Source organism: Myotis yumanensis, unplaced genomic scaffold (assembly GCF_028538775.1).
Source record: "Myotis yumanensis isolate MYYU_CA2020_CCGP unplaced genomic scaffold, mMyoYum1.0.hap1 SCAF_2, whole genome shotgun sequence".
Classification (NCBI taxonomy): Eukaryota; Metazoa; Chordata; class Mammalia; order Chiroptera; family Vespertilionidae; genus Myotis; species Myotis yumanensis.
Window position 1 is genome coordinate 171,817,619 of NW_027223753.1, and position 144,179 is coordinate 171,961,797.

Below are 144,179 nucleotides of genomic sequence, written 5' to 3' on the forward strand. Positions count from 1 at the left end.
ACAATATTTGGCACAAAGTAAGTGCTTAATAATTATTAGCCATCATCTATATTACCTCCCATTATTGAGATTATTTCGCAGCATGAACATCTAGGAACTTGGCTGGCACAGTGTCTCTTGAAGGAAAGACATTGGGTAAGTGGCAGGAACTCATAGATTAATGAAGCATATCCAAGGCTCATTTATTTCCAGTTGCTTTTCATGGGCTTTTTCTGTTTTCTTATAACTGCTCCCTTGTACCAGCCTTGGACGGATCCCTTGTACCTAGCCTGTCAGGGCACTGCTAAAAATCACTGCTCTGAACTCCTCAGGAGAACCTCAGGTCCAATTTAGCTAGTGGGAAATAAAAATTAATAACCTCAACGAAATCTCAGCCTGTTTCTGCTGCTACTTCATTTCCAAGAGTTTTTAGTCTTTAAGAGGAAATAAAAGAATTAGGCCCAAACACAAGAGCTGCTGTAGTTAATACAATTAAACAAAGGACAGGTAGATTCTGCATAGCCTGTCAGGATATTTTGATAATCTGTCAAGCATAAAAATTATTTGTAATTTTTTAATGCAATGGTTTGCAAGGGAACTGACTTAATGTGACTTCTGTTTTACAGAACCACTCTGGCTGTAATTTGGAAAATAGACCACATAGGAGGCAATTGTGATAATCCTGGTGAAAGGTGCTGATATTTCAGACATGAAAAAGTGGCTGGATTCTAGATACATTTTGAAAGTAGAGCCCATAGAATTTTCTGACTGACTGTTTGGATCTGTGGCATGAGAGGAAAAAGATGGGTCAAAGACAAGAGCACAGTTTTAGGACTGAGCACCTAGAAGGATGGGGGCACCTCGAAAGATGCACGTATTCAGAGAAGGTGAGGTGGGATGGAGGAAGGGCTGGCTGCATTAAATTGTTTTATGCACAAATGTAGCACATATGACTTCTTTAAAACAGAAAAGACCATTTCTTTTCAATTTTCTCAGAAACAACAGAAAGGGTTCGTTTTCAGAATTCCTAACCATAAATTCCTTTTTCCTGCTTTTTCACTCTGTCTAGGAATATTAGTTTTCTGAATAATTTTCACAGAACAAAATAGCTCAAATCTAACATAGTCTTTAGTAACAGCACAAATTTTAGTGACGTCCACTGGTCCACACCCTCCTGAGTAAACTCAGAACCTGAACTAGCAGGTCTTGTCTGAAAGCCCTAGTGTTGACGTAAAGCCCAATCAAGAGTAGTGGGTATTCCAGCCACTGATAGGCAGACAGGTTATATCTTACATTTAGTTTGTTGCCATTGTTGTTGTTTCTGTGGGACCACTGTTTTATTTATTTATTTATTTATTTATTTTTATTGATTAAGGTATTACATATGTGTCCTTATCGCTCCATTGCCTACCACCCCCCTACTCATGCCTTCACTCCCCTGGTGTCTGTGTCCATTGGTTAGGCGTATATGCATGCATAAAGTCCCTTGGTTGATCTCTTCTCCTTACCCCCACCCTCCCCTACCTTCCCTCGGAGGTTTGATGGTCTGATCAATGCTTCTCTGTCTCTGGATCTGTTTTTATTCATCAGTTTATGTTGTGCATTCTATTACACAAATGAGTGAGATCATGTGGTATTTATCTTTCTCTGACTGGCTTATTTTGCTTAGCATAATGCTCTCCAGGTCCATCCATGCTGTTGCAAATGGTAAGAATTTCTTCTTTTTTACCACAGCATAGTATTCCATTGTGTAGATGTACCACAGTTTTCTAATCCACTCATCTGCTCATGGACACTTAGACTGTTTCCAAATCTTAGCTATGGTGAATTGTGCTGCTATGAACATAGGGGTGCATATAAGATACCTAGGAATAAACTTAACTAAGGAGGTAAAAGACCTATAGTCAAAAACTACAGGACACTGAAAAAAGAGATAGAGGAAGACATAAAGAGATGGAAAAACATACTGTGTTCATGGATTGGTAGAATCAACATCATTAAAATGTCCATACTACCCAAAGCAATTTATAGATTCAATGCACTCCTCATTAAAATACCAATGGCATATTTCACAAACCTAGAACGAACTCTCCAAAAATTCATCTGGAATTTAAAAAGACCTCAGACAGCTGCAGCAATCCTGAGAAAGAAGAACAAAGTAGGAGGGATCCCAATACCAGATATCAAGCTGTATTACAAAGCCAATGTTCTCAAAACTGCCTGGTACTGGCACAAAAACAGACATATAGACCAATGGAATAGATAAGAGAATCCAGAAGTAGACCCAAACCACTATACTCAATTAATATTTGACAAAGGAAGCAAGGGCAAACAATGGAGTCAAGACAGTCTCTTCAATAAATGGTGTTGATAAAATTGGACAGATACATGCAAAAAAAATGAAACTGGACCACCAACTTATACCATACACAAAAATAAACTCAAAATGGATAGGGACTTAAACATAAGACGGGAAACCATAAAAATATTAGAGGAATACATAGACAGCAAAATCTCAGACATATGCTGAAGCAATATCCTCACCGATACAGTTCTTAGGGCAATGGAAACTAAAGAGAAAATAAACAAATGGGACTACATCAAAATAAAAAGCCTCTGTACAGCAAAAGAAACCATTAGCAAAACAACAAGAAAACCCACTGCATGGGAGAACATATTTGCCAATGTTATTACTGATAAGGGTTTAATCTCCAACATTTACAGGGAACTCATACAACTTAATAAAAGGAAGATAAACAACCCAATCAAAAAATGGGCAACGGACCTAAATAGATACTTTTCGAAAGAGGACATAAGGAAGGCCAAGAGACATATGAAAACATGCTCAAAGTCACTAATCATCGGAGAGATGCAAATCAAAACGACAATGCGGTACCATCTCACACCTGTCAGAATGGCTATCATCAACAAATCAACAAACGACAAGTGCTGGCGAGGATGCGGAGAAAAAGGAACCCTCGTGCACTGCTGGTGGGAATGCAGACTGTTGCAGCCACTGTGGAAAACAGGATGGAGTTTCCTCAAAAAACTAAAAATGGAACTCCCATTTGACCCAGTGATTCCACTTCTAGGAATATATCCCAAGAAACTAGAAACACCAATCAGAAAGGGTATATTTTACATTTCTTAACACTTGGGGTGAGAAGGAGTGCTGTTTTCTGGTCCAGAGTCCTCTGGGCTGTGGGTTCCCACAGCTGCTCAGCATTAACCTGTCCTAAGACAGCTCCTCGCCCAAGACAGAGTCCTGCCTGGAGGAAGGGCCTTGTTGGAGATGAAAAGGGGATAGAGTAGGAAATGGAGATCCAGGGTTTCCCAGATCCCCATTAACTATTAATTTACTTATAACTAATAGTTGTGAGAATCTAGGACCACCTGAAGCTGTAAGATCAAATGGAAACCCTGTACAGGTTGTTTTTAGGAATCAATTTGCCTGGGAGGCTCAGGGCTATGAGGAAGAATGCATATAACACAGAAACATGGCTGTTGCCAGTGCCCAGTACACCCAAAATGGGTTGGTTATGGCCGGGAGAGAGCCTTGGCTCTACCCTGAGACCCCTGAAGCAGCCTGCACACAGCCATGGGTCTCAAGGGCAGTACAGTGGCCATGCTCAGAGGGGAGCTGCATTACAAAGTTTTCCAGCAATTCCCAGCTTTCTAAATTAAGGTGCCATCAAGGTTGTTCCTTTAATACTATCACCCTCACCCCCTTCCTATTTACCTTCTTAAAGGAGCCAAAAAAAAGCAGAATTAAAGCTTCAGGCTGGGAATGTTTGTAACCCTGGGAAGGTCCATAACAACATATCCAGAAAGTAGCAGACTTCCAGGCAGGGAAAGAGCCTCAGAAAGTCTGGAGATTTTGATTCTAGTCTTGATGCTGACTGGGGCTGCCTCTGAGTGTTTGTTACATGAACAAGTCACTTTCCAGCTCTAGGCCTCAGTTTCCTCGTCCGTGAAATGGACACGGACATGGCCTCTTCAGGTAATCATTCAATTCAATTCGATGGTAACATGAATAGATTGCTCTGATATCAGAGTGAAGGCTGGATTAGAGGAATGTTGCCTAGAGGCCAGGAGATGAGTTACCATTAAATTATCAATGAATTACTGTTACTACTGCCTAAGAAAGACATGTTAATGGCCTGAGCAACACAGTTGCATCAGCTAGGTACTACTGAGTAAACAAGCACCCTAAAACTTACCATCCATTACTTTTCATAACTCTACAGGTCACCTGGGTGCTTCTGCTGATCTGGGCTCACTCAGCCAGTCCCCACTGGACTAACTTATGTGTCAGTGGTTGGTCAACTGACAGGATGGCTGGGAGCCCTCTGGTCAGCTTTCTTCCATATGACCATCACATCTCTCCAGCAGCCCAGCCCAAACTTATTCTCACAGTTCAAGAGAGAAATCAAGCACTTTTTAAAACCTTAATCATTGAGTTGCTACTGTCCCATTTTCCAAAGCAAGTGTCTTAACCAAGCTGAAATGTGAGAGACACAACCAGGGTGTCACAGATAGAGGGAGGCATAGAAATCAACCCTGTACAGAGGCGGATTAGGAGTGAGGATAGATGTAAGAACTACTGGTGAGAAAGGCAGAAGAAGGTTTGAAATCAGCTGTGACCTCAACACATCTCAATAACCTGAACTGGGTGAGAAGTTTTTGAGGGCAGAAAAGGCTTAATTTCGGGCCATTTGGGAGTTTGTCCTTGAATAGGGCCAACTTACCCCTCACTCACAAGTGTGAGTGACCGGGAAACAATGGGACCTGGAAGCTGCCTTGCACACTGTCACTAAGGGGACTCATGTGGAAGCTGCTAGGCCAGCTGGGAGTCCACAGGCGGAGGTGGGTGCTGGGATGTACATAGATGGTCCTGGAGAAGGGATTCCGAGCTCCTTGCTGCAGGTGCTTCAGCTCAAAACCCTGTTCTCTAAAAACACGTCTCATTTTGTACTGCTAATCATTTTCTTCATTTCCCCTCGTTTTTAATAGTTCTTTCCCAATGCCATACTGAATTAATTATTAAATTTAAAAACAAAACAAAAACATCAGGGCTCAGAATGGGAGAGGGCATGAAGCTGGGCACCCAGCACTAGATATGGTAAGGGAAGTGGGTCAGAGAGGAATCTTTGAGGGACATGAGACTTGGAGGATGCCCAGGGTACACTGTCCTAAATTTTCTGAAAGATAATGCCTGTCCGCCCAAACCTCAGTGGAGAATTTTGTGCTTTGTTTGAATAGTGCAGATCCCAGCCTAAGTAGCTTATCTTCTTGGAAGACAGACTGCAGACTACAATGAGAAACCGAGGACAGGAGGAGCCAGCCCCATTACAATTTCTCTCCCACCAGAGATAAGGTCGTCAACTCTGCTTGGAGGAAACTTCCTGCCTTGTAATGTTTGTTTACAAGGCTTCCTGAGGCTGTTTCCTGCTAAAATAGGCTGCAAACCCATTTAAACAAAAACAGTAGGCCGAGTGTCTGTCAGTTTCATCGGGGCAGAGAAACTGTGTCTCATTCATGTATCCACAGTGCTTGGAGTAGAGATGGGCAGCTACCAGGCACTCCATGCATATTTGTTGAACAAATGAACTCTGTGAGGGGTCATTATTCCCATTTTATAATTGCGGCCAGCAGCCTCCCAGTTAATAAATGGCAGAGCCTGGGCCAGAACAAGATTCCCAATCCCAAGGTCACTGCTACTCATTTTGTCCAGTTGTTTCTAGGTCACTAGCCTTAGGAACAAAGAAGCCCAGGGCATGAGTGCAGGAAGCAGCTGTACCTTGCACAGAAAAGCAGGCAGAATCTTCGGAGTGTTCCAGCACAACGAAAGATTTACCAAGAAAACGCAGGACAGAAATGTGGGCGTGAGTCCTCCCTGTGCAGCAAAGGTGCGTTCCCAGCAGGCAGACAGGCACTGGCTGGGAATGTGCAGCTCTGCAGCCTCCCCTGCAGCACAGCTTCAGAATGCAGCCTCTCTGAGCGGCTGGAAAGCTCATGAAAAGCCCAGATCCAAACACATCCTAGTTATGTCTAACTGACCCCTGCATGGTTTACTATTTAGGTATTAGCCATGATAAGACTCAGGATTCATCATCCCCACTATTCCTTCTTCAGAGAAAATGACGAAGAGTTTAGTGTTCTACAAATTGAAGAGCTAATGTGTGTAGCTGACCATGAGGGTGACCACATGGTATTAGGTTCTTAAGGCTGAGAGGGACTCTGAGTAGTCTAGGGCCTGAGTCCCTAGAGAGAAGGTCTGAAAAGTTGCTGAAATAACATACATATTATAAATCTTCTGGAAGACAGGGTCCATGCCTTTAATCAGGTCCTCACAGGGGTCTCTGATTAAAATCCAGCCACATGAGGAACTACTAGAATGATCACTTCAGCTCCCTAACTGCCCAGCTTTGCTCAAAGTCCCAGAGATGGGATATCGGTCCTTTGCAAGGCAGCTCATGCCGTTTCCTGTGATCAATGTCTGTCCCCACACACACATGCAAATGCTAAGATAGCCTCCAGAAGGCATTAGCTGGCATCGAAGGGGCTGCTTTTTAAAATTTTTATATTCAAAGGCAACTAATAAATAGTTCCCCAAAGTGATATTTTTAATAAGAATTTCTGCTCATATGACTCATAAGACCCTTGCATAGAGGCCAGACCTGGAGCTGGTGTCACCCATCAGCTCCAAATTCTAGTGGACTACCCCCAGGACAAGGCTTCAATAATGAAGCCCAAGTTTCTGCTGAAAGAGATCCTCTACTGCCACCTGGTGGCTAATACTTATTAGTTCACAGTATTTGTACCAAGTGCACATATCTATACTATTAAAAGGGTAATATGCTAATTAGACTAGGTTGACCGGAAGTCTTCCAAATGTCCCACTTCCTCCTGCACAAAGCCACGGTGGCAGGGGCCGAGGCAGAGGTGGTTAGGGGCCATCAGGCCAGCAGGGGAACAAACAGTCAAGGGCACAATCAGGAAGGCGCAGGGGAGCAAGCACGTAGGGGGTGACCAGGTCAGTGGGGCGGGAGGGAGGGAGCAAGCAGTTAGGGGCTCAATCAGGCGAGATCAGGCTGGCAGTGGGGAAGCAAGAAGTTAGGGGGTGACCAGGCTGGCACAGGGGAGCAAGCAGTTAGGGGTGCAATCAGGCCGGTGTGGGGGAGCAAGCAGTTAGGGGCACAATCAGACCAGCTTTGGGGAGCAAGCAGTCAGGGGCATGATCAGGCTGGCATGGGGGAGCAAGCAGTTAGGGGACGATCATGCTGGCAGGGGAGGGTATTTGGGGGCAATCAGGCCAGCAGTGGGGCAAGGTAGAGTGATCAGGCTGGCAGTGGGGCATCCTGCAGGATCGGGACTAAACCAGCAGTTGGATATCCCCCAAGGGGTCCCAGATTGGAGAGTGTGCAGGCCAGACTGAGGGACACCTTCCCATGCATGAATTTTGTGCACTGGGCCTCTAGTATATATGCTTTTGTTTATTTTAGAGAGAGAAGAAGGGGAGAGGGAAAGAGAGAGAGAGAGAGAGAGAGAGAGAGAGAGACATCAATTGGCTCCCTCCTGCATATCTCCTACTGGGTATCGAGCACACACCCTGACCAGGAATCCAATCAGGACCTCTCGGTGCATAGGACAATGCTCAACCAACTGAGCCATATTGGCCAGGTGTGTGTGTGTGTGTGTGTGTGTGTGTGTGTGTATGTATGTGTACATATATATATAATCTCTTCAAGGCTTTGGAAACTGAACTCAGTTCAAACTCCCCCTTTACTTATATATGTAGATTTCGGCTCAGGGTTTGTATAAGCAATGTGTCACCTATTTACCTGCGGCAGAGCAAGATGGAGGCTCAGGCTTTCATGCTTGCCTTCTAGGCTTTCTCACCCTGTGCAATGCTGACATGTTGAAGCTTTCCTACCACTTTGCTCCTTCCCTGGACAAGAATTTTCCATCCTTCTCTATGTTCCCACAGTTCCCTGCATTTCCCTCTGTAACAGTATCCTCTTCCCAAGTTATCCTGATTAGCCTTTCTGTACCTTTCACTCAGCAGGAGACCCTTGAGAGCACAGACTGCTTATATTTTGCACCCCAGGACCCATCCTGGAGCCTGGAACATATGAACAGATGAGTGAAGTTCGCCATCACCCAGATGGGTGGCCCAACATGTGTCTGAGCCCGGAGCACCCTTGCCTCGCCTATCACCATGCACTGTCTTCCTGTTCTGTGCTGTGGATCCCTGTGCTTCTGGGGTCCTGGAGGGAATAGACATGGCCCCTGTTGTGGAGCTCTGGTCAGGTCAAAGTCAGTCATTGATCACAATACTGTGCAGAGAGTCTTACCCATGGGGGCCCCTAAGGACAAATAGAAAACACTGGTGTGAGGCTGTGAAGCTCAAGGTAGTTTCAGAACAGAACATTCAAGGTAGTTTCTGAGACCTAAAGGTGAATTCAGATGAACCTTGGTGGAGGGCATTGAGGCAACAGGAACAGCCACACCAGAGGTGTGAGTGAGCAGGTGTGTTAAGGATATACTGGAGTATAGAGAACACTAGAGAGTTGGCGGAAGAGGGGAGTCAAACCCAGGAGCTGCTGCACAAGGGACAGATGACAAAGACCTTTAATGCCAGAATATGGGAGCTCAGCCTCCATATCGAGGAGTGAGATCTCTATGAAAATTTTAAAGAGAATAATGAGTCAGGTTCTAGTCCAGTGATGGCGAACCTATGACACGTGTGTCAGAGGTGACATGCGAACTCATTTTTTTGGTTGATTTTTCTTTGTTAAATGGCATTTAAATATATAAAATAAATATCAAAAATATAAATCTTTGTTTTACTATGGTTGCAAAGATCAAAAAATTTCTATATGTGACACGGCACCAGAGTTAAGTTAGGGTTTTTCAAAATGCTGACACGCCGAGCTCAAAAGGTTCGCCATCACTGGTCTAGGCAATAGTGCGGACATTTGGAAAACAGAATAGAGAGTGTGGCCCAGGGAAACTCTTTAGTGTCATTGTCCTCAAACTTTAGTGTGCTTTAGAATCTCCCGGAGAGTAGCTTAGAATGCAGATTCCCAGGTCCCTTCCCCAGGGGTCTGGGCTAGGGCCCCAGGAATTTGTATTTTCAGCCAGAAACAAGCTCATGGGGTGCTTCTGATAAAAACGGCTCAAGGGCCCCACTTGGAGAACCATTAGAGACTAAGAGGAAGGGAGACCCAAGGACAGAAGGCCACAAGGGAGGCATAGGAAGTGAGAGAGACGCTCATAGTGGTTGCCCAGGGGAACAGCTGGAGGGGTGGGAAGGGAAATGGGAAGAAGTGGCGCCAGAAAAACCAAAGGAAGATTGTTTGAAGAAAGAGAATGGTTCCCAAAAGCAAACTCAACAGGAAGGTTAAATTAAGTATGAACTGAAAATGGGTTATTAGATTTGAGCAACGACATGGTCCTTAATGATTCTACCCAGCGGTGGTTTTACTGGAACAATGGGGAGCAAAGCCAGAAACAGAGGGGTGGGCAGCAAGTGGAGAAGAAAAGCACTTGCACTCAGGAGATATTCTTCCCTCCAGAAGGTTGGCTGGGAACGAAATGAGAAGGGAATGAAGGCTGGATGGGAAGGGGGCTGTTGTGCTGGAGAAAATTTTGGTTTTTAGACAGGAAATACTTGACTATCTTTCCTGCTATGGAGGAGAAGAGGATGGGATCACAAGCAGAGGGTCCATGAGAGAGGTGGCTGGGGAAGGGAGGCTCCTGGGGAGCAATGAGGAGTTGGGGAGATGTCCTGAGCACCACCACCCCCAACCGCAGGAGAAAGGCCCCGCCTTTTCTGAGACAGGTGGAGAGAGAAAGGGGGAGAGTGTGGGTGAAGTAGGTTTGCAGAATGATTAAAATAAGAGACAAAGAAAGCAAGTACCATATAGATTCACTCTGTCCAAATTAGAGTTCATATAGATCTGGGAGAAATAGCCAGTTCTTTACATAACTGAATGAAGAGTCAAAAAGTCATTAAGAGTCTAGAGGGAAGAGCTAAGTACTGGATGCAATACTGCAAGTGTAAACTCTTCACTCCGTGTAAAAATGAGCTTCCACAAACACAGGAGGGCAACTTGACCTCATAGCAGCCAGCAATTTAAAAAAATGACTGATGATATTCTCCATTAGGAGGCTTTTAAAATTAAGCTAAGAATCTGAAATGGTCAATGAGGAATCCATCCCAGTGGTTTGCAGAATTCTAGCCTACTGTTACTTCACTCCTTCTAAAGGCATGCAGGCAAGGAGGGGTGGGTAGCATGCTTGTTGAGACAACTTGGTCTATACTTTGCTTTACACTTTTTAATTTTTAATTTTTTAAATATATTTTATTGATTTCAGAGAGGAGGGAAGAGATAGAAACATCAATGATGAGCAAGAATCATTGATTGGTTGCCTCCTACACTCCCCACACTGGGGATTGAGCCCACAACCTGGGCATGTGTCCTGACCAGAAATTGAACCATGACCTCCTGGTTCATAGGTTGATGGATGCTCAACCACTGAGCCACGCCAGCCACCTATACATTTTTTTAAAGCTACTCATTTGCAAACCTTGATATTTCACTATGATAGAAACCAGTTTTTTGAGGTCTCTCTCAAAACTGATTACACTGGTTTCACCAAACAAAACTCACAGGTCTCTCTGACACCAGGGAAATCTATATGAGAATAAAATATCCTAAGACCTCCCTACCTCGTATTCCTGACTCTGTAGGTCTTGGGAGGAGAGACTGTCAATGAGTCATTCTAATAACCAGTTAGCTTTTGGAGGCCACTAAACTGGTTAGGAAATCTTTGGAGATTTCTGATTCCCAATGTAAAAAGAGACAAAACATTTTTTTCTTTTGCTCCATAAGCACTGAGATCCACTAGACTGTGTTCTTTTTTTTTAAATTAAATCTTTATTGTTCAGATTATTACATTGGTTCCTCTTTTTTCCCACAATAACTCCCCTCCACCCAGTTCCCACCCCACCCTCCGCCCTCACTCCCCACCCAGTGTCCTCATCCATAGGTGCACGATTATTGTCCAATCTCTTCCCGCACCCCCCACACCCCTTCACCCCCAAGAATAGTCAGTCCATTCCCTTTCTATGTCCCTGATTCTATTATAATCACCAGTTCATACTGTTCATCAGATTATTTATTCACTTGATTTTTAGATTCACTTGTTGATAGATGTGTATTTGTTGTTCATAATTTGTATCTTTACCTTTTTCTTCTTCCTCCTCTTCTTAAAGGATACCTTTCAGCATTTCATATAATACTGGTTTGGTGGTGATGAACTCCTTTAGCTTTGTCTTATCTGTGAAGCTCTTTATCTGACCTTCACTTCTGAATGATAGCTTTGCTGGATAAAGTAATCTTGGTTGTAGGTTCTTGGCATTCATCACTTTGAATATTTCTTGCCACTCCCTTCTGGCCTGCAAAATTTCTGTTGAGAAATCAGCTGACAGTCATATGGGTACTCCCTTGTAGGTAACTGACTTTCTTTCTCTTGCTACTTTTAGGATACTCTCTTTGTCTTTTGCTCTTGGCATTTTAATTATGATGTGTCTTGGTGTGGTCCTCTTTGGATTCCTTTTGTTTGGGGTTCTCTGCGCTTCCTGGACTTGTAAGTCTATTTCTTTTACCAGGTAGGGGAAGTTTTCTGCCATTATTTCTTCAAATAGGTTTTTAATATCTTGCTCTCTCTCTTCTTCTGGCACCCCTATAATTCTGATGTTGATACGCTTGAAGCTGTCCCAGAGGCTCCTTACACTATCTTCGTATTTTTGGATTCTTTTTTCATTTTGCTTTTCTGGTTGGGTGTTTTTTGCTTCTTCGTATTTCACATCTTTGACTTGATTTTTGCGATCCTCTCGTCTGCTGTTGGGAGTCTGTATAATATTCTTTATTTCAGTCAGTGTATGCTTAATTTCTAGTTGGTCCTTTATCACAACATCGAGGGTCTCACTACATTTCTTGAGGATCTCATTACATTTATCGGCGGTCTCATCAGTCTTTTCGAGGGCTTTACTAAATTTATTGGCGGCTTCTAGACAGTTCTTGAGAGACCTTAAAAGTGTGGTTTTGAACTCTATATCCAGCAGTTTGCTTTCCTCCATTTCTGTCATTTGTGTCCTGTTTCTTTGTCTCGGCATTTTTTGTGCTTCGCTGTGTCGATAGAGTGGCTTTCTGTGCTAAGTGTCCCAATTACCTGAGGTAGACACTCTTTGTGCACCTCCTTGTGGGCTTTGTGCACAGTCTTGTTGTAGTTAAGCCTTGATTGTTGTATGTAAAGCTGGGCGGATTTGACCTCCAGGCCAATTGGCTGTGAGAATCAGCTGTGTCTATGGTGGGAGAACTTCTGTGCTGAAGACACCCTTATGGGGAAAGACTTGCTTCAGTGGGGCTATGGTGCTCAATGAGTCTGCCCCCTGAGTGTGTCCCTTATAGATCTGCATAGTTGTAATTGGATGGTCCCACTCTGACCACTGGGTACACTGGCTCTTGGATCTAAGGAGGTGCTAATCTAGCCTCTGCCTGAGGCTACCCAGCAGAAGCCAGCTGTAAAGCAATGCAAGTTGCCCTGGGGCCTTGGGGCTGCTGCAGTTTTTTAAGTTATTTTCAGATTACAAAAGGCCAGGCCTTTCATATGCAAAAGCCCCTGTGCACAGCATTGCAGGGTCCCAGGGGATAAACAGGGCGGGCCGAGTGAGCCAGCAGTATGGCTGCTCTCAGTCCTGCCTTCAGAGGTCCTGGCAATCGCCGAGAGTGCCTCCGAGAGAAAGCTGCCCTCGAGTTCCGACCGATGCCAGACAGTCCCGTTTCTCCCGTGTGAGTCTGGGTCCCCAAAGACTCGCCCGAAACTGGAACTCAGAGCCTGAGACTCCCTCCCTATTGAAGAAGACAATCGTGTCCTCAGCATCCAGCCCTCTCCGCATGCACCTCTGCACCTTTGTATTTACTTCAGCACCGCACCTCCTCTGAGTCTCAGTATGCTTTTCTCTTTCCTTCAAGTTGTAGAAATTCCACTCAGCCAGCCTTCCTGTGGTTCTGGATGATGTCCGTTATGTCTTTTAGTTGTATTTTTGAAGTGGTTTTGCTAGGCAGCAATCTCCGGTGTTTACCTATTCCACCATCTTGGTTTCCTCAGACTGTGTTCTTAGTGAGGATGACAAACTTACATGCTTGAAACTGTAGCTAATTATGGTCTACTGATGGCATTGGTTGGTATTGCATATAAAAATGTGAGACGACTTCCTTAGAATTATAAAATCATTTTCTTAAAAAAGTTTAGTTTTCAATATAAGTCAGTCACTATATATTTATCCTTTTCTAATCTTTTCAAATGACTAGTCATTTATGAGCAAAGATCTGTGCATAATAATGCTTGGATGTTATGAAGAGAGATTATTAAAGTAGTAAGAAGTGGTTTGGAATTAACTCATCATGCCTAAGGAACATAACACAAATGAACAAATCATGTATCATCTTTCTTTTTTAGTTTTAAGTTTGTTAGTTGTAATGTTTGAGTTATGATTTATGTACCATAAAATTTATCCATTGTAAGTATACAGTTTATTTTTAGCCAATTTCTAAAGCTGTGCAATCATAACCAGTTTCAAAACATTGCCATCACCCCCACAGAGTTCCCTCATGCCTGTTAAAAACTCCACAGTCCAAGTAAACCTCTAATCTGCTTTTTATTTCTAAGGGTTTGCCTTTTTTCGAAATTTCATGTGAATGGAAACAGAGTATTTAGTCTTTCATGTTTGTCTTCTTTCACTTAGGATAATGTTTGTGAAGGTTATCCTTATGTTACATAAACACAGAATTCACTCATTTTTTTAGCTCTTACATTTCAGTCTATAACCCATTTTTAATTCATTCTTATGTATTGTGTGAACTAAGTGTCTAAGTTTATGTATTTATACAGTCCTGGCAGGGTAGCTCAGTTAGAGCATCATTCTAATATGTTAAGGTTGTGGGTTTGATCTCTGGTCAGGGCACATACAAGAATCAACCAATAGCCCAGTGTGGTACAATTGTTGAGCATCGACCTATGAACCAGGAGGTAATGGTTTTATTCCTGGTCAGGGCACATTCCTGGGTTGCAGGCTCGATCCTGCATATAAATACCCAATTATGTCTCCACCATTTTAAAAGGTTGTCTTTCCTCCATTGAATTGCCTTAGCACCTTTGTTGGAAATCAATTGACCATAAATGTGTAGGTTTTTTTCTGCACTCTTTTCTGTTCCGTTGATCCACATGTCTATCCTTGTAGGAAGAGTACATGTTGACTTGTGAAACCTTTGTTTCAGTTCTATACCTGTGTAAAATGTATTTCTTACTGAGGATTATGATAAAAATATTTTCTTGAAAAATATTTGTCTAGGCAGTACCCCATAATATTCACAATAAGAGACCAAAGAGGGGCTCTAGAATAGGCTATTAGGACCCACAAAGGGTGTGGAGCAGAATGCAGCCTCACTCTTTGCAGAAGGGGAAAATGAGGCTCATGGGGAGAAAGTAAATTATCTAAGCTTGCCCCAGAATGCAAACCAGTTGCCCTTCCTGGAAGCCCCATCTTCCCTCTGTGCCAGCTGCCCCTTCCTGCTCTTGGGCAACTCCTTAAGCTATTTCCACTGCTCCTTCCCCCACTAAGGTCCTGCTGGCAGCAGCTGGCAGAGCCCAGGTGGGCACGGGGCTGGGCAGGGGCTTCAGGTTTGCCTGTCTCCCCCCTCCTCACCAACCCAGCCGCCCTTGGATACACAGTTCCTCAGGCCCTGCTGCTCCCAGATGACTGTTCCCTGTGTGCCTGCCCCTCCTTCATGCTGGACTTGGCTTTTCTTCAGGGACTCTTCTCAGAATGGAAAAAAGAAAGCAGAGCCATCGACGTCAACTGGCTCTTACACAACAGCCGAGAATCGTGTAAAGAACTCGGGAACATATGGATTGAATTTCCCTCAACTTACCCAGGAATGTAATAAGCCAGGGCCATGGAGGAAGGCTGCCACTCGGCCACAGCGCTCAGAACACTTGAAAGAGTCATCACCCCCACAATCCCCCAGGGACTTCCTACCCTGCAGCTCTCCCTGATCCCTCTCAAGTTCCAAGGGCTCCCACCCTCCGCAAGGCGCAGGCACTCGGGGCTCTGTCCCCAGCAGGCCTGGCTGGTGGGGATGGCGGCATCCCAGGCAGCTCCTGCCACCGCCTTCCTGCAGAGGAACACTGTGCCTCCAACCTCACAGACTGGGCAGAATGTCTGCTCATTACTTCATTCATTCCTCCACTCATTCAACCCGTGTTTATTAGCACGGTGGGGGGCGGGGTAGGAATGTAACGAGGACAAGAAAACACAGTCCTGCTCTCCTGTCTGGTGAGAGAACTTTCTCGCACTCCCAGTTCTGAAAGCTTTTGAAGACGGGCGAGTTCCCAGCACTGGCAATGCTCCAGCAGAGGTTGATAAAGACTCCAGCATCAGGGAAGAACGGTGGCTGACCTCCCAGAGCCCTCCCCAGTACAAGGTTTCATGAGGTTTTAGGTCCCTGGAACACTGCCTCCTGCCGGGCACCATCTCTTTGGAAGGCACCTGCAGGAGCTCAGAGCCAGAGGCTTCTGTTGGAGGCACGGGTGGTCCCTGGAGAAGCAACAGTAGGTCCAGAAAAAGCAATGCCCATCCTTCTTGCAGAGAAAACTATTCTCATTTATTTTTGTTTTTTGTCTTCATCCTCTCAGAAGAGATCTGAGAACTTTCTCCTGAGTAGGATGAACCTGAAGAATAAAACAAAAACACATAAACAAAACATTAAGATTCTGGATAACATTTTCCCATTGGGAAGACTGCATAAAGGATACACAGAAACCCTCTGTAATGTTTCTCTCTTTTTCATGTTGTAAACATTATATTCTTATATAAATGTGCAGAGTACAGGAAAGCAGAAAAAGAAAAGAAATATTATTCACAATTCCATCCTTTCGGTGGTGCTGGGTGTGTGTTATATTATTTCTTATGAGTGAATGCAAATCTACGATTACCTCAAAATAAAAAAATTAATTAAACTCCCTGAAAGTTCTTGATAACTAGACTATGAATGTGTAAGATGTTACTTTTAGGGGAAGCAGATGAGGAATGTGAGGGAACTTTAAACTATTTTTCCAAACTTTTCTGTAAAACTGAAATTATTTTAAAACAAAATGTTTAAAAGCAGGGACTGAGTGCTGGATGAGGAATTAATAGACATTGACTTTCTATGTGACTTTGGGCAAGTCCATTGTCCTCTCTGGCCCTCAGTTTCCCTATCTGTAAATTAAACATGTTGGACAAGACAATCTTCATGGATAAGGTCCTACCCCATCTATGGTCCAGTCTGTGGTCCTAAATCTGTGTAACTCTCTTCTCTTTACCCTTTCCCCCGCCCAAATCTCAGATTCTCCATCTTTAATGTAGGGGGAAACAAAATTAACTTTAAAATTTTGTTAAATTAATTATGAAGGGACCCAGTAGATGCCAAGTGCCTGCCCCATGCTACATGCTCAGTAAAAGTTGGTTCCCTGCCTCTTTGCCCCTGTCTATCCCACAGAGCAGAGCTAAGTCTGAGTTCCTCCCCCCTCCTCCCTCCCCATCCTGACCCCTGAGCAAGCACAGCCCTCGCCAGCAACTTGGGAGGTTCTAACTGAGCTTGGAAAGAAGCTAAATGGAATGCTCAGGTCTTCAGTTGTTTCCCAAGACAGTGGTTTTCACACTCTGGATGCATCCAAATCACCTGGGAGCTGGCTAAAAAGGATTGCTGGGCCCCATCCCCAGAGTTCTCTTTGGGTTGCTCTGGTACAGGACTTCAGAGTTGCACCTCTCTAGCAAGTTCCCAGGTTCTCTGCAGGCCTCGGGCACAACTGCTTGCTCCATGTGCCAGAGAAAAAGCTGACTTGCCAGGGAGCTGAGCTCTAAGGGCTGGAGCCCAGGAGGAGAAGGATACAAAGGCCTGGGGGAGGGTGATTGCTGGGAGGGAGTCTGGGAGATCAGAGCAGGGACCCCTCCTGGGAAGGGTAGAGGGAAGAGTTGCTGCTCCAGCTTTTCCTCTTTTTTCCTCCCTTCCCAGCAGAAATGAAGCACCCTCCCTTGCCCCGCATCCCCTTCCTCCCTCCCCTCCAAAGGCTCCAGAGCCAGGTGAGGTCCGGGCTCAGGCTGCGGTGCTGGCTGTGAGGGTTGAGGGAGAGAAAGACAGGAGTAGAGAAAGGTCTCCAAAACCCTGGACACACAAGCTGAGAGGGAACTGGAAATTTAGTCAGTTCCAGACTGGTTGGCAAATGCTCCTGGGTGGTTTGGGGAATCTGTGTAAATAGGAGGTTACCTGTGGCTGTGTTTGTCAACACCCATGTGCTCCAGTGGACAGTGAAGTGGAAGATGCAGAAGAGCTAACTTTTGTTAAGTTAGTGCCCAGCCCTGGACTAAGCACTGTACACATTTTACCTCCATGAAGTAGGCATTATCCCCATTCACACACATTAACTGTTCCCAAGTTACACAGGTGCCCACACCTGCTGATGCCTGACCTCCAACCCTGTTTTCTCCACTGGTTGGAACTACCTCATGACCTCCTGGGCTCTGTTGCTCCCAACAAGCTGTGTGACTTTGACCAAATCAATTTTTTGGAACTGTAGTTTCTCTGCCAGTAACAAAAGTTGATGGTAAATACTCCCCAAAGAGCTTTAGGGCACAGATAAAACAGTGAAGTGAAACTTCTAGGTGAAATGGAGGTTTTTGTGTGTGTCTCAACTATGTACCTAAAGGTTAATAGTAATGACCACAAGGGTAGCCACTTACTGGTAGAGATCTTACATTCGGTTCTGGGCACCACTGGGTTAACATTTTCATCCTGTCTTAAATAAAAACTCACCAGTGTAACTAATGTTTTAATATTACTAATTCCAAAACCATTACACCATGGAGCCAGAGTTTTAAAAAGACTTTAATTGAATACCAAAACATGCCCAGTAGCAATGCTTGCCTGATAAATAATTTTTGTTTCAAACTCTAACTCAGTGCAAAATGGTTTTTGGTATATTTCATTTTTCAGTGTGTGATATACAGTGTCTTTATTGTACCTCTGTACAGAGGCCTTAAATATGCAGAAAAATGACAGTAATAATAATCCTTTCCAGTTTTACAGCGCCAAATAGTAGGCTGAACAGTAGCCAGTGTCTCTTCATTATAGATGAGGAAACTGGCCCAGGTAAGTTATAAGGGATCCTCAAGGTCTTAGAGCATCCAGGCAGCCTGGGTGCAGACACAGTTCTCTTTGTTTTATTCTATATGCTTAGAGCATATCAGCCCACCCAATACCATCAACCCAGCCCCACTCCAAATCAACCAGCTCTCTTTTCATTTGAGTGTGTACTAGCCATACACTGGGAAATGTCCCCCTAGAACCAAGACTATGTCAGAGTTGGAAGGGGCCTATGAGATTGTCTAAAGAGTAATATGAGGTATAAATGTTCTAAGAAATCAAGAGAATCACCTAAGATCACACTGCCAGAGAGACTGGGAGCCTCATCCCACCATTTTCAGTACACAGGATTGTGAAAAGGAGGTGTTTATCCAATCAGCCCCAGCACTCCTGACAGGAGAGGGTGCTGGGAGACTCCCTGAGAGAAGTGACAAATGAGAGATTTAGAGGGTTTTTAAAATATGTTGCTCCATATCTCCCTGATTCTCCAGGAAAACCCAAAGGGGTGGACTGGAATGGTGTTATATCATAATCGTATTATAAGAGAAGAAAACTGGTACTCAGGGAGGAAAGCATATTTGTCAAGGTTCACATCACCAGAAAGAGTGGTCAAGGCAGGACTAAAATTCAGATCTTTTGTTCCCCATCCCACTGCTGGTTTAGCCATGTCCCTGAGAATATGTGGGAAAGCCTATTTTATATGATAAGTTCACATCCCAACATCCAGGGGCTGATTTTATAGACCTTTTCTCAGGCTCTGGGAATGACTTTGGGCTGGCCTTGAACAACTAGCTGTGTTGTGGAGTTTTGTTGATTGCATTTTCTATAAGCATGTCTCTGGGGAGTCCTATGGATTCACAGCTTCTAAGGAGTTTCCTGTTGTCCTAGGAAGAGTCCAGAACGATTTTTTTTCTCAGTAGTTGGTATTTTAGTATGGCAGACACTTGGGTTAGGTGAAGATTTTCTTGATACATCACCAAGACATGATCTATAGAATAAAAATTGATAAATTGTACTTCATCAAACTAAAAAATGTTTTCTCTGCAAAAATACTAAGATAAAAAGACAAAACACAGACTAGGGTAGAATGTTTGCAAATCATACATCTGTTGATAGACTTGTGTATATAATGGATTCAGTAGACATAGAGAACTCAATTAGAAAACAAATAACACAATTTAAAAAATAGACAAAAGATTTGAATTGACACTCTACCCTCCTCCCCCTCCCCCCCCCAAAAAAGATACTTCTACATACATATGAGCATGGCTAAAAAAATTTTTAGAACTGACCTGATTAAGTATTGCCAAGGATATGGCACAACTTTCGTTCACTCTTGATGAATGTAAAATGACACAACCACTTTGGTAAATTGCATTTTCTATAAGCATGTCTCTGGGGAGTGTCTCTGAGAGTGTCTTAAAACATTAGACATATACTTTCCATATGATCCAGCCATTCCACTCCTAGAGATGGACCCAAGAATAAGAAAAGCATAGGTCCAAACAAAGACATGTACATGAATGTCCACAGAAGCTCTGTTTGCAATAGCTGGAACTTGGAAACAACTCATATGCTTACTAACAGATAAATGAATAAATGAATTACGGCATATGAACTAATGATACATACAACAATGTGAGTGAACCTCACTGTACACCTAAAATTAATACAAAGTAATACTCAATGTAAACTGTAGCTGAGTGAAAGAAGCCAGACAAAAATGAGCGCATATTGTATGATTCTATTTGCATAAAATTCCAGAAAATGCAAACTCATATACTGGCAGAAAACAGATCAGTTCTTCTCTAGGGAATCAGGGCAAGGTGGAGTGAGAAGCGATTATAGAGAGGCACAGGAAACTTTGATGGGTGATGGATATGCTCATTATTTTTATTGTAGTGATGGTTTCATAGGTGTGTAGATATTTTCAAATGTTATCAGATGGTACACTTTAAACTTGTATAGTTTATTTGATGTCAATTATGCCTCAAAAAATCAAGTCTGAAAAATAAGATAACATGAGCTATTGAGATAGTAGGTGTATGAACAAGTGAAAGAAAGTATTTCTTAAATGATGAATAAGAATAATTTCCTGGTACAGCCACTATGAAAAACAGTATAGAAGTTCTCAAAATATTAAAAATAGAACTACCTTATGATCCAGCAATTCCCCTTTTGGGTATTTATCGGAAATATCCAAAAAACTAATTAGAAAAAAAATATATGCACCCCTATGTTCATTGGAGTATTATTTATAGTAGCTAAGATATGGAAGCAACCTAAGTTTCCATCAAAAGATGAATGGATAAAAAAGAAGTGGTACACACAATGGAATATTACTCAGCCATAAAAAAGAATGAAATCTTACCATTTTTTGTGACAATGTGGTTGGACGTAGAGGATAATATGCTAAGTGAAATAAGTCAGACAGAGAAAGACAAATACCATATGATTTCACTTATATGTGGAATCTCAAAAGCAAAATAAATGAACAAACAAAATAGAAACAGACTCCTAGATACAGAGAACAAACTGATGGTTGCCAGATGAGAGGGGGGCTGGGGAACTGGGTGAAAAAGGAAAGGGATTAAGTACAGCATAAGAAATATAGTCAATAGTATTGTAATAACGATGGTGTCAGATGGGTACTAGATTTAATCAAGGGATCACTTCATATGTTATATAAGTTATATAAATGTCTAACCACTATGCTGTACACCTAAAATTAATACAAAATAATACTCAATGTAAACTGTAACTGAAAAATAAAATTTTAAATAAATAAATTTGTCTGAGGGGTAGCCAGCTTTCCTGAGAGTTTTGTGTGTATGTGAAGTATTTTTTTTGGGGGGGGGGGGTGGATTTTTTTTTATTTTCTTGTTTAAAGTATTACAAATAGTAGTACATATGTCTCCTTTTTGAAGTATTTTTATTTTTAAAAGTCTGCTTTTAAAAAAAGTCATTGTCATTCAGGTTTGCTGTGTTGTGACAACTGAAGTGTTTAAATTTTCCCTGTGGTTTGGCCTGAGAACTTTGCCAGCCACAAGGCCCATGTGCTCCACATGCCCCAAGCTTCAGCCAAGACCAGCTCTGGGCTGGGTCTAGGCAGGAGGTCTTCCGTGCTCTTTTCTAAACGGCTTCAGTTTCATTACATTTTTCCTGTGACTGAGTGAGGCATGAGAATCAGGAGGCCTGGGACTTAGGTATTGCTAGCTCCCTGGTTATTCTCCAGCTTCCCACCAGCTCAGTTCCATCGCCCACACTACTATCACACATGAATTTTTAAAAACACTATTTGATCATGTAAATCTCCACTTAAAAATCATTTCTGTCTCCCCATTGCCTAAAAATTCAATGGTCCTCAATCCTTTCAAGGTTCTGAATCAGTGATAAGTTTTCCACATCTAGCCTGGCATGCAAGCTCCTTACATTATTTTTTCTTAATTTATCCTTATTATTGAAAGTAATACAGATGTACCCTTTTTCCCCTTACCTCCCTCCAGACCTTTATCACACTATTGTCTGTGTCCATGGGTTATGCATATATTCATACAAGGTCTTTGGTTAATTAGCTCCCATCCACCCACCATCCCCCGCCTTCCCTCTGAGATTCTGTACTCTGTTCCATGCTTCCATGTCTCTGAATCCACTCTGTTCATCAGTTTTATTTTGTCCTTTAGATTTCACATATGAGTGAGATCATGTGATACTTATCTTTCTCTGACTGGCTTATTTAACTTAGCATAACTGCTGCTTACCTTCCAACCCTGTTCCCCTTCTCAGTAAGTGATGTCAACCCCATCTTGAGTCAGAATTCTTGAAGTTATCTTTACTTCCTCCCTCTCCCCCATTCCTCACTCTGAATTTATACCCAGGTTCAGGCTTTTCTTCTTACAAGTTCTATTTTGCCTCTGTCCACTTGGCTCCATACCCACTGCCACCACTCCAATCCATCCGAGCTTCTCCCTCCTAATCAGGGCTGTTCTATGACTTTCATGAGCTCTAGGCACTTTTGCCTTTATGGATCCCTTCATCCATAAAAAAATAAAGTAAAATTATATTTTAGTGCTGCATTGGTATAGAGGCAAATATGATCCAGGCTGGATTTCACTGTATCCACTATGCCTGATGGATGAAGGGACCCTGCTCCTAAATACTGCAACAGCCTCCCAACTGGCCTCCCTGCCTCCCCTCCTCCAAATCCATTCTCTTCACAATACCCAGAGAGATATTTTATAATTGTAAATTGGATTGTGCTGCTCCTAAGATTAAATACCCCTGACCATGGCCTACAAGGGCAGGCACTAAAGACTTTACCTTATGATAGCTACAAATAAAGCTTCTCTCAATGACACCCTCCAGGCAGGTAACTGTTTATGTTATATCTCCTCCCACTCTTTCTTCTATGACATATGGAAAATACATAAAAATATTTATGATATGTACTATATATGTACTGTTGGGTAAATCTACTGTTTTTTCATTAAATAAATGATATCCTAAGGTAAATATCATTCTTCAACCTGCTCATTTTACTCAACAATAAGTCTTGGAGGTAAATCCATGCTGATGCTTATAGATCTTTCTCATTCCTTCTGCCTAGTTCTCCATATCTCATAGTATGAAGATGTCATATTTAACCATTATTTAAGGAGGTCCATTTTTCCCCTTGACAAAAAATACTACAGTGAACATGCTTGCACAGGTGTTTCTTTAAGACAGATATTTTGAAGTAAGTTTCCTGATTTGTCAGATGTGTGAATTTTTAATTTACTAATACCCCCAGTTTGCCATTCAAGTGTTCATGCCACTTTATACTCGCACATGCATTGCATGGGAGTGCCCATTCCTTCACAGTTTCACCAACACTAACCATCTCTAACATCCTCCAGTAACTCCTTCTGAATAAGCTTTAGAGTATGAATATGTCTTTATTTCAACTTCACTTACACAATCATTTGCACGCAGAATGATGGGTTTAAAGGTATTTTCCTTTTGCACATGAGATATTCTCTATTCCAATCCCTTCTTCTCTCCAGGGGCTGGTGAGAAATCTAAATGTTAACCTTATTTTCATTTTTTCCCTTTAGCAATTTTTTAGATTTTAATTTTATCCTTAATATGCTGAAATTTCACTACAAGGAATCTAGGTATAATTTTATGTATGCATCCCACTTAGGGCTTGGTATATCCTTTTAGTCTGAGAATTCATCTCTTTTCTCAATTATGAAAAAATTGAGATCAAATTTTTTTTTCAAATATCACTTCCTTTCCCTTCTCTTTATTTAGTTTTTAATTAAAATGTTATTAGATATATGAGGTACCTTCTGAATCTATACTTCTTTTATTTTTTTATACTTCTTTTTTTTAATTTTTTTATTGCTTAAAGTATTACAAAGGGTATTACATACGTGTCCCTTTTTTTCCCCGCCCTTGACAATCCCCTGACCTCCCCTACCCCCCAGTGTCTTATGTCCATTGGCTATACTTATATGCATGCATACAAGTCCTTCAGTTGATCTCTTACCCCTCTCCCACCTGCCCCCCAACCCTCCCCGGCCTTCCCGCTGCAGTTTGACAATCTGTTTGAGGCAGTTCTGCCTCTGTATCTATTATTGTTCAAAGGTTTATAATGGTCTCTATTATCCATGAATGTGTTTTTTATACTTCTGATCTCTTTATCAGAGGAAATTCCCCACCTTAATTTTCCAAACAATTAATTAATTCCTCACAGGGGCCATTTAATTATTCATGCTTATGTTTGCATTTTAATGTCAATAATTACATTTAACATAAACATGTTTAATACATTATAATTTATAAGTGAAAATTTGTTGTTTTAATTTCACTAATTGTTTAATTGCTCCTTTTTGCATTTTAACCTGCTCTTGTTTTCAATCTTCCTCCTCTTCTTGTTATAGAGATGATATTCCTCCTTTAGCTTTCTGAGATAGCTTACTTTAAATTCCTCTTCCTATGGTTCTACTAATTCTATTTTTTTCCCATGATATTCTTTTTTTATTGAGCTTATTATCCCTTCTCCATATATAAGCTTTAAAATATATATATTTGTTAATTCTAGTTTGAAAATCTTTCTGTGGGTGGTTCCTCCTCCTTCCCAAGAAACCTTATACTATAGCCTCGTCAGCTTCCAGCTTCTCAGTGGGACCCTGAAGGCTTCCTACATGGTCAGGATGGGTTATCTACTGTCCTTTTACAGACCTTACCATTTTCTCATCCACAGATAATTCCTTTTCCTGATTCTGAATGCAGCTATTCTTTTATTAATCTCATTTGTATATCTTTTTTGTTATTTCTATGAATTGGATATAGAAATGGGAATTTCCACATGTGTTGAAATCCAGATAATACAGCCCATCATTTGAAAACATCAACTCTTCCCTAGCTTACTTGTACTCACTCTAGTCAACTTAAATACCAAACCACCATGATTTTGCTGACCACTTTGTATAAATTAGGCCCTTCTATTAGTCTCTCTCATAGGACTTTGTCTTCTTCCTACCCAGTACTCATCACAACTTGTAATTATCAGTTCAGCTGTGTATTTATCTGTCTTGATCATGACACGACTTTTAAAAATTATTTAAATGTCTGGCTCAAAAGCATTTATTGATTCCAAAGTACAAAAATATTGTTCAGGTCCTTGAAGTATTGAAGTATTGTAGTGAAAAAAATAACACAAGTAGACAAATATTTGCTCTATAATTTCACACATGCAATAATTTAAAGTATGTGTAAGAAATGAGGTAGTATTTATTTCTATTTTGGGTGACCAGGGAAGATTTAAAAGGATAAATAAAAGGAAGTTCTACTGACAGATGAGGAAGAGGATACCATTAAAGACCAAGAGGACCAAGTATGTAAGTGCATGCAGGTATGAGGGAGCATGATGGAATCTGGAATACACAGCAAGTTTGGTACCAGCTCTACACATTAAAGTGTGAGTATGTCAAAGTGTGCCAGTTGTGGGGGAGAATATAGAGGTAAAAGAGCAGTCTCATATCACAGTAGCGTGTCGGTCAGGATAGGCTAGGTTATCTGCAGTAACAAACAATACCAAAAGCTCAGTGGCTTCACACAATAGTTTTGTGGGTGCTTTTTTTTTAATTAATACAAAGTTATCCATGGCACCAGGCAACTCTTCAGGACAGCTGTTCTCCAAATGTTGGCTCAGCATTGCAGGCTACTTCAGTCTCATGTCAACATGATTAGGGTTCAAATGCTATTCTGAGACATTTCTATTTTATTCTGTAAGCAAATGAGCACTCTGGAAAGTTTGCCAAAGAGAAAGAACTAATCAGACTTGTATTTTTATTAGAGTGGGACTAAAGGTATTGAAACTAACTAAGAGGTTGTTGAAATATTCCAGTGAGAACTAGTGAAGCCCTCCACTAATGCAAGGGCAAGGGGAATGGAAGATATGCATGACAATGGATTTGATTGATACTTATATGTAAACAATAGAACACTGATTGATGGCATATGAGAAGAAAGAGAAAACATAAATCAAGATGACAGTCAAATATCTGGCTTTAGTTTCTGACTTGATGGTGATTCATAGACAGAGTTAGTACAGGAAAATGAGCAACTTGGGAATGAAAAGATAATGACCTCTGTTTATTATAACCTTCAGATGGAGGTGGAATAGACATTTGATTTGTGGGTAAGGAACTATGGGGAGATTTTAGGTGAAAGAAATAGATTTGTAAGTGATCAGTACATAACAGTATTTAAAACTACACTGGTAGAGTATATGAGAAATACTCAGAAAGAATGACTAAAGCTGAGTTTCTAAGCTTTCTGGCCTCAGGAGGGCCATCAAGCTGCTGAAATTATATGCCAAGTTTTAAGAATATGTGCATATTTACATTTTTCTTGGAAGAAAGCCCATTTCACAAATGTTTATTAAAGTCTTACTATATGCAAGTGAAACACACTATTCTTGGTACAAGGAATACAAAGTAAGCAAAAAAATACAAAAATCTTTGTCAACTTGGAGATTGAGTTATTCTGAGGTTTGGAAAGGAAGCAACAACTGAGAAAATAATTAAAATAAATAGTATCTTAGGTGGTAATGAGTGTGATGAAGAAAAATAAAACAGGATATGACTATAGCAGCAGCAGGTGGGAATAGAATTAGTAGAACAGAGTGGTCAGGTAGGATCTCACTGAAAAGGTGACATATTCAGAAAGAACTGAAGGAGGTAAGGGAGTAAACTATGAAGCTTTATTGGAGGTATTCCAGACCAAGAAAATCTAGCTTTCATTTGATTCTCAATGATTTAAAGAACCGTTCCTCTGAAGAGAGCCGAGAAACAGGTAGAGAAAGAAAAATCTACTAAGGAGTGCTGGTGATTGGTTGTGGGATTCAGAAAATATGTAAAGCCAAGAGGATCTGATCAACTGGAAGAAAATGGAGTGATGTCAAATGACTGGATGTCTTGGTAAGGTTGAAGTCTAGATGTAGGTTTATTGAAGGAGCAGAAAACCTAGATGGTCAGAGGATAGTGTACTATGACCTTAAAATTTCCCAGATGGATGTGGCTATGGGTATAGTATATGGCTAAGGTGAAATGGAAGAAGTCATCATTGAAGATGAGGAGGTCAAGGAATGACATTACTCAAGGTGTCAGGAGGAATTGAAAAGAAAAAGTAAGCAATGGTGCCCTATGCCCTAAACTTTTAATGAAGAGAATGAAAGATAGGACCAAGGGGTTGGAAGGTCATTAACAGAGATGAGTAATGTATGCCAGAGTGATAGAAGAGTAGGGGAATTTGAAAGGAGGATGGAAAAGTAGTGGTCATGAAACAGCCATAGGGAATTAGGAAAGTGAGAACCTGACTTCTTTATGATCTGAGTCCTGTCATCCACACTGTCTTACCCCAGTTCTCCATTTGCTTCTTATGGCTTAGTCAACCCTGTCCATGGTTGACTAAGATCTACTTGATCTATGTGGCCTTTGCATCTGAGTAACCTCTGGGAGAGACGAGACCAAAAAGGAATGGGTAGCTATAATTGATATAAAATGGATTTAGGTGAGCAGATCCAACAGAGGTATGTATGGTGTATTAATTTCCTAGGGCCTCCATAACAAAATACTATAGACTAGGTCCGTGGTTGGCAAACTGTGGCTTGCGAGCCACATGCGGCTCTTTGGCCCCTTGAGTGTGGCTCTTCCTAAGTCTTAGTAATACCCTGATTAAGTTAATAACAATGTACCTACCTATATAGTTTAAGTTTAAAAAATTTGGCTCTCAAAAGAAATTTTAATCGTTGTACTGTTGATATTTGGCTCTGTTGACTAATGAGTTTGCCGACCACTGGACTAGGTCATTTAAATTGCAGGAATTTATTTTCTCACAGTTCTGGAGGCTAAAAGTCTAAGATCAAGGTGTTGACAGATTTGGTTTCTCTTGAGACCTCTCGCCTGGGCTCACAGATGGCTGCTTTCTTGAGATGTACTCACATGGTCATTCCTCTGTGTTGTCTATGTACTAATCTCTTCCTCTTATGAGGACACCAGTCATATTGTATTAGGGCCCACTATAAGAGTCCCCTTTTAAAGACCCTATATCCAAATATAGTCATGATCTGAGATACTAGGGTTTAGGACTTCAAAATATGAATGGGGGTAGGGGGCACAATTCAGCCCATAACAAATGGTGTATGTCTTAGGTTCTCAAGGACCCCAAGATTCCCTCTTATACATCACCTTCCCCCACGATTACCATGAGAAGAAACAACCAAACAGGAAACCAGATACCCTGTGTTACCAGCTAGGCTAGTACCAGGTTCTCAGAATCAAGCTCTTCAGTAGAGCTTGGTTAAATGACAAGGCTGCCTTTGGTCAGAAATTTAAGTGTAACACCCCCACCTCCTGCTAGTTTAAATCTTAATCTCCTCTCCTCCCACCCTTTGTCTAGGTGAATGAGAAAGAAGGTCAAAGAGAGAGCCAGAGTTGCCTTAAAGAAGCTGCTTCCAAGTTGTTTCTCACTGAGTGAAATAAGGCAGAAAGCAGAAGATGATGTGCGGTTAACTCAATTTCACTGCCCACTAGTAAACTTAGATTCTGGCTTAGAGAAGAGTGAGGAAGAGGATAGTAATCAGTTTAGACTAAGAGATGGGAAAAGGAGAGAGGTATCTCCTCTTACAGAGACCAAAGGAGGTTCTATAACCCACAAGCCTAATGGCAACTGAGAATGCATGAAAAATTTGCTCCCCAGCAGAGGTCAAAACACCTTAGCATACCTCTTTATCTGACAATACTCTGTGGTAGGGAGCCGAACTGTGTTGGCCAGGCAAGTGTCTTAAAAAGTAAGTCTCTTTTTAAAGTACTTAGTCTCTTTTTTTAAAATAAATCTTTATTGTTCATATTATTACAGATGTTCCTCTTTTTTCCCCCTATAGCTCCCTTCCACCTGGTTCCCACCCCACCCCATGCCCTTACCCCCCACCACAGTCCTCATCCATAGGTGTAAGATTTTTGTTCAATCTCTTCCCGCACCCTTCACACCCCCTTCCCCCTGAGAATTGTCAGTCCACTCCCTTTCTATGCCCCTACTTCTATTATATTCACCAGTTTATTCTGTTCATCAGATTTTTTTATTGACTTGATTTTTAGATTCACTTGTTGATATATATGTATTTAGTCTCAAATAGAGTGGCCTACAACTTTATCTGAAAGAACAGGCGAGTATGGAAATCTGAGTTCATGGTCTCAGCCCCACCATCTGATTTCTGTGCAACCCTGGGCAATGCATATATCACCTCTGGGACTAAATTACCTCGTCGCAATATTATTAATCAAGTAGATAAAATAGAGATGATAATATATGGCCTTTACTGGCTATTTTGGGGATAAAATGAGTCATAACAGAGAAGCATTCTTCTTGGGTATACCTTTTTCTTTTATCTTAGAGATCACCCTCTTTTTTTAAAAAAAAAAATTCTTTATTGTTGAAAGTATTTCATAGGTCCTCTATTCTCCCCCATGCCCCTGCCACCCCCATTAACCTCTTTCAGCATGCTCCCATGGTCACCCACTTTTTTAAAACTACTTTGAGATCTTCTAAACTTTAATCTCATCTCAATAATAGTGTGACAGATATTGTTCCACACACTGAAACAGAGATGCCATGAAGTGTTTGAGTAGCAATGTGCTTTCAAAAGATAAATCAAAACACCTAATCCAACATTTCCATTGCAAATTAGAAACTCCAAACCCAGGAGGACAGACAGAAAGCTCAAAGCTTCACATTGGGTTTGGGCAAAACATGGTCTCCATTCCTGGCATCTTGACTCACAGACCAGTCTTCTTCCACCATGACTTCACCCTCTAGACCCATGCTCCCAACATGTAGCCATTTACCTTTACAATTTTTTTCATATGCATAAATGCCACCTAATTATTGTTTTTTAAAAACTTTTATTTCAATCAACTCTGGATTTATTAACTAAAATCCATATATTTGAAAACATGGTACTGCCATAAATATAAAAATAAAGATAACAAATAAAAAATTGTTAAATTCTAGCAGAATAACCATTGTGTCCTCAAGACTCTGAACCTGAAACCTGCCTTTCCTTGTTAAAGGGAAAATGGGACTCATGATATAATGATACCACTTTGAGGCTTTCTTTTTTATAATATTAGGAGTGAAGGAGAAATTTAAAAGGCAGGACTCTTTTTGGCATATGATGGTGACAGACATTGAGAGTCAACTCATACAATCCCCACCTCTAACCCCTGTCTTCTTTAATGCCTGCTTCCTATGTAAGCTGTAAAACCCTTGAAGGTAGTGGTGGCTGTAGGACCCAGCTCTGGCCTGTGAGACATTAAGCGAAGTACCCCAATGCTACCTCTCCCTCTTCCTTCTTCTTTTCTGCTTAGATAGTGACACGACATCTGGAGTCACTGCAGCCATTTTGTAACCATGAGGTAACAAGCATGACAATAAAAGCCCAATTCCTACAGCTGGCAGAGCAAAAAGAAAGAAAACAATGTTGAGTAGCTGCCCCAGAACTACCTACCTCCTCACTTCTTGCTATAAAAAGAAACTAAATTCTCTATATTTCAGCATTAGTCAAGGTTTCTCTTTTTACCTACCAAACGAAATTTTTACTGACCCAGTGTTTATTAACTCTAAGTATTTGGCACCTGCAACCAGCTTGACACCACTGGTAGTATGTCTTTCATGCTTTGGGGGAATCTTCTGTAAGAGAACCTGTATTAGTTTGCTAAAGCTTCCATAATAAAATACTGCAGATTGGGCAGCTCCAACAGCAGAAATTTATTTTTATTTTCTCACAGTTTTGGAGACTAGAAGTTCAAGATCAAGGTGTTGTCAGGTGTTTTAAAGAAGTTCAAGATTAAGGTGTTCTTTTGAGCCATCTCTCCTTGGCTCACAGATGGCCACCTTCTTGCTGTCTCCGCACATGTTTTTTTTTCTTTTCTGTCTGTGTCCTAATGTCTTCTAATAAGGACACCAATTACATTAGACTAGGTCCCACCCTGACACCCTGTTTCAACTTAATCACCTCTTTAAAGACCCTATTTCTAAATAGTCATGCTCTGAGATACTAGGGGTGGGCAAACTTTTTGACTCGAGGGCCACAATGGGTTCTTAAACTGGACCGGAGCAAAAGCATGGATGGAGTGTTTGTGTGAACTAATATAAATTCAAAGTAAACATCATTACACAAAAGGGTATGGTCTTTTTTTTTTTTTTTTTAGTTTTATTCATTTCAAACGGGCCGGATCCGGGCCCGCGGGCTGTAGTTTGCCCACGGCTGTTAGGGCTTGCTTCAACACATGCATTTTGGAGGACACAATTCAGCCTATAAAAGAGCTTAACAGTTTATTTATTTAGTAGAAACTATTTTTTCCTCCCCTGAATTCTTCCCGGTACATGACAACAAGGCTCATGGATGTTCAAAGTCCACAGGCAGGGTCAGGAGTTCTCAGATGAGAGGTAAGTGTCCTGAATTTGGGGTCAGGAGGCCTTGGCTGTAAATATTGGTTGTCCTCTTGCTGACACACTTAGTCTCTCTGAACCTATGTCATCATCTGTAAAAAGATAGGAATATTACTTATAATAATGTATTGGCATTTTTTTAAGTCCCCAGATGATTCTGATAGTCTGGTAGGCTCTGAAGTGATGGCGTTAAGCATACTATAAGTCATTATGTTGAATAACCCAAATTTTAATTCTAAGCTGTGATCTTTGGAGCTATTTATCAGTTTCTTGGATATTCTTAGGAAGCTTGGATTTCAGACTTTGCCAACAAAAAACCATTGCCCAAATTCCTTACATTTTCTAACACATTCATGGAATTCCAGAAGGTTCCATCTTAGGAGTTGCATATAATAAATACTTCAGTAGAACATGTAAACTAAGTCCTTTCTAGTGGTAGGAATGCTGTGGCACTTACCCTTTTTGTAGTAGTTTTTTGCTCCTTTACCCTGACTATAACCTGGGGGTATTGAGCCCACATCTGCCATTCTATAATTTTATGATCCTATATAACACACTATTAGTTCCTTGTATGCATATTTTAAACTTTTTAGTGAAACTTAAAAAAAAAAAAAAGCTAGTTGAAGCTTCTTAAAAATTATTGTTCTGAATACTTATGTTTGAATCCTAATTAATGGGATGCTATTATGGCAACAGATAAAACCGGTGTCAAGATTAGAGGACCACTTTGGACTCTTTGACTAGCTTTATAGGCCATTAGTAATCCACCTGACCTACTATAAGTCAATGTGCTGAATAACCCAAATTTTAATTCTAAGCTGTGATCTTTGGGGCTATTTATCAGTTTCTTAGACATTCTTAGCTACAATAGTCCTCCAGCCCACATGTGTATGTGTTCATGATCTCAGAAGAGTCCAACTCCCTGATTTCACAGTGGAGCAAACTGATGCCTCCCTCCCATAGTCAACAACCTAGGTGACCCACCCAAGGTCACATACAAGTTAGCCTACCCATATTGAGCCTACTTCCAGACCACTTCCCTTCCATTGCTCCCACTCCCCCATCTATTCATGATACCACAGGGGGTTTTTATCGAAAACACAAGACAATACAGTATCACCAATGTAGTCCAACCCAATGGGAAGCTTCCCTGTAGCCCACCCAGATCACTCCTGAGCCACAACATTCTTGCTTTCACACAGACTCCATCAGAGCCTTGGCTCACTCCCAGGGAGGCACACATCAGATCTGCTGCATATTGGCAGAACTTTGGCTTAGAGCTTATTTCAAATGCCTCCCATTGAACGCTGGCAGCCTTGAAAAATCATGGCCAGGAAACCATTCCAGGAGGCTCAATTGCTCTATGACACTTTACGAGGAGAAGCTGATGGCTTTCCCTCCCAAGCTCTCCCCTTCGCGCCCAGGACGAATGACTGCATTTCCCTGTATGTTCCCTAAATTAGGAGAGGGCCTGCTCAGCTGCAGCGTGAATGGAGGAAATGGCTTTAATGGGCAGGGCCCTCTGCACAGCGCAGTGTGCCTTGCGCCAAATTCTTTCTCCTTCAGTTTTAAAACCCTTGTGTATTCCAAGAGAAATGTAGTCCATGTGTTTCTGCTTCATTTACACTTAAATCATTTAAATGTTGTTTTGTGAGAGTTATTTGATGTCCAAGGAGCCTGTGAGTCTTCTTAATGGGACTTTTAAGGGGTTGTTTCTATTAGGCCTGAAACACAAAGCAACATTTCGTTGAAACAGTGCCTGAAGATAAACCTATTCTCTCATCCCATGTACTTGCACCCACATTATTGACCACAGCCTCTTAATGAGGCCGGACTTGGCAAGGCTGGCATTTGAAAGTGTTAAAATAGAGAAACTAGAGAGAAAATGGAGCAAGGAGAATTTCAGTGAGATTCAAGCCATCGTTCCCTAAACTGTACCAAAGCAAAGTTGGGAGTGCATGAATGTGCCCCCTGGTTAGAAACGGTGGTAGCCCTTTCTCAGGTACACCACTGGCTAGCTAAAAAAGCCCTCCGTAAGTATAATCCCACTTAAGTTTCATTGCAACCCCATTTTCTAGGTAAGAAAACAGAATTGAAGATGTTAAGTATTGGCCCTAAAGTGCACAGCTGGCTTAGATATAAGTTCTGAGTCTAGCACTGTTTTTAAAATGCTTCAAATTGAGTTTCTCTTTGAATGTTGTGTGTACTTGAATTGTCACATGCATTTATAATACATTACTGAGAAGCAGTACAATATAATAAGTTAGAGCTCAGATTTCTTTCCTCATTGCTTTCTAGCTGTGTGACCCTGGGTAAGTTGCTTACCCTCTCTGGGCAGTGTCAACACCTGTAGAATGGCGACACTATTACTACCCACCTAGCTGAGGTACAAAGATGATTGGAGGGAATTAACACATTATTAGACAGGGTGTGACACATCACTATTAGTGGTAGTAGCAGTAAGAAGTAAGGGCTGGGCAATCTTGGCAAGTCATGCAGCCTCTCTGAGCCTCAGTTTTCCCATTTGTAAAATGAGTATAATGGTATGACCCTCACAAGTTGGTGGGAGTAACTAAGATGACATCTGTGTGTCACTCTGCCTAACGCAGAAAAGGTTCTCAGTAAAAATCTCTTTTTTATGCCCATTTGGTTGTCATTGTTGTGAAGGGAGTTACTTCGCTTATTATTCAGCGCAGCTTAGATCTGGTGCTGATTTCTCCACAAACTTGCATATGGACACATATACAGGCTCTTCCTACACCGGGGTGCAGGACTTTCTGACTGTGGAGCATCTTCTCCGGCTGTGTTAGACCTCCGCACCCTCTGAGCTGGTAAACAGCACAAGTTCTGTGTTTCAGTGGGAACACGGAGCCAATTTCAGGGCCTCTGCTCCCAAACATTGCCGGCCAGCGGCTGTGCTCACAGGAAAACCTGTGCTGTTTGCCCACAGACCTGGGGACCAGGGATCTGTTTTCTTTCCCAGTGTTGATGTTAGAATTGCCTTCTTGGTTGGTTATTTCTGTTTAGTTGGTGTCCTTTTGCCAATGTCCTGAAAAAGAGCAGAAAACTATAGCCATCTGGCAAGGGAGAGTGAAGAGAAATTAGACTTTGCCCCCCTCCACCCTCTACACTCACACACAGTCACACAGTCACACAGTCACACAGTCACACAGTCACACACACACACACACACACACACACACACACACGGTGACACAAATACCTATTTGAGCCACTCAGTTATTTTCTCTCAGGGACTGGAGCCAGCCAAGCAGGATAAAGGAGGGAACTGGAGAAGCAGATCTCTTCAGGAAGACAGATTCTGTTCTGTCAGGTTCCTCTGAGTGTGTGTAAGAGGGAGGAGAGAGAGAGAGAGAGAGAGAGAGAGAGAGAGAGAGAAGAGAAAGGCAGAGGGAGAGAGGGGGAGAGGGGATCTGTTGCAGGCAGGGGAAGGCGTGACCTGAATGGAGAATGCCAGCCAATTCCAGAGACACACAGGGACCTCAGAACAAAGATAAGGCATCGCTGACACCACATCGGGGACGAGCTCACAGACAACTCAGGCCGGGGAGGACCAAGGCCAGGCAGCCAGGAGAACCCAAGGCAAGAAAATGAGGTGAGTGCCAGGGTAGGAATGGGCAAGGCTGTCCCTTCAGAGACCCGGTGTCAAATAGCCCCGCGGGGTCTGACCTTGTCTCTGGGCTGACTCACCTTTGTGTCCTATGGGTGGTACAAAGGGTTTCTTATCAATCCTTGGGGCTCTGAGAGGGAGACTGAGCTGGGCGCCTTCCTGGGACTCCGGAGACATGCAACTTGAAACGGGAGACTTTGTGCAAATCCTGCCCAGGGCTGCTGAGGCTCAGATTCCCCTTCTGCCAGTATAGGGTGCTGCCTGCTGGCAAATGAGACTTTCCTCCTGCTGCCCACAGGCTCAGTTTTTTGTTTTCCTCCTCTGCAAAGTACATTGGTTTACCTCTCCCAACACTTTGTGAGTTAGATATGTGTTTGTGTGTTTATTTGTTCTGACCGGAAAAGAAACCAGCTTCCCACAGCTCAGCTCTGTGGTTTCTTAAACCCTCAGAAGTTGGCCAGTTAAAATCTCAATTTAGAAAACTAAAAACCTGTCCCTGTTTTACAGTTTTCTATAAATTTCTGAATTTCTGACTGAAATCAGAGGCAGCTGGTGGTATGAATCAGAATACCAATAGCACCAAATGGCTCTTACAAGATACCACAATTTTATTTTTTTTAAAGGAGCCTTTGGTTCTGAACCGAGGACTTTAAGTTCTAATTGTTTTTGTGCTCTTCAACATTCCCTATTCCTCAGCTATAGTTTGAGTTACTTGATCCTTCCTACCATACATTCCTTCTAAGTTTTCCTCTGCAAGTCTCAAAACCTTACCACTGTAATTGTTTTTACTACTTATAAGTGTTAATGCTGTTAAGAATTAAAAAAAAGGAAGAAGAAGAAAGGAAAGAAAAACACTGCAGATGTTAAGTCCCTAAACCCCTCTTTTCCCATTAATTTTCTTCTCCATTGAAAAAGGGGGTTCTATTTGTTTCTCTTTTGCAAAGTCACCTAGCAACTTTTCTGGGTCTGGGATCAATGAGGGGCTTCAGACTGTTAACTCTTTGAACTCAGATTACCTGTGGTTCAGAGAGGTAATCGGGTCTTTAAGGTTAATTCTTTTAAAAGAACATTCTGCTCTTTTTAAATCCATTGTAATTTTAGATCTGCCATCTAACTTCATATTTTTTTTCTCCTAAAAGAGATGAAATGTATGCCATCTACATGCAATGACAATTTGATTGATCTGTCACCGTTTGAATCTCACCCTACCCCCAATGCCGCAGTCATACCAAACTACAGGGCTGATTAACAAGTTCTGTGTCTTTGCGTTTACCCATTCCTTAACCCAGAACATCCTTCCCCCTTATTTTCTACCTAGGGGACCCGATTGCTCCAGCCAACTCAAACATCACCTCCTCTTCCCTAGCCAACATCCCCAGAATAAGCATCCTCTGTCCTCTGGGGCTACATCTCTTCTTGTCTTTGTACATCTCCTTGTTTAAATGCCCACCTCCTCTTCCAAGATTGACTGTCTCCTAAGACACGGAATCTTTTTGTATTTGTATGCCCAGTGTCTAGCATGATATCTGTTTCCTTATCTGTTAGGCATTCAATAAATTTTGGCTGAATTGCATTCAGTTGTTAAAAAGCACAAATACTACAGAAAAGTGCTCCACTAGAAGTTTTCCAAGAGTCTTGCCTCCTATAGAAGGGCACTTCAGAGTTTACAAAACCCTTTCATGGGCACTGTCTCTTCTGGTTTTCAGATTTTGGATAAGGTAAGGATTTATGAAAAAGTGACGATAAAAGCAGTTAACAATTTACCCAAAGCCACATGGATGATTTGGAAAGCTCAGACTTAAACTTGGGTCTTTGGACTTCAACTCCAGGACTTGAATTTTTTTTCTACCATATTCTACCAGACTCTCAACCAAGTAACATTCTATACAGGCATCTCCCAGTCCTCCTGCACATTAGCCGAGGACTGGCCCTCACTCCAGACCAATTAAACTAGAATCTGTTGTGGGAGGGGCTTTGGTATTAGTATCTTTTTCAAAACTTTTCACATAAAACCATGGGTTTTTGAATTATTTTTCACAGGATTAATTGCTTTGGCCAGATGCCTGGGCATATGGGCATGGACCCAGCTTCCTCTGTGAGCTTCGGTTATTCCCTTCTTCTGTTGAAGCTAATTTGCCATATGGTATTGGCTATGACATGTCACCTCTTGGGGTATCCTTTCATCACCCGTCAACTAAGGGTGTTGTCAAATGGATCTATGCAGTCCCTTTCAACTCTTCTACTCAGAGACAGTCTGGATGTAGTGCAGGTTGAAGTGAGGGGAGTGAATAGAGAGGATAGAAATTACTGCTCACTGCATAATCTATGCAGGCATTTTTATCTTTTCTGATGGCCTGTTCCCACACTGGAGCCTCTGAAATCCCAGTTTTCGACATTACTTTTGACATTTCAAGCAAATGTAGCTCAATTTTTTTGATTAGCTAGAATATAGATAGCAGGTGTCAGGAATTGTACAGCCGGTGCCTGGTGTATAAGAAGCCAAAAACAGTCAGAGAGTGTGATGGGGAATGAAAGCCAACACTTATATCCTCTGATTTGCAGCCCCTAAAGCAAGCAAGCATATGCTCAAGCCCATTATGTGCAAGGAGATATTTGTTTCATATGTTCGACTGTTTTGAGATGCAAACAGAATAGAACAGAAAGCTTCGCAGGCCATCCTCCCACACTAAACAGTTGTCTACCCCACATGGTCCTGGGCTTCTGGGCTGTCAGCAGCCGGCCCTTGACAGCCCCGCAGTAGGAGGCTGAGTCTCCTCCATGTGGTCTGGAAAAAGCAGCCATGGAGAAAGTTGACCTTTGAGCCTTGCACAATCTGGATGTCGCTATTACAGGGAAGTCCGATTTGGGAGCCAACCGTCACTCCTAACCCCCTTTTTTTGGGAAGCAGCATGATGGAGTAATCATAACTAATGTTTGCCTAGGGCTGGGCAGTTAACAAAGCACTTTCCAACAGCCTTTTTCTGAGAGCAGCCCTGTAGGAAGTCATTATTATCACCAAATGGTTGAAGAGACAGAAACCTAACATGACTTTCCCAAGATGGTTCAGATAAATGAAATAAAAGTCTGAACTGGAACCTAGTTTTTCTGCCCCAGGACCAGCACTCTCCCCTCCCCAAGCAGCACTGCAGCAGAACTCCCTGCCCTGCTGACATGGGTATATTTCTTCCCTTGAATGTAGGGCTGCCTGGGCCCAGTGAGTGAGAGTTTCTGGACTCAGCTTTCCTATGAATTCACTAGAGACTTGGACTTATGCCTCCTCTGCCTCTTTGGCCCTTCCTCCAACAGATTGGTTTAAAAAAATATTGACCCTGGCAATTGGATTAAAACAATTTGCTTCCTTAGTTGCATCTCACATGTTGCTATTATAAGGGCCTTGGAAAAAATTTAAGTAATTTTATTGTTTTCTTTTTATTGAAAAAAATAGTACAGGTCCTTCTAGACAAATTTGAACATTTTGTATACACAAAATTAAAATTAAAAACACTCATATTCCACGTCAGTGATAACCACTGCTAGTACCCTGCTGATATCCTTCTAGGCCTATTTGCACTTACCTATTTATCTTTTATGTAAATATTATGAGAAAGCTATGTATATAGATTCAAAAATTCATGCATATACACATATATGCATCTGTACTTATGGGACAGAGGGTTGGGAAAAAGTTTCCTGACTAGCAAAGATATAACTATTAATCCTAAAATGCTGGTATAATTTCCCAGCTTTGACTTTTGGGGCTGTATAAGACTGTGGCCCCATTTCATTCATCCATTCACTCATTCAGTCATCACTGATTATATATTAGGCTCTACACTAAGTCCTCTATATACATAACCTTGAATGCTCATGTGATTTTTTTAATTAGAGATAATCCCATTTTTATATGAGGAAACTGGAGCTCAGAGAGACTAATTACCCAAGACTTTATGGCCAATAAGCAGAAAAATTGGGATTTGAACCCCAATACGTCGAACTTCAGGGGCGGTTCCCCTAAAGCAGTGCAGTGTGATATGTGCTCAACTGAGTGAAAGATACTCCATAGCATCAGAAGTTTTAAACTGGATGACGGAGGAGAAATAAGACAATTAGGTGGGGATGATTACGGTATGTGGAAGAAGGCTGAGTTATGGGTGGGCATGGCATGCCAAAGTATGGCTGGCACTGAGATGAAGGTGGACAGACAGATCAGCACTAGATCAAAAAGGGATCATCAGCCAACCCGGGAGCAGATGCTTTACCCTGCAGGCACAGTGGAGCAGCATGGTCACATCTGTGTATTAGTAAATCAACCTTGGAGGAAGATTGCTGAATAGTATAAAGTGGAGGCAGGGAGACCACTTAGGATGCAATAGCAATCTATAATAATAGAAGTGTAATATGCTAATTAGACTGGACAGCCAAACGACATTCCAGACGTCATTCCAGACTTCCTTCTGGATGAAGCTGCGGCAGCAAGGGCCGAGGCAGAGGCGGTTAGGAACCAGCAAGCAGGTAGGCAAGCAGTTAGAGGCAATCAGGTCAGCAGGCAGAGTGGTTAGGGGCGATCAGGCAAGTGAGTGGTTAGGGGCGATCAGGCAGGCAGGTGAGTGGTTGGGGCGATCAGGCAGGAAGGCAAGTGGTTGGGGCGATCAGGCAGGCAGGCAAGTGGTTAGGGGCGATCAGGCAGGCAGAGGTGGTTAGGGGCAATCAGGCAGGCAGGCAGAGTCATTAGGGGTGATCAGGAAGGCAGGTAGGCCAGCAGTTAGGAGCCAGCGGTCCCGGATTGTGAGAGCGATGTCTGACTGCAGTTTAGGCCCTGCAGGATCAGGCCTAAACTGGCAATTGGACATCCCCCGAGGGTTCCCAGATTGCGAGAGGGTGCAGGCTGGGCTGAGGGACCCTCCCCATGCACGAATTTTGTGCACCAGGCCTCCAGTATTTCATATAAGAACGTTTACATCAACTGACCTTGGGAAGCAATAGTACTTATGGGAAAACTTGATGAGCCAGGTTTGGGATGTTTGAATTCAAAGTCCTTGGGTCTTGCTTGGGTAGGGGAGGGGTCAATCTATTAGATGCTTGGTGTGGTGTATATTGACCATTAGGGCTTTGACAAGCCTTGAACATTCTGCCTCTATTGCATCAGTCACATTGGGTGTGTTCTGTAAGTTTTATTGAGTTTTCCTTGCCCTTTATCCAATTCTTTTAATAGTTCATTCTTTTTTATTCCTACAGCTGGAAATAAATTGTAGGGTTTTGATCATTTTATAAGAACACTTACCAAGAGGGAAAAATTTTGTTTTACTGAGTCTTTCTTAATTCAAAAATTTGCATACCTTGATTAATTTTGTTAAATTTGTGTAAGGTACTGCATCATTGAGTACAAATCTCATCCCAAGATTACTATGTTACTACTACTTTTTAGAAAACAGAAGGGGTTATAATTCTTAAATGAAGTTGAGCTGAAGAAATGACAACAACTTTTACCTGATTATGAAATTTACATTTTCAACAGAAAAATGATATGTGTCAGAGTCCCAAATGGGGTATTTGCTGGGAAAGTTTAATAGTATTATCAAATCTTCAAAAGAGCACGACTGACAGAAACTTTAGAAATCACTGAGTTACCGTTTTCTGTATTCTAGACTGGGTAAGCAAGGCCCACAGGGGAGGAGTAAAGGCAGAAGTCAGTGGCCGAGATATGCTGAGAACTTGATCTCTGGGCTGCTGACTTAGTTAAATGGTGAGGAACTGTGTCCGTGAATGTAAGGTGATCCATTTTTGTCTTTTAGGTGGCTCCCTCTTTATCATGCTTTGTGCTTCTCCTTGTGGAAGGCTTTGGCCCACACTGTGGAGCTTAACAATATGTTTGGCCAGATTCAGTCGCCTGGCTATCCAGACTCCTACCCGAGTGATTCGAGAGTGACTTGGAATATCACTGTTCCAGAAGGATTTCGGATCAAGCTTTATTTCATGCACTTCAACTTGGAATCCTCCTATCTTTGTGAATATGACTTTGTGAAGGTAAGACCCCTGATATTCCCTAACTGGGCCAGGATGTCTATTGGGGAATCTGCTGGGAGTTAGGAAAGCCTAGATGAATTAGATGCTGTGCTTACTTCCTTGCTGGCAGTCCAGTGAGGGAGACACAAAAGGTTACAACATGATGAATGAAGGTATGAGTGGCATGCTAGGTGCAGGCTGAGTACATAAACCGAGAAAGGACCAAGAGGAAAACTGAGGCTGGCAAAGTGTAACTCAGCCAAACACAGCTTCCTCTTTTTATTTCTGTTCTCAAAGTCTTTAATGTTTTCATTAGCCTCTACTCCAAGGTCACTTTTAATTCACAAAAGCAGAAAAAGGGTGGGACCCCAGCATAAGCATTAATCAGACTGAAACACATCTGTAAGTGTGTCGAAATCTGAGGCACTAGAAAGCATTGCCTAGTTCCCTAAGTAATGATCAAGTATTTTGAGGAGTGTAGGACATCCAGTAGCAGACAGTAGGAGGTGAGATTGGAAGGTTAGACTGGGAAGAGATTCTGAGGGGGCTTGAATGTGATGCTAAGGAGTTTGTATTTTAATCAGCAAAAGGTATAGGCAAGGGTGGGGGTCACTATCAGAGGGGAATGTAAAGAAAAAACACATGGATGAGGGGCAGAAATAATCAACACAATATTCCCTGGAATTTAGAGAGAGCCCACAAACAAGACCATGGATGGGAAGCTGTTCTTTAAAAGTGAGGCTAAGAAAGGTTGGAGAACTTCCTTCCTTCCTTCCTTCCTTCCTTCCTTCCTTCCTTCCTTCCTTCCTTCCTTCCTTCCTTCCTTTCTTTCTTTCTTTCTTTCTTCCTTTCTCTCTTTCTTTCTTTAATTTAAATGAAAAAAATATGATTGGAGCACTTCTGAGAGATTGAGTTTATTAAGGTTGTGTCTGATTTGAAAAGATGAGAACCTGCTTTCTAAACTTTCTCTGACTTCCTGGAAGAGGTTCTCATCAAACAACTCTAGAGCAGACTTTGCATATCGTTAGGATTATTATAGACTCATTTTTCCAGAGCCAATATTTCAACAAGAGTTAGCCTTGTATTAGCCATAATGTTTGATCAACAACAAAGTAGTGAGTTTGCAAGGTGCTTTTACACTTATAATCTTATTCAACCTTTAAAACAATCCTATGAGGCAGGTACTACTATCCCATTTAACAGGCCAAGAAAAAATCCAAGAAGGTAAAGCAACTCACCCAAAGTTGTATAGCTAGAAAGTGGCAAAACAAGGATCTAAACCCATGTCTTGTGACTGTCATTCCCATGCTTTTTTGACTATACAAGCTGTGATCCACTGAGCCCCAGGATACTGCAGGGGGTTACAAAGCCACTATAGGCAGGGGAAGCCTGGTAAGTGGGGCTGTGAACTCCTACCCTGCTTAAACTCATTTTAATTGCTGGATGTTGCTTATCATTTATGTTGGGTCTGCATCAAAAAAATATTACTTGCAACAAGGGTTTTGTGACTTAAAAAGCTTCCAAATTGGTACTCCATGGCAAAGTTTCTAAATTTCCACACTATTGACATTTTGAGCCAGGTCATTCGTTGTTGAGGAAAGCTGTTTTGAGAATTATACAATTTTTAACAACATTCCTGGCTTCTACTCACTAGATGCCAATAGCACTTCCCTCTTGAGTTGTGAGCACAAAAATGTCTCCAGATCTTGCCAATACCCCCAGAGAGGCAAAATCTCCTCATTTGAAAACCATTGCTCTAAGGAATGCTGCCCCTCTTTGAATGTTTTGTGCTAGGGACTATGAGAATTTAGGGATACAAAAGATCTGGCCCCTTTCAAAGAAAGATGGGCCCAGAAAATAGCCACTGCACAAGATGGAAAAGAGTAATGACAATGAGAGGCTGACAAGTGGAGCCAACCTCTCAGGCAGGGGTTGTTCACCAAGACCCTAAGCATGCATCATCCTAAATTGAAATTTCTGACAAACTGGACAATTATGTCCTTTAGGATATAATCTAGCCTCTACCAGAACCAAACCCTAAGAGAAGATAGATTATGGGTAGGAGCATTAGGTTAGCAGAATCCCCCAGCCCAATTCCCCAACAAATACTGGTCATAAAACCAAGTTAGTCTTGAATACGTGGACTTCACCAGAAGGAAGGTGACCAAACATTGGCTAAATAAGACAGTACACTCCATAGATTCAGACAAGGCTAGATGTGAACTTCCTAACTGCTTCTTTCCTCTACTTTCAAACATGTCAACCATCTAGAAATTTTCTCAGTGACAACACTTGATTTTATTGGTAGCTGAAGCCTCACGACCATAAATTTACAGATTTTTTTTTTCTTTAGCTGCAACAATGGCTTATTTTCATTATCTCCCCCCCCCCTCTACCTCTAGAATTGACTCTCTCTCAGTTCATATGCATTGAGCAATCATTTCTCACAAGTTTTCCTCTTATTCAGACAGATGCCAGGTTTGACCTTGTTAGGACTCCTTTATGAAGATGACAAACATACAATAGAGGATTTAACTTATTCCTTTGCCCCAAATAAATTCAGTCTCCTGGCAAAGGAGATTAAGGAGCTGACATCAGCTGCGTTTTGTAGTGGGGAAAAAATGACAAGGTACTTACTGTTCAAGGGCAACAATAGAATCTGAAGACCTTTCTGACACTGAATTAAGGACACTGGAATACATTTCTACCCAAAGCTTGACCTTTCTGGCTGAAGAATATGTTGGAAATTGATTAATAGTTTCTATCCAGGCAGGTGAAACACCTTTCTGAAAGCCCAAGGAGATGGAACTAAACCTTCTGGAAGGAGAGCATAGTCTTAAGTTCTTGCCTGGGTTTCAGGAAATGCCTGTTCTAGTCCCGTATCTGCCATTAATTTCCAAATAATTGGGAGTGGACAAGAAAATCTTGTTATACTCACTTTGCTCCAAAATCAGACTTATAACCAAAGATCAGTCTGCTTGAGACAATGCAGAAACTGAGCTGCCTACCTGAAGTGCCCTGCGGTTCTTGTAGCTCTGCCCCAGACACATTTTGCCAAAATCTTTGGAGGAAGGAATTAACACCTTGGGCGGAGAGGGCAAGATGCATTTCTTTACTTGAGCTTGTCCAACTGACTCCCTTCTAGAATGCCAACCAGCACCAGCATTAGCCTCCCTGCAGTGGCTCCAGCAGCCATGAGGCCTGAGCAGGCCTTCCTTTGTAGGACACTGTGCCCTGGTCAGCTGACAATTGGTGCTCATATGGAGACAGGTCCTGTGCCCTTGGCCACACATGCCTTGCACAGTTCCTCTCCTGGAGTCAAGAACTCACAGAATATCAGGCTGCTGAGGCCCTCTACATACTCATCTAGTCCCACACAATATTTGTTGTTTTTCAAATATTATGTCCCAATGAACGCTTTCTTCTAAGAAATCTTCTAGTCAGCCAATAGAGAAAACAGAAGTGGGGCTGCTCAGAGTGAAGGTGGCTCTGAAGCTCACTCTGCTCACTCATCCTCCTTGGTCACCCTGAAGTTCACACCTATCGGGAATTATAACTTGACTGTTGCTTACGTTCCTGTTGGACAGAAGAGGTGACTGGAGCTCATAATTCAGGGACAAGACTAGTACTCTGGACTCTGAACTCCCAAACCCAAAAGCCTTCTACATATAGTTGAAACCCATTCCCTTTTTCTAATTGCCCTACCACCTTCGACCCCAGAATATGTTTCTTTCCTGACTACTTAATGAGAGGAAGACTCTTCGCTTTCCATCTGCATGAGTATGAGCATACCACACCACTCCTGAATAAGTCAACATTCTCTCCAAAATTCTGTTTTTTTCATCTGGTCCATAAAGAGGTGAGATGAGATGTTCACTAAAGTCCCTTAAATTCCAGAATTCTAATCCTAATCCTCCTTGCCAGAATTTTCCAGATAAGCCCACCAGACCCTTAATTTTCTGGTTAGAATAATGCCAGAAACCAGTAATGATATGTTACGATGGCCACTTCTCAAGGTTCCATGGCCATAAGCACTCCATTAAGAGCCTACAGTCTGCTGGGGATGCTTTAGTGACATGTCATTTAAAGAAAACTTGTAAACATATCATTCCACTGCTGTCCTTTTTAAATATCACTGATTTCCATTTGATGATTTCTATCCAGAGATGTTAAATGCTTATATAATATGCCCTGTTTTGAGGCTTTATCACTCTGCGACTAAATTGCCTTGGTAGACTTTGTAGTGGGTTTAAAGAACCCTCCAGTTCACAAGAACCCTTTTCAGCGCAGCCCAAACCCACAGACCACCCTTCCCACCCTGATCCATCAGAGTGATATGACCACACTGCTGACACTGCATATCAGTAGCTTACAGAAGACCAGGACCCCCAAGGCTGCAGTCCAGATGCCCCCATTTTAGAAAATTCCTCTCTCCGACCTGATTCCTCGCAGTCCTTGGTCTTCAAAATGCATACACATCTGCACAACAGCATCTGCTTCCTTGGAATGTGTCTGCAATGTGTGGATTCCTGCAGTGCACAGATGAGGCATACAAATCACAGCTGGTTAATGTTGCAGGTGAGATCAGAGCACAGATGCTGGCCAGGGAGTCGGTAAGCCTGGATTCTTGTGGTCTTTCTCTTCTAAGTAGGATAACCATGGGCAAGTGACTACTTCTATACGGGGTCACTGGTATATAGGGACTTGAGCAAGATGGTCTCTAAGGCCAATGTAACCCTCATATATATGTAGCTAAGACTTCAAAAATCATAGTTCAATTCTATCATCATTATGATAAAAGCCTAGGGAAGGGAAATTTATTGGCCAAGGTCACACTGGGACCAAAATTTATATCTCAAGATTTTCAGTCTCTTTCTTCTTTTAAAAAAATTAAATGGCAGTGGAGTTCCATATACAGATGCTCAGGGTTTTTTTTTAAGTGTAATGTAATATAAGTACAATATAAGGCAAACATTGTCCATAGTCAAACTTACTCAACCTCCTAAATATATTAGAGCACTGTCTTACAGTATATCCAGAAGGGACTTTCTTCTCATAAATGCAACAAATTACAATTCTTTTGGTTGAGCATCAGATGAAGTGGTCAACTTGTGCTTAGAAAGAAGCCCTGGAGCTGTTGTTACTGAAGGAGGTACTTAGAAACCAGAACCACCAAGGGGACAGCATATGCACACATCCTATTTTCAATTTCACTCCATGACATCTGTTTAATTGGAAAGGTAGACAATAAAAACCTGCATGCAGTTTTTATTCTCTTCTCTCTTTTACTCATTGAGTGCAAATAGCTCAATTGGCATCTGTTAAATGCTCATGTGATATAACACCACTGTTCCTCTGTTAACTCTATATCCTTGATGTATTCAGCTTTTCTTCCATTCTTTCCACTGTTAGCCACTTAGTTCCAATTCTTATTCTTCTCACCTAGCCTATTGCAATAGCCTCCTAAATGTCTACCAGCTGTCAGTCTCTCCTCATCCAGTCCACCCTCTATATGTGTCCAAAGGAAAAACATTGCTTTGATTGTGCCATCTCAAAATCTTTCAATGTCTCCCCACCATTTATGGAATGAAGTCCAAGAATCTTATTGAAAACTTTCCATAAACTCGACACTGCACTAAAGGCAGGGTCCACAAAGATGAGTGAGTACCTGTCCTCAAGGAATTCTTATGAGACAAGTACATAATTAATAAAGTAAAGCTAAGCAATTAACACATGTGGTATAAGGCAGTATATAGATTGGGGAGTGGTCATTTCTGGGTGTTCAGGAAAGGCTTTGGAAATAGTTAATGCTTGAGATAAGTCTTGCAGGGTAAATAGGAGTTCAATAGTGCATTTCCCTAAGCTTCTCAATCTCTCTAAGCATTGGTTTTGTAATCAGTAACGGAAAAAGTTTATAATGATACAGTACTTTTCTCAAAGGTTGTGGGAGGGTTTAAACGAGATAATGGCTGTAAGTGGAATCAACACTGCAAACAGTCATGCTCAAGGGTTCAAAAATCAGGCTTTAGCCGTAACCGGTTTGGCTCAGTGGATAGAGCATCAGCCTGCAGACTGAAAGGTCCCAGGTTCAATTCCGGTCAAGGGCATGTACCTTGGTTGCAGGCACATCCCCAGTGGTGGGTGTGCAGGAGGCAGCTGGTCGATGTTTCTCTCTCATCGATGTTCCTGACTCTCTATTCCACTCCCTTCCTCTCTGTAAAAAATCAATAAAATATATATTTTTTAAAAAAAAGAAGTACAGTTTCTAACTGATCTAATAATAAAACAACATATTTTTTTTAAAAAATCAGGCTTTAGAACCAGTCAGAACTGGGGTCAGGCCCTGCCTCCACCTCTTATTGTAAACTGTGGGTAATAATAATAATGTCTATCTCATGAGCTTCTTGGGAATGCCAAATGAGATCAATGCTTTAATGGCCTATGTCCTAGACATCTGCGATTAGCTCAATAAATATTACTACAGTGGTAATGATGGCAATGGTCTGCGTAACAAAATGCCTGCTGGTATCAGTAGATGCTCAATAAATACCAGTTTTCTCATCTCTACCACTAGTTGTCTATTCATTACCTTGCTCTTGTCAGGCAATCTATAGAAAGGTACTTTGAAAGACCTGTTCAAGTGCAGGAGGCTATTTCTTATTAGTGTTTACCTGTAGAAACACAAACTTATGGCAGATTCTAAACTATTGCCTCACTTTATTCTCATGGAATAGGGAGAGCAGGGATTATCATACCTAATTTAAAGAAAAGAAAACTGAGCACAAAAAAACTTAAATGGATTTGTCCAAGACTCCATAGAAGGCCAAGTCAATTCCTGGTCTTTTTACTTCCAAGTCATGATTTTTATCTTCACTCAGTCCCACTCAGAACAGACTTTATCCTGGTAGGGACGTTGATATGCTTCCTGGCTACACATTTTTTTCTAAGGCAACACTGCCTATCAGAGTAACTCAGTAAAAATTAGTAAAACGAAAGGACCTTAAGGATCCTGTTTTGTCTAGATTTTGTTAAAGAACTCTTTTATCCTGATTTTGAGAGAAAAATATTTTACAAAAAATAATTGGAAATGGAATCTGGGCTATGAAAGCTGGGAAATGCTCAATTTATCTGTTTGTGATACACAAGTTCTAGTGGTGAACTCAAGGTCATTCCACTAGACCAGTGGTCGGCAAACTCATTAGTCAACAGAGCCAAATATCAACAGTACAACGATTGAAATTTCTTTTGAGAGCCAAATTTTTTAAACTTAAACTATATAGGTAGATACATTGCTATTAATTTAATTAGGGTACTCCTAAGGATTAGGAAGAGCCACAATCAAGGGGCCAAAGAGCCACATGTGGCTCGTGAGCCACAGTTTGCCGACCACGGCACTAGACTATCAGCCTCATAAGTTCAGGGCCCATCTCCGTGCTTTTTCCCAGCAATGAGCACAGCCCTGAGGCAGAACAGAAAAAGGTATATGTCTCCTGATGGTGAGCATAAAGGAAAGGACTCTGGTCTAGAAATCAATCACTGACTTCTGCTGAGACATTGGGCGAGTCACCTCTCTGCTTTGGTCCTCAGTTTCCCCATCTGTCCAGCGAGAAAATTGGACTCGCTGGCCTCTGCAAGCCCTTTCAGTCCTGATGGTCTGTACCTCCCACTCCACCGCCCACTTCCCCAGGCCTCATTGGTCAGTCTGCATCCTGCTGCATAACTGAGAGATGAGTTCCTCTATGGCCCTGCTCTGACCCCCGCCCCTAATTTCTGTGCAGAGCTCTGTGTTTACTCAACCTTCAGGCTGTGGCTGACCCCAGCTACTGCAGTAGCTCTGCTAATTCTGTGGGAGTGGACAGGAGGCCTTGGATCCTGAAAGAAAAGAGAATGAGAAATGGATAAATATCTCTCGTGAATTTTAATTGCATTCCCTGGTGCGATTTTTTCACTAAAGAGGTACCAGCTCCCAAACACCAATTCTAGCTGATTCAGAAGAATCAAGAGGTGAAAATGAGCTTCAGAAAAGTGTGAAAAAAACGAATTTTATGCAGGAAGTACAAACAGCACAGGCTATGGGTGATGGAAAGCAGAAGGAAGGTCACAGTGCTGAGGCAGAGAATGTGCTCAAGTGTGGGGGAGTTTGAGGGGAGTGTGCCCCGAGGTATGGGCACACCTGGTGTGCAAATCTGTGTGCTGGCGTGTACACAGGCAGCTCTCAGATACACCTCAGTAAAAAGCGAAGTTGAGTTTACTTTTGTGTGCTCATTCATAAAGGAAAAATTAGGGAACAGGATGTGTCCATTTATTTGACAAATGTATTTCTTGAATGCCTACTATTTACCAGAGCTTGGGATATAGCAGTAATTAAAACAGACAAAAATCCCTGCCCACAGGGTACTGACATTGAACTGGGGGAAACAGACAATAAACATTGAACATAATCCCTAAGTACATTAAATAGAGAGTCATAAGGTGATAGGCAATGAAATAGAGCAGGGTAAAAAGGGGCCCTGTGAGCCAGGGTGGGGGTTATGATTGAAATATGTTCGGCAGTTTAGTCCTCATTGAAGGGGTGACATCTGAGCAAAGACTTGAAGAAGCTGAGAAAGTTATCCATGTGGCTTTCTGGGGAAAGCATTCTCATAGGAGAGAACAGCCAGTGCAAAGGCTGGGTGTGTTTGAAGAACAGCAGGGATGGCAGTGTGGCTGGAGCAGAGGGACAGGGGTGGGAAGTGAAGAGAGAGGTGCTGGGGACAGGGAAGGAGAGCCTGCTCCTCAGGGGGCTGGGAAATAAGGTCCCTGCTAAATGCTGACAGGCAGTGGCAGGCTTGACAAGCTGCTTTCACACCAGTTTTTTTCATTTGACCTCTTGACTCTTAGAGGACAGAACTAATGTCCACCTTGTATGTTTGTGAAAACAGCCTGAACATAGTGGTGTGCTCATAAATGATTCACAGCTGGATCTGGGTTGGGAGAGGAGAAGAGATGCACAATAGCCCACTACTCACCGCTCTTATACTAGACATAATATCTCAAGAGCATAGATAATAGTAAAATGCTAAAATAGTTAGTAGGTGATGAGTTTTTATATAATTTGTTTTTGATATATATAACTTATACGTAAGTTTATGAAACTTGATTTTTCATGATGGCTGTATTTAACAACAGGGTCGCAAAAAACCTTGAAAAATTGGCAGTTGGCTCCTATAAGCTGGTACAAGCTGGCTCCCGCACACCATTGCCCAGGAAGGTTAAAATGGCACATGAGTGAGTGGCAGAGCAGTGACCAGAACCCAGGCTGTTTGGTTCCTATTCCAGCTCTCTGCATGAGAAAATTTGAGGCAGTGCATTTGGGCTAGGGTGGGGCAGAGGCCTGGGCAGTGGCAGAGGACAAAACCAGCTCACACATTCCTGGAACTGCTAGGTGACACTGGACCCTGGCAGGACCCTCTGTCCACTCAGCACTTACTTAATCAGTACTTTCACTCCAGTCCAGACTGTGACGCACCTTGAGCCAGGCAGCCCAGCTGAGGAAGAACACAGCGAGGCTTTGTCTTTAGCAGTCAGTCCTCCACCAATTTTCCTGTCCTCAACCCTAGGCACAGCCTCCTAGTCCCCTGGGGATTTGCATGTGAATGGGCCTGAAGTCACTGAAGGGGTCAGGTGGGGCATCTGAGCCAACAAGAGTGTAAATCCTTGCTGGCCCGCCTTCCCAGCCTGGATTCCCAGACTCTCCCTCCACCCATCCCCCCTACTTCCAATCCACTCCCACTGAGCTGGTGGGCACTGCCAGTTTCCCACCTGCAGGATGCCTGCTTCCCAGGCTCCCAGCCACTCCTCCTCAGCCAGCTCTTTTCTTCTCCCGGGCTCATGCTGCTTGGAGACCATCCCCTTTTCTGTCCAGAGCCCTCCCTGAGAATGGGCAGTCCTTGCTGCAGGAGGCAGCTTGGACTCCAAGGACCTATGAGTGTAAGGGAGCTGTGTCTCAGGCCCCCACAGTGTTAACTGTGCCAGCACGTGGTGCATTGACACAATACCTTGTTAGGGGCTCCCCCAGCTCTGTTAGCAGGTTTTCACTCTGACTAACAAGTAAATAAGAACACTGTGCTGGGATGCTCAGTATACTTGGGCCCTGATCCTGGCTCTGCCATTAGCAGGCCATGTGACTTTGAACCAGCTGCTTCACTTCCCTGAGCCTGTTTCCCCATCTAAGAAAGGAAAGAGATAGACTTGATAGCCTTTAATGCCCTTTGATCTCTGATATTCTGTGGTTCTCTGATTCCAATGACTGAACCAGGGCCGGAAGACAGGGCATCTGGAGTTTGTCTCTGGTCTGCTGCTCCCAGGATATGTGGCCTTGGGGACTCACATCACCTCTCTGGGCCCAGAATGACAGTGTCTACCAGAAGTGCATCCATCACAAGACTGCTATCACAAGCAAATGAAATAAACAAGGTGAAAGTATCCTGCCAACTGGAAAGTTTCACACAGAGCAAAGGGACTATTACTACTGCTTATTACTGTTGTTGATATTATTATTATTATTATTATGGCCACATGACTTGGGCCAGCACTGGAGCACCAACCTCCAGCCCTTCTCAAATGAGGCTGTCTTGAATGTTAGACCCACCAGCTATGCTATTTTGACTTATATGGCTTTCAAGAGCTTCTGAAATATAGCCCAGCCGGTGTGGCACAGTGGTTGAGCATCGACCTATGAATCAGGAGGTCATGGTTCAATTCCCAGCAAGGGCACACGCCTAGGTGTGGGCTCAATTCCCAGTGTGAGGCCTGCAGGAGGCAGTGTATCAGTGATTCTCTCTCATCATTGATGTTTCTATCTCTCACTCTCTCTCATTTTCTTTCTGAAATCAATAAAGATATATTTTTTAAAAGGAAGCTATTAAGAAAAAGAGCTTCTGAAATACAGTATACACACACACACACACACACACGTACACGCGCACACATGCACACACATCTTTTTTTTTTCTGTCTGCTCCTTTAATTTGCTCCTTTTCATCATCTTTAACTATAATTTGAACAACTGGATAAAGTAGCAAAATCAGGCTGGTAACTCTTGGTGCAGTCCCTGATGTGACGGGCTTGCAGTAGGGGTGACCTTGGGAAGTCAGAAGTACAGAGCACTCACCTGTGAGTCAGGAGTCCTGGTCCCAGGGCTGTCACTGAATCTTTGGCTTAAATTCACATATCTGGCAAAATTCTTTGAAACACAGGACAGTGATGAAATTCTAGACTTAATACTGTTCTCCTGAGGATGGAAGCTTTTAGAGATCCCTCATTCTGGTCCTCTCTCATAAGACAAGGGTAATGCTGGGCTGTGAGGGATATCTAGGTTCCCTTTCTGCTCCAGCAGCCTGGACTTAGAGACCTCATAAGAAGGGAAGTCTGTGCTATGGCTTCAGGGAGATTAGGAATGAAGTGGAACCTGAGAACAAAAACATATCCAGGGGCAGTTCCAGTCTCTTAATTCTTCAACCGAGTGAAATCACCCATACCCCACTTAACTGGGAGTCTGAAAGGTGTCATTTCAGTGAGCTGGATCTCAGTGGTCCTGTTCTTCTCACTGATTTATTGAGTGCTGACTGTATTTCAGGCACTTTTCTAAATGCTTTACATATATTAACTCATGTTATGTTTATAACATTCCTGTGATATAAATACTCTCATTTTCACTATTTTACAGATTAGAAAACCTGTATTCAGAGTGTATTCGTTTCCTAGGGCTGGCGTAACAAACTACCATAAATGAGGTGGCTTGTCACAATAGAAGTTTATTCTCTCATTGTTCTGGAGGCTAGAAGTCTGAAATCAAGATGTTGGCAGGGCTGTGCTTCCTCCGAAGGCTCCAGGGAAGAATCATCCTTGCCCCTTCTAGCTTCGGTACTCCTTGACATTCCCTGGGTATGGCAGAGTATCTCCAGTCTCTGCCTCTGTCTTTATACTATTTCCCTTTCTATGAGTCTCTGTGTTCAAGTTTCCTTCTTCTTATAAGGACACCAGTTATTGGATTAGGGTCCAACCTAATCCACTATGATGTCATTTTAATTACATGGGCAAAGACCTATTTCCACATAAGATCAAGTCAAGACCAAGGGTTAGGACTTGAACATACCTTTTTGGAGAATATAATTCAAGTTATAACACAGAGTTGAAGTAATTTCCCAAACATCTAATAACTGGTGAACTCATAAAGATGAGGTCCCACATGATTCAGTCTCAATCAGGAGTTACATCCAAAAAAACAGGAAACTTAAAAAATTGAAATTAAGGCACAATCAACTCATTCTCTTGAGAAACAAACACACAAGGCAGATATGTTCTTAACTCAAACATTCTTAAACATTCAATCGCTCTCCCATTCAATCGCTCTCTATCTATCTCCGCTCCCAGCCCCCAAAGTCTTCATGAACTCCGCACCAAGGAATTCTTTTGTCTCTCCTCGTCCATCCACTTACACCAACCAAATATCTTCTTGTCTTGGTGACACAAGCACAAGATAACCACAAAGAATTCCCACTGAAAAACAGGAGGAATGGGAGGCATATCACAGTCACTGCTCCATAGTAATCTGAAATCCAGCCAAGCACATGCTGCCGACTCCAGGGACCAGTTCTGGATAAGAGCCTGGTGCTGCTCCCTGAGAGTGGGTCCCCAGTCCACTGCTCTCTGTGGCTCTTGGCTCTGCCCTCTGGCTTCTCAGCTTCACCCTCTGAGACATTCTTCCTTTTCTATAAGAAATGGCACATTTTGTAGCTGAATAGTCCTTTCCACCTATTTCCTGTGTGTTGAAACTTGGGATCTAGAATCCTCTTTTTATTTTGAATTGTCTCAGTCATTTCTAGTCCAAGCTGGTTGGTACATCTCTCTTTAAAAAAATTTTGGTGTTTCATATATTTAAATATATTCCATTCTAGACCAAAACAACACCACCCACAGTTCCTTTCAAAATAGCTCTCTCTCTCTCTCTCTCTCTCTCTCTCTCTCTCTCTCTCTCTCCTTTGAAAAGCATGTTAAGGTACTATGGAACAATGTTCTTAAGATTCCTCAGTGTCCTTTGATCTAGCTAATAGGGAACATTAGGCACTGCCTTAAGTCTTCTACATTTAAATGAAGGGTCTTACAGCCAGAACTTTGTAATTATTTTTATCCTGAGAACATTTTTGCTTTTAAAATATTTTGCTAGTATAGAGACTAGAGATGAGAAATAGTCTTATTTTCCAACCCAGCTAGCCCTGGACCCTCTGTATTTCCTTTAATTTCTGCTTGTACACCAAAGACTTACTTCTTCCTGAAGTACCTTGCCATATACAGCTGGAAGCACATACTGACACTTGCAACATTCTACGTAAGATCTCCTCAGCCAGATCCACAAGTTTATTACTATATATTTTTCTACCTTCTAATTGCCATAGGCAAATTTTGCCACTTGTTTCACCACTATGTGACTCAGGTCACCATTTGTCAAGCCTCCTGAAGTAGTTTCCTCACTGGTAGCCAAACTAAAGCCACATGTTCTAGTTTTGGTTACTGTGGCATCCTACTCCTGACAATAATAGTATCTGCCAGAGTGCAGTCAGAAAAGCAGAGCTTCTGTGAGTATTGTGAGATAATGACTATTTATGGGCATTAGAACTCATATAATTATAAGAACAACTAGGAAAGTGATGGTCCCAGCTTCTCATAGACAGAATTGGAGGACCACAGAAAGGTCACTAATCAGTTCTCCTGAAACCCTGAAATGTGTGGAAATGATGGCATTTGCAGAGGAATCCAAGAATTAAGCAAGCCCAGCTAAGGAATCAACATGGGACTATGAAGGGGGAGCCCATAGGGAGAGTCTATGAGGAGCTGTTGGCTCTGAGCAGCTACCACCCCTGTCAGTCCACCTACAAGCATCTGGTGGTAGGCTTGCTGGTCCTCAGAACCAGTAGTTAAAAAGAATAGCTGGGTGCAGATTGAAGAGAGTGAGGACCAGTTATAACCTATTGGTTATATATCTATTTGTTGGTAGGAGAATAAGTACTCAAATGTATATGTTTTAGGGCATTGTCAGGCTATAATTATTGGAGTGAAAGAGAGGAAGTAATGGGGGGAAGTAATTTTGAATGCCAAAATATATTTATTTGTTGCATGAGCTTCATATGCAAGTCCCCTGCTTCTGGGAATGTGAAATTTAGTAGCAGAATAAGTTAAGTACTCAAATGTAGTTCCAAGATCCAAATACACCCAAGATAGGATTTCAAGAGGCCCTTGAACCGGAAAAGTTGTTTGTCGAAGTGTCTATGTCTTTTGTCACGGGCACTCTGGGTTTTGGGTTTCTTTCTCCAGGGTCAGAAAAGTTCCAAAAGCAAAATTGATATCAGATATATTGTGATCACAATATAATAGATATATTGTGATCACTTATATATCTGATCACAAACAACCTTCAGAGAGTAAAAAACTGTTGTGTGCTAAACTCACAGAAGTTCCTCTTTTGGCCACTACCCTGGAACTATACAGGAAAGGAGACCCTGGGAAATGTAGTTCCAAGATCAACTAATTGACAAGAGGACAATCCAGCACACTCTAAATGTCTGCCTAAATTATCTCTGTAAAGCTCTTTAAGGACCCAGAGAAAAATTCAGAGGGTGTAGCTTTTGAGCAATGACAAGCAAAGCCTTGAGCCATTGAGTCTGTAGGATGGCCCTTGTTGGTTGGTCTCATGCCTCATAGGAGCATGAGTGCCATTGGCTATGGAATCAGAATGCTGCGATTGTGGACCAGAGCCACCACTTGCTGAATAATGACCTTGTCTGATTCATTTGGGTCATCTGGGTTTCAGGTTTCTCATCTATAAAATGAGAACAATTGCTCCCACTCTACCTTCTCCATCTACTGCTCCAAGGAACCAATGGGTAGCTGTCTATAAACTCTGATAACTTTATGGGCATGTGGAAAGCAGCTGTATCTGTCATTCCACAGAAATTTGGCCAAAGTTTCTGCTGTCCTGCCCTAGTTTTGCCTAGGAGTTTTTATACTGTTTCTACTAAGGTAGAAGATTCATAGAAAACAGACTCTGGCTTCTCTTCCTTAGATCTCTCTTTCCAGATTTCTTTCCTCAATAGAACCCCTTTCTTATGTCAGGTGTTGGTTAGAAAGGAGGGGTGGTTGAGACTCTGAATACTCCAAGTTATGTCTGGACTGTAATGTGGAGAATGCCAAAATATATTTATTTGTTGCATGAGCTTCATATGCAAGTCCCCTGCTTCTGGGAATGTGAAATTTAGTAGCAGAATAAGTTAAGTACTCAAATGTGTATGTGTTAGGGCATTGTTGGGCTATAGTTACTGCAGTGAAAGATAGGAAGTTCAATTCCCCTCTGCCTGGATGCTCTCCTTACTACCCCTCACTCTCTAGCTGCTCACCTTTCAGTCCCCAGCTCAAAGAACATTTTCTTCTTCCTAAATGTTTTCTGATTCCCCTCATCTGGATGCTATTTTTTTTCCATTTTTTGCCCCCCCCCCCCATTACTTCCTCTCTTTCACTCCAATAATTATAGCCTGACAATGCCCTAAAACATATACATTTGAGTACTTATTCTCCTACTAAAATTCACATTCCCAGAAGCAGGGGACTTTCATATGAAGCTCATGCAACAAATAAGTACTTTTTGGCATTCTCCACATTACAGTCCAGACAGCACTTGGGTTATAAATGATTGTTGAATTAAGTTGAAAGAAAAAAAATTGGGGACATGCATCCATGTGCTGGTGTCTTAAATAACAATAGCCTGAAAGGACATGGTTGCCCATAATAAGATAAAGAAAAATGAAGAGTCTGTGATCCCCAACCAGATAATTCTTGGTTCTCTATTATCATGAATTTTGTGTCATCATGCGATAAGGCATTTCCCTCCATCTTGTTAATATGATGGCCCTAAAATGGGACAGTCCAAACAAGAGCCAGGGCTTAACCTGTACTCAGAAATAAATGATTTTTATAGAATATTACAATTCATAGCAGCAGCTGCAAATCTTAACCAGGGCCAGTGACCCCTTCTGTTTAGGTTACAGCTGGAACTTTCACTGAGCCACATCCTCTCTGGGAGATAGTTCATGCACCCAAGATAGGATTTCAAGAGGCCCTTGAACCGGAAAAGCTGTTTGTCGAAGTGTCTATGTCTTTTGTCACGGGCGCTCTGGGTTTTGGGTTTCTTTCTCCAGGGTCAGAAAAGTTCCAAAAGCAAAATTGATATCAGAAAATGCTTGTGATTATCTCTTTACTCTTAAGCAGGTCACTTCCCCTCTCTAGATCTCAGTTTCCTCTAGAACAGTGGTTCTCAACCTTCCTAATGTTGCAACCCTTTAATACAGTTCCTCATGTTGTGGTGACCCCCTGCCCCCCAACCATAAAATTATTTTCGTTGCTACTTCTACTGTAATTTTGCTACTCTTATGAATCGTAATGTAAATATCTGATATGCAGGATGTATTTAGGCGACCCCTGTAAAAGGGTCGTTCAACCCCCAAAAGGGTCACGGCCCACAGGTTGAGAACTGCTGCTCTAGAAGGAGGGCAATTGAAATAGCTGTGAAAGGTCCCTCCCTCCACCTCTGACATTCCAGGATTCTATTCTGAGCTGCAGGCTAAATTCCCAGAGTCCCAAGGCCTTTTCTTTCCTGCTTCCAAAGGTATATATGGTTCAGATTTTCCCCTGGGCCTCAGCTGGGGCATTCTTACCTGTTCTCTAAAATAGTGTGGCTCTGCAGGTGATTACTTTATCTGCCATCATAAAAAGGTCCCTAAGCCTGGAATATATATAAGGAGGTAAGTTATTTATCACAGACCTTTATTAGGTCTCTTCCTTACAAATTATCTCTGATTGGTTTCACTTAGAAGTGTCTATGCTACAGGCATTACAGACCTCAAAGACCCTGGGGTACCAAATTACAGGAAGGAGGCTGCTATGTCTGGAAGTGTTACTGCTCAAGACATCACTATTCATAATTGTTTTTGTATTATATTATTACAGACCGCAAACAAGTTCATAAGATTCTTTAGCAGGAAGCAATGTGTGTGTTGAAACTCCTGCTCCCATTTCCTAGTATGTATGAATAAATCTGTATGTACGGATATTATAATTTGGTAGAATACTAGTATATCAAAATTAGAAGAGAACATAGAACTCAACTATTTCAAACCCCTGTTTTATTAGGTGGATAACCGAGAACTAACAAGGAGATGACCATATAACAGTTTTTTGTAGACCAGGAATAGGGGTCAGGACCTCTAACTATACCTTCCATTACTCCAAAGCTGTGGCTACCAAGACAGGGCACTCCAGCTCATGCAGTTACTCACTCATAGCACAAGCCCTTTCCAAGGCCCTCACTCCAAACCTATTTAGTCTTATTTTTATTAAGTTCTAAGAAGAGCATTAGAGGAATCCAAGAATTATTCAAGCCCAGCTAAGGAATCAACATGGAACTGTGAAGGGGGAGCTCATAGGGAGTCTATGAGGAGCTGTTGGCTCTGAATAATTAACTTGACCTAAACCTTGCAAGTCGGTTTAACTTGTTTCTATTTTACAACATTTCAGCTAATAAACTCATAAAGATACAGGAAATAAAACAGTACATAAAGAGGACATAAGAATTACAAAGGCATTATAGTCTGGGGATGATCCGTATAGGGTAAGCAACATTGCACAAGGCAACATCCCCAAGATGGCTGATGTTCATAACAATCCTTGAATCCCAACAAAGGGTTGGAATGTTTCACCTAAGAAAGAAAGGCTTTGTATAAAGCACTTTAAAAAGTATTATACCAAAGAATTGTTTTACTTTTTTAAAATTATAATTAAAGGCAGAGCTGCCTCAAACTGATTGTCAAACTGCAGTGGGAAGGCCAGAGAGAGTTGGGGGGCAGGAGGGAGGGGAGTAAGAGATCAACCGAAGGACTTGTATGCATGCATATAAGCATAACTAATGGACATAAGACACTGGGGGGTAAGGGAGGGTAGGGGTTTGTCAAGGGCGGGGGGGAAAAAAGGACACTTATGTAATACCCTTTGTAATACTTTAAGCGAAAAATAAAAAAAAATAAAAAAATTATAATTAAGTAAAACTTCAGCTATCTTTAAAACTCAGATAATGAAAATAACAAACCAGCTGTGATGTTCAAGGAAGTGACATTTCAGCTGCATGCATATAGGCACATTCTACAGTGATAAGTCTGGTGAAGTTTGGCTAGTATCTGCAGAGAAAAGAAATAAATAGCAAAGCCATGATCTCATCTTCTGTTTACACTTCAATTCCCAAAGTTAGCGATTAATTGTCCTTGTGTTTTGTTGCCAGGGCAAATTGTTTTTCTTTAAAACTCCCGCTTATTTTAAATAAATAAATCATTAGTTTCAAAACAGAAGTGTCAAATGTCAAGATACTCTGGCATACTAAACTAAATGAACAAAACAATGAATTCATTAGAATCTACTAGAGATAGGCAGCCTTTGAGAACTTTCCTTTAATGACTTTAAAGGCAGCAGAAATTATTCTTAGTGAGAGATTTTCTTATGCATCTTGACTAAAATCAGTCTAGAAGTTGCAAGTACAAATAACAGGCTTACAAGAATTGGGAAAGGTGTAAACAATAGAGTGATAGGTAGGCCAACCATTTGTGGTCAAATAAATAATATCAAATAGCTGCTATACAGTGCTTCCCAAATCAACACACACAATCACTGTTAGGCAACCAGTTTGAGATCTCTGCTTGGGTCTCTGGCTCTTCCAATGTAATGAATTCTTTTAGCAAATAGGCAATTTTTACATCTGAGTCTTAGTACAGACATACTCAAAAATATACTATTTCTGGATGATCCCAGTAGTTTTGGTATTATTAAGACTACCTATTAAATGTAGTTCTGATGACATGTCTTTCCTGTTCAAAAGTTTTCAATGTCTTCCCTTTATTCACAAAATTCTTCCCTTTATTCACAAAATTAAGACTCATTATTATGGCATTCAAGGTCAACCATAATCTGATTAAATAAAAATAATCACCCATCTTTCTAAGTGTGTCACCTACAATCTCCACAGATTACCTGGCTTCTCATTTTTCTCAAAATGGGCCTTGTTCTTTGAGTTCTTGATAACAAATAACTGCTATGTGCCAGGTACTGTTTCATGCATTGAGGACACATCTATAAAGAAAACAAAGTCTTGTTGTCCTGCAGCTTACATTCTAATGGGGATATTTCACCTCCTTCTAAGTGCATCCCCAGTGCTTGTTTCCATTAAACCACCTGTCACACTGCATAAGAGCTCTGTGTGTTTTCATCAGTCTTAACATGCACAGCTCTATGTCTTCTTCTTCTCTCATCATCCCCATCACCTATTTTGCCCAGTGTCAGCACACACTGAATGCTCAATGAATGACTTATATTGTATATAAAGTTCCTTTTCTTTGGAAATGTGCTAAATTTCTGTTGCATATAAAATCCATCTGTGAGGTGATCTCTTTGTTAATTTTAACATTGAGTTATTTTCAACAAAGAAGCCATTTGGTTGTCAACAGGAATAAAAAAGGTCAAGCTACTTCTGATGGATCTAAACAAAATGAATGAAACAGTGATTGGATGGCCACTTTTACTTAAACTGTAATGTTTCTTTCCTTAAATCCCATAATCCCTCATCCCTATCCTTTGGATTTCCCAGGCTGCTTGGTCTACCTCAAGGGAAGCCCCTCCCTTTTTTCTACTGAAGAAGCTAATTTGTGAAGCTGCTCATTTGTTCCCTTTCTCTTTGACCTCAAAGGTAGAAACTGAAGACCAGTTGCTGGCAATCTTCTGTGGCAGTGAGAACACAGACACTGAGCATACCCCTGGCCAGGAAATGGTCATCTCCCCTGGTTCCTTCATGTCCATCACTTTCCAGTCAGATTTCTCTGATGAGGAGCGATTCACAGGCTTCGATGCCCACTACATGGCTGTGGGTAAGTGAGAAGTGGGTGGCTCATCCCCAGGTCTCTGTTCCTCACTAAAGATTAAAAGTGCCTCATATTCTCTTCTTTACAATGAACACCTGTATACTCACCACACAGATTCTCCCATGAATGTCTTACTGCATCATTTGCTCTATCACGTATCTATCCATCTGCTGACTGGTGACTTGGAGCATCTTTACACATGCTTATTGGCCATTTATATACCCTTTTGGGGGAAATGTATGTTCAAATTTTTTAAAAACATTGTTATTGATTTCAGAGAGGGAGGGAGAGGGGGAGAGAGATAGAAACATCAAATGATGACAGAGAATCATTGATCAGCTGCCTCCTGCATGTCCCACACTGGGGATTGAGCCCACAACCCAGACGTGTACTCTAACTGGGACTCAAATTGTGACCTTCTGGTTCATTAGTCCATGGTCAACCACTGAGCCATGCTGACTGAGCCAAATTTTTAAATTGGATTGAGAACATACATCTTTTTTATCTTTATATTTCCAGTGCTTAGGACAGGGTTTGGTCCCTATAAGCAACATAGAGACAGGCAGAATGGAGTAGAAGTTAAGAGCCTATGCTCTGGAACCAGCCCATCTGGATTTGAATGCTGTCCCCACCACTTACTATCTGTGTGACTTGGAGTCACTTAATGCCTCTAAGCCTCTCAGTCTTGTCATCTGTTGAATAAGAATAGTAACAGTCCTGCTTGCTATTATCTCAATTGTTAGAAGATAGTGGCACCACCACAAGTCAGGTTGCTTGGGTTTGAACCTGGCTCTCTGTAATCTTGGGTAAGCCTCTTACCTTTCTGAGTTCCAGTTTCCTCCTGTAAACAGAAACATTGGCTACTTCTGGGCTTCATGTGAGATTAAATGCTGAAAAGCAAGTATCTCACAACATAGTGAATATCCTACACTAAGTGCTCTGTAAATGTTAGCTGTTGTCTTCATCATCCCATATGGATTGACTGACTGAGTGGCTGTGCCTTCCCCCACAGATGTGGACGAGTGCACAGAGCGGGAGGATGAAGAGCTATCCTGCGACCATTACTGCCATAACTACATCGGTGGCTACTACTGCTCCTGCCGCTTTGGTTACATCCTCCACACGGACAACAGGACCTGCAGAGGTGGGACCTAGGGATGATCCTATTCATCACCATTGTGTGCCACATTTTCCAATCAGATGAGGGAGGCTTAGAAGAAGGACAGTGGGAACAATTAAAAATGAAGTCAGAGATCTGTGCTTCTAGGTACCAGTGTTTGATGCTGTTGAAATGCCCAGCAGCCCTAGCCTGTAGACCATCTTTCTTCCTTGGCAGCAGGAATCTCTGCCCTTTTCTCCCTATCTCCTTTCCTTCTGTGGGTAATTGGTCTGCTCAAGAAAAAAAGCTTTCCCAGTCCCCTCTCTCTGAGCCATGAACTAGGCTTCCCCTAGAAGTTCCTTTTGTTCTCTTTGTGATAAAGAGAACCTTGGTCCAAAGGAAAGAAGAGGGAGGAGAGAGGCAAAGACAGAGATCAAAAAAAACATCTCATTCTTGCTCTCTCTGTTTTAATCTTTCATCAGCATGCCTATTCTGCCATAGTCTCTGGGCTGGGCAGAGGTGGACAAGCAAAAGGGTCAGCTACTTTCCATGAGGACCATCTAGCTAATGGGAAACAGCCACAAAGCAAATGGTGAAAAGTAGTAAATGCTGTACAAGTAGTATGGCCACAGCACGATGAGACTTGAGTCTGCCTGGGGTATGGGCAAACACGTCCCAGAAATGGTGGCCCTGACAGACATAAAAGAATAAGGAAAAGGAAAGCATTCCAGGCAGAGAGAACAGCTCCCGCAAACCTGCCTAAGCCCAATAGAATTTGGAATGTTTGGGGAAATACCAATAGATTAGTATGACTACAAGGTAAGGAGCTGGATTTTAGAAAAATCCTTTGGAAGCTGAGTGAGAGATCATTGGAGGAGGACAAGGCTGGAAGTGAGAATTCTTTTTCTTTCTCCTTCAAAAGCTTCTACTTGCTTCTGAATAAAATCCCTATATGACTCATCAGTAGAGAAAGGGCACATACAGGAGTTTCATCTTGAGGGTTATATTTTCTACGGTTTCCATTCAGTAAGTTTTTATTGAGTATCTAGTATATACTGAGTTCAGTGGAGGCTAAGAATGAGCAAGATTTTTTGACCTCTTTTTCACTTTTACCTGTGCCTCCAGGAACTTTTTAAAACATTATCTTCCTAATCTTTTTAATATCTGTCCCTACTACCCATGAAATTTTAATATCACAGATACACTGTATATATTACTTATGTACTGTATGCCTAACTATAAAAAGGGTAAGAGTTCCCCCTACCAAGAACTAATTTTAACCCCCTTTGGGGCAATATCATTACCATTAGAATGTGTGATACAGAACATGAAAACAGATGGAAATTCAAGTAACCTTGACCTAAACCTTGTTCTACAGCTCTGAGTTGTAGACTTTCAAGTTAGTTGTGCCCCCTTTTCTGGGACACAGTTTACTCTTTTGCAAATGAGCAGGATGAGCTAGTGCTTAGAAAGAATTGACATCCAACTTCTAGTATAGGTAAACTCACGGACAAAGGTCCAATAGCAAATAAAAGGACCTCAGCAGAGCTCAACCACGGCCAGGTGCTATGTCCTTGGTGCAGCAGATGAAGTGGGGACAAAGAATCCCTGAGATCAGGGGACTTACAGTCTAGTGGGGGCAAGAGAATCCACAAACAAATCTATCACATAGTTGCAAGTAGTGGTCAGGAGCATAAAGGGAAACAAAGCAAAGCCAAGGGCTAAAGTGAGGGGGTGTATGAGGGATCAAAACAGGCTTTGAGCAGAGACCTAATGGAGTTTGGGCTGAGGGGAGAGCAGGAAAAAAGCAGTCCAGACACCACCACCTCAACCATTCCATCTCAGAACCTTTCCATCTTAAACCCTATCCTTCCCTTCTTCCCCCCAATGCTACAAAATCTGATGAGAAGGCTTATAACACTCACTGCCTTTGAGTCTTGACCCTGTAAATTACTAGTGTGTGACCTTGGATAAATCATTTCCCCCTCATTGAAATTCAGTTTCCCCATTTGTGATAGGGGGATAAGTATTCCTTTCCTGCTAGCCTCTCGGGACCACTGTGAAACCATACAGTAACAGTTAAGAAAGAAGTTTCTGTGGCCATGTGTGGTGGGTCACTTTGCTCTGGTATGTTTCCCATAGTGGAGTGCAGTGACAACCTCTTCACCCAGAGGACTGGCGTGATCACCAGCCCTGACTTCCCCAACCCTTACCCTAAGAGCTCCGAATGCTTCTATGCGATCAGACTGGAGGAAGGTTTCATGATCAGCTTGCAGTTTGAAGACATTTTTGACATTGAGGACCATCCAGAGGTGTCTTGCCCCTATGACTATATCAAGGTAAGCCTGAAATGGACCTTTGCTCTGGCGATGCTGGAAAATCTTGCTGAATTGGGAAAATGAATAATCTTGCCCTCTACCTTCTCCCAGGATAGGGGGCCAAACAGCTATCTTCCAAAAGATAACTATTTAAAATAACATCTACCAGCTTAATCAGATCCAGTCTAGGGATCTTCCCTGATCCAAAACTAGCCACTTGGCCACCTACAAAATCCCTTTTGCCATGTAGCATAACATCATCATGAAGTAACACTTGGAGTGAAGGTCATGAGGACCACCTTAGAATTCTGCCTACCACACATAGTTTCCAGGAGCTCTGCCATGAGCCTTATCTGGGTACTTAATCACTTGGGGCTTTACTTTTCCCACCTCTCCACAGTAAAGGTGACAAGATGAAGATATCACCCAGGATTGTAGATCCTGGTAACTAAATGAGGCTTAAGGAATTTTCATCATCAGAGATGGAAGGAAAAGAGTTAAATGCATAGGAAAGACCCAGGACTGGAAGTTGGAAAATCTGGATCAATGAATAGTACCTATTCCCTTTCCTCCATCCCATCCCCCTATCCTAGTCCACACCTTATTATCTCCTGGTCAACTGCAAGGCTTCTACCCTTGCCCTACACAGCCTGTTCTCCCATAGCATCCAGGCTGATCTTTATAAAAGTCAGATTAGATCAAGTTTGCACTTGGAAGTAAACACAAATTCCTCAGCACAATGTGGCCCTTGCACCTTTTCAACTTCATGCCATCGTACTCTCTCTGTTGGCCTTGACCTTCACATATGCTGTATTGTCTACCTAGAAAGTATTCTACCCTCTTCCTCCAATGAAAAGCTCCTATTCATCCTATATGTCTCAAATCCAGTATTGCCTACTCAAGGAGGCCTTCCCTGGCCACCTATTTAGAGTTATTATCTATCATATTAATGATGAATTATATAGGTTACATAGATTTTACTACATAAGTTAAAAATAAAAAGCACATATTTATTATCCTCCCCCAACTAGACTGCAAGTTTTTTGAGAGCAGAGGCCTTTTCTATGCTTTGCACAGGACAAGGCCTGTCCCTCTCTGAGGCATAATATGTTCATCTTTGAGCAGAGGATTATTAACATGCCTAGTCCACTGTCAGGACTATTATAAATTGTAAATTGTGGGACTGGAGATGGAGCTATCTGGTGAATGGTAACACCCACTAGAAATGTGAGTGAATAATAGGTTTCACATGAAGGCTTCCAGAAAACCCCAGGTACAGTGTAGAGGTGGCCCCTACAGCAGCCACTGCTATTCTGATGTGAACCTCCTTTTTCTTTGTCTTGTCCCTCACAGATTATAGCTGGCCCAAAAGTCTTGGGACCCTTCTGTGGAGAGAAATCCCCAGAGCCCATCAATACCCAGACCCACAACGTCTCAATCCGGTTCCGCAGTGACAATTCAGGCGAGAACCGGGGCTGGAAGCTCTCGTACAAGGCAACAGGTAACTTGGTCATTGCGCTCAGCCCTCATGGAGCAGTGGCTGAGGGATGAGGAGGCTCCACCCTGGGATTGTGGTGGGACTACCAGCTCTGCCACTGAGTACACCACGGCACATTTTCTCTTCTGACTCAGTTTCTCTTCTATAAAATGGGGTGTTCAGGGTGTGTTCGAACTTGCTATACTCCAGAATCATATGGGGAGATTAAAAAAACAGAACTTGGTTTTTGAACCACACCCCCCCGACACACACACTGTGATTCATTGGGCCTGGAGAGGACCCTTCCAGCTCCATCCCTCTCCAAGTCTGAGGCTGGAATTTTGTTGTGGGCCTGTAGCTCAAAATGTTCCATTACAGCAGTTTGGCTCTTTATGTTCCCCCTGGACTGGCAAAGCCTACGGGTTTCATTCCCTGATACCCCAAGGCAGCCAGTCCTGGCCCAAATATTGATAGAGCCATTTGACCCAAGGTGTATGCAATAACTTGAAAAAGAAGAGGGTGAACATCAGCGACAAGACCACAGCTGGGCATGACTAATTCAATTCATAGACTCCAATATCCTGGCCTGGCCTGCACTATCAAATTTAGTGCCCAGTTCTGTGGAGAAAAGTGAAGCAAATGTTAACAAAAGAGAGTTTGTCCAGGAAAAATTTTCTGGGATAGTCCCAGGCCTGGGAATCCTGTCTGATTTAGTCTTTTGAAAAGAGGGCTCAGAGGCATATGATCACAGACCAACACTTTGAGGCATGGTCTTGGGAAGAAAGAGCCATTGGTGTCATCCTAAGTTCCCCAAGAGGGCAAACTACGCCTGATGAGTAAATATTAGAATGGTATAAATTTCAATTGCATATGAAACTACTATTTCTTTAATCAGGTGAATTCAGTATGAAAAGTGAAGGTTTGGGAGGTATGGAGCTCCCTGTCACTGTAGAAATGCAAATAGATGTTTAATGTCTACTATGGAAGATGTTATTAAAAAGAAAAAAGCATCCGACCAGGCTTGCACTCAATGGCACTTAATATGCTATCGAATCCTGAGTTTTGATTAAATCACTGGCCAAGCACCTCATTTTACAAATGAGGAAAGAGAGGTCCAAGGACCTGCTCAGGTTCCAGTAAGTTTTCTTCAGTTTTATTAGGTCCAGGCCCCTAACACCCAGTCTTGTGTCTTCTCCACCTCCATCATGCCTGGCAGTCTAGGGACTGGCCTCTGGATGCCATACTTTTCTTTGTTTCCTCACCTGCTATTTTTCCATTGCTTCACCAGGGAAGGAGTGTCCAGGGCTACAACCTCCTGTCCAAGGGAAAATTGAGCCCTTGCAAGCCAAGTATTTCTTCAAAGACCAGGTGCTGGTCAGCTGTGACACAGGCTACAAAGTGCTGAAGGTACAGGATCCTGCCTGGGGAGTGGGAGCCACCAGGCGAGAGAAATTCTCTCGAGAGCCTCCCCGAATAGATGGGCTTCCAGAGCTTGTGATGGTCCCAACATAGTTTTTCTAGATACCCCATAAATCTCCAAAACACTCCAGAAATCCCAGTTTTCTGAAAATTTAAAGCATGTGTCCCAGACTCTCACTTCTGGAAGTGGCACACAAGTCTTTTACCAGAGTGTGGGCTGGTTTGAATTTCAAAAAATCTAGCTCTACTCATCCCTACAATCAGGACAAACAACCTTAACAAATTTGAGGCTTATTGGGGTAAATGGGGATGGAAAGCAGGGATTTTAGAGGTGGCAGGTAGGTACTCGCCCACCCTCTGAAACTGTGATTCTCCTAGGAATCACCTGCTTAACTTAAAAAAGCAAGTCCCCTCCTAGGCCCACCTGAGCTTAATGAAAGCAGAATAGGCGGTGCCCAGGGATTGGTTTTCTGTTATGTTGCCCAGGTGAGTTTGATGTGAGCCAAGCTAGTAGACCAGTGCTCTGAAGGAATGGTTCTGGAAGTGGGGTCCCTACTGCAGCATCAACTCACTTGTTAAAAATGCAAAGGCTTGGTCCCCAGGTCAGAGACACTGAATCAGAATCTCTAGGGGCAGAGCCCAGCAATCTGTGTAAGTGCTTTCAGGATGCTGATGCTTGCTTAGGTTTGAGAGCCACTTCTCTGAAAAAGGAGTCAAGAGTATAGATTTCCCTTCAGAAGCCCAAACCCCTTCTCACATCCATTTTAGAGGTGGCAGATAGGTACCGCTAGGACTCTCTCCAGGGCAGAAATGGGGAATATGAATTCAGCATCTATCTTTTCCTCATCTTCAAGCTTGCCCTTGGAGGCTTATGGTTGGAAAACCTCAGGTTAGGACACCCAGATTTGTAGTTTGAGCTGCTTGTGCTGAAAAAACACCACCAACCCCTACCTGTTTTCCTTCTCCCAACATTTTCGTCATGTTTCTTCCTAGGATAATGTGGAGATGGACACATTCCAGATCGAGTGCCTGAAGGATGGCTCATGGAGTAACGAGATTCCCATTTGTAAAAGTAAGAAAACAAAATCTGCTTATTATAAAGACCATGAACTCCCCAGCACTGGTGGGATTTGAGCAGAGACCACACAGGGGGACCACTTGGCAGGTGCACCTTAAGAGAAAGGGGGCAGGAGGTCAGCAGACACATGAGGGTTGGACAAAAGAAGTATGTATCTTTTAGCAATAAGACAATAGGATTCCAAAAGAAACTTTTTGTGGGTCTTTACTTTCTAAATACGGATTTTACCTCTCCCTGCAGACAGATTGCCAATTTGCTACAGGAATAGCACGTCTCCACGTTTGAAACTAGCTCTGTTTCAAATAGCTAATTCAGGAAACTATTTTGGTTCCAGTGCCCAGAGCCGAGTGACCTTGCCAGTCCATGTGGCCGTCAGCCATACCCACTAAGTCTTCCAGGACATCTTACGCTTTAGGACTGTGGGGTCAACACAGTGGATGTGTGTTAAGCAGGGGACACAGTTCTGCATGACCCTTGGGACCCAGAGTTCTTGCCTTGTCTCTGCTCCTAACCCACCCTATGACCATGGACAGGATCCTCCTCCTTAATTGCAAAATAGAGAGTTTGAACTAGTTTTAATATTCTAGAATATATCCTGGTGGTTCTAACATAATGTATTCCATATAAATAACCTAGTAAGCTTTGCAAAATTACAAAGTTTCAGCCACTACCTCCTCTCCCCCTACCCACGTGACTTCAATGCAAGACTTGTAAAGACCACAATTTTAAGACACTCATCTATTGTGACAGAAAAGGAAGGAAAAGGAGACAGGAAGGAAGGGGAGGAGGATTTGCTTTAGAATGGAGAGGTGAGAAGTCAAGAATTAGGATTAGTCTCGCCTGCCCCCTAGTTCATGACTGCATGTAAACTTGGAGTGGTGTCCTTGTCCCACCGTCTCCTAAATGGCTCAGATCCTTTGGGCTGGCAGATCCACTCCCATTGCCCCAATGGGACACTATCAGGCTGTGATTACCTTGAGGTAAATCCCAGGCAGAACTTCAGAGCAGTGTGTGCTTGTCGTAAATTTTCCTTTCTTTATAGGATGATGTGGCTGGAGTCAGAGCCCAGTATGTGTGTGTGTAGGGGGGGAGGATCAGGGGGTGCATTTTATGGCTTCAAACAACATTTTCTGGATCCCTGGGCAGATGTCTACAGGGAACTCAGATGGAAAAGACAAGAGCCAGACGTGGAGGAACTCAAATGCCAACAGACACATCTGCCACCTCCTCCTGCATGTGGCTCATGTGTGGTGCTGTGGCTGAGTTCTACCCAAACATGAGGCTGTTGAGAAGGAGGGGCTAAGGGAGGATGTGGGTAGAGGATGGAATGTGGCTTTGGAGTCAGAAAGTTCTAGATTCAAATCCAGATTCAAACAGTTTCAGGTCCCTAAGCAATTTACTCAGACTCCTTTTGCCTCAGTTTCCTACATTCTTGATTATTCTGAGGATTAGCTGTGTTAATGTACATATCATACATGGGGAGCACCAGGAATAAGAAGGAGCTCAATAAAAGCTTATTTCTTCCCCCACCCAACTCCCTCACTAGGAAAAGTTTTGGTTTCTCTCATTTACGCTTGTAGGAAACTTTGATAATAATTTTCTTCCCTGATAAAACACACACATCTTATTGTAACACAAGTGTTGGTAGAGTTAGGCACTATTATATTTGATGGTACTCTTTTATGTGGCTTTTGTTAGTATACAAAAGAATGCCTGTCATTTTGTGCCACAGAAAAGAGGAATTTTTTTGTCCCCCTAATGTGACCTGGCTCTCCCAGCACAGCCTGGATTGGGACTATTAGAATCCCTATTTAGACATATAGAACATCCCTGCTCATTCACGAGTGGGTATTTATTGAACATCTCTCTGTCCTAGGTATGCGCCAGATCCTAGGGAAGACACAAAATTGAATAAGACTGAGAAGTTGAGAGTCCCCAGAGATTGTGAGGAAAGGGGTTGGGAACTAACAGGAAGTGTGTGTGCAGTGAAGAAACCTGCACCAGAACAGGAAGTAAAAATTATGTGTTGTTGACCTGGACCTGCCACCACCTTGCTGTAGTGACCCTGGACAAGTTCTCTTTCACTCGGAATGCCATCTGTCAAATGAGAGTCTGGGTCAGGTGAATGCAAAGTTTGCTCCGGAGTAGAATATTATAAACCTCATGAGCCAGGATTTATGACTGTGCAAATTCTCTGAATGGTACAAATTCCACAATCCCATACTGTCCTTCACACTGGCTGTACCTAAACTGTGCATTCTTAATCAATTCTGGTGCAGTGATTTCTGTATTTCCAGCATGAACTGATTCTGCTTTGCTTGCTAATTTTTCTCTTTCTCTTCTTTCTCTCTCCGTTCCTCTCTCTGCTTCCTTTCTCTGGACCCACTCATCCCTCTTTGATCCTCACCATGGTGACAGAAACTGAAATGGATTTGGAGAGTGAACTCGAGTCAGAGCAAGTGACCCAGTGAATGACGGGACCCCACACATTGCAGACATCCAGGAATGGATCACTTACAAGAGCCTGGGTCCCAGAGCTACTCCACCCCTCCCCACCCTGCCAACACTCCATTCCCTGTTTCATTGTGGATCAGAAAGGATGCTAAACAAGGCACCACAGTCTCAAAGAATTGAAATTCCTGCCTGTATGAAAACAATTCTCATTTTGAGGGTTCACCCATCATTCAAACATTACTCTAGAAAATAATAAAAAAAAACAATGGGAGACTTATCACCTCTAAGTGGACCATATTCTTCTCAAAGGAAAAATGACTTTGGTCCTAGAGACACAAGATTTAATAAAATACAATCCCATGGCCTTAGGTTGACCAGGTCAAAGTGGGCCCTGGTTTCCAATCCACTCTACACTTTAAATTTAAATGGGTCAGAATGCCTGTGACTTTATAACATTAATATTTTTACTTCTTGTTACTTTCTTAACATGAGTAGGTGGAACTAGGAATAACTCATATAGCCTGGATTTTTAGGGAATCTAGATATATCTTCATGCCTAAAAGCTTCCCTCCCACCTATACCTAACACAGGGCTAAGATTCCATTATTGAGAGTTCTTTCTTCTGGGGCTTACACACTTTGAATTTCTGAAAATTTACTGATTAAAGTTTTGCAAAAGATAGGGATCACATTGAAAGCAGCAGTCCTCAGCTCTGGTGCCGTTGGACATCCCGGGGTCAATTGTAAGTAGTGATAAGGGCTGTGGAGTGCAGACAGCATACTGGAAATCTCTGCTTCTGCCTGAACAAAACCTGGACACACATATCAGAGAAGCCTTGCATTGCATTGTGACTACTAGTCAGTATGGTGAGGAAATGGCCTCTGGAGGAGGGCAGAATCTTGCAAGGGTGAACAAGGATCTGTCCGGATGCCCCTAAGACGGGACATGGGATGGTCACTAAATACTATTGAATCAGTATTTTTAAGCCCCAAAAGTATAATAGATATGGTACTCAGTGTGATAAAGGAAATTATAATTTATGCAGAAGGTTTGAAATGGGGCCAAATAATTATAATAACAGGCAACATAAGATGCAAACATTAGAGAGAGGTCAATAAATAAAGCCCTGCAAAGAGAAATATGGAACCAGCCTTATCTGATTAGAAGAATAAGAAAAGTTTTTCAAGAAAAAGCCATATTTAAGGCCTTGAGGTGGTCAGGGCATGGATACACAGGGTTTCCCATGTGGGAAAAGTAGCAGGGGAAGAGAGTGGCACAAGAAGGGGTCTGTGATGCTGGAGCATAAGTCCCTGGAGGGGAAGGATGGAGGTGAGGCAGAGTGGAAGAGGGCCATCCCTGGGCCAACTCTGAGTTCTCTAAGAAGCCCCCAAATTGTGGCAAAGCATGCTCAATATGGCTTGTCAAGAAAGTCATGGGTGATACATCCCATTCCAGAGAATAATGAGAAAGGGAGGCCAAGGGAATGGAGGAGAGTGTGAAAGTGGCCAGAGAAATCTTTAGAGAAAAGGATGAAACTCTCCTAAAGCAAACAAGACAGACTAGTTAAGGAAGCACAGTCTGGATGCAGCATCTTTGATAGTACCAGGCAGAGCTGCTCAAGGCCTCTCAAAAAGGGAAGTTGTCTCCAGGCCACCATAGCCTTGGGAAGAAGGCATACCCCTTTCCTGCTCACTCTACCCAAGCTGAAGTGATTTCCACTTTCCACTATGTATCACCTCTTCCATATGGTTGTAGGACCAGCTTTAGCAAGCGGGCGAAGTTACTTCTCTAGAGTGATGTGAAAGCAGGCCCTCCACCCAGAAAACATCTCACCAGTGCTGGCTATGTCACATAGCTTGACCATCTCACACCGTGTCTAAGACCAACCCTGGAATTCCTCCACTTGGAATTAGGTATCAGGTCTTGAGGATACCTTAGGTAAAATGAACTGCTAGATTGAAGTTAAGGGAGACAAGAGTCATACCAAGATCCAGGCACCAATCAATGGCATTTCCTAAAAAAGGAAGAAAAATGTGCTTTGAGACTCAGCCGGATAATGCATTGAAAACTGTTGATAGCTTTCAATAATAAATATTATCACCTCTTGTCGTCCTAGTGCTGATCTTCACATGCTCTCCTCACAGAGTAGACAAGTGTGTCTACTTTGAGTGATCAAAACAAATGGGAATGATTTGTCCAGGTGGGGAGTCAGATGCCAGAACAAAACACTAACCAGTTCTGGCTTTTGCCATTCTTGTGGGTAGAATGGACCTACATTTATTCCCATTCTTCATCCTCTGCTCCATCCCGGAGGGTCTTGGAGTTAGTTATATTTAAGTTTGACAACTCCTTGTTCAATCAAACAGATGAATTTGGAGTCCTAAACTTAAAAGTCACAGTATCTGAGTAGCATCTCAGGGGTAAATTGCCCCCTTTCTGTTTCCCAAGGTGAGCAGGTAAAATTCAGGAAGAGAGAAACTCTGGAAATTCTACCAGGGCCTTGGGATGCAGTCCTCTGAAATTATCAGAAGGTTGACAATCAATATCCATCATTACCCAGCTAATACTGATTATAGGCAGTTTTAACTAGAAAACAGATCCTTCAGAACTGTCATTTTGATTTATTTAAAAGAAAAATTGAGTTAAGGTCAGGTCTAGTTCCCTGATCATAACTCACTGTGTGACCTTAGCCAGTTAAGTCTCTGGTCTGAGCTCATCTGTGAAGTAAAGTTGACCTTCTTAACACCTACCTTAGCAGTCCTTTGCAACTGTGAACTTCTGTGATTCCCCTATGATTCTTCAACTCTGGTAGAGGTTGTTAGACCTAAGATTAGGATTTCCTTAGGCATGAGCACAACCCCGTAATGAAAGAAACATTGACAGTTTGGGTCCTCAGCCTCTGACCTGGCTCCTGGCAGACTCATAATGGACTCTATCCATACTGAAAACTTGCCTGAGACCTAGTTGGACTGGAAATCTCCCCTGAGGAACAGACATCTTTGGTCTTATCCTATAGCCAACCTCAATGTCCAGTCACCAATAATTGGGAAAAATAAGCAGGTGAAGACTAAAAGTTGGTCTACCCTGACCCCCACCTCCTGACTTTTGTGTCTACAGAGAGCCAGCATGGTGGGGCTTTATTGCCATTTCTTTCTGTTTTCCTTTCTTATTTATTTATTTATTTATTTATTTATTTATTTATTTATTTATTTTGCTGAGCTCCAATATGAGCACATTAACGGCTCTTACTCAGCATGTGGTTGGGTCTGGAAGAACTGAATATCCTTTGGTTCTTCTCAGCTGGAATTTTTTGCTTAGCCATAGGCTTCAAGCTTGGGTAGAAGAGGCTAAGAGCAGCCGTGGGCAAACTACGGCCCGCAGGCCGGATCTGGCCCGTTTGAAATGAATAAAACTAAAAAAAAAAAAAAAAAAAAAAAGACCGTACCCTTTTATGTAATGATGTTTACTTTGAATTTATATTAGTTCACACAAACACTCCATCCATGTTTTTGTTCCGGCCCTCCGGTCCAGTTTAAGAACCCATTGTGGCCCTCGAGTCAAAAAGTTTGCCCACCCCTGGGCTAAGAGGATTATACAATAGATCTGGAAGCCAAGGAAAGAGCCCTGGTAGGGAAGAGATGGGTCTGCTTAAATCTTAGCAGACCTGCCCTTGCCCTGAAATTGAGATTCAGCTAGGTGAGTTGACCACACAATAGATGGGAGAGACCCCAAAAGCAAGGCCACTGGTGATTTCATAGGTTGTGCCCTCCACAATCCCCTGGGGCATCATTCTCAGACTATGACATGACTTACCGAAGCTATGTGCAGTGCACAACATGCCAGCTGGCCCCAAGAAGAAGAGCAAAGGATAATTAAGGGATCTTACTCTCTTCTGTCTCAGTTGCAGACTGTGGTGCCCCAGCAGAGCTGGAACATGGACTGGTTACCTTCTCCACAAGAAATAACCTGACCACATACAAATCTGAGATCAGATACTCCTGCCAGCAGCCCTACTATAAGATGTACAACAATATCACAGGTGAGCCCTGCATACTAAATCAGCCCCCTCCCACCTCACACCCTCTGGGTTTCAGGGTTAGGTTGGAGGCTGAAACAGCCAATCAGTTGGCCACAGTTTGGCAGGATTGGGAAAGAAAACATTTGGAGACATGCCTTGCCTCTCCCTGGCTCAAGGCCTGCACACATCCACACTCACTGCCTCCCACAGAGAAAGAACCCTCAGGGACATGAGGCTGATCAGTTCTGACTCTGCCAAACTTGGAGTTATGGTTAGGGTTAGCGCTAAGAAAATTCTCCTAATTTCTTAAAGCCTCCAAGTTCTCACTTTAAAAAGGGAGCAGTGATGGAGCTCACAGAGCTACTGTAAGATGCAGATGAGATGGTAGACATGAGTGTGATTCATTAAAGTGTTTGTTAAGTGGAGAAGGAAGGGAAGGGTAAGTGTGCCACAGAGCACTCTGTGAACCAAGGCCTGTGTGACTAATGATAAGTGCCTGCCAGGAGCTAGGCAGGGCTGGGCGGGGAAGGAGCGGCCCCCAGACAAGCGTGAGTCAGATTGCACAGAGCCTTGGACACCATGCTGAGACATGTGGTATTTGTTTTTGAGGGCAATGAGGAGCTATTGGTGATATTGAGCAGAGGAGGGGCATGGTGAGATCCTCATTTTAGAAAGAGCCTTCAGGTTGCAGAGAGGATTGGCTCAGAGGGAATGGCATCAGAAAGACAATTTGGAAGACTCAAATGATCCACAGTAGAGGAATTAAGAACCAAGATCCATTTTCCATGTGCTTTAAATTGACCATTTTCTCCCTTTTCTTCAATCTTTCCTCACTCTCCCAGGTATATATACCTGTTCTGCCCAAGGAGTCTGGATGAATGAAGTACTGGGGAGAAGCCAGCCCACCTGTCTGCCAGGTACACCCTTAAGTCCTCTGCTTCAATGTCTCCTATTCAAGGCCTTAGGGCCACAAGAGTTCTGGCTGTTAATGGAGGGGGAAGTTGAGGGCATGATGCTTTGATTGCTTTTTAAGATACCTTCAGAGGTTCAAAGGTCAGAGAAATCCATCCTCACACCTTCTCAAACCAACTAGCCTCTATAGTTCTATATTTACATGTTCTATCAGGCCAGCAGCCTTTCTGTCTCCTTTCTCTGTAGTTTTTGCTCCCTTGACACCAGGTTTTTTAGCCTATGCAGTGGGTATGTGTCAGGAAAATCAAGAAAGTGGACACCTCATCCTCAATCACTCACTATGCTATAGAGGAAACAAACATTAGACAAATAACTATAGGACAGAGTAAGTTATTTCAAAGATCAATGTGTTCAAGTTTTACTGACTGCTGCTTCCCTGTAGCTCACCTACTGACCCACTTTAAAATGAATAAAAGACTTGTAGTGTCAATGTGCAGCTATGGATTTAGGGTATATTTTTTGGACACTTGTGTTTGCATTAAAAGTATAGATGATTTGCATCACAATCATGTCACATATATGTATATATTGAAATCAATTTAGTAGAAAATTATAGCCCTAAATGTAGGGTTAAAGAAATAACCCACAAAATTATATTTAATATTCACAACAGAAATTTATGCTTTAAAAAAAAGCAAGAATAGCAGTTATTGAAAGACAAAACCATTCAAGACAGCACTGAGGAGCAGTCCTGATTCTGGCTGCACATTCCTCCAGCAGAAGGAGTTTCAGAGTGTGATGAAGTGTTGTGTAGCATCTGTATTTTACTGCACCAGAGTGTTAAGGAAATGGAGGTAGTGCTATTATTTGATGGAGATAGTGTTTTTTACACTTTAGTTACCCTCAATAACACTCAGTAGGCTTCTAGATATTAGATTAGACATTAAGGCTTCTAGATATTAGATTAGACATTAAAATGGAAAAGCTATGGAGTGTCTACCATTAGCCTTAAGAACTGAAGAAAGTGTCAGCATTTGGGAATCAGCTTTGGCCAACACTGAGGAGCTATGAGATCCCAGAGAAAGAGGAAGTCAGTGCCTGTGGTTGTCTGGGAGTAGAGGGGTGAAGGCTGGTTAGGAAGACTTCACTTAGGAGGGCTTTATGCTTAGAAAGAATTCTTGAGGAAGTGAAAAAGGGGAAAGGTCAACCCATTCACACTCTATTAATCCCCATAAACTTGTTTAGGCTTAGAAAGACACCCAAGACTTTACACTGTTGGCAAAGTCTCAGAGAAAATGGGAAATGGTGGAGCTGTGATAAACTGGAAGGTCAAATCCCTACTTTGCTAAAATACTATGTGGGCCAAAGAAAACAGCACTGCAGGTGGATTCCATCCTGGGAAGCCATGTTATGATCTCTGGAAGGGGAAGAGGCCCTGAGCTGCGAGTCAGGGGCTTGGATCCTAGTTCTGGTATTGTCATTTCCTAATTGTGATCTTTGGTAAGTAATATCTCTGGGACTAGGATTCCATACCTCAGAAGTGAGGGAGCAAACCCATGTGATTCATGACATTCTATAACTTTTATGGTCATCATCCTCTATATTTATACAAAGCATCTTGGATACAATGAGTCATAAAATTATTTTAACACTTGATGTTTGGCAGAACCATGCTGTATCATTGGGCCAGATTAGAGATTTATAAATTCTCTCCTCCTAAAACACTGAGATTGGACCCAGAAGCAAGCCAGAGTAAGGAAAACAATTTCATTGAGTGCCATAATATCCACCTTTCCACAAAAACTGATAAGCAAATATTATTTTCCCTTTATTTTACAGATGATAAAACTAAGAATCAGTGCAGTATAGTTTATCCAAAACTACCCACAGAAAGTTAGGGGCAGAACTGGAAGGTGAACCCAAGACTTTTGATAACACAGCATTCTGAGCACTTCTTGATTCTGATTATATTTTATGCCATCTTTATGAACCTAATATCACATTTTTGTTTTGAAAGCACTCTCTCAGTTCCTCCAGTCTTCTAAGGCTCAAGTCTGGCTGCAGCACAACTGAGGCTATAGTATTTCTTTTCTTTTTTAAAAAATATTTTTTATTGATTTCAGAAAGGAAGGAAGAGGGAAAGAGAGAATCATCAATGATGAGAGAGAATCATTGATCAGCTGCCTTCTGCACATCCCCTATTGGGGATTGAGCCCACAACCCAGGCATGTTCCCTTGACCAGAATAGAACCTGGACCCTTCAGTCCGCAGGCCAACACTCTATCCACTGAGCCAAACCAGCTAGGGCAAGGCTATAATATTTCAAGAAGATTCCTTTCTCCCAGGAAGGACTATATGTAGAATGGTGTCTGCTGAAAGAATTATCCTATTTCCATGAGCCCTATCAATGACTTGTTGCATTATCCAGCTCTTAAAAGTAGAAAAACATATCAAGAAGAAAAACAGTCTTTGTGGAGAAAATGAAGTTAGAGTCATAATAAATGGGCTCTACTTCTGGCTCTGGCACTACACTTTGAGTATGTCACTTGCCTTTTCTGAACCTTGGTTTCGCCATCTGTAAATTAGCTGTTTTCCAAGCTACCCTAACTCTGACATTCTAGGACTTGGGTTATGCCATTGACACCTTGGTTGGAAAAAAATGCCAGTCAGAACTGGTTTTGTTGTGATTATGGACTAAGCCACAGGCATGTCTTTTACCAGATGAGGGCCTTTCGGCACTACATGAGTCATTGTGCAGAGCTCATCACAGACCTGCCTTGAGCTGTCACCTTGTAGGCTGCTGCTTGTAATTAGGAGTCTGGCCTTCAACTGTGAAAGGTCTGGGGTGAACAACAGGGTAACTCAAGAACAAATAAGAAGCATTTGGCATCAGGATGAAGAGCATCTGTAAAGCATTAGATTTCTGAAAGCCTGACTTCCCAAAGGTGCCAAGAACACTCAAATGCTCTTTGGTCTTTGTTGATAGTTTATAGGGCCAAGGAGTGTAGCCTGGCCATTTGCAACCAAAAGGAGGCCCATGCTCCCACCAGGCTTACCTCCCAGACCTAAGAACCATGCTGGGAAGGGTCCATGTGAACTTGTTCTTAGCCAGCGGGCATGATCCTGAAGAACCTCTGCTCATGAGCCAGCCAAAGGTGTTTGGCTGCAGGAGGCTGGTGGTGCATGTGCATGCTCGGGGTACAACTCAGAGGAACGAAGTTTGATCAGACCTTTCTTCTTCCCCTGAAGGTATACAGGGTTCCTGGGTGCAATGATGGGTGGCTCAGAACAGGGCCCATGCATCATTGCTTGTAGATTATGCCACCTTTCCCTATCCTTAGATGTCCTGGGCATCCATTCTCAGCTTGAGTCCTTTATGCTAGAGAAGGAAAAGTTAGAGGGCCCATTGTGTGATCTTTATATATAATGAGGCATTGTAGGATACAGGACAAGACAGTGATTGGAGAATCTAGTTAAGCCCCTGCTACTTATCTTTATAGCCATGTGACCTTGGGTAGTCACTTAACCTCTGGAGAGTTTCACTTACCTATTAAATGGGAGTGACTAGGGCAAATAAAATAAAAATTAAAGGAATTTGGGATTTAAAATATACTTGGAGATCATCTTAAACTGCCTCATTTAGCAGATCAAAAATTAAAATCTAGAGAGGGCAATTTACTGAGCCAAAGTCACACAGAACATAGGAGAGAAAAGCCAGGTCAAGGCCTTAGGTGTCTTGGCTCCCAGTCCAGAGTTTCGTATGACTTACTAGACCATCTTTTAGTTTCTTTCATCTCTCAAAGCCCATGACCTGTGGTTTTCAGAAGTTTTATAAGTGCCCACAGTATGGACAACTTCTGGTATATAAGATGCTTTTCTAGAGAGAAAAAAAAAAGGACGGGGGTGGGGCGGGGGATGGGGGAGAGGTGATCACTATTAGAGACTGGCCAAGCTCAAGATGGTCCAGCCCAAAAGTGATCCTGGCTGGAAATGGTTCAAGATGATGATGGTCTATACATGGAATGGTCTGATCCATAGATGGCCCTGACTACAGAAGGTCCAGACTACAGCTCAGCCAGACTAGAAAAACTTAAGCCAAACATGACCCAGCACAGAGATCTTCCAGGCTAGTGTGGCCCATGATGTTGAGTATGGTCCTGTGGTGGCATAATCTACAGTGGGTGAGTTGTGAATTTCTCTTAGTGGCTCTTTTCACATGATGACCTTTTCACAGTATGTCTCTTGTCCCCACTCCCTTCTTCTCCTTACAGTGTGTGGACAGCCCTCCCGCACCCTGCCAAACCTGGTCAAGCGGATCATCGGGGGCCGGAATGCCGAGCCCGGCCTTTTCCCATGGCAGGCCCTGATAGTGGTGGAGGACACCTCGAGGGTGCCAAATGACAAGTGGTTTGGGGGTGGGGCCCTGCTCTCTGAGTCCTGGATCCTCACAGCAGCCCATGTGCTGCGCTCACAACGCAGAGACAACACAGTGACACCAGTCTCCAAGGAGCACATCACTGTCTACCTGGGCCTGCACGACATGCGGGACAAATCGGGGGCTATCAACAGCTCAGCTGCCCGAGTGGTGCTCCACCCCGACTTCAACATCCAGAACTACAACCATGATATAGCTTTGGTACAACTCCAGGAACCTGTGCCACTGGGACCCCGTGTCATGCCCATCTGCCTGCCAAGACCCAAACCCGAAGGCCCAGAGCCCCACATGCTAGGCCTGGTGGCGGGCTGGGGCATCTCCAATCCTAATGTGACAGTGGATGAGATCATCAGCAGTGGCACTTGGACCTTGACAGATGTGTTGCAGTATGTCAAGTTACCCGTGCTGCCACACGCAGAGTGCAAAACCAGCTATGAGTCCCGCTTGGGCAACTACAGCATCACAGAGAACATGTTCTGTGCCGGCTACTATGAGGGTGGCAAGGACACATGCCTTGGAGATAGTGGCGGGGCCTTTGTCATCCTTGATGACTTCAGCCAGACCTGGGTGGCCCAAGGCCTGGTGTCCTGGGGAGGCCCTGAAGAATGTGGCAGCAAGCAGGTCTATGGGGTCTACACAAAGGTCTCCAACTATGTGGACTGGGTGTGGAAACAGATGGGCTCTCCTCAAGGTCTGGGGGAGCTCCAGGTGGAGCGGTGAGCTGACTGGCCTCCTCAGGGCCTGCCTGCCCTGCCTCAGCCCAAGTGAGGCTGACCCCACACTTCTGACAGCACACTCCATGTTACTCACTGACTAGACCAAATGGGATGGAACATGCTTCTCCCATCATCTGGGGACAGCCCCAGGACCCTGAGAGGCAGCACAGCTGTATGAAGGAGAGTCTCTACACAAAAGTTCTGGGACCGTGGCCCTGGGCAAGTCCCTTTCCTTCTCCAGGCCTCACTTTCCTCAGCAATACAAGGGAGCTGGACATCTGGGCCAGTCCTAGCACTCCTCTCCAGGACCGCTTTATCCCAGTGGCCTTATTCACTCCTATTCACTTATCAAGTCCACTGTTGCTATAACTGGACCTGATTGTTAGAAAATGTTTCCTTACACTGAACTGAACTCCAAGTCCATATATTTTGCTAGCTCTGTCCTCTGGGCACAAACAAGTCTAGATCCTCCTCTAGGAGAAAACCATTCAGGTTTGGGGAGATGGAGATTATACCCTGAGGCCCCTCTCTCCTAGTGAAATCCCTGCAGTACTCTTATCCCTGGGATTTCTCTCCCAAAACTTCTTGTAGTCCAAGCTTTAGTCTTTACGTTATCTGTTAAAGGGACTTCAAGGGACAGATAAAGCTGGGATGTCTGGATGACTCGGGGAGGAGAAAAGCAATGGGAGGCTCCCCAACCCTGTTAAATTCCTATTGTCAACTCAGAACTTGTTATTTTGGACCACATGTCACTCTCAAACACCAGCTGACTACATGGGGTACTCCAGACAAGCATGAAGCAACCTGCCAACCTTGGAATGTATCATCTGAAAAGGCTGCCTGAGCCCCAGCCCCAGACATGGAGACTCATCTGGATTGCTTGGAAGAAGAGAAGGCCCATGCTGTGCCCCGCTGTACTTCTGAGTAGGAAAACAGAATAAGGGTGGGCTAAGGACATTAGGAGTGACCTCATCGCACCAGGCTGCCCAGCATGTCCATGATCTGAGCTCTGCAGAGAATCCACCAGCATGGATGTTCAGAGGCATGAACTCCTCCAGTTTCCAGGAGCCCGAATAAAGGGCAGCAGAGATTTGCCTGTGAAAGGCAGTGAAACGAGACGGAGAGCCAAGAGTCGTAAGCTCCAGCCCCGGCTCTATCCCCCAATGGCTGCATAACCTTTGATAAATCACTTTCCCTTTGGGAGCTCAGTTTCCCCATCTATAAAGGAAGGCATTGGATCTCCCTCAAGGTCCTTTTAGCTCCAGCAGTCAGTGCTTCCAATTGCCAGCAGCCTCTCCAAGGCCTTCACAGGACTGACAGTCTTCCTGGGATTTTCAACCAGAGACAGGTGGCCAGAGAAGTCCCCAAGAGGGACTCCCAAGAGAACAGTTGGGAAGTGTCCACTTTTTTAATGGGTTCATGAAACCACACACCTGTGCCTATGAGTGCTGCATGTAGAGGATGCTCTATATTGTATATCTTATATCACAAGCTCACCACTCTGTAAGGTGCCTCTGCACTCTGTGTCTCCTGTCAGGGATCTAAAGTGGAAATAAAACCTCTGTGGATAATCAACAGCCTTCATTTGGGGGTTTGATTATTGTTGATATTTGTTTGTTTGTGACGTGACTCTTTAAAAAGAAACTTACCCCTCATAAAGCCAAAATTGCTTCCATTACAGAAAAGGTACAATGTTTGTCACCTAGATATCATCCAAGAAAAGGTGATGAGGAGTGGGGTTGGTTATTGACATGTGTCCTCTCAGAGGCTGCACATTCCTTCACTGCATTGCCTGCTATTTTAAGTCCTTGACTTCAAAGAGCTCAAACTTGCATGCAAGGCAAGGACCTGTGCCTCTAGGTTTCACACAGGCAAGAGGAGTTAAAAGTCACAAGAGAAGTGGAGATGGCAGTATTATGGGAACTTAAAAAGAAGAAGAAATCCATATAGCTGAAGGGGGTCTGGGGGAGCTTTGCAGAGAGGTTGCAAAGGCTGTTCTGGGAGATGAAAGCACAGGCAGAATGGACAAAGATCAAGCAGGAAAGTGGGCATGAGTAGAGTGAGAGCAGTGGGGATTAAGGGAGAGTAGAAAGAGTCTTGAAAGCCATTCTGTTTTCACTCTGTCCTGAAACTAGTGACTCTCTACTTTGGGGTATATCACAATCACCTGGGATGCTTGTTAGAAATGCAGATTCCTGGGCCCCCCCCCCCCCCCGCCGCCGGGAAATTCTGAATCAGCAAGTCTGAAGGTGGGCAGCATAGTGTGGAAAGTGGCTTGTGAGGAGGAACTGAGCTACAGAAACAGGTTGGGAAGCTACTGCAATCATTCTGGAGGGAAATGGTGAAAATCCACCAAACCTAGAGCTATGATGACACAGATGTGGGGGCAGAGAGTTTTAAAACATTTAAACAGTGTGTTCAGCAGGGCTTGGTGTCTAGGCATAGAAACAATGCAGGTGTGGGGGTAGCACAAGCTAGCCTGTTAGTGAGGGCTGGCCATGGGACGCACTCATGCTGTGCCTTGGTTTGGAGTTTGTATTATAATGACAATATCATGCTTTCTACACCATTGGGAACTGAAACAATCCTAAACTATGTGTAAAACTTTATATGTAGCTGGTTTCAAGGATTACCATGTCCTGTGTTCTATTACCGTTCAGATTTTTACTTTCCTCTAGATATTTGGACTGTGTGTGTTGTGACATATTCAGACACTGAGGGGTCATGAGGTTACATGGAGAGCACACTGTGACATGGAGTGGAAGAGACATATTACTCTCTGTTTCCCCTGGTGATTTTTTTTACTGGCTTAGTGATTGAATATGGGGATGAAGGAAAGGAAGGCAACAAAGAAGAGGCCAGTGCAGAGGTTAAATGCAGGCATTAACAGACATCTGAATAACAAAGAGGAGAAGGTTGGTGAAGGGTAGAGACCAGGGCTTGGTTTTGCTGTGCTTGATGAGTTCATGAGCATATCCAGCTGGAGATGAGGAAGGAGATATTTCAGAGGAGGGGCGTTTAGAGACACCGATTTGAAATCCATCAGTGTATAGGTAGTGTCATGGCATGGGAGTAGATAGTATTATCTACTGGAAGTTTGCAGGGGAACAAAAGGCTGGGGTGAGGACAGAACAAGGGAAATACCAGCATGGGAGGCATAAAGAGAAGCAAGAGAGACAAAAAAAAGAGAGATCAGAAACAGGAAGAGAAGTGCTTCAGAAGCCAAGGAGGAAAAGTGTCAAGAGAGATAAAAAGTATTTAGCAGTGCAAATGTCACAGGATAGTCCAGAGGAACACCTTAGGCTGGACATTCCCCAGGGACCGGCACCCTGGCTCCACTGTCAACTCTGAAAGAATAGCCAGGGAGCAGGCCCCATGCTGGTGTTTAAAGTCCCTAATCCTCCCTTTCTCCTCCTCTCTCCTTCTCCTTCCTCCTCTCTCCATCTTCTCCTCCTCTTTCCTCCTCCTTCTTCCTCTTCTTCTTTTCCTTCTTCTTCTCCTTCCTCCTCTCATTCACTCTTTCTCTTTCTCTACCTTCTCTCTTTTGCTCCCTCTCCTTCTCTCCCCTCCCCTCCTACCTGGAGAGGGAGGGAGGGGAGGAGGAAGGAAGGAAGGGGAGAGATAGGGAGCATGGAGAGGTTTTTAGCTTTTCCTGAGGCAGGACACTACCCTCACATTCTTCCTCCTTTGTGGCTTATAGAAAAATTATATGTTCAGTTCTCCTAGTTGTGGTTCCTTAAAACCTACAAATGTTTTACCACAGCCCCTGACTCTTCAAATGAAAGCTTGTATTTCCAGACTTTGGTTTGTACTTTGCTCTTTCAAAAGTCAAAGTTGTACCTAGCCTCACCTAAAACAATGATGCTCCAGCTTCAATAGTGAGGAATCACAAGGCAAGAAAACTTCCTAGGGATGAAGAATCCATGAGATAAAATTTCAAATAGTATCTATCTCCCTATACATGTATATATCACTAAGTTCCATGTATGGCCCCAGAGCCATTCTATCTCCATCTATGTTTGTGTATCTATTAACTATTCAAATGACCACTTTACTTCCAAGTATGTGAAGAGCATGGTGCTTCTTCCAAATTCACCTCAAAGGAGAAGGAAGGATGTGGAAACTGTCAACTCTTCTCCCCAGAAGCGTGGCTACAGAAGGGAGGGATAGAAGACACTTTGAAATGATTGGGACGCAGGGAGGGTAAAAATTTGATTTTAGTATGAGAAGGCCTGACCCTGTTTCGGAGGCATAGATAAAGGAGAGCTGAAAAATATAGAAAAGGGATAAGAATCCATAAAGCCAGGTCCTCAAGAGTTTGGAAGTGAGGAGATCTAAATCCCGGAATTAATTCTGGAGAGAAGAAAGTTTACAGAGGAAGCAGATGGAGTGAGGGATGGCTGGGGCACTTCCCACCCAATGGGCTTTGAGTATCTGCTGGGAATGGGGAGAGGAGGTTAGCTTGGTGAGAAAGAGAATTATAGACTCACATAATTGAAGTCTATACCAAAAGGCTTCAGGTATGGTTAGATCAAGGGTTTCAAATATCAGGATACAATCTCTCCCTTGCTTCCTCCTCATCTTCTAGTTCCACTTTTCTCTATTAGTATCACTATTCTTAGCAGATTCTCCATGAAGTGATCTTTGGCAGATCTGGGCTTATAGCCAGTAGTTTAGCAACCCCAACAGAGAAAGGTTTCTCTAATATGCTTAACCCCCAAGTCAGGCTTTCATTGGCCAGGCCAAGGTTACATTCTCACCTCAGAGCAAATGCTGTGACCAGGGGATGAGAGGCATGAATCAGTCAGTTCTGGGTCACATTCCTACCTCTAAAACCAGAGATAAAGTCATAACTCAGGATATATGGACTGGGAATAGGGGAAGAGCAAATCCCAGAGGAAAATTGATGTGCTGTCACTGAATGGGGCCATGGATGCTGGGAGCTCAAAAATAAACAGTTGTTCCTAACAGAGAGTAATGAGCTGGCAGCTCTGGCAAAGGCCAGGATGGAGCCAAGAGTGTGACATGTTTCCTCTCCCCTGGCTGCCACAGTGTGTGGGCTCCCCAAGTTCTCCCGGAAGCTGATAGCCAGGATCTTCAATGGGCGCCCAGCCGACAAGGGAACCACCCCCTGGATTGCCATGCTGTCACACCCGAATGGGCAGCCCTTCTGTGGAGGCTCCCTTCTAGGTAAGGAGAAGGTGGAAGGGGTGGGAAACCTAGGGTTAGGAACCAGTGTGGGAGCAAAGGTAGACTGATCAACATTTCTTCATTGAGAACCACTGTCTACAACAGGGCCAAAAAGTATAGTGTTGTAGAAAGGGCCCTCAGCTGGGGCCAGGGGATATGTGTTCCTGTTCTAGCTGGCTCCTTTAGTCAGCCAACACCTACTGAGTCCTGGTCAGTCTCTGGCACTTGGAAGGATCAGAGAGTCAGCCCCTCAAACATGGATTACAGGACATGGCTCAAAGGCAGGGTGTGCCAAGGCTATGGAAGCAGGGAAAACCACGAAATTCACCCTGGAGAAGTGAGGGAACTTTCTTACAAAGGCCTTGAATGCCCCACTTAGGAATTTATATTTTATCCTAAACACTATTGCAGGCTTATAAGCATATTCTGGAAAGTTCTCTCCAGAGGCTATGTGGATTGAAAAGGAGGGTGACTCAAGAGGCCAGGGTTCAGTGAGGTAGCTGTTGTTTTTGTGTGTGTGTGTGTGTGTGTTTTAACGGTTTTGTGAGAGCTTTAATGGCACAAATGATTATAGCTACACGTTATACATGTATTGTAAACGGTATATAATGATACAAAGTGCTAACTAAATAGATGAAGAATGCAGAATCACTTTGGCTCAGTTAATTCCAATAATTTCAACAACTGATTCACTTAAAAATTCATCTGCCTGGCTAAGTCTTCAATTTTTAGAACAGTAAATATTTGTACTGCAATCAAAGTAACTTATTGCATTTTTCAATGTGCAAGTTTGTACAGTTTTACTCTTGACTCTATTTATAAATATTTTAAGCCAGTTTTTATCACACAGTAGAAAAACGAATGCTGGGGTCCAACCCCAGCAGGTCCAGGGGTCCCCAAAGGTGTGGTCGGAGTCAGAGAAGAAGGAAGGACACGGAGACAGCATTCAGTTTATCAGCAGCCTAGCCAGGATCTCCAGCCAAGTTCTGGTCAGGATCTCCAGTGAAGTTCTGGTCAGGAACTCCAGCGAAGTTCTGGTTAGGTTCTCCAGCCAGGTTCTGTCTAGGTTCTCCAGCCAAGTTCTATAGCCAGGTTCTGTCCAGGATCTTTTGCCATGTTCTATCTAGGTTCTCCAGCGAAGTTCTGTAGCCAGGTTCTGTCCAGGATCTTTTGCCATGTACTCTTGCTAGGTTCTGTCTCTAGGTTCTGTATAGGATCTCCAGCCAAGTCCTGTCTCTAGGTTCTGTGTCCTGTTGTCTTGTTACATCTGTATTTATACCAGTTGATTTTAATCCTAACAAAATCCTATTCCAAAGGTTAGGGTGTTTCTTATCTCCATTCCAGGGAGAAAAGATTATGTAGTTTAAGCGTGATTGTTCATAGTTAAAGTGATTAACTACCCGCCTGGCACTTAGTTAAGGGGTTTTATTCCTTCCCTAACTTCAGGGGAAAATCCCTACCTGGGAAACAACCTTTCTCGGAGAGGTGACCTTGGTTAAAACACATAGCGCCAAGAAGGGGAGCAAACATATTAAGAACAGTATGCCATATACACCAGGTCCCTTGAAACATATGCTGTGCAGACATTTCTTCTCTGCAGCGACTGTGTCAAGCAGCAAGGATGGACCGGCTCCTGGCAAACGAAGCCTGTCTTTTCATCTCCAAATTGTAAACAGGAGTAAAGCTTTTTAAACATTACTCTTAAAATGTCAACTGTTAATTGTTGGATTCTCCTTTCCAATCACATAATCTGTATCTGTTCAACACAAATCTGGGGAGGAGCATAAATATCTGTCCCATAAGCTAGTGTGACCAATAAACACTGCATGATTCCACCTTATAGAAGTACTACTATGACCATGTAATAAACAGGACAAAATTTCACTGGTATTTTTAAGAAAAAGGGCAAAACTAAATTTATTTTCAATGTTGAAAAAATATCATTAATATACCCAAGTTCAATCATACTGATAGAACTGTTACTGAATTTCAAAAGAGAGTGATGCGTTGCCTGTACAAAGTTGGTCTTATTTTAAGAATAATTTTGCTTTTCCCTCCCATAATACCAAATTGTATATTATAGCAGTTTAATTATTTAGTTCTCTTAACTTTACCAGCTTTTCCGATTTTATTCAGGCTTTTCAAAATCAGTGGATCATCAAATTTTTGTTCTTCCCAAAGAAATTTAAATATAAACATTGTGTCCAATGCTTATTTGTATCTACTGCATGTTTATTCCCTGTTATGTTTTGAAGATGTTAGAAGTCTGCTTCTCTATCCTTGACCACGCTATGAGTTCTCCCATGCTCCACCCTGCACAGCTCTCCTAATCTAGAATCTTTCTCCTCCTCCTGGTATTCAATTTTTTAGAGGGAGTGCAGGGTGGGAGGAAACGCAGGAAAGGGGCTGAGGGACAGAGGAAGGAGGGAAAGCACCACCATTTCGATGGCTCAGGGACTTCAAGAGTATTTGCAGAGCTGGGAGGCAACGCCACATCTCTGGACTTCCTATTGCACATCCCTGGGTTCATTTAAATGCTCCAGAGCCTTACTCTGAGATGGCTCTCTCATCCCATTTTATCCACATGGAAAATTTGGTCAACAGTCCCTGGCTGTGGACAGAGCTCAAAAATGCCTCCAGACAAAGAGATTGACCTGCATCGAGCTCTATTTAGAACCCAGCAGCCAGAGCACATAGCTGCTCCTGAGAGGGCCAAGGAGAGCCTAAAACTTGGTCCCAAAAGGTACCTCTGCCTGGGACTCTGAACTCTGACCTGAAACCCACACCCTAAAACCCTGGTGACTTTCTTTCTTTTGGCTCATCCTGGTTATGACTATAGTTTTAGTTACTTATGAGTTTATCATATGCTTCACCTAAAGTATGAGCCAAAGCCTGACCCTATATTAAACAAAGGGCAGGAACCCGTCCACTGAGGGGAAAAGACAGCTGAGATAGAAGACATGCTCTAAGCTGATGGTCAGGAGACCCAGGGTCTGGCCCTGGCCTGTTACTAACCTTCTGAGTGACCCTACAGATCCCTACATTCCTCCAGGCCTCAGGATCCATATATATAAAACTAGAGGCCCGGTGCACAAAATTTGTGCACTGAGGGGGATGTCCCTCAGCCCAGGCTGCACCTGCTCCAATGTGGGACCCCACAGGGATCAGGCCTAAACTAGCAATCGGGCATCCCTCTCACAACCAGAACTGCTGGCTCTTAACCACTCACCTGCCTGCCTGCCTGATTGCTCCTAACCGCTTCTGCCTGCCAGCCCGATTGCCCCTAACCACTCCCCTATTGGCCTGATTAATGCCTAACTGCTCCCCTGCTGGTCCTATCACCCCCAATTGCCCTCCCCTGCTGGCTCAATCACTCTCAACTGCCCTCCCCTGCCAACTTGATTGCCCACAACTGCCCTCCCCTACTGGCCATCTTGTGGCAGCCATCTTTTGATGACATGGGGTGACCATGTTGTGGTGGCTATCTTGTGACGACATGGGGGAGGCCATCTTGGGATGATGTGGGGGTGGCCATCTTGTGATGACACAAGGGCACAGGGCCACCTAGGCTTCTATTAGTATACATGAGAGGTTAGGATCAGAGCAGTGGTGGCAATAGTATCATCTGGAGAACTTTAAAACATATTTGTGCCTGGGCCATATTCCCATAACTTAGCTGGTCTGGCTTCAGGGCCAGGTACTATTTTTTTTTTAATTAAATCTTTATTGTTCAGATTATTACAGTTGTTCTTCTTTTTCCCCTCCATAGCTCCTCTCCACCCAGTTCCCACCCCACCCTCTGCCCTTACCCCTCCCCCGCACTGTCCTCATCCATAGGTGTACGATTTTGTCCAGTCTCTTCCCGAACCCCTTTCCCCCCTGAGAATAGTCAGTCCACTCCCTTTCTATGCCCCTGATTCTATTATATTCACCAGTTTATTCTGTTCATAAGATTATTTATTCACTTGATTTTTAGATTCACTTGTTGATAGATGTGTATTTGTTGTTCATAATTTGTATCTTTACCTTTTTCTTCTTCCTCCTCTTCTTAAAGGATACCTTTCAGCATTTCATATAATACTGGTTTGGTGGTGATGAACTCCTTTAGCTTTGTCTTATCTGTGAAGCTCTTTATCTGACCTTCAATTCTGAATGATAGCTTTGCTGGGTAAAGTAATCTTGGTTGTAGGTTCTTGCTATTCATCACTTTGAATATTTCTTGCCACTCCCTTCTGGCCTGCATAGTTTCTGTTGGGAAATCAGCTGACAGTCATATGGGTACTCCCTTGTAGGTAACTGTTTTCCTCTTGCTGCTTTTAAGATTCTCTCTTTGTCTTTTGCTCTTGGCATTTTAATTATGATGTGTCTTGACGTGGTCCTCTTTGGATTCCTTTTGTTTGGGGTTCTCTGCACTTCCTGGCCTTGTAAGTCTATTTCTTTCACCAGGAAGGGGAAGTTTTCTGTCATTATTTCTCAAATAGGTTTTCAATATATTTCTCTCTTTATTCTTCTGGCACCCCCATAATTCAGATATTGCTATGCTTGAAGTTGTCCCAAAGGCTCCTTACACTATCTTCATATTTTTGGATTCGTTTTTCGTTTTGTTTTTCTGGTTGAGTGTTTTTTGCTTCTTCGTAATTCAAATCTTTGACTTGATTCTTGCAATCCTCTAGTCTGCTGTTGGAACTCTGTATAATATTCTTTATTTCAGTCAGTGTATGCTTAATTTCTAGTTGGTCCTTTTTCATAACCTTGAGGGTCTCACTAGATTCCTTGAGGGTCTCACTAAATTTATCGGCGGTTTCTAGAAAATTCTTGAAAAACCTTACAAGTGTGGTTTTGAACTCTATATCCTGTAGTTTGCTTTCCTCCATTTCTGTCATTTGTGACTTGTTTCTTTGTCTTTGCATTTTTTTTATGCTTCCCTGTGTTGATAGAGTGGCTTTCTGTGCTAGGTGTCCTATAGGGCCAGTGGCTCAGCCTCCCCAATTACCTGAGGTGGACACTCTTGGTGCACCCCTTTGTGGGCTTTGTGCACAGTCTTTTTGTAGTTAAGTCTTGATTGTTGTTGGTATCACTGGGAGGAATTGACCTCCAGGCCAATTGGCTGTGAGAATCAGCTGTGTCTACAGTGGGAGAACTTCTGTACTGGAGACACCCTTCTTGGGCAAGACTTGCTTCAGTGGGGCTTTAGGGCTCACTGAATCTGCCCCCTGAGTGTGCCCCCTATGGATCTGAAGAGTTGTAATCTGGATGGTCCCACTTTGACCACTGGATACACTGGCTCTTGGATCTCTAAGGAGGTGCTAATTTAGCCTCTTCCTGAGGCTACCCAGCAGGAGCTATGGAGAGATCTGCAGATTCCTCTTCTTTGTTTGGGGTTTGGAAGTGCCCAGATGAGGCCCAGCTGTGAAGCAATGCAAGCTGCTATAGGGCCTTGGGCCTTCTTTTGGAAGTTCTGGGTCTCTCTGACCCAGCTGCAGTTTGTTAGCTAATTTTCAGATTGCAAAGGGCCAGGCTTTTCATATGCAAAAGCCTCTGCACACAGCTTGGGTGGGGTGGGGTCTCAGGGGATCAACAGGGCGGAGCAAGCAGCTATGGCTGATCCTCAGCCCTGCCCTAAGAGGCCCCACATCTCAGTGTCCCGGTAATCGCCACAATCACCTCTGAGAGAAAGCCGCCCTCAGGCTCTGACCGATGCCAGACAGTCCAGTTTCTCTCCTATGAGTCTGGGTCCCCAGAGACTTGCCCAGAACTGGAGTTCAGACCAGTCGGGAGCTTGAGACTCCCTCCGGATTGAAAAAGACAGCCAGCCGTGTCCTCAGTTGCCAGCCTTTTCCACGTGCACCTTTGTACCTCTGCACTTTACATCCGCACCTCCTCTGAGTCTCACTGTGCTTTTCTCTTTCCTTCTAGTTGTAGAATTTCCACTCAGCCAGCCTTCCTGTGGTTCTGGATGATGTACATTTTGTCTTTTAGTTCTATTTTTGAAGTGGTTATGGGAGGCAGCAATTTCCAGTGTTTACCTATACCGCCATCTTGGTTTCTCCTATTTTTTTTTTTAATTCCCCAGGTGGTTCCAATGTACATCCACAGTTAAGAAGCAGCATGATATGTCAGTGCTTTTACAACCTCAGTGTGCCTAGGAATTACTCAAGGATCTTGTTAACATTTCCAGATTTCCCTACTAAAGACAGATTCTGCTTCAATAGGTCTGAGGTGGTGGTCTGAGAATCTGCATTTATAAGCCATTTCCAGATGGAGCTGTTGATGCTGGGCCAGGGACCACAACGCCAGAGGAGTAGCCAGTGAGCACAAGGTTTTTTGTGGACCTACTTTGGCCTGTCTGGAGCTCACCAACCCTATGGGTTTAAGGGGGCACTGAAACCCTGTTAAAGATGTTCAGCCTTAGCTTTGGTTGGAATAGGCAAATAAAAGCACAGATTCAACTCCTCATCTTCAGATTAGAATATGAGTGTCTGACTTGAGGCTTTGAAATGCAATGGCGAAGGGTGCCCTCGAGTAATCTGAAGGCCTCAGCTCGAGACAGGTTGGGGCAATCCAGGGCAGTGTGTGTACACAATTCTGTTGTCAGGCTCCAACTGGATTTTGACGGCGGCTCACTGCCTCCACCATTCGCTCAATCCAGAGGACCCAATCCTCCACGACTTTTACCTGCTCAGCCCTTCTGACTTCAAAATCATCGTGGGTGAGTGAGGGGCAAGCTGATTCTTGAAGCCAGTTGTGGTTCTGGGAATTGGGTGTGTCCACTCAATCATTCATCAGGACAGGATCCCTGGGATGAAGAATCAGCTGGGACTGGAGTCTAAGGACCTGAGTCTAAGCTCAAGGCAATGATTTCCAGGTGCAGGGACCATGAGCAAGTCATTGAAGTCTAGGCCTCAGTTTTACAATGGAGAAATAAAGAGCCAATCTAGATAAATTCCAAAGACACTTCAGGCTTCTATGAATCCATGCTTTCAAGTGAGTGATACGCATACAATTGCATCCCCAATACTACCAGCTGAATGCAAGGATTCAGTTTAGTTGCCTGCTGACATTATACCAGGATCTAAGGCAGCCGTGGGCAAACTACGGCCCGAGGACCGGATCCAGCCCGTTTGAAATGAATAAAACCAAAAAAAAAAAAAAAGACCGTACCCTTTTATGTAATGATGTTTACTTTGAATTTATATTAGTTCACACAAACGCTCCATCCATGCTTTGTTCCGGCCCTCCGGTCCAGTTTAAGAACCCATTGTGGCCTTCGAGTCAAAAAGTTTGCCCACCCTGATCTAAGGACACAGCATAATTAAGACCTAGTTTCTGCCCATAAGGAGCTTACAGTCTAATAAAGGAATAAAATATAAGCAGGGAGACTTCTAGTATAAGAGAAAAAGCAATAAGTTCTACAGGAGAAAAACAGATAAAATGTCATGGGAGTTCATAGGGAAAAGACGTCTAACTAAAAAATCAAACTCAAGAATTGGAGAGCCTTCATGGAGGAGGCAGCACATGATCCAGAAGGGTGCTTATATGATTTGAACATGTGGTGATGAGCTTTGGAATGAGTATTATAAAGCAATGAGATCAGCTCATGAAGAAAGACAGAAATGGGAGCCCATGAGAATATATAGGGAAGAGCAAGTAGGACAGGATTGCTGGGGAAAGATGAATAAAAGAGTTAAGGCTGGAAACATGGACTGGATGAGACAGAGGGCTGACAGGGAGTAAGTGTGACCTTATCCTCTGTGCCTCCATTACCTCCATGCCTCATGTGCCTTCTTCTTGCCCAGGTAAACATTGGAGACACCGGTCAGATGATACTGAACAGCATCTCAGGGTCAAACACATCTTCCTTCATCCCCAGTATGACCCCAACACATTTGAGAATGATGTGGCTCTGGTGGAGCTGTCAAAGGGCCCGGTGCTAAATGACTTTGTGATGCCCATCTGTCTCCCAGAGAGTTCCTCGGAGGAAGGTACCTCTCCCCACCCCTGGTCCCACCTCTGCAGAGCATCAGGTGCCTCCAAAGAGACTTCTTCTCCAGCGTTGTGAGGCTCTGGTGCCAACGAAGCCAGCTGACGATGTCTGCGTGATTCCTCAGCTGCCTCCCCTAAAACAACTGTCAGGCTGGTTTCAAGGTGGCACATAGTTAATAGGAAGTACTATATCAGCCAGAGTCCCCATGGGGAAACAGAAACTAGACTAGTTATTGTTACAGAGAGAATCTAACATAGGGTGCTGGAGGACTGGAGAAGTAGAGGGGGAATGCTGAGAGAATAGAGATAGTAACTTGCAGGAAGAAACTACTACTCCTGGGGCTGGAGGGAAAAAGGGAAGAGGTTGGCGTTATAGAACCTAGAAGCCTGGACGGGGACCCTGTGGAGCAATAACTCTGACTCCTGTGGAAGAGGCCCCATGCTGATGGTATTAGGAAAACAGCTGGAACCAAGCACCACTGCAGGGGTAAGAAACCACTGGTGAGGTGATGTCAACAGTAATGGCAAGCCTTCCTGGAAGTGCCCCCTATTTTCAGGATCCCCCTGAAAAAGCAGAAGTGCCAATTCTTCTGTAGGGTTACAAAACAGAGTATAGAAGGGTAAATTTGGAACTGAAGGACAATAGATTTATCACAGCATAGATTCACTCCCCATGCTACATTTCCTGATTGGTTGGCCTTGAGGAAGTTGCTAAACCTCAATTCCCTTGCCTTTACACTGAGGATAATACCCCATGAGGTGGTCATTATATTTAAATGAAATACTATATTCAAATGTATCCAACACAGAGAGAGAGTCCCACCAGGGCAGTTGGCTTCCCTTTTATTCTGTTAGAAAGTTCAGGGGTGCCATGTTACAGCTAAACTCCTTCAGTTCAAAGAAGTTATAAAAAAATGGCTGAATGGAATTTGAGAAGTATTAGGTAGAGTGAGCCAACAGGAAAGGTACGCCTACCATAATAAGTTGCTTTACATTCGTTAACTTATTTACCACTTATAAAAGTCTTGTGAGGTGGTATTATAGTCCCATTTTCCAGATGAGAAAACTGAGGGTCAGCCAGGTGACATGACTTACCCAAGATCCAGCTTGTAAGAAGCAGATCTGGGTCCTCGAATCCAGGTTTTTCAATGTAAATCCCAGTGCTGTATTCAGATCCAGGCTTTTCTTCAAATAAGGAAATAAGTGAGTGCTCTATCAGTGTTTAACCCACTTCCACTCACTCTGAGGTTTGCCAACTTCATAGACTTCTAGAATATCAGAGTTGGGGTGGGGGGCATGGAGTTAGAGAATATCAAACCCAGCCTCTTCATTTTTATGGATAAAGAAATTGAGGCTCATAATGGGAGGGAAGAGTGAGGGCTTGCTAAAGGCAACGTGCATATTGTGGACTAAGCTGGACTTTTTATTTTTTTCCACAATTATTGATTGAGCAACTACTATGTGCCAGTACTGTTGCAGGCATAGGGATACAGCAGTGAACAAGATAGATGAGATGACTGCTGTCATGGAGCCTAGGTTCCATGCTAGTTGGGAGTGGGAGAGAATAGACAACTAAACAAATCAGCTAATGATTCATAGAAACAAATGCCTAGACCTCTGTTGCAGACAACCTCCAACCCAGCAGTCTTCCTCCTCACCAAGCTGGCTTTCTCTGAGGGGAAAAATTCAACCCTTCCTCCTCAAGCAGAGGATGATGGGCTGCAAGATGCAACTGTCTGAAAAGCCCACAAACAGCCTCTCTGCTCCCACTGTGTCTTCTCTCCTCCAGGGACCATGGTCATCGTCAGTGGCTGGGGCAAGCAGTTCTTGCAAAGGTTCCCAGAGACCCTGATGGAGGTAAACTTCAACTTATGCCCTACAGAGTGACACCCCTGCCCCGCATGAGATCTTCCTGCTCCATGTTTCCCCTTAGGGCAGTGATGGCGAACCTTTTGAGCTCGGCGTGTCAGCATTTTGAAAAACTCTAACTTAACTCTGGTGCCGTGTCACATATAGAAATTTTTTGATATTTGCAACCATAGTAAAACAAAGACTTATATTTTTTATATTTATTTTATATATTTAAATGCCATTTAACAAAGAAAAATCAACCAAAAAAAATGAGTTCAGAGGTGACACGCGTGTCATAGGTTCGCCATCACTGCCTTAGGGACTTGGTGGCTGGAGCTGGGAGTTGTTGAGAAAGACACCAGAGGCTCACACACACCTCAAAGTTCACTGTGACTCTGAATTCCATCAAGCTTGATCTGTTTGTTCTGCATGTCATGGGTCTATATTAATAAAAGCATGATATGCTAATTAGACCAGACAACCTTCCAGACGAAGCTGGGGCTGTGAGGGAAGCCCAGGTTCCGGGTACCTGCCAGTGGCCCGAGGAAAACCTGAATCCTGGGTGCCGGAGGGAAGACGGTGCTGGCAGCCAGGGGAAGGAAGGCCTAGTCTTGCACGAATTTTGTGCATCAGCCCTCAAATATATATATATGGCTACATACATATACATATATACACAGACATACACATACTGACTATGCTCCAAGTTACATAAGATAGAAATGGACAAGATACAGACCTAGTGTCTGGAAGTTCATACTGTAGTGAGGGAGAACGTAAGTAAATGCTTGCTGCAAGGTGAGCATCAGTAACCCTGCAGTACTAATACTTATACAGCATTCATGGTTTGCAAAGCATCATTTATCTGCTCATTCATCGCCTCTTTGAACTGAATTCAGTTCTCCACCACAGTCTGTGTGATTAGTATGTCAAATATTGTGACTTCCATTGTTCAGATGAGGAAACCAAGTCACAGAGGTCTGAAAAACAGGGATTAAGCCACATGCCCCAGGCCCCACAGCCAGTAATGGTAGGAATGGGGGAAAGAAGAGTGACCATAGATTTGCATACAGTGCCATATTTGAAATAATGCATGTGCTGGGCAAGTATGATCAGTTTACAGATGAGAAAACTGAAACTCAAAGAGGGCAAATGACTTTCCCAAAGTCACTCAGCACGTTTATGACTGAGACTATACCTGATCATAGATCTGCTGATTCTCCATTCAGTTTTTCTTTACCTGCACCATAGGGCAATTTCTGAGACCAGGTCTAAGGTAGTCCCAAGCTCATCCAGCTGGGGAGCAGCCAGCTCTAGGGGTTGTCAGAACAGCAAGGACTCCTCAGCCAGCAGTGGGGACCAACGATGGCCTTGTATTTCAGATCGAAATCCCTATTGTTGATCACCGCACCTGCCAGGAGGCCTATGCCCCACTGAAGAAGAAAGTGACCAGGGACATGATCTGTGCTGGGCTCAAGGAAGGTAAGTCAACAGACTTGTATATAATAATTTGCTGTCTAGCTCATGCATTGAAGTGGTGCAGGGCCCAGGAATGGAAGGACTGGACACCTTGGAGTCTGGTAGGCTAAACAGGAAAGAGGGGTGGGGAGGAAGTTCATGAGAGGAAGGGTTCTGCCAGAGAAATGGCACCAGAGAGAAGAATGCTAAGAAATTTCCATTACTCCCTTCTCCACGTTCACCTTTTCACCTATGAAACACAAGAATCCTTTCACTGGCACTTTCTAAAAATCTCTGAGCTCTGAGGAGGCCTCACCTGGAACTGCTTAGAGTCAGCGGTTCTCAACCTGTGGGTCGCGACCCCTTTGGGGGTGGAACAACCCTTTCACAGGGGTCGCCTAAATACATCCTGCATATCAGATATTTACATTACAATTCATAACAGTAGCAAAATTACAGTTATGAAGTAGCAACGAAAATAATTTTATGGTTAGGGGTCACCACAACATGAGGAACTGTATTGAAGGGTCGCAGCATTAGGAAGGTTGAGAACCTTAGAGCCCATGTTTGAGTCAAATGATCTGCTTGCACCCCCTCGTGCCCAATTCTCTGAACTACAAGTCAGCGTTGGGAAGAAAGAGGCTCCTTTGGATTTGAGGCTAGGGAAGGGGACAGGTTACTTTGATTTGCGTCTCTTTTTTTATATTTAGGGGGAAAGGATGCCTGTGCAGGTGACTCAGGAGGTCCCATGGTGACCCTGGATAACGAGACAGGCCAGTGGTACCTGGTGGGCACAGTGTCCTGGGGCAAGGACTGTGGAAAGAAGGACCTCTACGGAGTATATTCTGACATCTACAGCAACAAGAACTGGATCCAGAGAGTCACCAGTCTGAAGAATTGAATTTCGTTTTCCACCACCTGTCCATGGTCAGTCAGCGGAAGAGGATAATTACTTGACGCAAGACACCTTCACCCTTCACCTGCCTCATTCACCCAACTATTCCTGGCCAATAATGGGGGCATCTCGGCCCCCTTTTCACTCTCTTTTAAGAAGCAGAGTAGCCGAGTGATCAGAACACAGGGTTGAATCCAGCCTCTATCACAAGTTTTGCAACAATGGACAGGTGACTTCAACCGCTTTTAACTTCAGTTTCTTTGTCCATATTCTGGAAATGGCATACCTTACCTACCTCATAAAAGTTTGATGAGAATCAATTAATATATACATAGCACTTAGCACAGTGCAGGCATAAAGTAAGTGTTCAGTAAATATGACTTAGCAGAACATGAGTATGTCTACCAGACAGGCAAAATTCTCTTACAAATCCTGGCCGGGTCTTAAGTCTGCTCAGTGTGTACCCTTTCTCTCAACCTTAACTATCTCTTTCATCTGCCCCCAAATGCCCTATGCTTCTTTGCTACTATGCACCTTTCCAAGCCCCAATCCCTGTCCCCCATAAAAATGTAAAAGAGAGAGGTTCTTAGTCCTATAGCATGTCCTACAGCAATGCTTGAGCTAGACACCAAATTGTGAGAGTGCCTGTGAGAAGCAGGGCAAGGAGGAAGACTGGAAATGGTTGACAGGGAAGCCAGACACCAGGTTCTAGAACCACCTCTGCCCCTAGCTCCCTGTGTGGCTGTAAGCAAGTACCTTCCCCTCATCTCAAAGGACCCTCCCAGCTCTGATAATCCAGGATCCAGTGAAGCCATTTTTTTTCTTGATGAGATGAGTTAAAACCAAAGTAACCAAAAGGCCAAAATTACCTTAAGGTTCAATAGAATTTTGACAGAAAACACTGCTGCTGAAGCAACACCAAACCCTGGTTCCCAAAGACATAGCTCAGCCAAAATGTTAGTCAAGGAATCTTATGTTATTACTAAGCAGAGCATCTGCTCTAGGCCCCAACCTCCTTCCCTTCCTGAGAACCTGAGCTGCACAAGGTCAGCCCTGAGAGACTAGACTAGACTCAGGCCCCTGAACCCTCCACAGGTGACCCCACCCAGCCCTTCTTCTGATTCCTCACCCCTGTTCCTTACCCTAGCCCCACATGGTCATAAGTGTTTCCCACACAGAATCCCCTCGGAGAACCATCTCCTCTCTCAGGAAGCCCCCAGAGACCTCATTCCCTCCGGAGCCTGAAATATAAGCCTCTCAGGGGATCAGAAGCCCCAAGTCCCTGTCTGGTCCTATCAATTTTTATCTTCATGGGAGACTTCAGTTCTTGACCTGCTCTGAAGCTGCTGAAGTCATTCAGGGTCTTTTGCTGAAAGAAGATACAAAGAGTAAGACTTATGGACACTATGCCTTAGGCTGAATGCTCAGGGGAAGCAGTTCACAGCCTGCTTCTGGTTCTTTTCTTTTTTAAAAATATATTTTTATTTATTTCAGAGAAGAAGGGAGAGGGAAAGAGAGATAGAAAGATCAGTGATGAGAGAGAATCATTGATCAGCTGCCTCCTGCACACCCCACACTGGGGATCAAGCTCACAACCCGGGCATATGCCCTGACCAAGAATCGAACCATGACCTCCTGGTTCATAGGTCAACACTTGACCACTGAGCCATGTCAGCTGGGCTACTTCTGATTCAGTGTGCTGGTCATCCTACCTCTCTGTGCCCTGCAGTTTATTCTATAAAGGGAAGATCACAGTAGTACCCAATTCCAGCAGACATTTGTCAAGCAAGCTCGAGCTCTATTTCATACACCAAAAAAGAAGTGTGATGCAAAGTTCAGAATTGCCCTAAATCATTCCAAAACTCCATACTTCCCTGACTCACAGCACTGCCTGGGAGTTCCCATGTACCAGACTGAGCTGACTGCTTCGGAGACTACTGAGATGAGGGAAATATGCCTCCTACCTCCCAGGAGCTCCAACACAGGGAACTGGCATACACAGGTGACCACCATGATCAGAATGAACCCCACCCACTGCGATGTGTGGGACCAGCATGGAGGCATTGGAAGGGGAAGCATCAGGAAGGCATCCCAGAGGATGTGGTGCTGGAGCTGAACCTTGAGGAGGGTGGGCACTCTCGCTACTACTATAGCAGTTGCTGCAAAACAAATGCTGGATGCTAATTTTGCTTTTCACCTTTTTTCTTAAAAGTTAAAATCCTCTTCAGATTTATTTGGGTTAGTGAAGCAGGTGCTAATGTATGTCTTTTGTGAAAGCAAAGTGAGGTAAAGCAAACTTTCAAAAAGCGGGGATATCTGTACTGACTTATAGCTGAACATAGTTCATCCCATCTGTTCTCCCAATTGCAACTTCACCCTTAATTGTGAGCAGATGTCTGATTGTGCTGCGTAAGGATGTATCAGCCCCTGCACTACTGCCAAAATCCAAGAACCTGAAATCTCTGAGTCAGAGGCAGAGGATTAGAGTGTCTGTAAGGACCATCTTGTCTAATTTCATGACCTTTTTGTCGAACATTTTTGGAGATGGGAAACTCACTACCTCCAAATGAAACCCATTCCAACTTCAAAATGAGCACAACGATCTCTTCTATGCAAAACCACCTCCCTAGAAGATAGGTTTTTTTATAGCTAAAGCTATGATTTCATACTGTGAAGGTGGTTATTTTCATTAGCAACAGAAGCTGTTGTTCTTGTGGGTGACTACACAGTTGTTCCAATAAACATCTGCCTTGAGTCAAAGCATCCTGTTTGGTTTGTATGTTGTCATGCACTGACATTTCACCTAACATTTCTCTGTGTCTTATTAGGATCTCTGTATCATGAAGGGAGAGACTATGATAAGATCATATTATCAATATAGTAGTATGTCTTAAGTTTTGCCACTCAGTTCTGATTAAATACCTTGTCCTACTGTCTCTGTAAATTATTAGTATACCTCAAGATGCCAATTTTTCAGCATCAAGTTACATATCTTGATTTCATCCATACCCAGAATAGAAAAAAAAATTCCAGATCATGCATTCAATTGTTTGGTTCAGAAAATATGGCACTGTGTCTACGAGTGGCCTGTTATGGAGTACAGCACTTCCTTTCTGCCATGAGTTAATATTTTCTGGTGACAGCTATTTAAGAATCAGTACAACCAAGAAGTCCTTCAAGCAAAGGTAGGCAAGAATCAAGGATGTAAAATTCATACCCCTCAGATGGCAGAGATGTTGGCCCATCTGGGTCTAGAATAGGTATTGAAACTAAGACACTTAGGTTCTAATGCAGCATAAGTTGACTCCCTTGTCCACTTAATTTCTCTGTCTATAAACTACTAGCAGAAAAACCTTCTCTGAGGGTTGTTACATCAGGAAAATGAGCAGATAGAAAAGAACTTTGGCAACTAAACTTATCTCACATGTAAAAAATTGTATGGCAAATAATCACTAACATTTTTGAGCACTTACTATCTGATAGAGACTACATTGAGCTCTTATACAATTCCCTAATTTAATCCTCTCAATAACCTATGATGAATGTACTGTTATTATCCCCACTTTACAGGTGAGCAAACTGGAGCAGAGCAAGGCTAAAAATATGGCCCAGCCTAGGAAGAGCAACACTCCATAGCAACAAGCATACATAGTGTTCAAATTTTGGTTTCTAATACTCTTCTCCAATAAAAGAAACTCCTTGAAGAAATGGCTGATCCAGGACTAGATCAGGAAATGTTCCCTGTCTTAGTATGGATATTTTTCTGGTACAAGATGAGCCTAAAGCATCTTGGATTTGAACGTAAGGAAGTGCAATGATAGAGGGATGACAAAGGGACACAGGAGCCTACTGGAAGAGCTCCAATGGCCAAAGCTGGAATAATCTGAGCAACCAAACAAATAAAGTTATATTGTATTATAACCCAAAATATAAAGTAAATATCCATGAGTACATACTTATATGAATAAATTCTGGATAAATAAATAAATGGGGAGAATAGATGACTCTCCCATGGAGAATGCCAAATAATTTATGTAAATATTTTGCTCTAAAGGAGCTGGAATAACTTTCCATCCCTTAAGTGTGGGCTGCACATAGTGACTTCCTTTCAAAGGGTCCAATATGCACATGGGGTGGGGGAAGAATAACTTTATAGTGGAGAAACCTGACTATGTTAATCAGGTGACCACAGTTAATATCAACAGTGATGAATCCTATTGATAGTATGTGGCCTTGATAGGCTGTGGTGAAAGTGGCACTGCACCTTTGTGCTTTTTCCTTCCTCCCCAAATCTCATAACCCCAGTCTAATCATGAGAAACATACCAGAAAAATCCCATTTGAGAGATATCCTAAAAATACTTGACCAATGTTCCTCAAAATTGTTCAAGGAATCAATAATAGTGAAAGTGGAGAAGCTGACACAGCTAAGAGGACCCTGTAATGGGTTGAATTGTATCCCCCTAAAAGATATGCTGAAGTCCTCATCTTCAATGCATCCCAATGTGACCTTATTAAGAAATAGCTTCCTTGCAGATATAATTTGTTAAGGCAAGATCATACTGCAGTTAGGTGGGCCCTTAAGCCAATATGACCAGTGTCCCCATAAGAAGAGGAGACACGAGAAGCAGACACAAGAGGGAACACCATGTGACAACGAGGGCGAGATTGAAGTCCTGTAGCTACAAGCCAAGGACTGCCAAGAAACTGATGACAACCACCAGACACTAGGGTCAGGCAAGGAAGGATTATTTCCTACAGGTTTCAGAGGGAACCTGGCTTTGCCAGCACTTTAATTTCAAACCTCTAGCCTCCAGACTGTGAAATAAGGCAATTCTGTTGTTTTAAGACATTCAGTATGAGGTGCTCTGTTATGGCAGCCTTAGGAAATTGAAGCAAAGGCTAAGGGGGCATAATAACTAAATGTAATGTGGTACCGTAGATGGCCTCCTGGAACAGAAAAAGGACATTAGGTAAAAACAATGGAAATCAGAAGAAAGTATGGACTTCAGTTAAGAATAATATATGAGTATTGGTTTATTAACAGTGACAAATGTGCCACACTAATGTAAGATGTTAACAATAGGGGAAACTGGATGCAGGTTATGTGGGAACTTTATGTGCCATCTTTACATTTTTTTTCTGTTAATCAAAACAATTCTAAAATTAAAAGTGTATATTTAAAAGGTGTGACCCAAGATCTCGTAGTGAGGAGATGGAGGGACCAGGATTTGCAATCAGTTCTGATGGACTCTGGAACCCAAGCTCTTCCTGCACTGGTTCTGCACCAAAGGTTCTCAAAGTGGGCTGCACAAGGAGTCACCTGGGAAGTTTCATAAAACACTGATGTCTGGGTCCCGTCCCCAGAGATTTAAATATAATCAGTCAGGAGTAAGGCCTGAGCATTGGGATTGGGGAAACAAAGTTCCCCACATAATTCCAAGGTGCATTCATTTTGAGAACCACATTTCTAGGTGACCCTGCTGGTGTGTAACCCCTAAAGAATGTTGGCAGCCTCCATTACCCAAGCTCGGGTCTTTGATTTAAGTCACACAGCTGGTAAGAGGCAGTGATGATGTGGGCGCCTGCTGCTCTCAGCCATGATCCAGAACTTCCATGTGACTCTCAGCTACACCCACGCTCAGAAATGTCTGCATTGGTGTTTTCCTGGAAAGAAGTCTCTTTTACTCTGCAGTGTAACTTGAAAAAGGGGAAGGCATTCCAGGCATGGGGTATCGCACTTACAAAAGAAGGAAGATGAAAAGTCAGTGGTGTTTGGGGAAAACAGTGACTTGGTGTCCCTAGAGAGCCAGACAAATTCGGGAGAGAAGAAGAACACCCTGGGGAAGATCTGGACTCTCAGCCTGGGATGCGCAGCTTGGTTGGAAATAGAGAGACATCTGAAGTTTCGGGACCAAAGAGAGACGTGATCTAGTGAAGCATTAGTGCAGAGTAAGCTGAAGGAGAAGAGGCACAAGGTAGGGAAATGTAAGATGACCTGTGAACATCAGGCAAGGGACTCCACTGGCTCTGAACTAGGTCAGGCCTATGGAGAGAGAACAGGAATCTGCTTCCTGTGGCTCTGAGAACCTAGAGCTGGACCTTTAAAAATCCAGTTTTAACAGTTTCCCAACCTCTGCTAACACTTCAGGATGAATTAGTAGAGAAGTAGAGAGGAAACAGGGCAGGGACCCAAACCCAAAGCTGGTTTTCAGGCCCCTGCTCTTTCTGTGGCTGCTGCCATCCGTGCTTGTCTCCAGAAAGGAAGAAACTGGGTTCTCTGAACTTGACAGGAGACAAACAAGGCCTTTGTAACCATCTCTGTATCTGGTATGTGTTGGCCTTTTTTCCAAGAAGATAAGAAAAATGTCATTTAAATGCAAAAACACAGGCTCAGTTCCCAGCATTGAGCTTCTGATCACAAGAAAAAAAGAGCCAAGGCCCTTTCAACACTTAGGCTGATCAAAAAGGTTCCAAGGGAGTTCCCTCTGAGGAATGGGGCGCTAAGACAAGACAGTGTTATGACCAGAAGGTGTGTCAAATCTGGATCGTGCTCAGGGCGAGCATGCTGACTGATGAACAAATTGATGTGGGTGGGAACATAGCTCCCCATCCAGTCCTAGTGGAGGCCTCTGCAAAGTCACAGGTTGTGATCCCCAGTCTATACCAACAGGCCAGCACTAACAAGAGCAAGCTCCAGAGACCTGAGGAGTATGTGTCGATGCAGTCCAGGCCCAAGTCTCAGAAGATGCTGACCTACTTTGAAAGTGAGGACTCTCATCTACCCTTGAGCTATTTATCTTGTGACATTATTCCATCTTGCCCATCTCATCCATCTCCTGGGACTGTCTGGCTTATTTAATCCCATTCATTAAACACTCACACATGCCACAGGCCTGTCACCAGGATCCAAGACAACAGAATCTTTCTTTTAAACAAGACTGACAACATCTTCCTTTGGTCTTAAGTTTGCATGTCCAATGCCTAAATCCATGTTGGAAGTCTAGGCCTCCCACTAAGTCTTTTCATTTTAATGAGTTTAAAAATTATTAAATACTTCAAACACACTGAGAAAAACAGAGACAAAAATCCATGTCCTGCTCGGACTTGATGAAAGCCTATGTCCCAGCAAGGGACATGGACAGAATTCTAGTCCAAAGAGTAAGTTGGTTCCATGAGAGAGAAGGTGCTTTGGGCCAATGGAAAGAGCCCAGAACCTCAATTATGAAGACCTGGGCTCCAGTCCAAGCTCAGCTGCCTAATGGCTCTGAAAGCTCAAGTGAATCGTGTTCTCTGTGCCTCAGTTTCCACAGTTTCTCTATGGGTTTCTCCCTCTTTCCAACCTCTCTTCATGGAGAGCCCCAGCGCTCTGTATAAATAACCTTACCTAATCTCATGACATTAAATATTATCTAAATGCTGATAACTCCAATTTTATCTCTAGTTTGAGCTTCTCCTTTGAACTGCAAGTGTGAATAGTCACTGCCACTTTGGTATTTCTCACCTTTTATGTCTAACAGAATGCCTAAAACACATCTCAAACTTCACATGTCCAAAACCAAGCTCCTCACAGTGCTCCCAAATCTTTTCCTACACAGCCTTCCTCATCGCAGAAAGTGGTAACTATATTTATTCTTCCAGTTGCCCAGGCCAAAAACTTGGGGCCTCTTTGATTTTTCTATCTCTCAGACCCCATGTCTGAGTCATCAGCACATCCTCTCAGCTTATCTTTAAAATAGATCTTGACTCAACCCTAGTTGCTACCACCCTAGTACAGGTCACTACCCTGGAATGCACCTCTTTCATTATTCCATGGTTCAAACCCTTCTGTGATTTCTTGTCTCATTGAAATTAAAAACCAATGCTCCAGCCCCCATTACCACTCTGACCCCATTACCACATAGTCATGACTACTAGGATTAAGCCTGAACTGCACTCCAGCAACATTGGCCTTCTCACAGTTGAAAATTCCATTTACTCCTACTTCAGGGCCTTTGTACATGTCATTCCCCTTACTCAGGTCTTTCATCTTTTTTCAAACGTCACTTTCTTGGTGAGACCTTCCCTACTTACCCAATCTAAAATTGTAATTCTAAACCAAGATGGCGGCATAGGTTAAAGCTGGAGTTTGCTGCCTCAAACAACCACTTCAAAAATACAACTGAAAGACGGAACAGACATCATCCAGAACCACAGGAAGGCTGGCTGAATGGAAGTTCTACAACTAAGAGGAACCGAGAATCAGAGGAGGCGCAGTGCTGAAGTAAAATACTAAGGTGCGGAGTGCGAGCAGCGCGGGCTGGTGGCTGAGGGCGTGGTTGTCTGTTTCAATCCGGAGGGAGCCTCAGACTCAGAGCTCCAGATCCGGGTGAGTCTCTAGGGACCCAGACTCAAACGGGAGAAGCAGGACTGTCTGGCTATGGTCCCTCCGAGGTTTGCAGCTATTGCTGGGACAGAGAGGCAGAGCCCCTGGGGACGGATTGAGAGCAGCCATAACTGCTCCCTCCTCCGCCCTGTTGATCCCGTGGGACCCACCCCGCCCAAGCCCTGCACAGAGCCATTTGCCGGATAGCCTCAGGCAAAGGCTAGATTAGCACCTCCCTAGAGGACACAAGTTCTTCCACTGCAGACACAGCTGATTATCACAGCCAGTCGGCCTGGAGGTCAAATCCCTCTAGTATTAACTATAACAATCAAGGCTTAACTACAACAAGACTGCACACAAAGACCACTAGGGGGTGTACCAAGAAAGCGTAAAAAATGCAGAGACAAAGAAACAGGACAAAACTATCAAGGGAGGATATTGAGTTCAGAACCACACTTTTGAAGTCTCTCAAGAGGCTTCTAGAGTCTGTCGATAAACTTGATGAGATGTACAGGAAATCTAATGAGACCCTCGATGGTGTGATAAAGGACCATCTAGAAAGTAAGCATACACTGACTGAAATAAAGAATATTACACAGACTCCCAACAGCAGACCAGAGGAGGGCAAGAATCAAGTCAAAGATTTGAAATGCGAAGAAGCGAGAAACACCCAACCGGAAAAGCAAAATGAAAAAAGAACCCAAAAATACGAAGATAGTTAAGGAGCCTCTGGGACAGCTTCAAACATACCAACATCAGAATTATAGGGGTACCAGAAGATGAGAGAGAGCAAGATATTGAAAACCTATTTGAAGAAATAATGACAGAAAACTTCCCCCACCTGGTGAAAGAAATAGACTTACAGGTCCAGGAAGCGCAGAGAACCCCAAACAAAAGGAATCCAAAGAGGACCACACCAAGACACATCATAATTAAAATGCCAAGAGCAAAAGACAAAGAGAGAATCTTAAAAGCAGCAAGAGAAAGAAACTCAGTTACCTACAAGGGAATACCCATACGACTGTCAGCTGATTTCTCAACAGAAACTTTGCAGGCCAGAAGGGAGTGGCAAGAAATATTCAAAGTGATGAATAGCAAGAACCTACAACCAAGATTACTTTATCCAGCAAAGCTATCATTCAGAATTGAAGGTCAGATAAAGAGCTTCACAGATAAGGAAAGCTAAAGGAGTTCATCACCACCAAACCAGTATTATATGAAATGCTGAAAGGTATCCTTTAAGAAGAGGAAGAAGAAGAAAAAGGTAAAGATACAAATTATGAACAACAAATATGCATCTAACAACAAATGAATCTAAGAATCAAGTGAATAAATAACCTGATGTACAGAATGAACTGGTGATTATAATAGAATCAGGGACATAGAAAGGGAATGGACTGACTATTCTTGGGGGGAAAAGGGGTGTGGGAGATGCGGGAAGAGACTGGACAAAAATCGTACACCTATGGATGAGGGCAGTGGGTGGGGAGTGAGGGCGGAGGGTGGGGTGGGAGCTGGAAGGAGGGGAGTTATGGGGGGAAAAAAGAGGAACAAATGTAATAATCTGAACAATAAAGATTTAATAAAAAAAATAAAATAAAATAAAATTGTAATTCTATTCCTTGCTCTTCCTATCCCCTCTGACTACTTTATTTTTCTCCTTACTACTTAACACTAAGACACCACACATCTTACTTATTTTGTTTATTGTCTAACTAGTTCCTCTACTATCCATAAGATCAGTGAGTTAGTCACTTTGCATTTCACTATATCCCCAGAGTCTACAACAATGCCTGACACATAATATGTACTCAATGAACATTTATTGAATAAGTTAATTTTGAAAATAGGTAATATATTATGTCCTCATAATTTTACTATGACCCTATTAAGACAGAAGTGAAAATATTGGGCTTATTTTAGAAATGAGGAGATTAAGACTGAAATCCCATCACTATCACCCAAGTCCTTGTATAAGGCAGTACCTCTCAAGGTAACTGCCTTTCAAAATACAAATATCTTTAGAGAAGTCTAGTCAGAGAAAGATTTATAAAAGTTTGCTTCCAGCCCTAACCGGTTTGGCTCAGTGGATAGAGCGTTGGCCTGCGGACTGAAGGGTCCCAGGTTTGATTCTAGTCAAGGGCATGTACCTTGGTTGCGGGCACATCCCCGGCAGGGGTTGTGCAGGAGACAGCTGATAGATATTTCTAGCTCTCTATCCCTCTCCCTTCCTCTCTGTAAAAAATCAATAAAATATATATTTTTATAAAAAGTTTGCTTCCAGGGTGGAAAAGAAAGAAAGATGTTGTGGGTTAGATTCCAAACTGACCTAAGCAGACTAAAATCCTGGGGTAACAACTAGATGACCTGCTAGAGGAGTCAGGGTCAGGGCACCACCCCAAATGCTCAAGGGCAAATAGGACTAAATAGCAATCTGTCACAAGGTCAGAGCTAGCAGGGATCCTTCAGATCACCTTCCCTCTTTGCTTTACAAATGAGGAAACTGAGACTCAGGGGAGGGAAGGAACTAAGTCAACCAAGGTCAACAGCCTAGATATCTTTACAATGACTAAACCAGGGCTGAAAGCCAAGTTGCCCAGCTCTTATACTAGCCTCACTCACCCTCCCAAGGAGGTCCAGTGACCAAATAGCCATACAACAGGAGGATTTCATTTCCCTCCTGCATGTGGCAGTACCCACACAACGCCAAAAATGACTCCAAAGGAAATTCCTTAGCTGGGAGTCCTACTGAGAACCAGAATGGAACTTGGAAAAGAACTAAATTCCTTCTGGTGTTTTTCAGCCAATGGAGTGAAGCCCAGAAATCACTGCTGTTTTCTGTTTGTGGAGATTTTTAAAATATCTATCTTTAAAGAACGAAGAGGGACTACATTGCTGCTAGAAAATAAAGTCTTTGCTTTGAAATATATTGAGGAAAAGAAAAGAAGGGACTCTACATATATTAAAATAGACCAGGTCTCAGCCTTGTGCTGGGTAATTAACCCTTTCCTTTTGGTTTTTCCTAAAGCATTTACCAACAGAGCTTAAAATCACAAAGAGAAAGAGCCTTTGGGGACTCAAAATGGGGAGGGGTTATCAATTGAAAAAGAAAGGGGAAGAAGAAAAGGAGCATGTGCTCTTTATCAGGTAATACCACAGACAATGCATTATTTATTTCTTACCATTTACCATTGCCCTCCAAGGTAGATAGTATTGTTCCCATTTTGATGAGGGAAAAGATTAGGCTCAAAGAGCTTAAGTAACTTGCTTAAGGTCATACGACTGGTAAGCAGGAGAGCCAGGAATCAAGTGTTTCTTAACCCCGAATTTCATGATCTTCCCTTATTCATGCTGTGCCATGACATTCAAGTTCCTTACTTTCTCTATGCTTCAGTTCCCTATCCATGACATTAGGGCTCAATATCAAGCATCTCTAATATGTTTTGCAGCTCTGATGGTCTATGGATTGACCTTAGTTAGTGATTTTTTTTAATTTTTTGGTTCTCAATGTTCCTGACCCCCAGGAAGAGTTCCTCCACTGGGGTGGTCCCCAGTCCCAATGAGTTTGAGGGAAGTAGATCAGGGCAGCACTTCTTGCTGACCCCACACTGAATATTTCAGCCTCCAGAACCACAATTCAGTGCCTCTAGGTTTCCTCCCAACTGGAACACCAAGGCCAGTGCACAGAAACTCCACTGGGAGAGGTTTGGGATCCTGGAAAGTCCCTGAGGAGTTCATTTGTAACACTGGGGTACATTCTAACAAGTTCATTATGCGGCATGTGGCAATGTGTGCAAAGAAAGAACTGTCCCAGGGAAGTCTTTGCCAAGACAGGGCTAAGCTGGTGAGCAAGCCTAGAACCCCCATCTACAGAAAGTATAAGGAAGACAGAGGGGACTCCATAGGTTGTAGACATCTTTCTACAGAGCAGGAAGACTTAATGCTTTAGGAAAGAGTTCTGGACTAAAAGTAAAACTACATCAGGGTTGGAATCCTTGCTCTGACACTATCTGGCAGTGGGATCTAAGGACATCACTTCCACATTGGAGTCACATTTTAGCAGGGAGTATAGTAATAGACAAGTAATTATAACAAAGTTTGATAAGCATCTGGCAAGGGTGGTAGATCAAATAATGTAGACTTTCAGCGCAAGATAAAGCCAAGGTTGAAGGCAGGAGCTGGAAGGATCAAGTCCCCAGGGTAAGGAGTGGGAGTAAGAAGCTGAGCCCTAGTCCTAGAGAATCAAAGGCAGGTCATCAAGGAAATCTCAGGGCTCATTATTACAAGACCAGGTGCCAACAGAAGCCTGTTCCTCAGAAAGCATTGTACCAGACAGCACAGGTGAGTTACCTGGGAGTCTTATTCTAATCCAGATGTTCAAGACTCACTCCCAGAAATTCTGATTCTAATGGTCTGAGGTGGAGGCTGGGCACTGTTATGTCTTTAAAAGCTCCCCAGGAGTTCTCAAGGGTAGCCAAGGCTGAGAACTTTTGTAATAAGCAAATATCTCTGAGAGACAGGGCCTGCCCCTTAGTTCCCATTGGATCCCAGCGCCCAACTCAGGGCTTGCCAGATAGAAGATGCTCAGGATATGTAGCCTGAACAAAGGGATGAATGCTGTGTGACTGAAGCAAAATCACCAGCCAGTTACTAGAACTAGAGTAAGGACAAGAATAAGACTGACCTTATACTGGTTCCCTGACCAAGGATTCCCTGTATCCCTCTTGACTTGTTATGCCCAGATTTCAAGATCCCCAAGAAACCACATCAGGGAGCCAGCCAGTCCAATGCAAAAGCATAAGAGTCTGTATTTCAAGCTAGCTTGAGCTCCCCGTCCACCAGACTCACCGACACAACGGCAAGCCAAGTGGCCAAGAGACAGAACCCCGCGTAGAGACGGGTTTTATAGGGGGGGTTGGAGTAAGGGGAGGAGAAAGGACTGTGCTCTGCCGATTGGCCAGGCACAAGTCGGTGTCTTGTTCCTGGGTGTGGCTAGCAGAGTCTTAGACTTCCGGGAAGAAGCTCCTTGCCAAGCACGTGGCCAAGGTAAGATGGAGGACATAGCCCTTACCCTGGGGCAAGATGGAAGGCGTAGCCCTTACCCTGGGGCAAGATGGAGGGCCTAGCCCTTACCCTGGGGCAAGATGGAGGGCCTAGCCCTCGCCCTTTCAGACTATGGACACAAGTGGCCCAAACCTTGAAGCTGGAGGAAGATAAAGCCTTATGTGGAGACCCCAGAAAAGAGAGAGAGTGGATGGAAGGTATACAACAGCCCATTACAGATCAGGGACTGAACAGTGAATCTGAAGCACACATTAATGACTACTAAGCCTGATTGAAGATATCCCACCTTTATTAATGTATCCCATCTTTATATAAGCGGACCTCTTCCCTCCACCACTATAGATGGTGATTATTGCCCATTAAAAAGGGGAGCAGTGGAGGAGGGGATAATGGAATCAAGTTATTAAGAGAGGTGAGCTGAACAAGGAACCTCAAAAGTGCAAGGTGGCATCTCACCTCTCCTTTCTGCCTCTCCTGCCCATCCCACTCCATAGCCTTATTATCAGAAGTCTTCTCTCCTCTCACTCCAAACTATAGTGTATCCCATTTTAAAGAGATGTAAGATCCACATATCTATGCACTTGTGTATGGGCACATTTTTTATGCTTTCTCTCTTACTAATGACCCCCATCCCTGCGGTTCTAGGTAGGTAGTTGATTTTGGGGGAGAGAGGCCCATGCTTGGTCAATGTGAAACCTCTCAATGAGGATTTCAGCAAAGAGCCCAGGAGACCAGGCTCCTGCTCCTATGTTCCAACCATCAGAACTTCTGAGAACCAGTCAGACTTGGTACCCTCTGAAGGCCCTTTGTTATAATGGAAATTCATTATATTTGTTTCTTAGGGATTTTGTGCTTTGCTTCTAACACTCTACTTTCTAAACCTCCCCTAAACTCTCTGCCAGTTCAAATATACTGGGTCAGATGCCCAGCTCTAGGGGACTCCACCCCAAGCAACATCTCTGAGCCAGGTAGACCCCAGAATTCGCCCTGAGTAGAGAGAAGCTAGGAACCTGGAGAAGAGAAACAAGGGACCCTGTGGACCCAGCAGCAAAAGAATAGCCTAGTGCCCAACTCTCTCTCTCTTCTAAAGGAACCTCTGCTGTGTGCATGGAGGCAGAGCTGTGAATGAGGCTCAGACACTAGGCAGAGGCTAATTTAAGGCTGTAGCTCCAGATGTGGGAGCTATGAGGGGTAGGGTGGGGGGTAATAAGAAAACAGGGATGCACTCATCACTGAGGAAAGGCCTTTGGAGATCACCTAGTCCTGTAATTTTCAAACTTTTTTTAAACGCAGTTGGCCTTTTTTTATATACAAACTAGTGGCCTGGTGCACAAAATTCATGCGGGGGAGGGGGGATGTTCCTCAGCCCGGCCTGCACCCTCTTCAATCTGGGACCCCACAGGGACCGGGACTAAATTGGCAGTCAGACATCCCTCTCGCAATCTGGGACCACTAGCTCCTAACCACTCACCTGCTGGCCTGATCACTCCCAACTGCCCCCCCCTGCCAGCCTGATCGCCCCCAACTGCCCCCCCTGCTGGCCTACTCACCCCAACTGTGCCCCCCTGCCAGCCTGATTACCCCCAACTGCCTCGGTGTTGGCCCCGCCACCATGGCTTTGTCCAGAAGGACGTCTGGAAGGTCTCCTGGAAGGTCTCCCAGTCTAATTAGCATATTACCCTTTTATTTGTATAGATAGAGGCCTGGTGCACGGGTGGGGGCTGGCTGGTGTGCCCTGAAGGGAGTCCCAGATCAGGGTGGGGGTTGCCTTGGGAGCGGAGCTGGCCTGGGCAAGGGGCTGGGGCAGTTTGCAGGCTAGCCCTGCCCCCATCAGGGTGGGGGTCCCCACTGGGGGGAGTGGCCAGCCTGGGCAAGAGGCTGACGGTCGTTTGGGGGCGGTTTTCAGGCTGACCAAGCCCCCAGCTTTGTCTGGAAAGACGTCCAGAAGGTGTCCAGGAAGATCTCCTGGTCTGATTAACATATTACTCTTTTATTAGTATAGATTTTTTAATGGAACTCCAAGATGAAGCTGTTCTGATTAAAGCAACAGGAGGAGGAGGAGGATGCAAGGTTTGACCAGGATGACCCAGACATAAATCTACCTTCCAAATCCAAAAGTCCCTGAGGCACCTATGCAGAAATTTGGGGCCCTGGGTTTCATTTTGAAAAACCAATGATCTAGCCCAAACCCATGATATTATACATGGAAAAGTTGTGTGAGCTGTCCAGGGAACCCTCTGAGTCAGTGGCAGCACCAGTGCTAGATCTTAACTCCACTCCCAACCCAGGTCTCTCTGCACCCCTCCCACTAGCCAGCTGGCCCCCTGGCCTTGGGTCCCTAGAGTTCCCTGGCACCCACCAAGGGAATCTTAGACTGAGCTCCGGAAGGAGAACTGCAGGTAAATGATCAGCAGCAGGACCGTGGCCCAAAACAAGCACCAGGGAATAGAGCAGAAATTGGAGCCAGAACCCATCTCAGCTTGCGGTTTCGAGGGGCTGGGTGCTGGCTTGAAAGTGTAGATGGTCGCCTCCTCCTCCAGCAGCTTCTGGCTGGGCTTCCAGTGCACGATGCCCTCCTGGCAGGCCTCGCAGAACTCACTGCGGTGTCTCCTGTTGTCTTGGCGGCTGGCCACGTGGATGCGGTAGTGGCCACCGCGCTCCCCGTAGCACTGCTCACGCAGGCTAGTGATGAGGTTGTCCACCAGGCTTTCGATGTTCTCCTCCAGCATGCTGGACTCGTCCAGATGTGCCGTGCCGCACTCGTAGCACAGCTGCTTGAAGACGCGCATGCGCACCGAGCCTGCTCGCTGGGCCCGGTCCAGGTACATGTGGAAGAGGATGACCACGTGGGGCGACTGCCAGGTATGCCAGCACCAGGAGCAGTGGAACCTGCGGGGATGGGGGAGAGGTAGGAAGAGAAAAGAATGGAAACAGTGGAAACAGCCGCAGGAAGCCGGTGAGGGTCAGTAGGTAGAGCATGGAGGCATTGTGTTTGCGGTCCCTTGGGTTCATTAGCTTTCCCCAGTGGCTCCCCAGCCTGCCCCTTTGTGTGCGCTGCTAGGCCCAGAGCACGCTCCTTGGATTCACCTGGCACCCAGCAACGCTCTGCCAGTCACCCAGGCCCACCTCTGTGGTGCTTTTTGGAGGCCTCAGCTCCCTCCATCTCAATGCCCTCAGGCCTTGCCCTTGGGCCTTTGGCTCTGGGCATCTTTTCTCCTCTGTAAAACATGCAAGGGCACTAGATGTTCAGAGATACACTGCATCGTATAGGAATCACTTGTTCTATCTGCACATTCTTACCTGTCAACATTGACTGTGAAAAGGCTAGACCTAAGTCAGGAGAAAATGATACTATTATCACCTCTCAGCCCCCAGCCAAAGACAGGATTAATGCATCCCAAGGCCTGGAAGTGCAGGCAATCCAGGCCCAGAATGTGCACGCTGGGGCCTGCTGGGATCACAGGTCACCAGCCTGTCTGGAGGAGTCACAACCCTCTCCACTTAGCCCCACAAGCCTTCCCAGTCTTGGAGAAGCTCCTGGGCCTTGCTAGGAAGTGTCCAGCCTCTTGTGCCCCCAGCAAATATCCAGCTGTTTGCACCCCTTCTGTCAGCCAATTGAGGAGCTTCACCTTTTCAGTTTCATCTCTTATCTTTTACTCATATCTTTGAGGACTCTTTCCCCTCTCTCAGACTAGACTACAAAACCTGGATTAGAAAATGTCAAGACCTTAGAAATCACCCAATTAACCCTTTGTCTTATTCTGAGGCAGAGAGAATAAGAAAGCAATCCACATACATGTAGCTAGTTAGACACAGAGCCAGTACCCAGCACATGGCAGGTGCCCAGTGGAAGTTTCTTGAATTGAATTAAATAGACTGAACCAGGCCAGGAAGGAAGGCCTTGCTTCTGACCCTCAGGCTGCCCACTTAGCCTCCCTGTCTTATGTCCCAAAGATAAGTTTTTAAATAATAGACCCATGGACAAGAGTGATGGAAAGGGATCCCAGATATTATTGCACATACCAAGGGGCCTTTATTGAAATGAAGATTCTGATTCAGTAGATCTAGAATGGGGTGCAAGTTCTTCATCTTTAACAGGTTCCATGTGATTTTGATGCTGCTGGTCCAGGAAGCACAAGACAAGAATCTAGGCTAACCCCTCCTTTTGCAAATGGGAAAGTGAGGTCCAAGATGGAAATTGAGTTGCTTCAAGGGCCACGGAGCTAAGAGTAGACCCAGTTTCTACACACTTCTTGTGTTCGGTATTTTATATTAAGTCAAGCTGAATTAAAGAGATTGAAATGGAACTGGCCCAGTACCCCCAATAGACCTCAGCCCTCCTCCTCTTAACCATTTCAGATTATATCCAAAAGCATGTAAAATGTCAGAGTTTAGAACTAATGAATATATTTCACCTCTTTTCAAGAAGGGGAAACTTGGGCTTGGAGGAGAAAGGTTACACAAGTGCTCAGTGAAAGAGTGGGAAACAAATTCAGGTATCTCAACTCCCAGTTAGGGACTCTTTTTCTGCCTCCAGTCTACATGGACCCAAGAGTGAGACTGACTCTTACTTAGCGCCTGGCTTCTCCATATCTCTGTCTCTATTGGAAGGTGCCCCAGTGGCTGCCTGCAGGGCCCTTACTTACTAGACTACTCACCTGCCAGAGGCATGCAATTCCAGGTACTGCTTCCAGCCAGGGGCCAGCACATTGTGCTTGAGGTTGGGGTCTATAATGAGGTCCCAGCTGTCAGCCGGCTTTGCCACCTCCATCTTCTCATAGAAGGCTTTCTTCCATTCACCTGTGGTCACACTTTTACACATGGTCTCGTCAGTGGTGAGGGAGGGCAAGCTGCACCTGAGTGAGAACACGGAGAGTGAGGGCAGGTGCAGGGTAGGGCAGCGCAGTCTCCACGGTCTAAAAATCCTCATCTACAGGACCAGAGGAAGCAGGACCTGGCTCCCTCCTTTGTCCGCAATGGAACCTGTTTCCAAGGCAACCCGGCAGGGCCCCAGAGATAGAGCTTGGGGAGAAGTAAGTCTCTGGATGGATGTTTCAGAGCCCTGAGGCTGCGAATGCAGGGTTTGTGTGTCTAAGCCACCCAAGATAGAATGGGGGTCCTGAAAGGAGGCTGAGCTTCAGAGCATCTCACTCTGGCCTGCGAAGGGCATGCGGAGATGAGGACCTGGAAGCTAGCTCAGCTTCACCTTACTGTCCCTGGAGACATCATCAGCATCTGGCTGCTATGGTAACCATGATGCCTTAGGGAGCCTAAGAGAAATAAGGGGTGAGAAGATTAAACCTGTTAATAGATGCAGCAATAATAATAAACTCTCTCTGTACCTCCACCCATCTTGTGACGAAGACTTTGCCATTTACAAAAACTAGTGGAGGCTTCTTGACACACAGTTTTTATTGCTGCTGTACAGATCGGGAGCCTGGGACTCACCTAGCTTATACATGGTAGAGCTCCTATCCAAATCCAAGTAATTAAGCCCCTACAAATTTACTAATTTATTAATTTCAAACATACCCAGGTGCCAGGCTCTCTGCCAGGTGGTTGTAACTGAGTATGTACCCACTAACCAGAATGCAATAGGATCTGTGCTATGACACCATTTACAAGAGCAGCTCTGTGCACAAAGGTGGGAGCCATTGCATCAGCGGGGCGGAGCAGAAAAGAGGATTTGCAACTTCACTATAGAAGAGGAACACAATATCCACGGAAAAAGCAGCCTTTTCTATAGGTGCCTCTCCTGCTAGTTTCCAATAAATTATTTTTTCCTTTATAAAAGTCATACAGGTTTATTCTAGAAAAATTGGAAAATAAAGATAAAATAAGGCAAAAGTTAGACTCTTCCTAATACCCATACTCAAGATTATCACCATTAACATTATGATATACACTCAGTGGCCAGATTATTATGACTAGCCAGATTATTATAACCACACCATCAGTACTTCATTGACACTTCCAAAAATAAAAACTTCCTAAGCAAATACTCTCAAGGTTTTATTATTATTATTATTTGCATAACTAATTCACTTCATTGTACTGATGGGGTGGTCATAATAATCTGGCCTGTCATAATAATCTGGCCACTCAGTGTATACACCTTGCCTTCCATTTTCTGTACATGTATGTGTGTATGCATGTATGTGTATATAATACATATACACACATTCTACATACCACATACCACATTGTGATCTATTTTTTAAATAACAATATATCATGAGTATTTTTCTAGGTCCTTAATAATATTCTATCTTGTAGGCTACCTATGTTCTGTTATGTGATTGAGCATAATTTGTCTAGCCAGTCCTCTATTTGGGCATACATTTTATTAATCTCTCACAATTACACTCTTGCTACCTATTTGTATAAAACTTACTGATGAAGCTCATGGACCTGCATTCCAGGCATCAGAAACAATGCTTCTTGCAGCTGAAAAACACATCCCTTTACTCTCTGCAAAAGCTTTGTGTGGCTAGAAGAATCTGAGCAGGCTCTTCAAACAGTATGACTATGGACAGCCCTTAGGTCCTGAAGTTTAGTGATAAAAAAAGGGGGGTTTAATCTCCCATCTGGTACTAAAGATCATCTTCCAAGTGCTCGCCCTACCTTTGTATGAATGCTTGACTCCTTGATGTCCTTTATTTTATCCTCAGCTTATTCATCTTAGCAATGGGTAATTAGGAAGTGTTAACTATAGTGATTAAAAGCAGGAGTTCTGGAATCACTTGCCTGGGGGATATTTTGGGGAGGGGGGAGTTTTTTGTTTTGTTTTTTTTATAATTCCCTTATATCTTGATATGCTAATATATGTAATGTGTATTATTTCATTCTGGCAAACCATTTGTTGGTGTTTTAGGTGAATATATTTTAAATCTGTGTAGTAACAGCAACATACAGTCCTTACTAGGTGTCAGTCATTGTCCTGAGTGCATAATACATATTAATTTATTTTATCCCAGTAACCTCTATAATTAGGTAATAACAGTTGCAGCTCCATTTTGCACATATGTAAGTTAAGCAGAGAGGTTAGATAACTTGCCTAAAATTCCACAGCTAATAGTTAATGGAACTGGGATTTGAACCTACATGACTGTCTTCAAAGCCCCAGCTTAATCACTACACTGCCCGCATGGAATCTAAAAACATCTACACTGCCCTGACTGGTTTGGCTCAGTGGATAGAGCGTTGGCCTGATGACTGAAGGGTCCCAGGTTCAATTCCTGTTGAGGGCATGTACCTTGGTTGCGGGCACATTCCCAGTAGGAGGTGTGCAGGAGGCAGCTGATTGATGTTTCTCTCTCATCAATGTTTCTAACTCTCTATCCTTCTCCCTTCCTCTCTGGAAAAAAATCAATAAAATATACAGTGGGGCCTTGACTTATGAGTTTAATTCGTTCCGTGACAGAGCTCGTAACTCAAATTACTCGTATGTCACTTCAAAAAGTGAACAAGTGAGACATGTGATGCTGGGCTGATGTTGTGGAGTTCACTGTGACGTTCGCTGCGCCAACTAGCGATGGGGTATCTGAAGCTGGCTCGTAACCCGAATTTTAGCTCACAACTCAAAGCAAAAAATCGGCCAAGAGACGGCTCTTATCTCGAAAAACTTGTTAGTCGGGACACTCACAAGTCAAGGCCCCACTGTATTTAAAAAAATAAATAAACAAAACATAAAAAAATAAAAACATCTACACTAATAAAAGAGAAACATGCAAATTGGTGTCACTCTGCTATACCCACCAGCCAATCAATGAGTATGCAAATTAACCCAACAAAGATGGTGGTTAATTTGCATATGCAGGCAAGGAGCGAAGACTGAAGGCTTCGGCTGGACTGAAGACTGAAGACTGAAGAGGCTTGGCTTCTCCGCTGCAGCCGGACCAAAGGCCTGGGTCCCGGGTGCCTGAGGAAAACCGGTGCCGGCAGCCAGAGGAAGGAAGGTCTATTGCGCAAATCTTTGTGCAATGGGCTTCTAGTTTTCTAAATAAATGTCTTCCTACTTTCTCATCAGCTCGATATTGTCATTTCATACTCTGAGAATTGAAATTGATATTCGTTCAGCAAATGGTTCACTAGGCCACACTGAGGTCACAGCCCCCAGGAAGAGGATGAGGTGTATTTGACCAGCCAGGCTCCCTGTTCCTACTACAGAGACCACCTCTGCTGCAGAACCTATGGAGCAACAGGTCCACAGATTCCTGATGTCCAGAGTAAATATTTCAGAGCTGAAAGAAAAATTCAACATGAAATCTTACCAAAGAAAATATAGTGCATAAAGCCATCTCTAGGTGCACAATTCCTGTGAAGCTGTAATCATTTGATGGCAGGTGCCCTGGTTCAGAAGAAAGAGCACTGAACTGGAAGTCAGGAGACATCCTATATAATAAAAGGCTAATATGCAAATTGACCAAACAGCAGAATGACCAGTCGCTATGATGTGCACTGACCACCAGGGGGCAGATGCTCAATGCAGGAGCTGTCCCTTGGTGGTCAGTGTGCTCCCACAGGGGGAGCACCACTCAGCCAGAAGCCAGGCTCACTGCTGGTGAATGCAGCAGCGGTGGTGGGAGTCTCTCCCACCTCTGTGGAAGTCAGACATCCCTCAAGGGCTCCCGGAGGGCACAGGCCAGGCTGAGGGACCCCCCCCCCCAAGTGCACAAATTTCATGCCCTGGGCCTCTAATAAATATATATTTCAGCTCTGCTACTGACTGGCTCAATGACCTTCAGCAAGTCATTTCTCTTGGCCTCAGTTTGTCCAACTGTTCAATGAAAAATTAGAATGGATGGTAACGCTGAGGTCCCCTCTGACTATGGCCATATGTGGATTGAAAGAGCTTTATACTTAGAAACTGGAATCCTTGGAGGGCAGGAGGTAAGATGGAAGCCACTGGATGGAGGGCAGCTTCTAATGCAGCATTGTAGGCAGTGCCTCGAGTCAGGGTCTATCTCCTTGGAGGCTGCTACATAGTTAAAAAGTGGAGAAGTGTCACTTTACTAGCTTTATACTGGACACAGTAAGTCAGACAGAAATTAAATCAGAACCACTGGCTGATGTGGCTCAGTTGGTTGGGTGTCATCCCATGCACCAGGATGTTTCCAGTTCTATTCCTGGTCAGGACACATGTCCAGGTTTTGGGCTCAATCCTCAGTAGGGGGTATGTAGGAGACAGCCAATCAATGATTCTTTCTCTTCCATGTTTCTATCTCTCTCCCATTTCCCTTCCTCTCTCTGAAATCAATAAAAACATATTTTTTAAAAAAAAAAAATCAGAGCCACTGAACACTAACACTGGAAAGGATTTAAATTCATTAAATTTTTTATCCTTCATGTCAGTATTCTTGCCTCTGAATTAAGGCAGTCAAAACCAAGGGAAGTAAAGTGACTTAACCAGCCTCAGAAGTATGATGGGAGAGTCTCAGGTTGCAGCCATGGGCCATGGTGATAATAGAGGCTGAGGACATTCCCAGAAAGTATGTGAAGCTGATAGAAACTTATAGAACTTGTCCTGGAGACAGAGTGTATTACCCAGCACCAGGAACAAATTCTCTAGAAGTATTTTGCATCTGTTGCTACAATAAACATTATGATGAAAAATAAGAACACAGAAAGTAAGAATCGCCAGAGTTGTGTGTGTGCATGTGTGTGTGCAACCAGCTGATGCAATCCCCATTGGCACAAATTAAGTTTAATTTAGAACCTGAGCTTGCTATGCAGAGGCCAATGTAATGCATCCTTCTATATAGCAGAATGTTTTATCTAATAAAATAATATTTCTATCAAGACAAATAATCCTATAATATTGCAACTTGCTCTCTATTAAATAAACTCTGATGCCCTGAAATGTACAATTTTGAGATTGCCAGTCTAGATAGATATCAATGGCCTCACCTTTACCAATTTAAAGCTCATGCTATTAAATTCACAAAATGGTTTAAAACTAAATTCCAACTAGAAAATAAAGTGGTAAAAAAAAAAAAAACCTAAAGAAAGGAAACCATGTCTCTAATTTGTTGTTTGGCTCAATAAGAAATATTTTATAAAGCTTATTATTTTACTAGAGACCCGTTGCACAAAGAGATTTGTGCAATAGGCCTTTCCTTCCCCTGGCTGCCAGCACCGGTTTTCCTCTGGCACCCGGGACCCAGGCCTTCACTCCAGCTGGAGCCTTCAGTCTTTGAGGCTCCAGATGGAGTCTTCAGTCTTCGCTCCGACGCTTTGCCCCTATGTATGCAAATTAACCGCCATCTTTGTTGGGTTAATTTGCATACTGTCCTGATTGGCTGGTGAGCGTAGTGGAGGGATGGTTAATTTACATGTTTGTCTATTATTAGTAAGATTACTGCTTATCAAAATGTTTTAAACATTTTAACATTGCCACTCTCGAAATAATGCACTAATGAAAAGTGATTCTCAATAGGTGCAATTCTAAAACCATAAGGGACGTTTTGGAAGGGAGAGGAGTATGTTTGGGAGTTGGGTCAATGACTAGAAGTTTCTACTGGCACTCAGTGCCCAGAGAACCAAAAACCTAAATTTGCCTAACAATTCCACAACAGAGGATTTTCCTTCTCAACATGTCCCACCCTTGCTGAGCCTGAGCAGTCAGCTCTCCATGGTCGACTAGTTTAGGGGTCAAAGAGCCCAGGTAGTAGTTTCAACTTCCATTTTAATGGAACCATTGTTTTTTTCCCTGGTGGAAACATTCCTCCCTTGGGAACCAAGACCTCTAAACCAGCAGAGTTCAAAGTTGTGGGGATAGGAAGCAAAGAATAAAACAATTTTTTTTTTAAATTACTACTTTATTTTAGTGGTAATTTTGAGAGAGTTTTTCTACCTCTTCATTCCTGGAGCTGGGAAAAGCAGCACCAAATCTTGGTTGCTAATTCATAGCATATGCTTATCCTGGAGAACATTAACCCAACCCTGCATAGTGCCATCACCTAGATGGCACTATACCACAGTCTTCCAAAGGCCATCTTGTTGTTCAACCAGGCCAGATGCTTCAGGGTAACAGGAGATACGGTGAGACAAATCAGTTCCACACAATGAGCTCATTGCCAGATTTAATTTGCTTTAAAATGAGCTCCTGGCCTTAGCTGGTTTGGCTCAGTGGATAGAGTGTCAGCCTATGGACTGAAGGGTCCCAGGTTCGATTCCAGTCAAGGGCATTTGCCCGGGTTGCAGGCTCGATCCCAAGTAGGGAACATGCAGGAGACAGATCAAGGATTCTCTCTCATCATTGATGTTTCTACCTCTCTCTCCCTCTCCCTTTCTCTCTGAAATCAATAAAAATATATTAAAACTAGAGGCCTGGTGCACGAATTCATGCATGGGTGGAGTCCTGGGGAGGCTAGCCGGCCAGGAGGAGGGACTTCAGGAGGTTGGTCAGCCACAGGAAGTTGGCTGTGGGATTGCACTGACCACCAGGGCGCAGCTCCTGCATTGAGTGTCTTCCCCCTGGTGGTCAGTGCTCGTAGTTCGGTCATTCAGTCATTTGGTCACTTAGTCTTTTATATATATGTACTAGAGGCCCGGTGCACAAAAATTCGTGCACTTGGCGGGTCGGGGGGCGGGGGGGGGAAGGCCCCTCACCCCGGCCTGTGCCCTCTCACAGTCTGGGACCCCGCGGGGGATGACCATCTGCTGGCTGAAGCCTGCTCCCCAGGTGATTGGGCCTAAGCTGGCAATCAGACATCCTTCTGGCAGCCCGGCAGCCATCGGGGGATGTCCACTTGCCAGTGGGGAGCAGGCCTAAGCTGCTGAGGAGGCAGGAGAGGCTCCCACCACCACCACTGTACTGGCAGCCATCAGCCTGGCTTGTGGCTGAGCAGAGCTCCCCCATGTGGGAGCTCACTGACCACCAGAGGGCAGCTCCTACATTGAACGTCTACCCCCTTGTGGTCAGTGTGTGTCATAGTGACCAGTCATTCCCAGTCTTTCTGCTGTTAGGGTCAGTTTGTATATTACCCTTTTACTATATAGGATAGAGGCCTGGTGCAAGGGTAGGGGCCAGCTGGTTTGCCCTGAATGGTGTCCCGGATCAGGGTGGGGGTACCTCTTGGGTGCCTGGCCAGCCTGGGTGAGGGGCTGATGGCTGTTTTCAGGCTGCCTGCACCCCCTTCAGGGTGGGGGTCCCCACTGGGGTGCCTGGCCAGCCTGGATGAGGGGCTGAGTGCTTTTTTTAGGTGGGCAAAGCCTGCAACTGAAGCTCCCAGTCTCTCCTTTTTTTCTTTTTCCTTTTTATTCTGGGATTTATTTACCTTCTGTAATTGAAACTTTGTTGCGGCTCCAGCTCTGAGGCCGGCTGGCTGAAAGCAGGTATCTGGGGTTTGTTTAGCTTCTGTAATTGCAACATTGTTGCTTAGAGTGCAGCTCAGAGTCCAGCCGTGGCAGGCGGAGAACCTTGGCTTCCTCCATCACTGGAGCAACCAAGCCTCATGTTCGCTTCAGCTGCGTGGCTGCCGGCCACAATCTTGGTTGGCAGTTAATTTGCATATCACCCTGATTAGCCAATGGGAAGTGTAGTGGAGGTATGGTTAATTACCATGTTTGTCTATTATTAGATAGGATAGGTGAGCTCCTGGTCAGAAGCAATGCTCCACAGAATATTACAATGGTAAATAGGGTATTTTCTAAATCCACTGCTGAGTGTTCATCCAAATGTCTTTAGCAGAAATCAACACTAAACCCTTGATAGGGATGCAGTTCAGTGGGGAGCAGAGCTTTGTTCTCACTGAAGTAGACAATTACTATGGATATAGGTTTGCCTTCCTCGCCACTATACTTCTGCCATTCATGGACTTTCAGAATGCCTTATTCACTATTATGGTATAGCTCCACTTGGGCCTCTCAACTTACCTGTTTAGGCTTCCTCACTGCATGGTGGTTGGTTTCAGTGTAACTTGCCAAGCATAGCTCTTACCCTTTCTTAACCCACCTAGCCAATGACTCTCTTTTCCCAGAACAGGACCTGGCATCCTACCTTTCTTTCTTCTTGCTGCTTCTTCCACTTGAAATACCTTGTTTCCATCTTCACGGAGCACCATTTTACCCAACCTGACATGCTCACGCCCCTATTCTGGGATGGGGCAGGGAGTTACTATGTTCTCTGTAGCAGCCCACATTTTCCATCTCATACTTATAAGAATTGCTAGCATTTAGTGAGCACTTACTATATGCCAAGCAGGCACCTTGTTAAAGGTTCACATTTTATCTTCACACCAACCTTATAAGGCAGATCTTGTTTTTCTGCCTTTCATTGGTAATTCAAATAAGCCTTAAAATGATTCAACAACTTGGCAGCTGGCAAAGGAGAGATTTGAACCTGGACAGTATGATGACAGTGCCCACTGTCTTGACCACTGTGCCAGGTAATGACAGGATTATCTGTCTTCCCCCAAGAAAAGGTGAACTCTCAGAGGTGAGGTTCCTCCTCTGGTTTACTCACTGACACGTTGAGTACAGTATCAAAGAAAGTTGGCATTGAATGAATGAAGTACAATCCTGCCTACATTGAGAAGAGTCCCTCACTGTTCCTTGTGAGAATGTTCCCTCTCTCTGCTTGGCCACTACAAATGCTTTCTGGTACCTCTAGTGCACTTGCCACGTTATTTTGAGTATGAGTGACCTGTGATATGATAACAATTCCAATATTTTACAAGCTTCTTAAGGGCAGGGCTGTGTCTTCCAGAACCACAAGGGCTCAGTGCTCTTGTCTGGGAACTCAGGCTGATTTATAGGAGGAGAGGATGGATCTCTGAGCCCAAGAAACAGGGCTGAACTTCCTTCTTTCAGGAACCTCCACTCAGATAGGAAAACTACATCACATATTCTTGTTCCCCCTTAACCACACAACAGAAACAAAGAAACACATCTTCAAACTTACTCTCCACATGCTAAGTGACCTACCACTTAGAGATTGTCAAGGGCTTGATTATCTCACTCCCGCTCTGAAGTATGAGGCAGTAATGTATCCCTTGGGTAATAGTATCTGTGGACATTTTATAGATTACTAACTAACTCATCAAGTGGAGGGGACATTTGCTAACATGTTAGAGTCCATCACTGTTACTCCTGGGCTCTTCCTACTGACTGTCTCAGTGTCATGCCTGCTGTGCACAGGTTCAGACACCCCAGTTCTATGAGAGATGAAGATTGGATTCTGGAATCAGTCTGTCTGCATTCAAATCTTGGGTTCACCTCTTCCTGGCTGTGTGACAATGGACTTGATGATGTAATCTCCCTAAGTCTCGATTTCCTATCTATAAAGTGAACAAAATAAATGAGATAATATATGTAGAGTACTTAAAATAGTATTTGGTACATAGTAAATGTTGAGTATATCTAGTAATTATTATATCATCTCTGGGCTGGAGTGGACTTTAAAGTTCATATAGAATCTAGATTATAGATCAACTGTCAATCCCAAAGAAAGAACATTCTCTCTACCCTTGTCCACATTTCTAACTTTTTCTTGAAAATCTCCTCCTACAGTCAACTCACTACTTCATAACCTGCCTGATTTTGACAAACACTGTCTTTCATCAAACTGTTTCAATGAGTTGAGTCATCTATTTTCCTGTTTCATTCCTACAGTGATCCTGGGTTTGTCTTCTGGACCCATGTTAACTTAGTGTTATACCACCCACACCCCTACCCCATTTTATAACACCCTTCAGATACTTAAAGGCAGCAGCTATTACAGTCTTCAGAGCTTTCCCAGCCCTCATCTCAAGGCACAAGCCTCCGAAATGGCCTGTGACTAAACTTTAATTAAATACAGAATGGTGAAGTCATGAGGTCTCCAGGGAACACCTGCACACCTGCAGCTCCCTACCATCTTCGAGGTATTAACACATGAAAACACCTCCAGGATAAGATCCCTCGGACTTCTGTCCCACTCCATTTGATTCACTCTATACTTTATCCTGAGTCTTTAAAAGACATTTACTTTGGGAAATCAGGGCTTCTTTAATCACAATGCTCTGGGACTTGAAGACCTGAACAGACTTTAAAGTACTTCCAAATGTCTCCCTCTGTCTATATTCTTGTTGCCCTGTCCCTCATCTCTACATATCAAAACTGGCCTTCATCTTATGCCCAGTTCAAAGATGCCTCCCCAAGGAGCCTTCTTAGATTCTCTGCTGAGGATATCTCCCCTGCTTGATATTTTACTTGTTCCTTTATTATTTGGGTCATTATCTCTTCATACTTTGTATGAAGGCCAAACCCATGTCCGATTTCCCTTTATCTCATTCATCACTATGGCTGCAGGATAGAGATGATTGTGTGGGAGAAGATAGAACACCCATATTGTGTACATCTCCTGATATTATGCCAGATCTCCACCCTGATTTCCTCCTGTCTGCAGATGGGTTCATTCCTTAGCTGGGAATACTAGGAGTGCTGATGGCTCACTGGGAATTTCCCTTCACAACCAAATTGGGACAACTCTGACAGGCTATCTCTATGAAGAACTCCCCATAGTATCAGCTGAGTCTTAGTTGCAACTACATTGCATGACAGTTTCTTGTCTGGCCAATTCTGCTGTCTTCACCTCCCTGCAGGTGCAACCCTTGAGAGTGCTTTTCAGTAAATTCTGCATGCAACTCTCCAGCTCAGAACCTGTTTCCAGGAAACTCACTCTAAAGGGCCTCTTTAAACTACACAGGACATCACTGCTGCCACACACCTGGTGCATCTTGCCTTCCTTAACAATCTTCAACAAGTGAACATGGAACCAAGGGAATGGGATGTCATACATGAAGTCAAAGGGAGGGAGCTGCAAGGAAGAGAAACTTCCCCAGAAGTCCCAGGGCCTGAGGGGACTTGGAACTTTCAACCCTAATACACCCTCCATGACACGGGATAGAGAATGAGGGGAAGATTTAAAGATGTCAACCATGTCATCCTTAGTAGGGACTATAAACTTAAAGGGGCAAAGGGAAAATAGAAAAAGTAAGATGAACAGGAAGGAAAAAAGGGGAAGGCGGGCACCTAGAGGGGATGAAAGAGGAGAGAAAGTGTGTGGAACAGAGAAAGACTCAGAGAGACAAGGGAGCCACAGAAAGAAAGAAACAGCTGGAGTCAAAAGAAGGGAAGAATGTTCTTAAAGCATGATTTCCATTCCTATAGTGCCCTCTTTAAGTTTGTACTTCCTTTACACCTTTAGAGTAGTCCTGTGCTTTTCTGTGGCTTGTTTTTATAGCATGCATTTGGATTGGGTTTTTATTTTAACTTGGCTTGATTTGGTGTGATCTGTGTTTGTTTTCCTATTTGCTCAAATTTGAAAGAATATGTTCAATATTTTCCAACAGATGGTGGCATGGGTTCCTCTCATTCAGATCACCCCAGAGCCAGGTGGTTGTCCTGTGGACACGTAGCAGGAATAGCTCACCCAGACTGGGAAGCAACCCTTCACTTCTGCCACTGCCCATTTGTGTAACTATGAAGAAGAGATAAGATTAGACACCTTATGGCCATTCATTACACAGAGCCACAACAAAAAGAAGCAAAATCTAAAAAGGCATTGAAAAATAATTTATATTTTATTGGGATCTTTCAGAGAAGTGCTAGATGGGGAATTACATGATATAACACAAAACAAAGTGTCCGAAATTTAACTTTTCATCAATCCATTTCTCACCTACCAAAGCAATTATCCCTCTAAAATATTTTTCTTTCTCCCAAACCACATAGAAATCCATTCCTTACTGGCTCTCCTGAGTTCCTGAGTACCCCTGTCAGACACACACACACACACACACACACACACACACACACACACACAACTGTTGACTTCCTAGTTCTCCATTACCTCTGTGGATACAACAAGGCTTATGCAGGGAAGGAGGAGCAGGACAGTGTTGTTTCAGAAACACAAGTCCCTGAGTGCCCCTCCCCAGGCTCCTTCCCTGCCTGGCTATTTTTACATCTTGTGCCAGGAAGAAACTAACACAGACTCTTTCTCCCACCCAGGGAATTGCTGTGTCCAGTGGGTATGGTGACTTAGAGATGGGGGAGGGGGTTGGCATGGCCTGGAGAGGGAGAAAGGAGGGAGGGGAATGTCAAATCTGCTTTCCAACACATCATGACTAGCTTTGTCATTCTGTTTCAAAGTAAAAAGTTTATTTTAAGCCTCCCCACATCTCACTTGGTAGGACATTTCCCAGATGCTGACAAATGGTTCATCACCATCTTTATTTCCCCAGTGCTATGGTAATTGTGCCCTTGGTGTGGTTTTGCACATTTTGGTGGGAAGTGGGTCTGTAAGTTCCCAAGCTACTGCAAATAGAACCTCTCTGGAGAAAAAAATCCTGAATTCAGGCCCAGGATTTGGAGATCAAATAAATAGAGATTACAAAACATCACCCCTAGGGAATGGGTTTCCAGTCAGCCCTCAAACCACCAGGGACCAAACCCAGAAGACGCCTTTCCTAGGAGAGAATCCTGTGCAGGGAAACTGCGGATACTCCTTGGGCTTTGACCAGGGGCAGCCCGACCTCAGTTTCTTTTCAGATGACAGCCACACTTGAAAAATTTCTGTTTAGCCAATATCTTGGCTATTCATAGAGTCAGGCTTTATTTTCTGTTGCTATGTTGTTGTTGTTTTTCTTTTTTAGAAATTTTGCCAGTGATTCATATAGTTTCATTCCAGAAGACCTGGATTTGAACATTAGGATGTAGTGGACATCTGGTATGACTCAGCCTTGTCTTATAATTAGAAAGAGGCATACCTACATTGTAGGTATGTGGATGGGCTTCAGCTAGTACCTAGGCTGGCACATATATATTTATTCATACATAACTGACTTCACACTGACAGCCGAGTTAAATCTTAAACTAGTACTAACTGTACCGCATTAGGTGTTCACAATGTGAAGGCTTGACGCTGTAGGCCACACAGGTCCAACTCTACATGTGTTATGTTCCAGATGAATCTTACAGGAGCCAAACAAGTAATTAGAGGAAATTTATTCACTTGCTTTTCCAAGAGAAGGAAAAAGTTTCAAAGTCTCAAGCTGCAGCAACGTTTCTCATATTCCAGTGTCTCCCCGCTGCTTTCTACTCTGTGCCCTCTGGCTCCTCCCATTTGCTACCTCCATCTCTCCATCAGGTTGCCCACCTCCAGCCTCCGTGGCCTTGGTTTCCTCACTTCTCACCCTTCTACCTTCTCCTTAGGTCATTTTTCTCTGTTTTATAGTGCGAGGGATGAGGAAGCATGGGGGAGAGTCAGGGAAGGGTGACCTGGCATTACTGTGTTCACTTTGGCGGACTGGGGTGAGAAGAAAGTATGTGGATAATTCCTGATTAATAAATTTTTACAACAGAGTCTTATGCATATAAATGATAAAGGTACAGTCATACATTTATTTTATTTGATGTCTCATAAGGGATTATCATAATAATAAAATAAAATAAATGTATGCCCCAACCTTCTTAAAAAATAGTGTAAAGTAGCTTTCAAAGATGTGTAAAATATAACAATATGTGCTATACTTTAAAACAGCCAAAAACATGTAATGAAATCATATAGCATTTCCATTCAATACAGCAAATCTCATGCTTAAAAATATATTGCCTTACATACACTGGCAACAATATAAATGGTGTACACAAAAAGCTGTTCGTTGCAATGCCATTTGTAGTAATCAAAGACTGAAAACAATCTAAATGCTGATCAGTAGGGTGCTAGAGGAATAAAATATGGAACATCTTCCCAGGGGAGAACTGTGTTGCTGAACAAAGGTATGGGATCATCTCTGTAAGCTGTTATAGAGTAATTTCCAGAGTATACTCTTAACTTAAAAAAGGGGAAAAAAACAACAACTGAAGAGCAGACATGTATATACAGCTTGCTACCTTTTATCTAAGCATGGGAGATAAATATTTACATATCTATAATAATAAAAGCCTAGGTGGCATCTCACCCTCACATCATCACAAGATGGCCACCTCATGTTGTCACAAGATGGCCACCACAAGATGGCCAGCAGGGGAGGGCAGTTGAGGGTGAGACTAGGCAGGCAGGGTAGGGCAGTTGGGGGCAATCGGGCCAGCAGGGGAGCAGTTATGTCAATAGGGCCAGCAGGGGAGTGGTTAGGGGGTAATCAGGGGGTTTTCAAATTGACTATAAACGCATATTTGAGATAACATGTCTTTGATTTGACTATGGAATGAGTTAGATGAGTCTTGAGGAATTAAGAATTTTGTTAGGTGTAATAATGTCATTGTGGATTTTTAAGTACTTGTCCAAAATTTTCAGAGATGCACACTAAAGTATATAAGGGTAAAATGGCATGGTATTTAGGACTTGCTTCAAAATTCTCCAGCCATTAACAACAACATAAAAGGAATGAATGATGCAAATATAGCAAAATCTTGATAATTTAAGTCTAGGGGGTAGATATACTAGTACAGAAGCTTGCTGTATTATTTTCTTTACTTTTAAGTAGGTTTGGAAATTTCATGCAAAAAAAAATTTTTTTTAAGCAGTAAAAATAAACAAAGGGTAAAAAAAAAAAAAGAGTAGAACTGTAAATAATGAAACCAGGACTAAAGTTTGGGCATAAATGAATTTCATGTATTTTTATATAGGTGTTATAGGGCTGGCCACAAAACTGGCTCCATGTTTGTAGCCATCAATGTGAAAAAGTAGGTGGGAATATTGAGAAGGTTCTCGGGGACTGTACAGCAAAAACAAGCAAGACATTCAGGTAGAGCACCCTTTCTGATGCTGAGTCCTAAGCAAAACCTCTCCTATGGGTCTTCATTAGAGAGCCACTGAATGGTGCCTCAAAAAGCATCATCCTCAACAACATGTTCACAACAAACCCAGGAAGGCTTCCCTGGGGCTGTGACTGACCTCCTGGGCCCACACTTCACCATCTAGCTCTTTTAGTTCTGTGAGTCTGTGACCCTCAGAAATGCCCAGAGCTCAGCCAAGGGAAGTAGCATAGGCATATCACCCACTCATTTCTCTCTGTGGTTTTTTTTGTTTTTTAATGTATTTTTATTTATTTCAGAGAGAAATGGAGAGGGAGAGAAAGAAGGAAACATTAATGATGAGAGAGAATCATTGATTGGCTGCCTCCGGCATGCCCCCTACTGGGGATTGAGCCAGCAACCCTAGCATGTGCCCGACCTGGAATCAAACCTGTGACTTACTGGTTCATAGGTTGATGCTCAACCACTGAGCCACCTCAGCCATGCACATATTCCTCCCTTTTATCTGAAGTGTTTGGGACTAAGGATGGCTCTCTGTTCTTCCCCACTGGGAATCGAGCCCACAACCCAGTCATGTGCCCTTGACCAGAATCGAACCTGAGACCCTTCAGTCAGTAGGCCAATACTCTATCCACTGAGCCAAATCAGTTAGAGCAAGGACTGGATTATTAAGGGACCTCCTCAAGGACTCAAATGCTCTATGCTCTCAATTTTACAATGGTTTCCAGACTGAACTCTTTTTGAAACACATTGAACATGTTCTTTACCTAAAGTAATTTGTCCAGCTATATTTTCTATTGTTAAAAATAAAATGAAGATTTTATCTGTTACTATGGAATTCAAATCTAGGTGAACAAATTTTTACCCAACTTGGATGGTCTGTTTGGAACAGTCTGATCTGAATTAGAGGCTAGTGGTATATATAAAAAAGAAGGTCCCTAAGTGACAAAGGGAAGGAATACTCATCTTTCAGGGTGGCTGAAACTGAAGTACAATGAAAGGTCATGATGAATACTAATCTGGAGAAATATGCCATGTATATAAAGACTGCACAGAGAAAACAGTGATCTGGAAGCAAGGATATATTTATTTCAGTATGATTGATGATGTTTCCAAGAAATGCTAGAGAGGTAAGCCAGATCTAAACTCTTCACTTCCTCAACATAACCTCTAAGCCCACAGCATGTCTTTTATCATGCTCTTTCCTTCTCAGATATTTCCTTAGGTGAAGAAACTGTCATCCTGACAGGTAAAGTGACTCCCAAAATCACAGAGCTACCACGAAGCAGAACTACTCTAAGCACAATGTTCTTTGCATGAAACCAAAACAGTTCAGCAAAGAGGGGGCTTGAGGGGAAATGAAGGACAGGAAGATGAGAAATGTTGTACAAGGTAGAAGAGGTTGAAGGGAGTTGAAGGAAATTCAATGTTTTACCAAGTCCCAAGTTATTTTAAAGCCTCAGCAGTGCTTTCCTACAAGAGAAGGAAGAGGGTTGAAGAGAAGAGCAGCAGCATAAGGCTACTCTAACTTCTTAAGTTATCCCAGTAATGTTACCTACCTTGTCCACATTTTCCCATGTCAATTCCTGGGTCCGCCTTTCATTGGCATTGTGAACAAGCTGATTCAGTTGAGGGCTTGGAGTTTTGATATATCTGCCTCCATGAAATCCACCCAGAGCTTTCCTATCCTTAATAGTAGGCTGAGGGCTATGGAGGGTGGAAAGGGGAGAAAGAGACCTAGGTAGACTCTATATCCTTGTATGCTTTCCAAAGAGTATAGTCAGCCCCTTTCTGATGTTAGTCAGGCTTTCTAAGAACTCCTTCCCACTCCCTCCAAACCCTGGGAACCTCATCTTTCATGGTTCCCAAACATGACTCCTCTGCTATTGAGCATCTTGCTCAGCAAACTACAATCTGTATGTGTCCTATAGCCAGTGATCTAAGTTCCATGAGTGTGAATTTCTTGTATAGCATTCAATTAGCTATCTATTGCTGCATAACAAATTATTCTAAAAGTTCTTGGCTTAACAACAATAGATATCATCTCACACAGTTTATGTGAGAAATATAATTAGCAAAGAGCTTAGCTGAGTCCTTCTGGCTCATGACCTCCCAGAGGTTGCCACCAAGATATTGGGGGGAAAAAAAGATATTGACCAGGGTTGTAGTCATCTGAAAGTTTGAGTGGGGTTGGAGGATTCACTTCCAAGATGGCTTGTTCATGTTGCTGGCTCTTAGCAGGAGGCCTTAGTTTTTTTGTCCAGAAGGTTACTGAGCCTCCTTTTGACGTGGTGACTGGCTCCCCTCCAAAAGAGTAATCCAAGTGAGAATGAGGTATAAGCCACAGTGTTTTTTATGGCCTAGGGTCAGAAACCACACTGTCATTTCCACAATATTGTATTGTTTGCATAGGTCAGCACTACTCATGTCTGAGGTCATTATGCAGGCCATGAATATCAGGAGGCAGGAATCATTGGGTGCCATCTCAGAGTCTGAAATATCCACCAAGAGGCCTCCCATCTCTGCCAGGTTGCTTCTAATAATGGGGGCACATTCCACAAGGCAACCTCCTCTACTCTTAGGACTGACAAAAACTCTCTTGCTTTGAATTGTTAGTACTACCCCTGTCTTTTTAATTTTTGTCTGGATGTGGAGGCTCATAAAAGAATTTTAATCCTTTTTTTTTAGAAAAACAGTCCTTCAGATATTTGAAGACAGTATTTCTATTCCTCTGAGTCATCCTAAACTACATTTCATTCGCATCCCTTAATTCCTTCAGCCGTGTGTGTGTGTGTGTGTGTGTGTGTGTGTGTGTGTGTGACTTTAGGACAAGATTAATTGCTTATCAGTGAAACAAGCCAGTCAATGAAGGAAAAATACCACATGATCTCACCCATTCATGGATAATAAAGACCATTACAAACTTTTGAACAATAATAGATACAGAGGCAGAGCTGCCTCAAACTGATTGTCAAACTGCAGTGGGAAGGCCAGAGAGGGTTGGGGGACAGGAGGGAGGGGAGTAAGAGATCAACCGAAGGACTTGTATGCATCCTTATAAGCATAACTAATGGACATAAGACACTGGGGGGTAAGGGAGGGCAGGGGATTGTCAAGGGCGGGGCGGGGGGGGAAGGAAACTTATGTAATACCCTTTGTAATACTTTTAGCGAAAAATTAAAAAAATAAATTAAAAAAAAAACTTTAAAAAAAAAAGATTAATTGCTTATCTTAAAATATTTCTTTAAAAAGAGGTGAGGGCAATTATCCCCTTCACCTACTGTCCCAGCCCTTGTCTCAAAGTCTACTCCTTTCCCTACCCAGATCATCTGCCTTGTGGGTGATGCCCAGGTGCCATCTCACCAGCTAACAAAGCCAGGTTTTTCTTAAAAACTTTTCTTGGAATCTCTACATCTCTTCTTCCTGGTCTTAACTCAATCCTTCCCAACCAAGCTTCTATTTCATCAACCCCTCCTAAGATCATTCTTGCCAAAGTCATAAATGATTTCCATCTTGGGAAAATTCATTGGTCAGTTCTCAAATATCATCTTACTTGACCTCTCAATAGCATTTTAGGGGGCAGTTTATTACTTTTCTTTGTTAACTACTATTAAAAATTGGCTTCTGGAACACTAAGCTCTCTTTGTTTCCTTTCCACCTCACTGGCCATACCTGCTCAGTCTCCTTTGCTGGACCCACCCCCTCTTCCAGCTGTCTAAATGATGAGTGCCCCAGAGTTCAATCCTCAGCCTTCTTTTCTTCTACACCCACTGCTACATAATCTCACTGAGTTCCATTTATTCCATGGTGACTCCCACATTTATGTTTCTGGTTCTAATCTCTCTCCCAGATTTATGTAGCACCTGTTCACTGGACATGTCCACTCGGATGAGTAATAAGCATCTCAAAGTTAATGTACCTCAATAGAACTTGAAAGATGTAAACCTCCCTCTGACTACTCTGACCTCTACCCCTCCACTACCAACTAAGCCCAAATCAGGAATCATCCTGGACTCCTATTTCCCTCATTCCACACATCCAATACATTAGCATGTCCTATGGGCTTCATTTTCAAAATACACCCTGAATCTAACCACTTCTCACAATCTCCACCATTTCACACAGTCCAACACTATCCCATTTCTTGCTGGGGTTTTGTAGTAGTTTTCTATTTTACCACCCTGCTTCCACTACCCAGCAGCCAGAGTGATCACTTAGAAATTTAAATTAGACCATATCACTCCTCTGCTCAAACTCTGTAATGGATTCCCATCACTCTCAGAGTCAAATCCAATTTTCCTACCATATTTACAATGTCCTACCTATCCCTTCGTCTCATCTCTTGCTACTCTCAGACCTTCCTCCTATGCAGTTATCATACTGCACTTCTTGTTGTTCTTTAAGCATACCAAAGTCTTTCCCACCTTAACCCATTTACCCTTTACCTACATTCTTCCCCTTAACTTTCACATGGCTTGCTCCTTTATTTCATTCACATGTCTGTATGTCATCTTCTTTGAGTGGCTTTTGAGTGACCAGTCCACTACCCTCTATTTCTTTACTATTAATTTGTCTTCTTTTTAGTACTTATCACTAACTAGCAGCATACAGCAACAATGATTTACCTATTTGTCTACTGTATTTGTTTAGTTTTATATTCTAGTGCCTAGAACAATGTCTGGCACTCAAACATCAGTTGGGTAAAAGGATGGAATACACATTGAAATAAATTTCCCCAGCCTACTTTCAGTGTGGGGCTTGGTATCTGAATTAATAATATTGTAAAAGCTATGTTTTTTTAAAACAAAACAAAACATTCTTTTAGGTTCCTGAGCATCTCCCAACTGTATCTTGGCAATTCTATTTATGCCAAATTCCTTTCTGTCCTGATTACTCAAACCTCAACAGAGCTGATCTTGGAGCTAGTAATTAAAGTCTCTCCTTCAGTTGAGTCCTTTACAACTGATAGGTGTGGTCTTCTCACCTACTCATAATTTGAGAAAGCTGTTTTGGTGAAACTCTAGCTAGTTTTTGGAACCTTTTGTTCGCTTGTAAGGAGTAAGAAAAAATACATAAATCATGTTGCTATAGTTGTTTTAAAACACAAGGGGGCAGCAAATCCAACTCTTACTTTTTTAAAGTGAAACAGGTACTCTGATCACTACAATCTGACGTTCAATAGATTGGGTAACTTTCAATATGTCCATACAATGACAAGTAGGCAGCAATGAAGATGAATGCACTATAGCTACAAGCAGCAACATGGATTAATCTTACAAACATAATGTTTAGTGAAAGAAGCAAGATACAAAAGAATATTGGTATAATTGCATGTACATAACATTCAAATATAGAGAAAACTATATTGTTTAGGATGCATACGTGGGTGATCAAACAATAAAGAAAAGCAAGGAAATAAAAGTCACAAAAGCGAGGTGTATGAGGACTGAAGGGTTCGTATGACAGCACATGCTAAAAGCTATAGATCCTAGCAATAACCTATTTTTCACCTTGGCATAAGTCATATAGGTTCCCAATTTATAACAATTTGCTAAAGTTTACATTAATGGTCTGTGTTCTTCTTTGTACACATGTTTCTATTTCAAATTACAATGTTTTTTAAGGAAAAGAAAAGAGAAAGAAAAAGGTTAAGTAAGTGAGCAAGAAGAGAGAAGCACACAGAGACTGGCAGAGAGAAATAGATTAAGAAATAAAGTAGCAGCCGAAACCGGTTTGGCTCAATGGATGGAGCGTCAGCCTGCGGACTGAGGGGTCCCGGGTTCGATTCCGGTCAAGGGCATGTGCCTGGGTTGTGGACGCATCCCCGGTGGGAGATGTGTGGGAGGCAGCTGGTCGATATTTCTCTCTCATCGATGTTTCTGGCTCTCTATCTCTCTCCCTTCCTCTCTGTAAAAAATCAATAAAAAAGAAAGAAAGTAGCAAAGAGAATCTTGGAGTTAGATAAGAAAAAAATAGAGATACTAAGAGAGGGGATAAAAGGGAGAATATGGGGAAGAGATGGGAAGAAAGAGGGGGGAAAAACAGGAGAAGTCCATAAAAAAATTTTGAAAGGAAGATAGTGAGAGGGAGAATACATAAGTAACAGAAGAAATCTAAACGACGAAGACACAGAGTTCCTGGGTGGGAATATCAATCAGAAAATGCAGAAGGGCAAGGGGTCAGGGCAGTCAACCCTGAGCCGTCAGGGCAGCTATGTTTTGCAGTGGGCCACAACTAGAATATGACAATGGCAAAGAAAGATGCCAAAGACATTCAGTGTCAACAAAGAGTTCTTTTTCTTCAGATCTGTATAAGACAGACAGGGCTGAGAAAGGCAGGGGTGGGGCCCGAGCAGGTATGATGATCCCCAACACACATCAAAGCCTGAAGACAAGGCCTCACAACTCCTGTCCTATTGGAGACTTTTATGTAAACTCTACCAGAACTAACTCTCTCTTTCTCTCTCTCTCTCTCTCTCTGCCTGACTACCTTCAGGTTTATAACTTTTCCTCCTCCTACCCACTCCCATCCCCACATTTCTGGTTACTTGGCAGGAGTCCTAGACCTCGGGGGACATGCTGGACACACTGCTGATGCCCTGGAGATACCCACAGTGTCTATGTGGGGGGAAAGGTGGCACAGGCTAGGGCACGTTCCATCCCATTGCTCAGAGAAAGATGTTCACTCAAAATTATACCATGAGCTGGTAAATTAACCAGTTAAACAGGGATTTTACTTACCCTCCTCAGCACCTTATCACTACTCACTTTTCTCTGTAACAAAGTTTTCTATGGCATGGGAAAATTCCAGTATTATTAAGAGTTGGAATCTAAAAACTGTTATTTTTGCTTCTTATCAGAGTGAGATAAACTCTGCCTCTTCCTCCTGTCCAAGTTGTACCCTTCCCACACGAGAACTTTATTTAAAAATACAACTCTGGGAACCTGAATCCTGATCTGATTTCTTGTGTGAAACCTTTCTCCTAGAGGAATCTCTATATATAAAAGCCTAAGTGACTGTTATGACCAGAGAGTAGTTATGATGCACACTGACCACCAGAGGGAAGACGCTCAATGCAGGAGCTGCCCCCTGGTGGTCAGTGCACTTCCACAGCCAACCTCCCACAGCCGGCTAACCTCCTGCGGTCCCTCCCTGCCACTTGCTGGTCAATCCCGATTGGCTCCCATTACTGGCCAGGCCAAGGGGCCCCACCTGTGCACAAATTCATGCACCAGGCCTCTAGTCTAATAATAATTCTAGTTAAAACTCAAACCTTGGCCCGGGCCATCAGAGGTCACATTGACCAAGGAGTGAGGGTGTAGGTGCTACCAGGGAGATAACCCATGTCCTCTCTCAGGCCATTAGGAGCTTTGTGAGAGCCCAGCCAAAGGGGGATGTGCTTCCCTGAGCTGGGAGTGGAGCTTCTGTTGGAATCAGAACTATGAGAAGCTTAAACCAACTGCCACCCAGTTGGGCCTATGGAGCTGGGGTTCCACACTCTTATCACCCCTTCCACCCAAACATCATGGAAACACAGAAAAGTATATAATATGCAGTGATCATCTGCAGTAGTCCTTGACAACAAGAAATAGTGTCATCAATGGACCAGAAATTTGGAATGTGTAGATGAAATGAGATTGAGAAACATCTTGACCAACCAGTCACATGTAAAGAGAGGGCCTGAGAGAAGAGTAAGAGCCCTGTCAGAACCTGAGAAAACTACCCAATGGAGCAGGAGGGCTAAGGGTAAGGGCAGGCCCAGGGTCGCTGGGGAGTTGGGAAAAGGAAAGACGGGATAGCAAAGAAGTTGTGGTATGAAACAAAGTATTAACTGTAAACAAAGATACACAACAATGTAAGGTAACAAAATAGTTCTTGAGAGATGAAGAGCACAATCTAAAAAATATTAATAACCTGTATAAGTTAATAATACTAGGTAAACTTTATTTTTTTAAATATATTTTTATTGATTTCAGAGAGGAAGGAAGAGGGAAAGAGATAGAAACATCAATGATGAGAGAGAACCATTGCTCGGCTGCTTCCTGCACATTCCCCACTAGGGATAGAGCCTGCAAACCAGGCATGTGCCCTTGATTGAAATCGAACCTGGGACCCTTCAGTCCATAGGCTGATGCTCTATCCACTGAGCCAAACCAGCTAAGGTGTAGGTAAGCTCTATTGAGTCACTATGTACAGATACTATAAGAATAATGCTTACTATGCATTATCTCATTTAATCTTAATACTGCCTATATCAGTGATGGCGAACCTTTTGAGCTCGGTGTGTCAGCATTTTGAAAACCCTAACTTAACTCTGGTGCCATGTCACATATAGAAATTTTTTGATATTTGCAATCATAGTAAAACAAAGATTTATATTTTTGATATTTATTTTATATATTTAAATGCCATTTAACAAAGAAATATCAACCAAAAAAATGAGGTCACGTGTCACCTGACACGCGTGTCATAGGTTCGCCATCACTGGCCTATATAGTAGACCCCATCATTACATCCATTTAAAGGATGAGGAAACTAAGGCTCAAAGAGAACTTGACCAGCCCCAGCCATTTTAGTTCAGTGGTTAGAGCGTTGGCCTGCAGACTGAAATGTTGGGGGTTTAATTCCAATCAAAGGGCACATACCTCAGTTGCATACTCCATCCCCAACGCATGCAGGAGGCAACCAATCGATGTGTCTCTCTCACATCGATGTTTCTCTCTGTCTCTCCCCCTCCCATTCTCTCTTAAAAAAATCAATTGAAAAAATATCCTCAGGTGAGGAGAGAGAGAGAGAGAGAGAGAGAGAGAGAGAGAGAGAGATCTTGACTGAAACCACACAGCATCAAAATGTTACCCAGGTTGGTACTCTGCAGCCCATGCTTTTAGTAACTATGGAATGTTTCCTCTCATGCGATTCCAACAAAACTTAGAGTCCATGAGACAGGCAGAGAGTTACGTGTTAGGAAACCTGTGCTTTAGAAACTCATAACACCATGTAACATTGTTCTCAGTTTTCCCACATGAAAGTGAAAACCTGGTGTAATTAGAGCTCAGCTCAAACAATTGGTGAAGCTGAGCCCCTGGAGACGCTTACAGGAGTGGCATTTCTGTTCTTTGGTTTGGTTTGGTTTTGTCTTTTTAAAAATTTATACTTGATGGATTATGTTGAACTTGTAAGTCCTAACAGCTCCTGACCTTAGGTAATTCGTCATTTGGTATTTTCCATTCTGGGCCTTTCAGGGCCAGGATGCGAGCACAATAGAAAATTGCCCTTAGAAAGGGTCACCCCTGATAAGGTTCCATCCCCTCCCATAGCACTTCCCTGGTGTCTCAAAGGGAAAATTCAAGGGTGTGATGCCTGTCCCTGCAAGCTGGGACCTCTCCACATTGCCCAAAGGGAGGAAGAGCCTCCAGGGCAGGAAAAAAAAAAAAAAAAAGGCCCAGCAGTACAATCCCACAGCCTGAGAGAGGGAGGAGCCAGCATCTCCTCCTGGACTAGGGCAACTGAGGCAGAAACAGGGCCACAGCTGGGAAGAGAGTAAGAAAAGAAAATGGAGAGCAGAGAGTGGGCAGAGAGGAAGAAAAAAATGTAATAAATGTGATGAATGACAAAAGGGTGGAAGGAGGAAGGGAGGAAGGGACAGAGGATGGATGGCCAAGAAAGGGGGGGAAAACAAGGAATCTTTAGAAAGAGTGAAGCAGAGACTTGAAGAGAGAAATAGAAGGAGAGTTATCTACAGATAAAAAGATAAGAAAGAGAAGCAAAGGGACAGAGTCAAGAGAAAAGAATAATAGGAAAAACAGAGGATAGAAAGAACAAAAAGAAAAAGGTATTGGGCAAGAAAGATTAAAGAACAGAACACTAAAGAGAGAGGGAGAAAAAAACTAGGGAAAGCCAAGGTAGGAAGGGCAGAAAGGAGAAGAAAGAAGACTAACAGAGAGACCAAGAGAGAGAAATAAGAGGAAGGGAAGGGAGAATCCTGGAGACTGGAGAGATAGAATGGAATGAGGAAAGGAGAGAAGGATGGAAGACAACATCAGAATGTCAGAAAGAACTGAAGGGAGACAGAGAGAGGAGGTCGTGGAATGAGAGGGGGAAATGAGAATGGGAGGCAAAAAGCCAAGAGAAACAACCAGCGCAGAGAGAAAGAATTTGAGAGGGCGGGAAAGTATAGATAACAGAGGTTGGTGCTAAGGAGAAGAAGGAAGTAGAAAAGGGTAACATTAATAGAAAAAAGAGGAGAGCAAAAGAGAAAGGGTTGTGTCAGAAACAGGATACAGGAGCTTTGTCCACTAGTCATCTAATTCTGATCACGTCTGGGTCTAGTTTCCTCAAATGCAAAACAAAAATGCGTACTAGTACTTCAGTGATTTTTGTGACTATTAAATACAATAACGTATGTAAAGAACTTGAAACACTGTAGTCCCCTAATGATTTTTTTATTATTTTGCATATTTATAGGTCTGATGCCAACAATGAGTTTGATGTAGGGAAATCCATTGTCCTAAAAAGCAGCCAAAGGATTCTGTGGCACAGTAATCTCTTCAGGACCAGCCGGTGGCAAGACTTTTCCTTCAAGTGTATTTGTATGGTTTCATTTCAGGTGTTTCCCGGAGGTAGGAAATGTTGAAGTCCATTATTGGGAGAAGGCCTGGGGTGTATCAAGTTCATTTCTGATGGCAGGGAATTTTCAGGTGGCTCACAAATGAGCTGGGAACTAAGGAGACAACAAAGACTGAGATAACATGAATGATGCAGGGGACCTGGAAAAATTATCCTTTATCTAGTTAGGCTATGAAGCAGGCTATGGCTGAAAGGGCTCATCTCTAGGCCCAAGGTCAGGGAAAAGTCACCGTATCAGATAGGCAAAAGGAAATATTCAGTAAGATAAATATCCACCTTTGGAAATTCCTCATTGGCTACATTTCCCCACCTACTCTTCTCTTCCTGCATCAACAAAAATCCCCAGCAAGTTCTCATGGCTGGAAGAGGAAAACTGCAATAGACTAAACCTCAGCAAGAGAAGAGTTTAGAGGACCTCTGGTTGGAAGATGGGCATAAGGTGTCCATGTCTTCCTTTTCTTGGAGATCAACTAAAGCAACCAGCAAAATCAGAAGCAGAAATGCAAACTCTTCCTTCAGAGAAACTAGGAAATTGATGAAACCTCTAGTCAAAAAACTAGAGGAAGGAGGAAGGGTTAGGGAAATTTTTTCTGTTGGAGGAACTTTTTTCAATCTTAATTTTAGTGCAGGACTGCTGATAATAAATTTTCTTGGTTTGTTTTTTTTTGTGTGGGGTGTTTGTTTGTTTGTTTGTTTGTTTGTTTGTTTTTGTCTGTCTCTTAAAGTTTATTTTTCCTTCATATCTGAAAGATTTTTTTTCCTGGATATGGTATTCTGGGTTAACAGCATTTTTTAAAAAATATGTTTTTGTTGATTTCTGAGAGAGGAAGGGAGAGGGAGAGGGAGAGAGAGATAAAAATATCAATGATGAGAGAGAATCATTGATCAGCTGCCTCCTGCACACCCCTTACTGGGAATGGAGCTCACAACTGAGGAATGTGCCCTTTACCCAGAATTGAACCATGACCTCAACAGTATTTTTCCTTCAATGTTGTAAAGATGACACTCCACTGTATTCTGGGGTTGTGTAGTTTTTAAGTCTGCTGTAATTCTTAACTTTGTTTCTCTGTAATATTTTTTTTCTGTGGCTACCTTTAAGATTTTATCTTTGATTTTCAGTTAGAATATGATGTATCAATGTGTGTCTTTGATATGTATCCTGCTTAGGAATCTATAACTTTTGGAATGTTTAAATTTTTTTTTCAATGATAGTTGACATTTAATATTATATTCATTTTATGAATACAGCATAGTGGTTAGAGTTTTATATAACTTGCAAAGTAACCCCCCAATCAGTCACTTGCCACCATACATAGTTATTACAATACTAGAGGCCCAGTGCACGACATTCATACATTGGAGAGGGGGTTCCCTCAGCCTGGCCTGCATCTGCTCACAGTCCAGGACTCCTCAGAGGATGTCCGCCTGCCATCTTAGGCCTGCTCCCTGTAGTAGGACATCCCCCAAGGGGTCCTTTGCATTGCCATGGAGGCGGGAGAGTCTCCCACCACCACCACTGCTCTCACCAGCCATGAGCCCAGCTTCTAGCTAAGCAGCGCTCCCCCTGTGGTAGTGCACTGACCACCAGGGGGCAGCTCCTACGTTGAGCATCTGCCCCCTGGTGGTCAGTGCACATCATAGCGACCAGTTCCGCCATTCAGTCAATTTGCATATTAGCCTTTTATTATATAGGATTATTAACTATGTTTTCTATGCTATACTTTACATCCCTATGACTATTTTGTAACTGACAATCTGCTTCTTAATCCCTTCACCTTTTTCAAGCCCTCAACCCCTCACATCTGGCAACCATCAGTTTGTTCTCTGTATCTATCAGTATGTTTCTGTTTTGTTTGTTTATTTCATTTTTAAGATTTCATATGTAAGTAAAATCATATGGTGTTTATCTTCCTCTGACTTATTTCACTTGCCATAATACTAGTACCCTCTAAGTTCATTCATGTTGTCTATGAGCTTTTTGGATCATGGTGTAGTGTATTTCATTGTTTTGGACTATTCAGCCATTGTTTCTTCAAATATTTCTTTTACTATCTCTCTCTTCTGAAATTTCAAATATACTTTTGTCATATTATTCAATATTATTTTACAACTTTTTAATTACTCTTTTCTGGGTTTTTTTTTACACTTTTTTCTCTTTGTATTTTACTTTGGGTAATGTCTGTTAACATGTCTTCTAGTTCATTGACTCTTCTTAGCTG

The 144,179-nt window shown here is 43.2% G+C and overlaps 2 protein-coding genes and 1 long non-coding RNA gene across 6 annotated transcripts; 1 reads left to right on the forward strand and 2 right to left on the reverse strand.

Moving 5' to 3' along the window:
- Window positions 1-30,983: 30,983 nt before the first annotated feature.
- On the reverse strand, window positions 30,984-35,138 carry LOC139004005 (uncharacterized). 2 transcript variants are annotated; one of them, XR_011470317.1, is made up of 3 exons: window positions 34,947-35,138; window positions 34,188-34,284; window positions 30,984-31,327 (listed from the first exon to the last, which is right to left on the reverse strand). It is a non-coding gene; the product is annotated as an uncharacterized lncRNA (long non-coding RNA). The 2 variants fall into 2 exon arrangements; XR_011470318.1 differs by lacking the exon at window positions 34,947-35,138 and adding an exon at window positions 34,459-34,848.
- MASP1 (MBL associated serine protease 1) lies at window positions 34,471-98,463 on the forward strand. Of its 3 annotated transcripts, XM_070406599.1 has the most exons (16): window positions 34,471-34,851; window positions 40,659-40,890; window positions 60,686-60,863; window positions 61,870-62,001; window positions 64,099-64,295; window positions 65,628-65,775; window positions 67,040-67,158; window positions 68,164-68,242; window positions 74,604-74,741; window positions 75,563-75,637; window positions 85,836-85,973; window positions 92,569-92,682; window positions 93,770-93,955; window positions 95,746-95,813; window positions 97,190-97,289; window positions 97,976-98,463. In XM_070406599.1, the coding sequence occupies exons 1-16, from the start codon at window positions 34,847-34,849 to the stop codon at window positions 98,164-98,166; spliced, it is 2,100 nt and encodes a 699-aa protein (XP_070262700.1). In that variant the 5' UTR covers window positions 34,471-34,846; the 3' UTR covers window positions 98,167-98,463. The 3 variants fall into 3 exon arrangements, with proteins under 3 accessions (XP_070262700.1, XP_070262698.1, XP_070262699.1); XM_070406597.1 differs by lacking the exons at window positions 85,836-85,973; window positions 92,569-92,682; window positions 93,770-93,955; ... (1 more) ...; window positions 97,190-97,289; window positions 97,976-98,463 and adding an exon at window positions 79,904-82,396; XM_070406598.1 differs by lacking the exons at window positions 74,604-74,741; window positions 75,563-75,637; window positions 85,836-85,973; ... (3 more) ...; window positions 97,190-97,289; window positions 97,976-98,463 and adding an exon at window positions 70,667-70,989.
- Window positions 98,464-113,957: 15,494 nt separating this feature from the next.
- Window positions 113,958-116,518, reverse strand: RTP1 (receptor transporter protein 1). Its single transcript, XM_070403604.1, has 2 exons — window positions 116,247-116,518; window positions 113,958-114,477 (listed from the first exon to the last, which is right to left on the reverse strand). Exons 1-2 carry the CDS (start codon window positions 116,516-116,518, stop codon window positions 113,958-113,960), a joined length of 792 nt encoding a protein of 263 aa, XP_070259705.1.
- Window positions 116,519-144,179: the final 27,661 nt, after the last annotated feature.

Bases quoted from the DNA above. Each gene is read 5' to 3' on its own strand.
- MASP1 (XM_070406597.1), top strand. The intron at 40,891-60,685 runs GTAAGACCCCTG...TTGACCTCAAAG, and splicing joins GTGAATATGACTTTGTGAAG to GTAGAAACTGAAGACCAGTT. The intron at 75,638-79,903 runs GTACACCCTTAA...TTCTCCTTACAG, and splicing joins CCAGCCCACCTGTCTGCCAG to TGTGTGGACAGCCCTCCCGC.
- RTP1 (XM_070403604.1), bottom strand. From the start codon at position 116,518: ATGAGGATTTTTAGACCGTGGAGACTGCGCTGCCCTACCCTGCACCTG. The intron at 114,478-116,246 runs GTGAGTAGTCTA...CCATCCCCGCAG, and splicing joins GAATTGCATGCCTCTGGCAG to GTTCCACTGCTCCTGGTGCT.